The 144,179-nt window shown below is 43.2% G+C and overlaps 1 protein-coding gene across 4 annotated transcripts; it reads left to right on the top strand.

Moving 5' to 3' along the window:
* Positions 1-63,399: 63,399 nt before the first annotated feature.
* clstn1 (calsyntenin 1) lies at positions 63,400-139,309 on the top strand. Of its 4 annotated transcripts, XM_078238691.1 has the most exons (19): positions 63,406-63,553; positions 92,780-92,902; positions 96,854-96,883; positions 101,685-101,880; positions 104,912-105,120; positions 106,574-106,723; positions 107,008-107,193; positions 109,057-109,314; positions 113,223-113,344; positions 113,901-114,063; positions 115,609-115,659; positions 123,029-123,186; positions 126,339-126,487; positions 126,896-127,122; positions 128,940-129,110; positions 130,723-130,868; positions 133,257-133,392; positions 134,546-134,730; positions 134,910-139,309. In XM_078238691.1, the coding sequence occupies exons 1-19, from the start codon at positions 63,472-63,474 to the stop codon at positions 135,102-135,104; spliced, it is 2,937 nt and encodes a 978-aa protein (XP_078094817.1). In that variant the 5' UTR covers positions 63,406-63,471; the 3' UTR covers positions 135,105-139,309. The 4 variants fall into 4 exon arrangements, with proteins under 4 accessions (XP_078094818.1, XP_078094820.1, XP_078094817.1 ...); XM_078238692.1 differs by lacking the exon at positions 96,854-96,883 and having other exon boundaries at positions 63,400-63,553; XM_078238693.1 differs by lacking the exon at positions 115,609-115,659 and having other exon boundaries at positions 63,412-63,553.
* The last annotated feature ends 4,870 nt before the right edge of the window (positions 139,310-144,179 follow it).

Below are 144,179 nucleotides of genomic sequence, written 5' to 3'. Positions count from 1 at the left end.
TGCTACCGTGCTGCCCACATTTAATTTAAAATATAAAAGTGATAGTCAAGTCTGAAATGATTCAATAAATCCACTTCAGGAGAAATGTTTTATCCAAAGATTGTGGTGAGAACGAGGGGATCTCACTATCACATAGAGTGGTCGCGGTGACCAGCATAAGAGCAGAGGAACCACAACGTGTGGGAGGGGAGGGGTTGTGACTGATCATCCCCGGGGGAGGGGAAGGGAGGGGAATGTGACGTCTCATCCTCTGGGGGGCGGTGTGTGACCGATCATCCCCTGGGGGGGTGGCGGCGGGGGGGGCGGGGAGGAGAGGGGATGTGACGTCTCATCTTCTGGTCGGGGAGGTTCCGCTGCCAGTCTGCAGCCGATCCCTCCTGCCGGAGTGGACGTGCGGCCATGCCATCCCACAAAACCTTCAGGATGAAGCGATTCCTCGCTAAGAAGATGAAGCAGAACCGGCCGATTCCACAGTGGATCCACATGAAAACCGGCTGCAAGATCAGTACAAGTCCAAGAGGAGAGACTGGAGAAGGACCAAGCTGGGCCTGTAAAGGGAAACACCATCACTGGTACACTACCAGCCACAGATTACTCTTCCTCACAGGGGCACGAGAGCGGGAGAGATGGCTGTGTCTGGACCTATGCCCGAATCGGATGTCGGTAAAGCCGCAATCTGCTCGGATTCAGATGCAGATTGCGTTAAAGGCCCGACGCCCAACTTTACCGCGATTTCGTGCCCGAAAACGGGCGCGAAGTTTTGGTAAAATCAGGCCCTAGAAGGAGACCAGCGTGGAGCACGAAAACCAGGCTGATCTAGTGGGGCTGAATGGCCTGTTTCTGTGCTGTACATTCTGTGCAACACTGATCGGAGGAGGCAATGGCCTAGCATATTATCAAGTCTCACAACACCAGGTTAAAGTCCAACAGGTTTATTTGGTAGCAAATACCATAAGCTTTTGGAGCTTGCTGCAAGCTCCGAAAGCTTATGGTATTTGCTACCAAATAAACCTGTTGGACTTTAACCTGGTGTTGTGAGACTTCTTACTGTGCTTACCCCAGTCCAACGCCGGCATCTCCACATCATGACTAGCATATTATCGCCAGATTGTTAATCCAAAAACTCAGCTAATGTTCTGGGGACCAAGGTTCGAATCCCACCATTGTAATTGTAAAATTTGTATTCAATAAAAAATATCTGGAATTAAGAATCTACTGATGACCGTGAAACCATTGTCGATTGTTGGAAAAACCCATCTGGTTCACTAATGTCCTTTAGAAAAGGAAATCTGCCGTCCTTACCTGGTCTGGCCTACATAGGATGGCGTGGTGGCACGGTGGTTAGCACTGCTGCCTCACAGTGCCAAGGACCCAAGTTCAATTCCCGGCTTGGGTGACTGTCTGTGTGGAGTCTGCACATTCTCCCCGTGTCTGCGTGGGTTTCCTCCGGGTGCTCCGGTTTCCTCCCACAGTCTGAAAGACGTGCTGGTTAGGGTGCATTGACCCGAACAGGCGCCGTAGTGTGGCAACTAGAGGAATTTCACAGTAACTTCATTGCAATGTTAATGTAAGCCTTACATGCAACTAATAAATAAACTTTGGGCCTGATTCTACCAAAAACGGGCACGAAATCGCGGTAAAGTTGGGCGTCGGGCCTATACCGCGATCTGCACCCGATTCCGAGCAGATTGCGCCTTTACCGACACCCGATTCGGGCGTGGGTCCAGCCCGCACCCGAATCGGACGGCCCGACGATTTAGACGCAGTTGCATGCATTTAAATCGACTTAATGAACCGCGCGCCCAACTCTACCGCCAAATCCCACTTTACCGTCTTCTGGCCCGATCCGCGTCCGCGCTGTTACCGACCTGCAGAATAAAAGTCTGAAGTCGCCGCTGCAGCCTCCGGGGAGCGGGGTCAGAGACTGCAACAGCTCTCTGACCCAGGTCATCCTCTGGTCGGGGCGGGAGGGGGGTGGGAGGAGGAGAGGGGGTGTGGCGTCTCATCCCCTGGCTGGGAATAAAGAGCCGGCAAAACGCGTATGGGCGCGCTGGAAAGAGGATTCCAGGCGCGGATCTATTTGACACCCAGATCCAGCACTTAGACTCAAAATGGTAAAATTACCCCCTTTACTTTACTTTATGTGACTCCAGAGCCACAGCAATGTGGTTGACTCTCAACCGCCCTCTGAAGTGGCCGAGCAAGACTAGGGATGGGCTATAAATGCTGGCCCAGCCAGTGACTCCCATGTCCCTCAACTGAATAAAATAAAATCTTCATTTATCACACTTTTTCAAAATGGGGCCTTGCCTTGACAGATTACTATTAATGTGAGTGTGTTGACGATATTATCTTATCTCAGGCTACAAGTTAATATCTGTTGTTTCATTGTGACGATTCTAACATTGCGTGTTAATGTCTAAACATGACCAAGTTTGCTGTCTCCAAGTTGCTGAATATTGTCTCATCTTTGGGGAAAGAGTCATCTACATTCACATCTTCTGATTAACTGTGTTGTGAAGCAATGTTTAAAATAAATAGCAAGTTACCGCTGTTGTCAGAAGCCTCTCGGGTCCATTGTCCATGTGTCGAGCAAAGCAGCCCCGAGGCCTTGGCTTAATAAAGGCTTCAGATGATGTCATGAAACATAAGCATGAAGCGAGAGTGGTTTTTTAATGAAATTTAATCCTCAGATCCAGTCACTGTCTCCAATGACATTCCCAACTATCAATTATTTCATATTCGAGTTTGATATCTGGCTGTACAATCTCCCAAACCAAAGTACGTTTGGATTTTTCTTTTAAAGACATTGGATATTCAGGTGGTTTATTGATTTGAACAGTATTGATGGTTTAAGCGAGAGCAGGAAAGGTCCACAAAGGTTAGGCTTGTGGTGTGAGTTTATAGCAGAGCTATTCCAATCTGAAGGCCACAGGTTCCATTCCTGATCACTGATGATTTAGACAGGGTCATATTAAAGCACTGAAATTAGATGCATAGCAATGAGAGGAGGCCATTCTGCCCCTCACAGCTGTTTTGTCATTCAAATAGGTCATGTCTGTATCTGAACTTGATCTGTACCTGAACTTCACTGAACCTGCCTTGGTTCATTAACCCGTAATGTCCCTGTCTAACAAAAATCTATCAATCTCCATTTTCAAATCTTTGTTGGGACCCCCCCCACTCAAGAGATTTTTGGGGAAACGTAGAAACTAGGAGGAGGAGTAGACCATTCAGCCCTTCGAGCCTGCTCCACCATTCATTATGATCATGGCTGATCATCCAACTCAATAGCCTGATCCTGCCTTCCTCCTGTATCCATTGAAGAGACAGCTTAACCCAGAGAGAGGAAATCAACTTGCTCTAATGTTCCCAAAAGAGAAAATGCTGGAAAATCTCAGCAGGTCTGACAGCATCTGTAAGGAGAGAAAAGAGCTGATGTTTCTAGTCCAGATGACCCTTTGTCAAAGCTGCTTTATATATTTTGGGCCATGGCCTACACATTTTGCATCAACATCATGGTATTTCGAATGTGTCATTTGCCCTTGTCCTTCTCAGTGGTAGAGGTTAGGAGTTTGGAAGGTGCCGTTGTAGGTGCTCTTGGAGAGTCGCTACAGTGCATCTTGTCAATGGTACACACTGCTGCCACTCTGCGTCAGTGGTGGAGGTGGATGTTGAATGGTGGATGGAATGCCAATCAAGTGTGGCTGCTTTGCCCTGTGTGGTGTGAAGCTTCTTAAAAGTTTTTAAATTTATTTATTAGTCACAAATAGTCTTACATTAACACTGCAATGAAGTTACTGCAAAAATCCCTGAGTTGCCATACTCCGGGGCCTATTCGGGTACACCGAAGAAGAATTTAGCACAGCCCCAATGAACCTAACCCGCATGTATTTCAGAACGTGGGAGGAAACCGGAGCACCCGGAGGAAACCCATGCAGACACGGGGAGAAAGTGCAAACTCCACCAAGCCGGGAATTGAATCCGGGTCCCTGGCGCTGTGAAGCAGCAGTGCTAACCACTGTGCCACCGTGCCGCCCCTGCATCTACAACATCTGCTACATTTCCGAAATTCAATTATCAACAAAACAATAACCAATAAAATTCCAATATCCAATCTCATTATCTGTTTCCTTTCTTTTCTGGGTGAGGATTTATTGGGATGTGGAAGGTTTTGTGGGTCCAACAATCACAGGAGGAATTATAAAGATAACGGTAAAATGTTTTAATAAACTTCACTGATACGATTGGTCAATCTGCCACGGGGAAACGGGACTTATAAATATAAATATAGAACCCCCCTCTCCCCCCCCAATGTGTGAGGAATGTCAAAATCATAGAATCCCTACAGTGCAGAAGGAGGCCATTTGGCCCATCGAGCCTGCACCGACCACAATCCCACCTATCCTCGTAACCCCACATATTTACCCAGCGAATCCCCCTGACACTAAGGGGCAATTTAGCATGGACAATCCATCTAACTCGCACATCTTTGGATTGTGGGAGGAAACCGGAGCACCCGGAGGAAACCCACGCAGACACAGGGAGAACGTGCAAACTCCGCACAGTGACCTGAGACCGGAATCGAACCCGGGTCCCTGGTGCAGTGCTAATCACTGTACCACTGTGCCCCCCCCTAAATGTGCAACTCGCTACAATAGGGAGTGGTTGAAGCAAATAGTTTGTATGCATTTAAGGGGAGTTAGACCATATGAGAGGGAAGGGAACAGAGAGGGTCACAATAATAGATTTGGACCAGAATGTTACGGCTGTTCACGCCTGTGGGATTTTCCCATCCCGCTGCTGTGAATGGAGATTAGGCTGGGCGCCAAATTCCCCGACTTCGCTGCAGAGGAAGCGCGGTGTGAACGGCCGGTAAGGTCGCCGGCTTAGAAGAGGAAAGATGGGAGGAGGTTGGAGTGCTGGAGTGGAGCTTAGACACCATCATGGACTGTTTGGGCTGAATGGCCTGTTGTTGTGCTGTCTATCCCATGCAATCCTTGCAGGCATCCCCAACACCTGAAGTTGCCAGGGACACCAATGGTGGAAAATGTGTCATGTGATGCATTCCCTCATTTGCATGTTGCCCTGTTACTTCCACCTGATTTGAGGGCAGAAATATGACAATCACGGCTCCCATTTCTGACAGGGTGGGGGCATTCCGGGCCCAGCATTATTGGGCCTACCCAGAATCCTGCTGCCTGCTGAGATTGGAGCCCACACGCCAGAAGGAAAAGGAAGGAAAATTGGGAGAAGAAAGGTTTCGGCACGGAGTACACGTTGGATTATGAAATGATTTTGGTCCCCAGGACTTTTAAAATAATAAATTCCTGTGGAGACCGCAAGGAACTACAAAAGGTCGTGAATGTAGCCCAATCCGTCACGCGAACCAGCCTCCCATCCATTGACTCTGTCTACACTTCCTGCTGCCTCGGAAAAGCAGCCAGCATAATTAAGGACCCCACACACCCTGGACATCCCCTCTTCCACCTTCTTCCTTCGGGAAAAAGATACAAAAGTCTGAGGTCACGTACCAACCGACTCAAGAACAGCTTCTTCACCTGCTGCTGTCAGACTTTTGAATGGACCTACCTTGCATTAAGTTGATCTTTCTCTACACCCTAGCTATGACTGTAACACTACATTCTGCACTCTCTTGTTTCCTTCTCTATGAACAGTATATTTCTGTCTGTATAGTGCGCAAGAAACAATACTTTTCACTGTATGTTAATACAGGTGACAATAATAAAACAAATCAAAATTTTACGCGCAAAAGCAAAACGAAAGCAAATGCTGAAAATCTGAAATATAAACAGAAAATGCTGGAAATTCTCAGCAGGTCAGAAAGTACAGTGGTGCAGTGATTAGCACTGCTGTCTCACAGCGCCAGGGATCCAGGTTCTATTCCCGACTTGGGTCACTGTCTGTGTGGCGTTTGCATGTTCTCCCCGTGTCTACATGGGTTTCCTCCGGGTGCTCCGGTTTCCTCCCACAGTCCAAAAGATGTGAGGGTTAGGTGGATTAGCCATGCTAAATTGATCCTTAGTGTCAGGGGGACTAGCTAGGGTAAATGCATGGGAGTTATGGGGATAGGGCCTGGGTGGGTTTGCAGTGGGTGCAAACCCGATGGGCTGAATGGCCTCCTTCTGCACTGTGGGATTTATGATTCTATCTGTGGAGGGAGGAACAGAACTCACGTTTCAAGTTGATGACCTTTCGTTAGATCTGGAGGAATTTAGAGATTTAACAAGTTCATGAACAGGAGAACGTGTGAAGCATTACAACATCCTCTTCAAATCGTCCTGCTTGCAACCTTGAAATCTATTCAGCATCACTAACAAGCAATTTGATAGCAATTTGCAAAGTAATACACGCTCGCCACAGTTTCAGACTTGTTCCCTGCTGAGGCTCTTATCTTGTTCACTGTTTCGAAGCACTTCAACCAGAGGTTTAGATAGTTCCAGAGGGGCAAGCCATCACTTTCCCTTGGAAGCTAAAATCCAGATGTTATGAGGTAGCTGGAAGTTTTTAAGAGTGTGTTTAAAATCCTGCAGTTCATTGGTGCTGACAGGTGATGTTCAGTGGTGGGTTTCACTTATGACTATCACAGTCGCCCCTGAGGTTGAAACATTTGATTTGATTTATTATTGTCACATATATTAACATACAGTGAAAAGTATTGTTTCTTGCGCACTATACAGACAAAACATACCGTTCATAGAGAAGGAAAGGAGAGGGTGCAGAATGTAGTGTTACAGTCATAGCTAGGGTGTAGAGAAAGATCAACTTAATGTGAGGTAGGTCCATTCAAAAGTCTGACGGCAGCAGGGAAGAAGCTGTTCTTGAGTCGGTTGACTTGTGACCTCAGACTTTTGTATCTTTTTCCCGAAGGAAGAAGGTGGAGGAGAGAATGTCCGGTGTGCGTGGGGTCCTTAATTATGCTGGCTGCTTTTCCAAGGCAGCGGGAAGTGTAGACGGAGTCAATGGATGGGAGGCTGGTTTGCGTGATGGATTGGGCTACATTCACGACATTTTGTGGTTTCTTGCGGTCTTGGGCAGAGCAGGAGCCCAGACCAAGCTGTGATACAACCAGAAAGAATGCTTTCTATGGTGCATCTGTAAAAGTAGGTGAGAGTTGTAGCTGACATGCCAAATTTCCTTTGTCTTCTGAGAAAGTAGAGGCGTTGGTGGGGCTTTCTTAACTATAGTGTTGGCATGGATAATCTGCTCCTTCAGACCACATGCGCCCTTCTTGCCATTTTCAAACCACCCAGCGGGTAATAAAGGGATTTTGGATTATAAATGGTAAACAATTAACACCTTTTACAGTTTGACACAAACATTGAAATTAATCAAAGATGTTTTTTTAAAAGCTTTAACTGAATTTGTGTGTAATTACATGTCCAATCCTCGACCATCCTGTCCGGTCCAAATAAGTCACACAGAATCTTCCTTCATCTGTTCAGAGGAGACAGAGGGCCCTATTTTACCATTTTGATTCTAAGTGCTGGGCGGACTTGAAACTGGGAGTGTTTCAAATCCGACTTTTAGACCCATTCTCAGGCGCCCCCATACGCACTCCACCTGAAAAAATACCAGCAATTCTGAATCATGCTACAGAAGCCTGTGGGCGGGACTTAACACGCCCAAAACGCCGCAGCTCCGATCAGCGCCTCCAACTGCGCATGCGCAGAAAAAAAATGGAAAAACGCTTCCCTGCCAAATCGTTCCCAGATAATGCACCCCCCCCCCACCGGCCCCTGCAGACATTGCCACACCCCCACAACATAACTGACCACCTTATCCCCCCAACCCCGCTACCCAGACCAATCGCGGCCCCCTGCCACCCTTCCCCCCCACCGATCACACGCAGAGTGGCAGCTGACCCCCCCCCTTTCCCCTCATTGATCTCAGGCAGAGTGGCAGCGGACCCCCTTTCCCCCAACCGATTACCCACAGAGTGGCAGCAGACCCTCCCTTTCCTCCCCTACAGATCGCACGCAGAGTGGAAGCGGACCCCACCCTCCCACTCACCACTGAGCTGTCGGGCGCTCGGCACTAATGGAGCGCCTGAATCGGATTGTTGTAGAGCATGTCTGTTTTGTGCCGATTCTGGATGGGCGAATGTGGTGGTAAAGGGGGAAGTGGGGGTAAAGTTGGGCGTGCAGCCCATTAAGTCAATTTAAATGCATGCGGAGGCGGGCACGAATCGCACTACTCGCCTCACGCCCAACTTTACCAAGTTTTCGCGCTCGAAAACGGGCACAACTTGATGGTAAGATCGGGCCCAGAGTTTGGTCCTCCAACCAGCCTGCGCTTGTAAAGTCCAAAACATAACGTCTACTGTGAGATTGGTTCCAGCTTGGGCAGCACTTGCTCAATCCCAAAAACAACATACGTTCATGAGCTCTGATGAAGAGTCACCCAGACTCGAAACGTTGGCTCGATTCTCTCTCCACAGATGCTGTCAGACCTGCTGAGTTTCTCCAGCACTTTCTGTTTTTGTTTCAGATTCCAGCGTCTGCGGTATTTTGCCTTTATCTATACATTCATAAACATTCTCTGCAAGCAACAGGAATATTAGGGAGGTGGTGTCATAGGGGTATTGTCACTGGGCTAGTTAACCAGAACCCAGTGCTCTGGGGACCTGGGCTCAAATCCCGCAATAGCACATGGTGGAATTTGAATTCAATAAAAATCCAGAATTATGAGAATAGAACCACAGAATCTCGACAGTGCAGAAGGAAGCTATTTAGTCCTTGAATCTGCACTGACTCTCCCCTCCACCCTATCCCCATCACCCCACATATTTACCATGGCTAATCCACCTAATCTGCACACCTTTGGTCTGTGGGAGGAAACCTGAGCACCCGGAGGAAACCCACGCAGACACGGGGAGGACGTGCAGTCACCCGAGGCCGGAATCGAACCCGGATCCCTGGCACTGTGAGGCAGCAGTGCCAACCATGTGCCACCATAATGATGATTGTCGGAAAAACCCATGTGGTTCACCAATGTTCCCTCAGGGAAGGAAATCTGCCGTCCTTGCCCGGTCTGGCCTACATGTGACTTCACACCCACAGCAATGTGCTTGACTCTTCACAGCTCTCTGAAATGACCGAGCAAGACACTCAGTTGTATCAAATCACTAGAACGTCTCAAAGGAACGAAACTGGACCGATCAGCTGGTGTCGACCTTGGCACTGGAAAACCCAGCGCTGCCAACACTGCAGAGTCCTCACTAACATCGGAGCTTGTGCCAAAATTGGAAGAATTGTCCCACAGACCAGCCTGACGTATTCATACTCACTGAATCATATGTTACAGACAATGCCTGGATTTCCTGCCCGCCCCCCCGCCCCCACTCCCCTGCCACCCCCCCCCCACTCCCCCCCCCCTCCCCCACTCCCCCCGCCCCCCCCCCCTCCCCCTCCCCCCGCCCCCACCATGGCGGGTTTTCCAGCATCAGAGGCAGCTCACTATTCCCACTTGCAGCATTGTGCGTGGTTCACCCATCTCGTCACTCATAAGCAGGTGAGGGCACAGGGTGCGGGCAGGCAGGTGAGGGCACGGGCAGGCCGATGAGGGCACAGGCAGGCAGGTGAGGGCAGGCAGGTGAGGGCATGGGCAGGCCGATGAGGGCACGGGCAGGCAGGTGAGGGCACGGGCAAGCCGATGAGGGCACAGGCAGGCAGGTGAGGGCACGGGCAGGCAGGTGAGGGCACGGGCAGACAGGTGAGGGCATGGGCAGGCAGGTGAGGGCATGGGCAGGCCGATGAGGGCACAGGCAGGCAGGTGAGGGCACGGGCAGGCAGGTGAGGGAATGGGCAGGCCGATGAGGGCATGGGCAGGCAGGTGAGGGCATGGACAAGCAGGTGAGGGTGCGGGCAGGCAGGTGAGGGCACCAGCAGGCAGATAGATGAGGCTGCGGCAGGCAGGTGAGGGCACGGACAGGCATGTGAGGATGCGGACAGGCAGGTGAGGGCACGGGCAGGTGAGAGCACGGACAGGCAGGTGAGGGCGTGGGCGGGCATGTGAGGATGCAGGCAGGCAGGTGAGCGCATGGGCAGGCAGGGTAGCTTTTCCTGCCGTCATTTAGCCTCTTTCAGGATCCTGTCATGTTCTGATGGGATTTCCCCTCCTCTGTTTTTGGGAGAGAGCTCCCTCTCCCCACCCACCTCAGTCCTGTTGCCAAGTGCAAGAAAAACCAGCCTCTCCCTATCCCACTCTGCTGCCTGAGCAGACAAACCTCTTCCGACACCCTCTGCTTTTCCTTCAGAATTCCATCATTCCTGCTATTTTGCTTCTGTTTATGTTGAGAGAAAGTCACTCAGGTGCATGAGCAGAGGCTGGCCGACTTAACGCACCTTCACTACAAACAGAATGAATGCAAATAACTGGAAAATGGCACAATCCCTGAGACTAGAATGCAAACAGTGTCAATTTGAAATTGCCTTCCGTCACACAGTTAAATCTTAATGGAACAACAATTAAACTGTCTTTATATCGTTAACAACCGTGCAATATCTCCATGAGATACGGGGAAGCTGCATTATCGCAAACAGGATTCACATACCAATAGAAATGAGCCTGTTTTATTCTGGGAGATGGATCCTATTTTTCACTTGCCTTGCCAGAGAAATAAATAATTGAACGAGTTTTCTAATCCTGGAAGCTCTTCTGCCAACCAGCACAGGAGTGAGGTGATGACCTTGTATCTTTAGATAAATCATTGATATCTGTGAGGAGGTGTTTTGAATTTATCATTACAGGAGACGTAAATCTGTTGAGATATGATGCCTGATGGATTACAATCGCAGCCCTTCGCTATAAATTATGAGGGTCTCTCTGTGTCATCGTGATTTGGGGACTTTTTAATATAATTTACAGTTTCACGCTGTCATCTATTAAATTCACATCTAAACAAACAAATTAAAACGTCAGCAAGCCCACTTCAAAAAATGGTGATAAAAACACAATTTAAAATGAACTGTGCAATTTTAAATTTGCCCCGAGAGGGTGGGAAGAATGGGAGTTCATTCTGCACCGTGGCAATTTGAGAAGATGAATAATTGCCTGCAGAAGAAAAAGCTGGTATCATTAAAAGTTCTGATGTTGTTGCAGTTCCATTGGTTCGTTAGTGTCCGTTAGCCGGTTTCCTCATTCTATTTGAGGAGGGTTTCTGGTGTGGAGTCCTCCGGGTGCTCCGGTTTCCTCCCACACTCCAAAGATGTGCAAGTTAGGTGGATTGGCCATGCTCAGGGGGATTGGCAGGGTAAATATGTGGGGTTCCGGGGATAGGGTGAGATTGTGGTCGGTGCAGAATCAACGGGGCAGCTGCTTTTGGAGAAACCTTGTTAACCTCGGAAGTATTCTGACCTCGGGGTACTCATTATAGTTGGGAGTAGTCTGCATGCCATCGGCGGCACAGTGGTTAGCACTGCTGCCTCACAGCGCCAGGGTCCCAGGTTCAATTCTGGTCTTGGGTCACTGTCTGTGTGGAATTGGCACGTTCTCTCCGTGTGTTTCCTTCGGGTGCTCTGGTTTCCTCCCACATTCCAAAGGTGTGTACGTTAGGTGGATTGGCCATGCTAAATTGCCCCTTATTGGCCCAAGACTTGATTTGATTTATTATTGTCGCATGTATTAACATATAGTGAAAAGTATTGTTTCTTGCGCGCTATACAGACAAAGCATACCATTCATAGAGAAGGAAGCGAGAGAGTGCAGAATGTAGTGTAACAGTCATAGCTAGGGTGTAGAGAAAGATCAACTTAATGCAAGTTGGTCCATTCAAAAGTCTGACAGCAGCAGGGAAGAAGTTGGTCTTGAGTTGGTAGGTACGTGACCTCAGACTTTTGCATCTTTTTCCCGATGGAAGAGGGTGGAAGAATGTCCGGGGTGTGTGGGGCCCTTAATTATGCTGGCTGCTTTGCCGAGGCAGCGGGAAGTGTAGACAGAGTCAATGGATGGGAGGCTGGTTTGCGTGATGGATTGGGCTACATTCACGACCTTTTGTGGTTCCTTGCAGTCTTGGTCAGAGCAGGAGCCCAGACCAAGCTGTGATACAACCAGAAAGAATGCTTTCTATGGTGCATCTTTAAAGTTGGTTAGAGTCGTAGCTGACATGCCAAATTTCCTTAGTCTTCTGAGAAAGTAGAGGCTATGGTGGGCTTTCTTAACTATAGTGTCGGCATGGGGGGACCAGGACAGGTTGTTGGTGATCTGGACACCTAAAAACTTGAAGTATGGATTAGCGGGGTAAATATGTGGGGATAGGGCCTGGGTAAGATGCTCTTTCAGAGAGTCAGTACAGACTTGATGGGCCAAATGGCCTCCTTCTGTACTGTAGGGATTCTCAATGAAAGTATCACAGAATTGTTACAGTGCAGAAGGAGGCCATTTGGCCCATCACGTCTGCATGGGTTCCCCAAGCGAGAACGCGCTCACTGCCATTCCCCTGCAACCCGGCACATTCTTCTTTTCAGATAACAGCCTAATTCCCTTTTGGAATGCTTCAATTGAAAAGCATTGGGCTTTCAGACTGTCACTAATCCATGGACCTGGGTGAGGCACCATCCCACTGATCACCTGCACAGAATCTGACAGCTCTTAACATTTTGCACTCTCCTTCCAGCTGCCTTTGAGTGGTGAACACCCAGACCCAATAGTATTCAATATTGTGTTCAATATTTAAACAATGGGCATGAAGAGAAACATGATGAAGGCCATGTTTCCATTATTCCCATATTGTCTCATGTCCACTCCCACAGTTGGGTACATAGTAAATGGCAAAATTGGTTCTCATGGTACCTGGTTTCCAGGCAACATCACTTGTAACCTCCTCCAACCCTATAGCTCTGTATTCCGCCACTCTGGCCTATTCCGAATTCGTCGGACTTGTTCCCCAACATTGGCACCTTTACCATACAACCATCGAATCCCTGCAGCGCAGAAGGAGGCCATTTGGCCCATCGAGTCTGCACCAACTCTCCAAACCAGCATCTTACCCAGGCCCATACCTATCCTATCCTCGTAACCCTGCGCATTTACCATGGTTAATCCACCTAACCACACATCTCTGTGACACACTAAGGGGCAATTTAGCATGACCAATCCATGGACTGTGGGAGAAAACCGGAGCACCCGGAGGAAACCCACACAGACACGCAGAAATGTGCAGACTCCGCGCAGACAGTGACCCAGGCCGGGAATCGAACCCGGGTCCCTGACACTGTGAGGCAGCAGTGCTAACCACTGTACCACCGTGCCGCCCACGTACAACAGCCTAAGTACTCGAATCCCCTTCCTCCCCAAAACATATCCACCTCGCCATTTCTTACTCCTGCTTTCAAATTCACCTTTCAAACCCATTCCTTTGACCAAGCTTTTAATTAATGTATTCATAACATCTCCTCTTCTAACCCAGTGGTCAATCTTTGTCTGATTACACTTCTGTGAGAGTTTTCCTACATCATTGACGCTTCATGAATAAAATTTATCGAGAGGAGAGCAGATAATTGCAGGAACGATGCAGATGCCACGTTGTTGGACATGCAACGCTGATGGGTGAGGCCTGGCAGTTCGGGAGGTCATGGTATGGTGGTGTTGTCACTGGACTAGTAATTCAGAGACCCAGGGCAAAGCTCTTGGGACCCTGGTTCAAATCCCACCACGGCGTATCATGATATTTTAATTCAATAATGAAAATCTGCAATTAAAAATCTAACAAATGACAATTGTGTTGGTTGTGGTTAAAAAAAAGCAACTAGTTCACTAATGTCCTTTAGGGAAGGAAATTTGTCATCCTTATCTGGCCTGGCCTAAATATCACACCAGCAATGTGGTTGACTCTTAAGATGCCCCCTGAAATGGCCAATTGGGGGATGCCCACATCCCGTGAAAATGGACAAACATATTTATCCACTGCACAGAAACCTCTGAAATGTGGCACTGCACTTTGCTGGAGGTTTATGATTGCTGCAATGAGGTAATGTTTGGTCATGCTGTTTTGCTCTTCACTGGGCCAAATACCTGGGCCCTGCAATGCTGTCTACAGGGGCTGCAGAGTCCTGGGAACTCAGCCCAATGAAGATCAGGCAATTCCATTTCATTTTTATTTCCATTATGTCCAACAGGATTGTTTTGCGGAGCAGGATTGCAATTTGGATCAATCCTAATCAGAGACCAGAACCTGTTCATTATCAGGAATGTGACATCCATGGAAATGAGTGGGAATCTGATTTTGATTTTGATTTGATTTGATTTATTATTGTCACCTGTATTGGGATACAGTGGAAAATATTGTTCCTTGCAAGCTATACAAACAAAGCATACCATTCATAGAGTACATAGGGGAGAAGGAAAGGAGAGAGTGCAGAATGTAGTGTTACAGTCACAGTTAGGGTGTAGAGAAAGATCAATGTAATATATGGTAGGTCCATTCAAAAGGCTGATGGCAGCAGGGAAGAAGCTGTTCTTGAGTCGGTTGGTACGTGTCCTCAGACTTTTTTCCCGATGGAAGAAGGTGGAAGAGAGTATGTCCAGGGTGCGTGGGATCCTTGAGGCAGCGGGAAGTGTAGATGGAGTCAATGGATGGGAGGCTAGTTTGAGTGATGGATTGGGCTACGTTCACGATCCTTTGTAATTTCTTGCGGTCTTGGGCAGAGCAGGAGCCATACCAAGCTGCGATACAACCAGAAAGGATGCTTTCTTTGGTGCATCTGTAAAAGTTGAATATGGATTTAAACTGTACACGTAGGCCACGGGGCTCCGAGTGAACAATCAGGACCAAAGTGCACCAGGGGAGTAAAGTGCATCAAATGAACAATGCGATGGAGCAAGATTGAGGAAAAGCGAAATCAAAATTGATACTTTAACAAGTGGCGTTATGAAGGGGATTCCAACTATTGCAAACCTGCTGCCCTCTACCCGGGGCGGGGGTGGTTAAACACGTCAAAGAGATGTCAAATTTTCTTCCAACTTAATAGGAAAATACAGGATACAGCGAGGCCTGGATAGAGTGGATGTGGAGAGGATGTTTCCACTAGTAGGAAAAACTAGAACCAGAGAGCACAACCTCAGGCTAAAGGGACGATCCTTTAAAACAGTGATGAGGAGGAATTCCTTCAGCCAGAGAGTGGTGAATCTGTGGAACTCTTTGCCGCAGAAGGCTGTGGAGGGCAGGTCATTGAGTATCTTTAAGACCGAGATAGATAGGTTCTTGATTAATAAGGGGATCAGGGGTTCTGCTGGGGAAAAGGCAGGAGAATGGGGATGAGAAAAAACAGCCATGATTGAATGGCGGAGCAGACCTCGATGGGCCGAGTGGCCTAATTCTGCTTCTATGTCTTACGATCTTATGGAAAATAAAGAAACAATAAAAATGACAATATTTAAATCACAAAACTCAGAACTCTCCTTCCAGACTGACATTATTTTAGGAAAATTCATGAGACGCAGAGAAATTCTATTCTGAAACATTTAATTTGGCCAGAGAGATAAGTGATGTTGTTTCCTGCTGTTCTGGTAGATTTTTATTGTTAAATGACTGTCATTTTCTGCTGTCTGACGCCAGCCCTTCACAGAGAGTATAATCAGAGGGAGGCTTCTCCCTGCGTGCTAATTCTGGACTTACTGACCTGCACAGACTGTGAACTGGGTAAGAACATGACTCATTTCTCTGAACCTTCTCCCCTCATCTCATGAGGACATTGGTTTCAACAGGGATGTGGCACGACTGGCGTTGGCGTTGGATAGTCCTCCAGAGTTGCAGCAACTTGATATCACTGGAGAGGATGCTGAAGCCGTCAGTGTGGAGATCACACCAGCAATTTTAAAATGCAAAACATTGAAAGGGCAGAGAACTGAAGAGTCTCCAATACAGTGTTGGAATATAATGAGAATGAAAAGAGATTTGTATTTTTACTGCATCCTATTGCTTTTCTCAGAAGTGTTAAGACCCAGGCCAGAAACCCCAAGGTGTTTTCTGAAGTTAGCCTCGACCCTAACTTGGCATGAGTGAGCATAACTCAGGCATGATTCAAATGACCCACTAGGAAGCTTTTATGAAACAAAGTTTATTTAATAACACAGCTAGAATATAACACAAAGATTTAGCAAAACTTATACCAATTACAAGACTTAAACATGACACAGTATAATTCCTAACAGCTAGCCATCTCTGTTGTTCCAATTTAAAACAATATCCCACAGAGATACATCCTTCTTCAGAGTTATTTAGCACAACCACAAGTATGTTCATGTGATTCTGGATTTCCAGCTTTTTAACACTTCTGGACAGCCGTGTTCGGAGAAGGATATATCCTCCAAACAGCAAAACCTCAGAGGTAAACCCAGTTTCTGGCAGCTCCAAAAAAAAAACAGCCACCCAGACAACAGAACCTCCAACTCCAGAGAGGGGGAAACACACTGCCATCTCCCCCAGCTTCAAGCAGCGTCTGAAAAATGAAACCACAATTGGACTTCTCTGCGAAAATAGATGTCGCTAGCCAGATGACCTGACCTGTCAATCAGCCCCACTCAAGCTCTACTCTGCTATCCTGGAGGGGGGTGTGGGGGACTCTGAAACAACAGAACACTGCATTAGTTCAGATTAAAACAAAAATGATGCCAATTATATTGCTTTAGTAACAATAGAGGACACCAGCTGCAGACAATACGGTGCCGACAAAATCCCAGGGTTTGATAAAACATGCTGCAGAGAAACATGATTAAAATACATTTCTTAAAGTGTTCCTTTCATTTTGTTTCTCTTCTTAATCTTCCTGAAGAACAAGCTTTGTCTTGAGTGATTCTTGTAGCATGCGAAGACTCTTCAACTGGATTTCCTTTCCTTTGTGAAGCTCGCTTGCATCATCTTGAGCTTCAGCGTAAGACAGGTCTTATCCCTCAAACACCACGGGTGGAATTTTTCCGTCCTGCCCAGGAATCATAGCGGACGGGAGAGGGACAGACCATGGAAAAGTCTGTTGACCTCGGGCGGGATTTTCCAGTCTTGGGGTGAGCGTGGTTGGAAAATCCCACCCCACAAGCCCAGTCCTCAGTGTAACCACTGATTCTGTGTAACCGCTGAATTCATGCTGAGAGGTTTTGCCCTTTCATTAAAGCTCCTGACCCTCATCAAGCAAATCTTCACTTCGATTTTTGACAGTGAAACAATAATTGACAATAACATTGATAAAAGTTGAAACCACATTAACCAACCGCAATTGCTGTTCTTACCATTTCATTTAACCAGCTTTCCTGTGACAAAATATCGTACTAACAATCTCTGAGCCATGTTTGGGCGCATGTTCCTTGGCTCCTGATTTGTGAGTGTTAGCTTTCTTCAGCCAGGGTGGTGGCAGAGTTGCTATAATTGAACAATTAAACTGATGATAGCGCGGTGGGATTTATTTCTAGGGGTTCAGAGTCAAAAGTAGTGAAGTCATGTTAAACTTGTATAGGTCGTGCTAGATTATTATGCACAGTTCCAAATTCCAAACTCTAAAAAGCACCACAGAAAGTGAAAAAGAAAGGTTCACAGAGATGCCAGAACAGAAAGATTAAGATAATGAGAAAGAGTGAACAGATTGGGTCTTATTAGAAAACAGAAGATTCTGAGGTGATTTGATTTGATTTATTATTGTCACATGTATTGGTATACAGTGAAAAGTATTGTTTCTTGCACACTATACAGACAAAGCATACCGTTCATAGAGAAAGAAACAAGAGAGTGCAGAATGTAGTCTTACAGTCATAGCTAGGGTGTAGAGAAAGATCAACTTAATGCAAGGTAGGTCCATTCAAAAGTCTGACAGCAGCAGGGAAGAAGCTGTTCTTGAGTTGTTTGGTACATGACCTCAGACTTTTGTATCTTTTTCCTGACGGATGAAGGTGGAAGAGAGAATGTCTGGGGTGCGCGGGGTCCTTGATTATGCTGGCTGCTTTTCCGAGGCAGTGAGAAGTGTAGACAGAATCAATAGATGGGAGGCTAGTTTGTGTGATGAATTGGATTTCGTTCACGACCCTTTGTAGTTTCTTGTGGTCATGGGCAGAGCAGGAGCCATACCAAGCTGTGATAGAACCAGAACGAATGTTTTCTATAATGCATCTGTAAAAGTTGGTGAGAATCGCAGCGGACATGCCAAATTTCCTTAGTCTTCTGAGAAAGTAGAGAAATAGAGATCTGATTGAGTTCTTTAAGGTTATGAATGGATTGGGTAGGGTAGGTGTGAAGAATCTTTTCACTGTGACAGAACCAAAATTAGGGACCATTAAGACAAAATAATCCAATGTCTTCACTCAGAGAGTAGTTAGAGTGGGAACTCACTACACTGGGTGAATACACGAGAGGAAGGAGAGTAGAAAGTTGCGATGAAAGGCTGAGATGAGGTAGAATTCGGGACCAGATCGGAAACTCCAAGATTTATTATGATGTTAACTTAGATCCCAATTTTAAAAAAATTTGGCATTAGTTCGAGCATAAGGTGTTTCACTCCAGGTGTGATTCTAATGACCCACTAGGAAGCTTTTCTTAAATTATATTTAATAACACAGTTAGAATATAACAAAAATAATTAACATAACTTTTATAAATTCCTAAATTATAGGAGCAGAATTAGGTCATTCGGCCCATCAAGTCAACTCCGCCATTCGATCATGGCTGATATGCTCCTCATCCCATTTTCCTGCTTTCTCATCATAACCCTTCAACCCATTACCAATTAAAAATCTGTCTAACTCCTCCTTAAATTTACTCACTGTCCCAGAATCCACCGCACTTTGGGGGAGCGAATTCCACAGATTCACAACCCTTTGGGAGAAGTAGTTTCTCCTCAACTCTGTTTTAAATTTGCTACCCCTTATCCTAAGACCTCTCATCCTAGAATGCCCCACAAAAGGAAGCATCTGCTCCACGTCCACTTTATCCGTATCTTTTATCATCTTATATACCTTAATTTGATCTCCCCTCATTCTTCTAAATTCCAGAGAGTTTAAGCCCAAACTATTTAACCTCTCTCCATATGACAACCCCTCATCTTTTACCAATTGAAATACTTAAACAAGACAAGATATAATTCTTAACTGCTAACTATATGTATAGTTCCAATTTAAGCAATATCCCCACAGATATGAATCCCTTTACAGAATCAGTTAGCTCAAAAAAAAAAGCTCATGTGGATGTTTCTAACTTTTTAAGCCCTCTGGTCAGAGATACAGAAAGACACCTGTCTTCTGACTCCCAAACAGCAGATTCCAGAGAAAGATCTATTTTCAAACAGCAGAACGTCAGAGAAAGGGACCTATTTTCTGGCAGGCCCCACTCACCAATCTCCAAGATAGAGAAAGAAAGAAATAGAGAGTTACCTCTCTCTAAAGACCCCAAGGAGCAACTGAGCTTATGTCTCTCTGTGAGCGTAGCCCCACCCAGTCACATGATTTTCTGTCAATCAACTGAATCAAGCCCCTCTCTGAAAAACCCCTGGGAAAAACACTAAAATAACAGCACTGCATTAGCCTAGATTAAATCAAATATTCCAGCAATTAGGATCAATTATCGTTTTGCAGCATCAACAGTAGCTGCCGGTTACAGACAAAGCGGCACCGGTAAATGGAACTGATGGTTAAAAAAAACCCAGCGCAAGAAACATGACACAAATACATTTCTTAAAGGCACAGCATCATCACAATAGATGTCAAGCTTCTTGAATGTTGTTGGAGCTGCACTCATCCAGGCAAGTGGGGAGTATTCCAAGACACTCCTGGCTTGTGTCTTGTAGATGGTGGACAGACAATGGGGAGTCAGGAGGTGAGTTATACTCTGCAGAATTCATAGTTTTGACCACGTCTTGTAGTTACGGTATTAATATGGCTGGTTCAGTTTCTGGTCAACTGTAACTATCAAGATATTTATAGTGGGGGATTCAATGACGTTAATGCCATCAAATGTGAAATGTGCAGAATGAGACCATTCAGCTCATCAAGTCTGCAGCGACCACAATCCCACCCCGGCCCTCTCCCCGCAACGCAACATACTTACCCCGCTAATCCCTCTAACCTACATACCCGGGACACTAAAGGGCAATTTGGCACGGCCAATCAACCTAACCCACACATCTTCGGATTTTCACAAATACAAAACCAATCGGATGAGCCCCCTATGCACGATCTGACTAAGCAACAGTCAAAAATCTCTTTTTAAATGTGTAAATTCCATTAAAATGTCAGAGGGCGGAGAGGGCGGGGAGGGGGGGCTGTTGGTGAGAGGGGGGGGTGCGGGGGTGGGGGTGGCCTGGGAAAGATGTGCTTTCTGAGAGTTGCTACAGACTCGATGGGCCGAATGGTCTCCTCGGTACTATTTTATAGAGTCGATATAAAGGCAACACTTGGCTTTAATGGTTGAAAGTGCAATGTCCATCGCTGAGGAGAATGCAGACACAATAGGCTGAGCAGCTGTGTCATTCAATGCCACACAACTGATGAGCTATCAAACTCAATGTGTCTTGGAAGTTTCACTCCAGCATACTCAAACCTTCCGGGATTCCCCCTCCCTCCCCATTCCCACGCCGTGTGTTTTCCTGCAGCAGAGGCGGCTTGCCATTGGTCACTGGCGGGACCTTCCAGTCCCGCCAAAGTCTACAGCAACCCGCTGCAGATTGAGTCTGATTTTGATTTGATTTATTATTGTCACATGTATTAACACACAGTGAAAAGTATTGTTTCTTGCGCGCTATACAGACAAAACATACCGTTCATAGAGAAGGAAAGGAGAGAGTGCAGAATGTAGTGTTACAGTCATAGCTAGGGTGTAGAGAAAGATCAACTTAATGCAAAGTAATTCAAAAGTCTGACAGCAGCAGGGAAGAACCTTTTCTTGAGTCGGTTGGTGCGTGACCTCAGACTTTTGTACCTTTTTCCCGAAGGAAGAAGGTGGAAGAGAGAATGTCCAGGGTGCGTGGGGTCCTTGATTATGCTGGCTGCTTTGCTGATGTAGCGGGAAGTGTAGACAGAGTCAATGGATGGGAGGCTGGTTTGCGTGATGGACTGGGCTACATTCACGACCTTTTGTAGTTCCTTGCAGCCTTGGGAAGAGCAGGAGCCATACCAAGCTGTGATACAACCAGAAAGAATGCTTTCTATGGTGCATCTGTAAATGTTGGTGAGAGTCGTAGCTGACATGCCAAATTTCATTAGTCTTCTGAGAAAGTAGAGGCGTTGGTGGGGCTTTCTTAACTATAGTGTCGGCATGGGGGGGACCAGGACAGGTTGTTGGTGATCCGGACACCTTAAAACCTTGAAGCTCTCGACCATTTCTACTTCGTCCCCATTGATGTAGACAGGGGCATGTTCTTCACTACACTTCCTGAAGTCGATGACAATCTCCTTGGCTTTACTGTTTATCTCACCTGCCACCGTGGAACCCACTGCAGACTCGCTCACCCACCCGCTAATGTGGAACGTGCCACAGACTCGCTCACCCGCCACCAGTCAACCCACCGCAGGGGGTTGCCTTTAGCGGGACTGGAAGATCCCTCCAATAGGCACCAACCTGCTCCACACTGAGAACAGACCCCGACCCGGACCACCCAGCAATGCAGCATCCGGACAGACCCAGTGCTCTCATCTTCCAGCCGGAAAACCATTGGCTGAAAATTGAATAGACTCAGCCCGAAAAATACCTGGGGCCTCCAGTGGGAGATCAGCCAATCGGTCAGTTAGTTAATGGTTAAAATCTACCTGATAATGGGGATCAATTGCAGAGACTTGCCTAACATTGTATTCAGTAGAATTGACAGCACAGGAACGGGGGTTATCGTCGCTAGATTTCTCTGTGTGATTACTGTATTGAATTGCCTCCAGCGAGAGGGATTCTAGACAATTCAACACTGATTTCAATCCACTCAAACCCCATTCATTTACACACAGCTGATTGCACAGGGCACCGTGGGCCGATAGGCTGGCAGCTGGGCCTGTGGATTGGATTACTGATCCATCAGTGACTGACCCACCATCACTCCATCCACCCCAACCCCGCCAAGGGAGGAGGAGTCGGGGGGGGGGGGGTCACCCATATGGCCCAGTTGAGGCCTAAAAAGTGGCAATTCAATTACGGGCCTCATTCCACACTGCTGGGGTGGGGGGGGTGGGGGGAGGGGGCGGAGGGGAGAGAAGCCGGCGCCCAATGTGTAGCCCAGCGGGGTTCACCCCGTGGGCTGTAGGTCAGTGAAAGGGAGGGTGTGCCCCCTTCCCAGGACCCTTGCGTCAATCGGAGGTCCTCCCCCCACAGGTTTGCCTCCCCAGCCCACTGCCCCCTGCCCACCCCCCCCGTCCCATCACCCTGTCTATTATGACATTCCCCCACCCCCTTCTCGCTGGGGTTTCCCAGCCTGGTCCCAGTGAGATCTCAAACCCATCTGAAGGTCTGGATTCTTCACGGGCCACCACCTCCTTGACCCACCCGTAGTACCAGCAATGGCCACCGCTCCTTGTGGCGCTGCCAGAGATGCCGGCCTCTGATTGGTCAGCAGCTGGATGAATCAAGATGTCCTCCCAGAGGTGAATAGAGGTCCCGTCTCACTTTAATTAAAGGGCCGTTGCCTGGAAAATCAAAACAGGGTGAGCCAACTATTATGTTGTGGCATTCCAGGCATCATTGAGAGATTTCAGACCTCATTAGGAACAAGGAAGGTATTTATTGATGCGAGAAACCTCTGTACAGGAGGTTTGCCACTCTAGACTGCGCTAGAGCAGAGCTCCAGTCTTTACATGCTGACTGCATGGCTGCTTGAAGATTCTGCCTGAGAGGGAACTCCACCCTCTGGTATAATCACTCACTCACAGTTTCCATTGGTCCCTCAAGTCCCTCAAGACTCCTGCTCTTAAAGAGACAGGCAGCACATATACAACACTAACTAAACGGGGGTGGTCACATCCCTGAAATATATGCTGGGGTGTGGAAAGTCCACCCGCAGCATAAAATCTAGGCCACAGAGTTCAAATCGAACCCTTCATTCCCATGTCAGATCTCTGATATCTCAAGCTTATCTTTGTACTCCTGTATCTGGCTACTCTTGACACAGGAAGCTGAACCATAGATGTCCCACCTTCTGTACACTGTCCCTCTCATTATAAACCCTGTGATAACCCCCACGGGGGTCCAGGGGGAATCGCTGATTGATTTCCCTGTGGGGCTGGTTGAGTATGATTCCCCTGGTAACAGGCAGTGGCCTGCCCAGCTGGAACTCATCACTTGAGCCTTTAATAAGGCAGGCCCAGGACTGGGCCTGCTGAACTGTAGTCCTGTAGCTGAACAGGGACTAGTGTGCATCCACCACAGTTGTGGTTTTACTCTGCGTTCTATAATAAACTATGTTCCTATCCAGTCAGGCTTCCTGTGTCATTACATATCCCAAGTTCTGGATAGTTTTCCTCAGTGCCACAGCACTTCAGTGAGTCATCTATCAACAGCCCCAGATCCTATTCCTGAATTTAACCTTTAAGTTAATACATTGTCTATCGAGTGAGCATCAGGGAGTAATGGACAATAGTGAATATTACAGCCAGCCCCAAACCAGTCCCTCACCTTCACTGGCTATGGCAGCATAATAGTTATACCACTGGATTAGTGATCCAGAGACCTGGCTGATGTTATGCAGACAAGAGTTTATATCCCACCACAGCAGTTGGAGAATTTAAATTTTATTAAATACATCTGGAATTTAAAAATAAAGCATGTCTATAATGGAACCACAAAACTACTGAATTATTGTAAAAACCCATCTGGTTCACTCATGCCCTGTAGGGAAGGAAATCTGCCATCGATTACCCGGTCGAGAGCTCTATGTGACTCCAAACTCACAACAGTATAGTTGGCAGTTAACTATCCTCTGAAATTCTCTGGGAAGTCTCTCAGTTGCCATAAGACCATAAGATATAGGAGCAGAATTAGACCATTCGGCCCATCAAATCTGCTCTGCCATGCAATCATGATTGATAAGTTTCTCAACCCCATTCTCCCACCTTTTCCCCTGTAACTTTTGATCTCCTTACCAATCACGAACCTATCTATCTCTGTCTTAAAGACACTCAATGACTTGGCCTCCACAGCCTTCTATGGCAATGAATTCCACAGATTCATCACCCTCTGGCTGAAGAAATTCCTCCTCATCTCAGTTCTAAAGGGTTGTCTCTTTATTCTGAGGCTGTGCCCTCGAATCCTAGTCTCTGCTACAAATGGAAACATCCCCCCCAGGTCCATTCTTGCATCAAGTTGCTGTGGGAAGGTCTAACACCTAAGGGCAGTACACCACACAGGCCACAGAATTCGAGGAGGCGGCCTCCCACCAGCACCTTCACAGCAGTGATTCAGGGTAGGCAATAAATGTTGCCCTTGCGCAAAGTGTGAATTTTCAAAACCTGTGCCGGAATTTCCCAGTCCCACCGTGACACACCCTCCCCCATCGCAGGTTTCCCAGCAGCAAGGGGTGCATTCAACAAGGAACCCTGTTGACAACGGAGGGACTGGAAGATCCCGCCTTCGGCCAATGACAGGCTGCCTCCACCACCACAAAACACACGGTGGATTGCGCAGAAGGTCGCACCCCTGATGAAAGCACGCTTGCCAATGACTGGGCAGCAATATCTAACGATGCATCAGTGTCCAATAAGGATGGAAATCTGGTTCCCGTTTCTCGCTCACCCTCCAGTATTTATTTCTGGTAACCATGCAGCCTCTCTGACCGCCCAGACTCGATGGCGAACCACTCAGGCCTTGAATCAGAGAGCCAGTCTCACCAGAAGTGACCAAGTTGATTCATGGGAAGGTTGTGAGTGGAGATTGCAAATCATTTCTTACAGCAGAGGAAGAGAGGTCTGGGGAAAGGGGCGTTTATATAAATATTGCTCTGAACCTTCGATACCGAGGCCATGTCACAAGCCTATCTGCTTAAACTTGCAAGTAGTGCAACAGACTAAATTAGCCATTTGCAGGAAATGATAATCGCAGACACCTTCATCAGAATGAAAGCTGCAGATCTTATCTTGATTTTCCTTCCCTGTGGTGTTTCATCAGACGCTGCTTATCTCTTCCGCGGTTGAATGATTTGTTTAGTTGTTTCTTTGAATGGTGTGGTTAGAGTTTCACAGGCGCTAGTTTCTGTCTCTAACCTGGACATGCGAGCTTGAACTGTGAGTGTCAGCAGCTGATTCACCATGTGCAGCACCACAATTCATAGAATCCCCACAGTGCAGAAGGAGGCCATTCGGCCCATCAAGTCTGCACCGACTCTCTGGCAGAGCATCTAAGCCTGCCCCATCTCCTGCCCCATTCTCTTAATCCCACGCATTTACCCCACTAATCTCCCTAACCTGCACATCTTTGGACACTAAGGGGCAATTTAGCATGGCCAGCTCACCTAACCTGCACATCTTTGGAGTGTGGGAGGAAACCGGAGCGCCCGGAAGAAACCCACGCCGACACGGGGAGAACGTGCAAACTCCACACAGATAGTGACCCGAGGCTGGAATTGAACCTGGGTCCCTGGCACTGTGAGATAGCAGTGCCAACCACTGTGCCACCGTGCCACCCTAATTAATCCCTGTGACCTAACATCGACGCACATGTATGTGTTAGTGCAATTTACTGAACGATGAACAGGAGCAGGACAGTGTTCCCCAGAGCCCCAATGACACGAAGGTTGGTGGTGTTGTGGATAGTTTGGAGGGATGTCAGAAGCTGCAGTGTGACATAGATAGGATGCAAGACTGGGCGGAGAAGTGGCTGATGGACTTCAACCCAGATAAATGTGTAGTGGTCCATTTTGGGAGGTCAAATGGGATGAAGGAGTATAATATCAAGGGTAAGACTCTTAGCAGTGTAGAGGATCAGAAGGACCTTGGGGTCCTGTGATGCGCAATCAATTAGGCAAAAGACTACTTGTGTGCCAATACAACTGTAGGCTTTTATTCATAACAGAATCAGGAGCACATCCCAACAGGTAACCGACCCGAACTGAACAAGGGGGAGGAGACAGCCACCTTTATACTAGGTGACAAGGGGAGGAGCCGAGCCGGCAGGGGATGTGTCCAGGCATAACTGAAGTCCACCACATTCACCCCTCCTTTAAAAAACCACACGGGGGTGAAGCGGAAACGCGAGTATTCATCGATGACATTCAGAAAATAAATATTGCGGTTAGAGGAAGGGAGGGGGCCTTTAAAATCAATGCTGAGGCGCTCAAACGCGCAAGTGGCCTTTATAAGGTGCGCCCCACCTGGCCGGTAGAACTGCGGTTTGCACTCTGCGCAGACCCTGCATTGCCTGGTAATCGTCCGGACTTCCTCGAGGGAGTAGGGCAGGTTACGGGCTTTGACAAAGTGGAAAAATCTGGTGACAGAGATCGTTATGGAGGGACTGTAGCTGGTCCAGTTGGGCGCTGGCACATGTTCCACGGGACAGGGCGTCTGGGGGCTCATTGAGCTTCCCAGCCCGGTACATGATGTCATATCTGTAGGTGGAGAGCTCAATCCTCCACCGCAAGATCTTGTCATTCTTAATCTTGCCCTTTTGCCTGGTATTAAACAGAAAGGCAACTGACCGCTGGTCCGTAATTGAAGTGAACCGTTGGCCCGCAAGATAATGGCGCCAGTGCCGGACGGCTTCCACGATGGCCTGGGCCTCCTTCTCAACTGAGGAGTGTCGAATCTCAGGGCCTTGTAGGGTCCGGGGAAAAAAGGCCGCTGGACGGCCCCTTTGGTTAAGGGTGGCGGCTAGGGCAAAGTCAGACGCGTTGTGCGAGGATGTATGAAATTCTCTGTGCTCCCGCAGTCGAACAGGCAGTTTTCTGCATGGTCATTTACCTTGATCTCCATTATTGACTTGGAGAGTTGGTGAGGCTGCGACTGGTCCAGGCAAATCGATGCCACCGTTGAATCCAGTAAGAATCCATCTTCGTCCGCATCTGATGACGTCACGGATAAAGTTTCCCGCTTGGCGCGCCTTGATGACGGCATCCAAGATGGCAATTCCTGCGCATCCGGCGACTGCATCAAAGATGGCGACTCCCGCGCATCCGGCGACTGCATCAAAGATGGCGATTCGCGCGCAGCCGCTGACTGCATTAAAGATGGCTGCGCCCGCAGAACACACATGGCGCCACGAGGCTTCGCGATCGGCTTCGCCCGGCAGACTTTGACGAAGTGGCCTAGCTTACCGCATCCGGAGCAGATCGCATCCTTTGCCGGGCAGCGACGCCAAGGATGCTTGGATAGGCCGCAAAAGGAGCATTTGGGCCCCGCTGGAACAGCCGTCGCGGTGGAACCGTCAATGGAACGGGATGCGGGGTAGGCCCTGAGATTGCGGGAGGCCGCTTCTAGCGATTCAGCCATCGTGGCCGTTTTCTGGAGATCCAGGCCATCCTGTTCAAGCAGACACTGCCGGATGTAAGTAGACTCAACACCCGTGACGTAGGCGTCCCGGATCAGGTCCTCCGTGTTCTGAGCTGCTGAAACAGCCTTACAGTCGCAAGCTCGAGCGAGGACCTGCAGGGCGCGCAGAAATTGGGCGCACGATTCTCCTGGCTGCTGCTTGCGTGTAGCCAGGAGATGTCTGGCGTAGACCACGTTAGGGCTCTTTCGAAACTGCCCTTTTAAGAGTTCTATCGCGTCCACGTATGTAGTAGCGTCCCAAAAGATACCGTAGACTGCATCGCTTACCCGGGCGCGGAGCATGTGGAGCTTATCGCCGTCGGAGTCGACGGCCGCAGCGGCGTTGATGAATGCTTCAAAGCAGTCCAGCCAATGGTCAAATTTATCAGAGACTCCGACCTCTTGAGGGTCTAATGTTAACTTGTCGGGTTTTAAAAGCTGCTCCATGTCGGTCAAATGTTATGAATAAAATTGATGCGCGATCAATTAGGCAAAAGACTACTTGTGTGCCAATACAACTGTAGGCTTTTATTCATAACAGAATCAGGAGCACATCCCAACAGGTAACCGACCCGAACTGAACAAGGGGGAGGAGACAGCCACTTTTGTACTGGGTGACAAGGGGAGGAGCCGAGCCGGCAGGGGATGTGTCCAGGCATAACTGAAGTCCACCACATCCGGGTCCATAGGACTCTTAAATTGGCCTCGCAGGTGGAGGAGGTGGTTAAAAAGGCGTATGGTGTGCTGGCCTTCATCAATCGAGGGATTGAGTTTAGGAGTCGGGAGATAATGATGCAGCTTTATAAGACCCTCGTCAGACCCCACTTGGAGTACTGTGCTCAGTTCTGGTCGCCTCATTACAGGAGGGATGTGGAAAAGATTGAAAGGGTGCAGAGAAGATTTACAAGGATGTTGCCTGGATTGGTTGGCATGCCTTATGAGGATAGGTTGAGGGAGCTCGGTCTTTTCTCCTTGGAGAGACGAAGGATGAGAGGTGACCTGATAGAGGTGTACAAGATGTTGAGAGGTATAGATCGGGTGGATCCTCGGAGGCTTTTTCCCAGAGCTGAAATGGCTGCTATGAGAGGACACAGGTTTAAGGTGCTGGGGAGTAGGTGCAGAGGAGATGTTAGGGATAAGTTTTTTACTCAGAGGGTGAGTGGAATCGGCTGCCGTCAGTGGTGGTGGGGGCAAACTCGATAGGGTCTTTTAAGAGACTTCTGGATGAGTACATGGAACTTAATAGGATTGAGGGTTATAGGTGAGCCTATATATAGCCTAGGTAGGTAGGGACATGACCGGCGCAAATTGTGGGCCGAAGGGCCTGTTTGTGCTGTATTTTTTTCTATGTTCTTTTCACAAAGGACCATCTTGGAATTCAGTGCAGTCAATATATTTAGATCAGTTCTACTTGGTTCAAGATCACATGTTGCTTAGGGCTATAAAACACTATTTCCATCCACTAAGATCAGATGATATTTCAGCTGGATATTAAAGAGAGGTTTCAGTCTGAGAATCAGTCCTGCCTTTCCTCCTCTCAGTACCAGCCTGAAACCCTCAGTACCTCATTAAATATTCCTTCTGTGCCAGTGTTTATCCTTTGTTTAAGTTCATAGAATCATATGGTGCAGAAGGAGGCCATTCGGCCCATCGAGTCTGCAAAGACCACAATCCCACCCAGGCCCTACCCCCATACATTTACCCTAGCTTGTCCCCCTGACACTAAGGGGCAATTTATCATGGCCAACCCACCTAACCCGCACATCTTTGGAGTGTGGGAGGAAACCGGAGCACCCGGAGGAAACCCACGCAGACACGGGGAGAATGTGCAAACTCCACACAGACAGTGGCCCGAGGCTGGGAATCGAACCTGGGTCCCTGGTGCTGCCAGGCAACAGCGCTAACCACTGTGCCACCATGTCGCCACAATGTTGTCCTTCCTTTATATTTCTGCATGTTTACCTTCCCCGCTTTCCCTTCTCACCTCATGCTGCTATTCCATAGCTACAGAAACACTGTGAAAGCTCACTAACACCCACTCCATCTCCTGTTTCGAAGGCTGTGGAGAGGCGTTTGAGAGGCAATGGCAAAGGAAATTTCCACCCTCTGCTACTGGGACCCACAACAAACAGAACCATCAACACAACTGCTCAATCTGAAGGATTTCAATGGAACCAAGAGAGAGTCAGCCTCAGAGACACATTGATACTCTGGTATTTATAGCACAAACCATTCCACAAGCATTTCCCAGCGCCACAGAGAGATGACTCAGCCACTCTGCTCACTGGCAGATCAAAATCAGGCACTTGATTCAGTTTGGATAAGCCACCCTGGCGAGACCAACAGCGAAGGAGAAAGTTTGAGCCAATCCTGGGAACAAAGGACCACATGATTCAGTTTGGATGTGCCCTGTGATATCTGCTTCCTGATTGATATAGTAGTTCACTGTTGGACTTTAACCTGGTGTTGTTAGACTTCTTACTGTGTTTACCCCAGTCCAACGCCGGCATCTCCACATCATGACTTAGTAGTTAGCTGCCTACTTAATAAGAGCTGTGTCCGGAATTCCAGGCACGAGGATTACACCCAGGATTACGCTCAGGTGGCAGAGAGTTAAGACCACTTCTCCTCTGACCTGAAAGACATTGTCCTCCACCCTCTGTGAGCAGATACGGTCATCCGCACACTGAGAAGTCAGACATTTACAGACTTAAGCGCAATAGTCCCATTGAAACATAGAAACTACAAGCAGGAGTAGGCCATTCGGCCCCTCGATCCTGTTCTGACATTCATTATGATCATGGCTGATCATCAAATTCAATATCCTGATCCCCCCTTCCCCTCATATCCCTTGATCCCTTTAGCCCCAAGAGCTATATCTAACTTCCTCTTCAAATCACACAACATTTTGACCTCAACTACATTCTGTGGTCACGGAGGGGCAGCACAGTGGCGCAGTGGTTAATACTGCTGCCTCACAGCACCAGGGACCCAGGTTCGATTCTAACCTTGGCTGACTATCTGTGTGGCGTTTGCACATTCTCCCCGTGTCTGTGTGGGTTTCCTCCGGGTGCTCCGGTTTCCTCCCACACTCCAAAGATGTGCAGGTTAGGTTGATTGAACAAAGAACAAAGGACAAAGAACAAAGAAAATTACAGCACAGGAACAGGCCCTTCGGCCCTCCAAGCCTGCACCGACCATGCTGCCCGACTTAACTAAAACCCCCTACCCTTCCGGGGACCATATCCCTCTATTCCCATCCTATTCATGTGCTTGTCAAGACGCCCCTTAAAAGTCACTACCGTATCCGCTTCCACTACCTCCCCCAGCACCGAGTTTCAGGCACCCACTACTCTCTGTGTAAAAAATCTGCCTCGTACATCTCCTTTAAACCTTGCCCCTTGCACCTTAAACCTGTGCCCCCTTGTAATTGACTCTTCCACCCTGGGAAAAAGCTTCTGACTATCCACTCTGTCCATGCCTCTCATAATCTTGTAGACTTCTATCAGGTCTCCCCTCAACCTCCGTCGTTCCAGTGAGAACAAACCAAGTTTCTCCAACGTCTCCTCATAGCTAATGCCCTCCATACCAGGCAACATCCTAGTAAATCTTTCTGTACCCTCTCCAAAGCCTCCACATCCTTCTGGTAGTGTGGCGACCAGAATTGAACACTATATTCCAAGTGTGGCCTAACTAAGGTTCTATAAAGCTGCAACATGACTTGCCAATTTATAAACTCAATACCCCGGCCGATGAAGGCAAGCATGCCGTATGCCTTCTTGACTACCTTCCCCACTTGCATTGCCACTTTCAGTGATCTGTGTACCTGTACACCCAGATCCCTTTGCCTATCAATACTCTTAAGGGTTCTGCCATTTACTGTATATTACCTATCTGTATTAGACCTTCCAAAATGCATTACCTCACATTTGTCCGGATTAAACTCCATCTGCCATCTCTCCGCCCAAGCCTCCAACCGATCTATATCCTGCTGTATCTTCTGATGGTCCTCATCGCTATCCGCAAATCCACCAACCTTTGTGTCGTCCGCAAACTTACTAATCAATCCTGTTGCATTTTCCTCCAAATCATTTATATATATTACAAACAGCAAAGGTCCCAGCACTGATCCCTGAGGAACACCACTTGTCACAGCCCTCCATTCAGAAACACACCCTTCCACTGCTACCCTCTGTCTTCTTTGATCGAGCCAGTTTTGCTAGCTCACCTCTGATCCCAAATTGGTCATGCTAAATTGCCCCTTGCTGTGTCTGGGGGATTAGCAGGTTAAATACATGGGGTTTCGCGAGAGCCTGGGTGGGATTGTTGTCGGTGCAGGCTCGATGGGCCAAATGGCTTCCTTCTGCACTGCAGGGATTCTATGAATCAATGAATTTCATGCATTCACCAACCTCAGGGTGAAGAAATTTCTCCCTACTTCAATTCTAAAAGGTTTACCCCCTATCCTCAAACACAGCACAGTTTAACTTCCTGAACATCTGGGCGCGAGGTTCTCTGGAGTTCATTAAGAGTCAGATTTTGCTCTGTGCCAATTTTGCACTGCGCTCCATGGGGCAGGCTATAATAGAACCCAGAGCCTATTCAGTTCATCATTATGGAGCTAATTGTTTTCAGTGATGTAGCTTTTTGGTTTTTCTGGCTGCCTGATTTGAACTCCTTGCAGGTTTTATTCAGCAGAGGCCTGAGTTAGGCACTCCCGTGGTGCAGCAGGTAACAGGGAATTTATGGACAATGTGAGTGGAGGGAGCATTAAGCACAGGTTAAAGAGATGTGTATTGTCTCCAGACAGGACAGCCAGTGAGATTCTGCAAGTCCAGGAGGCAAGCTGTGGGGGTTACTGATAGTGTGACATGTGTCTCCACTCACATTGTCTGTATCTTTAAGACCTGGTTGGCTGTAGAGATTCGCATTCTAACCAGTATTCTGTAACTTGATTTTGTGTCTCTGTGCCTTGTTTGAAGAGCAGATTTCCACTCCATCTGACGAAGGAGCAGTGCTCCAAAAGCTAATGGTATTTGCTACCAAATAAACCTGTTGGACTTTAACCTGGTGTTGTTAAAACTCTTACTTGGTGATTGTAACCAGGACAATGGATTATTGTTGGGGGGGGGGGGGGGGGGGGGGGCAGTGGGGGGAATGTGGGGGAGTTGCGGATGTGCTGTGTGAACAACCTGCTGACAGGAGGCAGGAGCCTCACTTATATATTTTCACCAGGCTGTGCTTCTCTGGTTCTTTTGTGCCGGTTGCCAAGGCTTCAGGAAACCTGGTGGCTGAGTTGGGGGTTGGGGGTGGGAGTGGGGGACGGGGGGGAGGGGGGGGGGTGAGGCCTGGAAGGGTGAGTGCTTCCAGCACGGCTTGAGGGCCAGGAGGGGGGGGGAGCGCTTTCCCTCTCAGGTCTAACATACCCACTGGCTTCCCCAGCTCTAGTAAGGAGGAACCCCCCCCCCCTCCACCAACCCCCCCCCCCTCCTCCCCCCCCCCCTCCCCCAAGCTCGCTCTCATTCCATTGAGCTGAGCTAAGCAGCATGTTACTTATGCTGGAGCCCTCCCTCTCTGCAATTGTTTCTTTTTCTTAAAAACTTGTCTGAGTTTAGTGCCCTCGACAAACCAACACCCACCACCTGCCCAATGCCCACCACCTGCCCAAAGCCCACCACCTGCCCACCACCTGCCCAACGCCCACCACCTGCCCAATGCCCACCACCTGCCCAACGCCCACCACCTGCCCACCACCTGCCCACCACCTGCCCAAAACCCACCATCTGCCCAAAGCCCACCACCTGCCCAAAGCCCGCCACCTGCCCAAAGCCCGCCACCTGCCCAAAGCCCACCATCTGCCCAAAGCCCGCCACCTGCCCAAAGCCCGCCACCTGCCCAAAGCCCGCCACCTGCCCAAAGCCCACCACCTGCCCAAAGCCCACCACCTGCCCAATGCCCACCACCTGCCCAAAGCCCACCACCTGCCCAATGCCCACCACCTGCCCAAAGCCCTGTACAGCCATAGCCTCCCGCCTTCACCCCTCCGCCCTGATCTCCCTGACGCCTTCCACAATCTTTTTTCCTCCACTCTCAAATTCTCCAGCCAGGCTGGGAGATTGGTTTTACACTTTACCCCTGCACTTCTCAGTAAAGGGACCCAGGGGAAAAGCAGTTGAAACTCCAGTTCTTGACCGCTATGCTGTGATCTCCGCTGGAAAGGGTAAATGTCGCACAAGGACAGCATTGGATACACAAGAAATGCCGTTATTGATCAAAAAGCTTCACGGTCTCGGTCAACAATGAGGAAGGGATATTTAAATTGCTAATTAAATTACTGCACTAAACTAAAGCAATGTTTGTACGTTTCATGACACCATTGAAATGCTTGATTGAAGTACTTTCCTAGTAACTCACAGTGGCTGGTGACCATCTGTTTGTCTATGTTTATATTTACTGTGAAGTCTTGGGAGTGTGTGCCGCAGAGAATGAAGCTAATTGCCATTCTCACCTTAACTCTGGTAAAATGGAGACAACAACTCTGTCAGGGGAACGGATTCTTCTTATTTTATAGATTGTTTTTACATTTTATCAATTGAATGATTCAGACTGGAAGGTCAATAAGGAAAGTCCGTGATGTACCTGGATCTATCCTGAATAAAATAAACCATTGCCACGTACAGAGTTCCTCAATGCCCATTACTTCTTACAGCTCTTTCTATAAGAGTCTACAGCAAATTGACACACCCAACCAAACACACTCTGACTCCTGGGAACTTTCCTTTATTCATTTGCAGGATGTGGGCATCCCTGGCCAGGCCAGCATTTACTGCCCATCCTGTGGGGTGGCACAGTGGTTAGCACTGCTGCCTCACAGCGCCAGGGACCCAGGTTCGATTCCCGGCTTGGGTCACTGTCTGTGTGGAGTTTGCACGCTCTCTCCGTATGTGCGTGGCTTTCTTCCCTGTGCTCCGGTTTCCTCCCATAGTCCGAAAGACGTGCTGGTTAGATGTATCGACCATGCTAAATTCTCCCTCATTGTACCCAAACAGGCGCCGGAGTGTGGTGACCAGCGGATTTTCATAGTAACTTCACTACAGTGTTAATGTAAGCTGACTTGATCATAGAACTTTGATTATAGAATCCCTACAGAGCAGAAGCAGGCCATTCGGCCCATTGTGTCTGCACCAACTCTGCAACAGAGCATCTACCAAATAAACCTGTCGGACTTTAACCTGGAGTTGTTAGACTTCTTACTGTGTTTACCCCAGTCTAACGCCGGCATCTCCACAACAGAGCATCTCACCCAGACTCTAACCACGTATTTACCCCTAACCTACACATCCTGGGACACATGGCCAATGCACCTGATCCGCACATCTTTGGACTGTGGGAGGAAACCGGAGCACCCGGAGGAAACCCACGCAGACACGGGAAGAACGTGCAAACTCTACACAGACAGTGATCCAAGGCCAGAATTGAACCCAGGTCCCTGGCACTGTGAGGCAGCAGTGCTAACCACTGTGCCACCGTGCCGCCCACTTGTGACACTATTAAATAATTGCCCTTGAGATGAACCTGGACAACAGTTCAATGGAGGTTGGTTTCCTCCCTTGCTGCAATCAGTCAATCGTTTTGCTAAAAATTTATCTCAGGGTGGTTTTAGCCTCTTGGACCAGAAGTCATGAGTCAGGCACTGCACCTCTTTCACACTATTCAGTACATTTCTATTCAATAATAGATGGTGCAAGAGACATATTGCAATTTTATGCACCTTTAATAAAGATTGGTCAGTTATGATAGCCCTGCATTCCTGCAGAGTGAATTACTATGAACAAGTACAGTTATTAGACACTGGTTGCTATAGCTACCGTTGGCTCTCGCTGGTTCAGAGCAACTCTTTTGATTTTTTTTATATTTAACTGCAGGTGTCTCTCAGCAGTCAGGTTGTTATTTTATTCAGGATAGATCCAGGTACATCACGGACTTTCCTTATTGACCTTCCAGTCTGAATCATTCAATTGATAAAATGTAAAAACAATCTATAAAATAAGAAGAATCCGTTCCCCTGACAGAGTTGTTGTCTCCATTTTACCAGAGTTAAGGTGAGAATGGCAATTAGCTTCATTCTCTGCGGCACACACTCCCAAGACTTCACAGTAAATATAAACATAGACAAACAGATGGTCACCAACCACTGTGAGTTACTAGGAAAGTACTTCAATCAAGCATTTCAATGGTGTCATAAAACATACAAACATTGCTTTAGTTTAGTGCAGTAATTTAGATAGCAATTTAAATATCCCTTCCTCATTGTTGACCGAGACCGTGAAGCTTTTTGATCAATAACGGCATTTCTTGTGTATCCAATGCTGTCTTTGTGCGACATTTAACCTTTCCCGCAGAGGTCACAGCATAGCGGTCAAGAACTGGAGTTTCAACTGCTTTTCCCCTGGGTCCCTTTACTCAGACGTGCAGGGGTAAAGTGTAAAACCAATCTCCCAGCCTGGCTGAGATCAGCTTCAGCCAGTCCAGCTCTGACGAAGGGTCATCCAGACTTGAAACCTTAGCTCTATTCTCTCTCCACAGATGCTGTCGGACCTGCTGAGATTTTCCAGCATTTTCTGTTTTTCTAAAGCCTGCACAGCTTGGGAACATCAAGAATGTGAAGGTGACTAACATCACGAGCTGCTTCCCCCTGGCATCGCCCAGTCTACTGCTCCACCTCTGCAACCTCCCTGTCTTCTAACCTTTTTTTATTTACCCGTGGGGCATGGGCCTCACTGGCTGGGCCAGCGTTGATTACCCATCCCTAATTGCCCTTGAAATGAATGGCTTGCTAGGCCATTTTAGAGGGCAGTTGAGAGTCAACCACATTGCTGTGACTCTGGAGTCACACGTAGGCCAGACCAGGTAAGGACGGCAGATTTCCTTCCCTAAAGGGAACCAGATGAGTTTTTCCGACAATTGGCAATGGTTTCACGGACATCAGTAGATTCTTAATTCCAGATTTTTTTTATTGCCTTCAAATTTCACCATCTGCTGTAGCAGGATTCGAACCCGGATCCCCACAATATTAGCTGGGTTTCTGGATTAATAGTCTAGCGATAATTACCATTAGGCCATCACCTCCTTCAGCTGTGCCCTCTGGTCCTCTGTACTTCAGTAAGAAGTCTCACAACACCAGGTTAAAGTCGAACAGGTTTAATAGGTAGCACAAGCCACTATCTTTCGGAGCGCTGCTCCTTCATCAGGTAAGTGGGAATTCTGTTCACAAACAGGGTATATAAAGACACAAACTCAATTTACAAAATAATGGTTGGAATGCGAGTCTTTACAGGTAATCAAGTCTTAAAGGTACAGACAATGTGAGTGGAGAGAGGGTTAAGCACAGGTTAAAGAGATGTGTATTGTCTCCAGCCAGGACAGTTAGTGGGACTTTGCAAGCCCAGGCAAGTCGTGGGGGTTACAGATAGTGTGACATGAACCCAAGATCCTCTGTACTTCCCCAGCTTTTCAATCCATCATTGGTAGTGGTACCACCAGCTTCACACAGCTTTCGGAGCTTCCCCTTACAACTCTCTGGTTGGAATTCTCCGGGTGTTCACGGCCCGGCGCTGCCGCTCGTGAGAACGGAGAATTTGCCCATTCAGCCAAAACTCCATTCACTGCCGGACTAGGGAATTACAGCCGCGGGCAGGGCCAGATTCTCCGATTCTATGTTTCTTAAACCTCTGTTTCAAGGAGTCTCTCAAAGGATACGAGAACAATAAAGAGACAAAGGGCTCTATCATCATCCTGGGGGTTACCATTGACCAGAAATTGATCTGGACCAGCCATATAAATGCTATGGCTATGAGGGCAGGTCAGAGGCTAGGAATCCTGTGGCGAATAACTCACCTCCTGACTCCCTGTCCACCATCTACAAGGCACAAGTCAGGAGTGTGATGGAATATTCACCACTTGCCTGGGTGACTGCAGCTCCAACAACACTCAAGAAGCTCAACGCCATCCAGAACAAAGCAACTTACTTGATAGGCACCCCATCCACCACCTTAAACATTCACTCCCTCCGCCACCAGCGCACAGCGGCTGCAGTGTGTACCATCTACAAGAATCAGTGCAGCAATTCACCAAGACTCCTAAACCCACAGCCTCTACCACCCAGAAGGACAAGGGCAGTAGATGTATGGGAACACCACCACCTGCAAGCAACACACCGTCCTGAATTGGAAATATATCGCTGTTCCTTCATTGTCACTGGGTCAAAATCCTGGAACTCCCTCTCTAACAGCACTGTGGATGTACCTACACCACATCGGCTGCAGCGGTTCAAGAAGGCAGCTCACCACCACCTTCTCAAGGGCAACTTAAAATCTCGACAGTGCAGAAGGAGGCCATTCGGCTTTTCGAGTCTGCACCGACAATAATCCCACCCAGATATCCAACAATACCCATAACCCCACATAATCTCTCTGACACTAAGGGGAAATTCCACCCAGACCTGTTCCCCATAACCCCAAGTATTTACCCCACCAATCCCCCTAACCTATGCATCTTGGGACACTAAAGGACAATTTAGCATGGCCAATCCACCTAACCTGCACATCTTTGAAATGTCCAGAGGAAACTGGAGCACCCGGAGGAAACCCACACAGACACGGGGAGAATGTGCAAACTCCACACAGACAGTGACCCGAGGCCGGAATCAAACCTTGGTCCCTGGCGCTGTGAGGCAGCAGTGCTAACCACTGTGCCACCATGCCACCCTTGGGATAAGCAACAATACTGAGCAGGCCAGTGAAGCCCAAATCCCAGGAAAAAGGTAAATAAAATAATCCTGCAGCAACTAACTGCACACAGGAAAGAGTGAGATCTTAAAACAACATTTTTAAGTGTCAGTCTTCAGCACGGGGCAGCACGGTGGCACAGTGGTTAGCACTGCTGCCTCACAGCACCAGGGATCTGCGTTCAATTCTGGCCTTAGGTCACTGTCTGTGCAGAGTTTGCACATTCTCCCCGTGTCTGCGTGGGTTTCTGCCGGGTGCTCCAGTTTCCTCCCAATGTCCAAAGATGTGCGGGTTAGGTAGATTGGCCATGGTATATTGCCCCTTAGTGTCAGGTGGACTAGCAGGGTAAATACGTGAGGTTATGGGTATAGGGCTTGGGTGGGATTGTTGTCGGTGCAGACTCGATGGGCCGAATGGCCTCCTTCTGCACTGCCGGGATTCTATGATGCACCATTGGCTGCAGACCTGCCAGTTTCTTCCTCCCAACCGCAGTCAGATGGCTTGGTGACGGTGAAAATAGTTCCAGAAAACTGGCCGGTAGTCCACCCTGCTGTCAATATGCTGGGATTGCCACAGGATTGGAAAGTCTAGGCTTTTAAGCACTTGCAGGATCAGAGGAGCGAATGTAGGATTGAGGCCTCCGTTAGAATGTATTGAGGGAATCTTTTCACCTTGCCGGCTCTATCAGTACATATTGGGGAACTACCGAACCCCCAGGATATGATTCTTCATTCACTAATTGTATTGAATGGAAAGTTACTGGTAGCAGGAATATAACTTCCTAATCTGTGTCCCTGGTGTGTGCTGGAAGTGTTGAAATCTGCCTATTTGATCTACTTTTAACAATGCTCAACTAGACTCAAATCAAAGAATTTCCTGTCTCTAGCCCAATTTATATTCATTAAAAAAAACAGTCTGGCAAAGAGTTTCTTATGTTTGAAGGGATTGGAACATTAGGACATAGGAGCAGGAGGAGGCCATTCGGCCCCTCATGGCTGCTCCACCATTCAGCTAGATCATGTCTGGTCATCCACCTTAACTCCAGTTTGCCACACCAGTCCCATATCCCTCGTTGTCGATACTATCTAGAAATCTATCAATCTCAGTCGTGAATATACTCAGTGATTGAACTTCCAGCCCTCTGGGGGAGAGAATTCCAAAGATTCATTACCCTCTGAGTGAAGAGTATTCTCTTCATCTCAGCCTTAAATGCTTTGTCCCTTACAGAGTCATAGAGGTTTACAGCATGGAAACAGGCCCTTCAGCCCAACTTGTCCATGCCACCCAATTTTTACCACTAAGCCAGTCCCAATTGCCTGCGTTTGGCCCATATCCCTCTATACCCATCTTACCCATCCAACTGTTTAAATGCTTTTTAAAAGACAAAATTGTATCCGCCTCTGCTACTGCCTCTGGCAGCTCGTTCCAAACACACACCACCCTCTCTGTGAAAAAATTGCCCCTCTGAACCCTTTTGTATCTCTCCCGTCTCACCTTAAACCTATGCGCTCTAGGTTTAGACTCCCCTTTGGGAAAAGGTATGGACTATCTAGCTGATCTGTGCCCTCATTAATTTATAGACCCCTATAAGATCTGCGTGGGTTTCCTCCCACAGTGCAAAGATGTGCCCGTTAGGTGTTTCATAGAATCCCTACAGTGCAGAAGGAGGCCATTCGGCCCATCAAGTCTGCACCAACCACAATCCCACCCAGGCCCTATCCCATAACCCTATGTATTTACCCCGCTAATCCCCGACACTAAGGGGCAATTTAGCATGGCCAATCCACCTAACCAACACGTCTTTCGGACTGTGGGAGGAAACTGGAGCATCCAGAGGAAACCCACACAGACACGGGGGGAACGTGCAGACTCCGCACAGTCACCCAAGCCGGGAATCGAACCCGGGTCCCTGGCGCTGTGAAGCAGCAGTGCTAACCACTGTGCCACCCATCGTTTCGACTAGTTCGGTAGTTCCCCAATATGTACTGATAGAGCCGGCAAGGTGAAAAGATTCCCTCAATACATTCTAACGGAGGCCTCAATCCTACATTCGCTCCTCTGATCCTGCAAGTGCTTAAAAGCCTAGACTTTCCAATCCTGTGGCAATCCCAGCATATTGACAGCAGGGTGGACTACCGGTGGATTGGCCATGCTAAATTGCCCCTTAGTGTCAGGGGGACTAGCTAGGGTAAATGCATGGGGTTACGGAGATCAGGCCTGGGTGGGATTGTGGTCGGTGCAGACTTGATGGGCCGAATGGCCTCCTTCTGCATTGTAGGAATCTATGATTCTATGATCAACTCTAAGCCTCCTACGCTCCAGGGAAAATAATCCCGTCGATCCAGCCTCTCCTTATAACTCAAACCATCAAGTCCCGGTAGCATCCTAGTGTTATTAAATATTATAATATATATATAATTATTATTATTATGATTATCATCCTTATTCTGAGACTATGTCCCCTGCTCCTCGGCACACCATTCAGGGGGGAAACATCCTTTCTGTATCCACCCTGTTGAGCCCTGTGAGAATGTTGCAGGTTCCAATTAGATCACCTCTCACTCTTCAAAACCCTAGAGAATACAGGCCCAGTCTCCTCAGTCTCTCCTCATAGGACAGTCCCCTTATCCCAGAAATTACCATAGAACCGTAGAAACCCTGTAGTGCAGAAAGAGGCCATTCAGCCCATCAAGTCTGCACCAACTCTCCAAAAGAGCATCCCACCCAGCCCCTCCCCTTTGCCCTAACCCTGTAACCCCGTGTATTTACCATGGCCAATCCACCTAACCTGCACATCGTTGGACTGTGGGAGGAAACTGGAGCATCTGCAGGAAACCCAGGCAGACACAGGGAGAACGTGCAAACTCCACACAGATAGTCACCCAACCAGAATCGATCCATTTGATTTGATTTGATTTATTATTGTCACATGTATTAGTATACAGTGAAAAGTATTGTTTCTTGCGCGCTATACAGACAAAGTATACCGTTCATAGAGAAGGAAAGGAGAGAGTGCAGAATGGCGCTGTGAGGCAGCAGTGCTAACCACCGTGTAGAGTCGCCGTTTAGGCTCATGTTGTACACGGGCTCAAAATTCCACCCCAGGCGTTTCTTATTTAAGACGGAGATGAGAATTGTTTTCTCTCAGAGGGTGGTGAGTCTTTGGAACTTTCTTCCTCAAAAGGCAGCGGAAGCAGAGTTTTTGAATATTTTTAAGGCAGAGCTAGATAGATTCTTGATTAACAAGGAGGTGTTAACATACGGCATGCTTCCCTTCATCGGCCGGGGCATTGAGTTTAAAAATTGGCAAGTCATGTTGCAGCTTTATAGAACCTTAGTTCGGCCACACTTGGAATATAGAGTTCAATTCTGGTCGCCACACTACCAGAAAGATGTGGAGGCTTTGGAGAGGTACAGAAAAGATTTATCAGGATGTTGCCTGGTATGGAGGGCATTAGGTATGAGGAGAGGTTGGAGAAACTTGGTTTGTTCTCACTAGAACGACGGAGGTTGAGGGGCGACCTGATAGAAGTCTACAAGATTATGAGAGGCATGGACAGAATGGATAGTCAGAAGCTTTTTCACAGGGTGGAAGAGTTACTGGGGGGTATAGGTTTAAGGTGCGAGGGGCAAGGTTTAAAGGAGATGTACGAGGCAGGTTTTTTACACAAAGGGTAGTGGGTGCCTGGAACTCGCTGCCGAGGGAGGTAGTTGAAGCAGATACGATAGTGAATTTTAAGGGGCATCTGGACAAATACATGAATAGGATGGGAATAGAGGGATATGGTCCCCGGAAGGGTAGGGGGTTTTAGTTCATTGGACAGCACGGTCGGTGCAGGCTTGGAGGGCTGAAGGGCCTGTTCCTGTGCTGTAATTTTCTTTGATCTTTGAAAGGTTTCTTGGGGATTGGTGGGAATGTGGGGTTGAGGTGACAATCAGACCAGCCTTAATCTTAATGAATGACAGAGCAGGCTCGAAGGGTGAGTGGTCCACCACTGCTCCTAATTCATATGTACATACATTTGTATGTCTCCAGGTTAGATTCCATCGGCCATGTTCATACCCACTCACTCAGCCACATTTGGGTAAAATTTCAGTATGCTTTTTTAATGAAGTGGTTGAAACTGGTTTAAGATATACTTGCATTAAGGGCAGTACAGGAAAGAGAATTCACTAGATTGGTCCCAGGGATGAGGGGGTTGCCCGGTGATGAGTGGCTGAGTGAATTGGGTTTATATTCTCTGGAGTTTAGAAGAATGAGAGGTGACCTCATTGAAACCACAAGATGCTGAAGGGGCTTGACAGGATGGATGCTGAGAGATTGTATCCATTGGTCGGAGACTCTAAAACACAGTCTCAGGATAAGGGGCCGATCATTTAGGACTGAGATGAGGAGAAGTTTCTTCACTCAAAGGATTATGAACCTTTGGAATTCTATACCCCAGAGGGTTGTGCGAGATCCATCCATATTGGGCGGCACGGTGGCACGGTGGTTAGCACTGCTGCTTCACAGCTCCAGGAACCTGCGTTCGATTCCCGGCTTGGGTCACTGTCTGTGTGGAGTCTGCACATTCTCCCCACGTCTGCGTGGGTTTCCTTTGGGTTTCCTCCCACACTCCAAAGATGTGCGGGTTAGGTTGATTGGCCATGCTAAATTACCCCTTAGTGTGCTGGGATGCATAGGTTAGAGGGATTAGCGGGGTAAATATGTGGGGTGACGGGGATAGGGCCTGGGTGGGATTGTTGACGGTGCAGGCCCAATGGGCCGAATGGCCTCCTTCTGCACGGTAGGGTTTCTATGATTCTATATTTAAGGCTGGGACAGATAGATTTCTGATCTATCAGGGGTTGAGGGATATGGGGAACGGGCAGGAAAGTGAAGTTAAAATTATGATGGTATTGAATAGTGGAAGCTAAATGGGTTTACGCTGCTCCTGCCCCTATTTCTTACGTTTCTACATTTCTTTTGCTGTTAGACAGGTTAATGAGCCATGTCAAAATAGAGAACAGAGGAATTTCCACATTTAGAATCAAAGAACAATTCTTTTAGTCCTTTAACAAACTGCTTCAGTATTTGCAAACCTCCACAGTTTGGAGAACCTTCAAAAGATTTGTTTGGTGATCCAATTTGAACGGACATTGCCCAAGTGGATTGCAATGATCAGGGAGTCCGCTTGATGCCCACAGTTGCAAATTTCCCACTTTAATGGAATTGTCCGTGTGTCATTTTTCATTGTAATAACCTTCTTTGTAAATATGCTGTGATTTCCCCAGAGAGAAGGAAATGCCGGGGAACTGAAACATGTCCTCATTGGTTACACTTTAATCAGTTTAGTGAAACCAATTACAGGTTACAGGATTTGGATTTTTTTCTCTTGAAGGGGAAATGCCAAGTGTGAAAAGTGACCGGAAAGCCACCAGTTTGATCAAGGACATTTTCTTTTCAGTATAAATAGGAGAAGCCAAAGAATCCAGGGTATGCCACGTTGCGGTTTAACCGTGCACAGTATTGGTGCTGTGTAGAAACTGCCGGGTGCGATTGCCTTTGGGAATTCCCAAAGCTCATGTGATTATTTCACTCACTGCGAAAGCTGTGGTTAGAAACCACTTTCTCACGAGGCAGCCAAAGCTTCTCGATTCCAGTTCAACGTCAGAGAATCCCTCCAGTGCAGAAAGAGACTATTCGGCCCATCAAGCTTGAACCGACAACACTCCCACCCAGGCCCGAACCCAGTAACGCCACATATTTACCCTACTCATCCTCCAGACACTAAGTGACAATTTAGCACAGCCAATCCACCTAACCCGCAAATCTTTGAATTGTAGGAGGAAACCGGAGCACCCGGAGGAAACCCATGCAGACACGGGGAGAACGCGCAGACTCCACACAGACAGTCTCCCAAGCCGGGAATCGAACCCGGGTCCCTGGAGCTGTGAGGCAGCAGTGCTAACCACTGTGTCACGTGAGATATATCGCTGAGGTTCCTTGGCCTATCACGCTGGCAGGATCATCTTGTTCCACTGACGGAACATCCCTGCTGCGGTTTCCCGGCACTATGGGGTGGGATCAATGGGAAATCCCATTGACAGCGGAGAGACCAGAAGATCCCACAACCGGTGAGCACCATGCTGCCTCCCACTGCCGGGATATGTGCGGTTGGAAGGCTGGAGAATCCCATTTCCCTGTGATGATTATCTGATGGGGTGTGGGAGAGGGGGGCAGTCAGAGAGAAATTCCCCATCATTTTACCCCCTGCATCTTATGTCTAGGTTTTTGTTAGAAGAAAATCATAGAATCCCTACAGTGCAGGAGGAGGCCATTCAGCCCAGCGAGTCTGCACCGACCACGATCCCACGCAGACCATATCCCCATTACCCCAAGTATTTACCCTGCTAACCTCCCCGGCACTAAGGGGCAATTTAGCACGGCCAATCCACCTAAACCTGCACATCTTGGGACTGTGGAAGGAAACCGGAGCACCCGGAGGAAACCCACGCAGAGACTTGGAGAACAAGCAAACTCCACACAGACGGTCACCCAAGGTCAGAATTGAACCCAGGTCCCTGGCGCTGTGAGGCAGCAGTGCTAACCACCATGCTGCCAATTTCTCCAGGGAGGTGGGAAGTGCCTGGTCATGATGTGTGAGGTCAGTTCAGTCATTCAACTGGAATTGTTGGATGGAATTTCCCGCTGGTATGATTTTCCGCTCCTGTCGAAGTCAATGATATTTGAAGGGCTCACTGCATTTTCCAGTCACCCCCTCCTTGACGACCATAAAATTCAGCCTCTCAACTCTGCTTCTCTCCTTACAGAGGCTGCCAGACCTGCTGAGTCTTTCCAGCATTTCCTGTTGTTGTTTCAGATTACCGCAGTGTTTTGCTTTGATTGAAGTGTAAGGCAGGTTGGATTAACTTAATTGTCATTTGCTTCCTGTCATTTTGGATGTGATTTATGTTTTGCACCAACTCAATAGTTGTATTGATGACAGTTCTTCCAGATGATGAAAAATGTACACATGGGTTTTACTGCATTTTGGGCAGTTTACAACCAGTACAGGAATAAAGCAATAGGTCTCATAGCCAAGCTTGCTGGAGTTCTACTGTTAACTACGTTCCCAGGGTGACAGTAAAAGAAAAATCAACCCCCATTATTTTACCTTGGAGTAGGTTTGCTGCTATTACTGGGAGAAAATTAAATCGTATCATTTAAAAACATTCAGAAGGAAGGATCTTCGGGAAAGGGGAAAAGAGAAAATAACAGTCAGAATAAGGTGGTAAGACAAGAACACGTCTTAATGTTAAACTAAGCAGGTGAGTCCTAAATTTAATCCCAGTTCTTTACTTCCAACCAGGACTTTAGTAAAATGTAAACCATTTAGTTTACCAGCGGTTTACCAGTGGTGTGCCTCAGGGATCGGTGCTGGGTCCACTGTTATTTGTCATTTATATTAATGATTTGGATGAGAATTTAGGAGACATGGTTAGTAAGTTTGCAGATGACACCAAGATTGGTGGCATAGTGGACAGTGAAGAAGGTTATCTAGGATTGCAACGGGATCTTAATCAATTGGGCCTGTGGGCTGATGAATGGCAGTTGGAGTTTAATCTAGATAAATGCGAGGTGATGCATTTTGGTAGATCAAACCAGGGCAGGACTTACTCAGTTAATGATAGGACATTTGGGAGAGTTACAGAACAAAGAGATCTAGGAGTACAGATTCATAACTCCTTGAAAGTGGAGTCACAGGTGGACAGAGTGGTGATGAAGGCATTCGGCATGCTTGGTTTCATTGGTCAGACCATTGAATACAGGAGTTGGGACGCCTTGTTGAAGTTGTACAAGACATTGGTAAGACCACACTTGGAATACTGTGTACAGTTCTGGTCACCCTATTATAGAAAGGATATTATTAAACTAGAATGAGTGCAGAAAAGATTTACTAGGATGCTACCGGGACTTGATGGTTTGAGTTATAAGGAGAGGCTGGATAGACTGGGACTTTTTTGTCTGGAGCGTAGGAGGCTGAGGGGTGACCTTATAGAGGTCTATAAAATAATGAGGGGCACAGACAAGGTAGATAGTCAATATCTTTTCCCAAAGGTAGGGGAGTCTAAAACTAGAGGGCATAGGTTTAAGGTGAGAGGGGAAAGATACAAAAGTGTCCAGAGGGGCGATTTTTTCACACAGAGAGTGGTGAGTGTCTGGAACAAGCTGCCAGAGGTAGTAGTAGAAGCGGGTACAATTTTGTTTTTTAAAAAGCATTTAGACAGTTACATTCTTAAGATGGGTAGAGAGGGATATGGGCCAAATACGGGCAACTGGGACTAGCTTAGTGGTTAAAAAAAAGGGCGGCATGGACAACTTGGGCTGAAGGGCCTGTTTCCATGCTGTAAATCTCTATGACTATAAATACTATATCTGGGGAGTTTTAGCACCGAAGGAACGAGTTAGAGCCACTACGTAACAGGACAGAATAGTGGAAGTTGAAATTTAGTCTGGACAAGTATAAAACATTTCTCATAGAAAAATCATTTGGTGTTGCAATAGCTAAGGGGGAAAGTTGAAATCGATTTACTGGTGCCTAATTTGCCCATTAACCTTGGAGCAGCAAAATGGACAGCATGGTCAGCTCAAAGCTAAAGCTGTTCATTACAAATTGATGCGGTCATTGATGCGGTCATGTTTCTTATGTTCTTATGTTCTTAAAATGGCCTCGTTAGGTCACAACTTGATTATTGTGCTCAGTTTCGTCAACAAGACATGGGGGGGTGGGTGGGCGGCGGGGGTGGCGGGGGGGTGGGGGGGGAGGGGGTGCGGTACAAGACTTTGCAGGAGAGAAGGCTGAATTAAGGGGAAAAAGAGGAGAAATTGGATTTTCAGCCTGAAACCAGGTGATCAAAAGAGGATTTCAGGATAGTCGATTCAACTGAAAATCAAATCAGAAACAAGACTTCAGGTTGCAGGGGAACAAAAAGGTAGAACTTCAAATGAAAGGCACTCGGGGATTTTTTCTTCACATGAAGAATGATGAACAGGTATACAAGATGACAAAAGGTTTGGATAAAGTAGACGGGGAGCGGATGCTTCCCCTTGTGGGGCATTCTCGGATGAGAGGTCATCGTCTTAGGATAAGGGGTAGCAAATTTAAAACAGAGTTGAGGAGAAACTACTTCTCCCAAAGGGTTGTAAATCTGTGGAATTCGCTACCCCAAAGTGCGGTGGATGCTGGGACAGTGAGTAAATTTAAGGAGGAGTGAGACAGATTTTTAATTGGCAATGGGTTGAAGGGTTATGGGGAGAAGGCAGGAAAATGGGGATGAGGAGCATATCAGCCATGATCGAATGGTGGAGCAGACTCAATGGGCCGAATGGCCTAATTCTGCTCCTATATCTTATGAACTAGACTTCTGGGAGGAGTACTTCAGGGAAGTCCCTTAAATTCATTTAAGAAATATCTGGGAAGACTGGGTTGTTTCTCAATGGGTGAATAAGGATAGACCTTTCTCATCTGCAGCCATTTTGTGATCTAGTGTGCAATGGTGCATGCAGGCTAGAGGAGGGATAGTGTCTCCAAGTGCCTGGTCCTGATTCCCAAAGTTCCTGCTGACAGAACGACTGCCTGGATGTTGAGATGGATGGGATAACGTTTGGCAGTGTAGACCACCCCCTCCACTGTGTTCACAAAATAGACTAACAATACTTATTGCCATGGACACTTGGGTCAGGTGTTGGGAGGCCCCAGCACTCGTGGAATCAATGGAATGGATTTTGAATGAATTCCTAATGTATTCAGGAAAGGAGGAAATGTGGAGGGGGGGGAGAGTGATGAGAGAAATGAACATTGAACATTTTCGCTGCTGCTCCCAATATAGCCCGGTGGCACAGTGGTTAGCACTGCTGCTTCCCAGGGACCTGGGTTCAATTCCCAGATTGAGTCACTGTCTGTGCGGTGTCTGCACGTTCTCCCCATGTCTGCGTGGGTTTCCTCCGGGTGCTCGGGTTTCCTCCCACAATCCGAAAGACGTGCTGGTTAGGGTGCATTGGCCGTGCTAAATGCTCCCTCAGTGTACCCGAACAGGCACCGCAGCGTGGCGACTAGTGGATTTTCACAATAACTTCATTGCAGTGTTAACACTAATAAATAAACTTTAAATAAAAGTCCTACATCTCCATTCAAGTTGTGTTTGTGCCAGAAACTACACCAGTAATGAAGGAATAGATTTCTGAGATTCCTAAGACTTTCCTTTCATCCAGAAATAGCCAACATTGCAAATAGAGTTTGAGTAATTCAATGGATAGGGTACTACGTAGAACTGGTTCTAATTAGCTTGCACTGGCATGATATAAAAGTAATTTATACCAATCAACTGCACATATAACACATGTAACTGAATTAATTGCTACAAAGTTAGAATTGCACTTGTGTGAGGAATTACATTAACCGTACTCAGATACCCGCATGATTATTAGCATTTGAATTGCAAATGTCTCTTTCTCCCCACTTACCTGTCACTATCCGTTGATGCATTTCTCCCGAAGGAGAGAGTGGGCAATGGCATTTGAGAGGCACTGCACACTTTGAACAGTAATTGTATTTCTTTACAAAATGAATTGGGGTGGCACGGTGGCACAGCGGTTAGCACTGCTGCCTCACAGTGCCAGGGACCCGGGTTCGATTCCCAGCTTGGGTCACTCTCTGTGCGGAGTTTGCACGTTCTCCCCCTGTCTGCCTGGGTTTCCTCCGGGTGCTCTGGTTTCCTCCCACAGTCCAAAGATGTGTGGTTAGGTTGATTGGCCATGGTAAATTGACCCCAGGGGATTAGCAGGGTAAATGTATGGGGTTACGGGAATATGGCCTGGGTGGGATTGTGGTCGGTGCAGACTTGATGGGCCGAATGACCTCCTTCTGTACTGTAGGATTTCTATGAACTGTGTTTCTACAATTGCAGGACAACGCTTGGCACTGTTGTGTCTTGATAATATGTCTTAGGGAGAAGCTATTGTTGTATCTTTTATCTTCTTGAAAAAAATGTTTCCTGCTTATCTGCCAGTAGACTTCCTCACATTGTGAGGTTTTATAAATTATTCTTTTTGGAATATTAGTTCTGGCTCCAGCCTTTAATACATTGAATCTTCCTTACTGACACAGTTTCCGGTGTTGTTTTGCTTCCTCAGCTCTATCCTCAGTAACAGCCTTTGCAAGTTCAAGTTCTCATTATTTACAGTATGTGACGGCAGCAGAATTAATGATGCATCGAACCCTAACTGGCAATAAGCAGACTGGGACACGTTCTGCACCCATGTGTTTGTCTGTCTGAAACAATGGATGGAATTTAATGCACTCCTCTCCTTGGCGAGCTTGATGACGGTGACTTTTCGGTGATGGGATAGTAGCAGGTGGAGGGCAGCTTGTGGATGGCCTCTTAATCCTGGAACGGGTGGGTTGCCCTCAGAGGAGAGGTTGGACAGGCTGGGCTTGTGTCCACTGGAGTTTAGAAGAGTAAGAGGTGACTTGATTGAGACGTTTAAGATCCTGAGAGGTGTTGACAGGGTGGACGTGGAGAGGATGTTTCCGCTTCTGGGAGAATCTAGAACTAGGGGGTCACTGTTTAAAAATTAATGGTCGCCCATTTAAAATAGAGATTAGGAGATTTTCTTTCTCTCAGAGGGTTGTGAGTCTCTTCCTCAAAAGGTGGTGGAAGTGGAGTCTTTGGGGGTGATTTTACCAGTTTCATTCTAACTGCTGAATCTGGGCACAATTCAGATCCGACTTGGAAACCTGTTTTCAGGCGCCCCCACTAGCACTTAGCCTGAAAAAACATCGCAAGTCTGAATTGCGCTGTGGGCGGAGCTTATTGTGCCCGAAACGCTGCAGCTCCGATCGGAGCCTTCAACTGCGCATGCGCAGTGAGAAAAAAATCTGAAAAACGCTCCCCTGTCACATCGCTCCCGGGTCGCAAAAAGCAGATAAAGTTGCCCGGGATCGATGGCCCCCACAGACATCGCCCCACCCCACAACATAACTGTCCCCCTTATCCAGTATCCCCCCCCCTGCTACCCAGACCAATCGCGATCCCCTGCCCCCTTCCCCTCCGCTGATCACCCGCAGAGTGGCAGCGGACCCCCCCTGCTTCTGCCCCCACCAGAGAACCATCTGGCCTCCCTCCTCCCCCCCCTCAACCAGAGATGATCGGGCCTCCCTCCTCCCCCAACAGAGATACATCTGACCCGCCTCCTCCTATGACCCGCCTCCCTCCCTCCGCCACCTCCCCCTCCCACCCCCCCTCCCCCACCACCGATCTGAGTTAGAGAGCCGTTGGAAGCTCTGAACTTACCTCTTCAGAAGCTGGAGGGCCCGAAACTGACCTTTGCCGAGCAGGTCTGTTTTGTGCCGAATCTGGACGGCGAACGCGATGGTAAAGGGGGAAATGCCGGTAAGATCGGGCATCCAGCTCATGAGGTCAATCTAAATGCATGCATGTGATCGGAACCTGGTATTCCGGCTTCCAATCGTGGCCATTTTCAGGCCTTGGTAAAGTGGGCATCTGCGCGGATGTGGGCGTGGATCACGCTATTCGCCTCACGCCCGACTTTACCAAGTTTTCGTGCCCGAAAATGGGCACAACGCAATGGTAAAATCGGACCCTTTGAATATTTTAAGGCAGAGGTGGATAGACTTTTGATAAGGGGGGGTGAAAGGTTATCAGGGGTCAGCAGGGATGTGGGGTTGAGGTTACAATCAGATCAGCCATGATCCTATTGAATGGCGGAGGGGCCGAATGGCCTACTCCTGCTCCTAATTAGTATGTTTGTATATTCATATGTTCTCACCTCGCCACCAGTTGAGGCCCTTGGCCTCTGATTGGCCAGCAGCTCTCAGGAAGGCCCACCACTGTCTAGTTAAGTGCCTGATTGGCATTTCATACAGCGGGTCCTCCTGCAAAGAAGCCTCATACGTCCCTTCCTGACTCTGTCCAATCAATAGATGAGATCTTTAAGCCAAAGCCATTTGCTGCCTTATAGCCATTTGCTGCCTCCATTATATACCGCCCAGTGTTTCTCTCTCTTTTCCAGGATCAAGCATGTCTGTCCCTTTCTGTTCTCATGCCCATCTATAGCACTGCTGCCTCACAGCGCCAAGGACCTGGGTTCAATTCCTGGCTTGGGTCACTGTCAGTGCAGAGTCTGCACATTCTCCCTGTGTCTGCGTGGGTTTCCTCCGGGTGCTCCGGTTTCCTCCCACAGTCCGAAAGACGTGCTGGTTAGGTGCATTAGCCATGCTAAATTCTCCCTCAGTGTATCTGAACAGGCGCCGGAGTGTGGCAACTAAGGGATTTTCACAGTAATTTCATTGCAGTGTTAATGCAAGCCTACTTGTAACAGTAATAAATAAGCTTTAAACTTTAAACCAATTGTATTGTCCCCAGTTTTCTCCCCTGAAGGTGCCTTGCAAAGTTACACTTTCCTGGGTCGTAAACTATCTTCTACCAAGTGGTTACTCTTCACCGAGATCGAACGCTGTCAGACTGTGGCCGACAGGATTTGTATGCTCTTTATTCAATTATAGACTCTAGTCCCATTTGCCAGCTTGGGTTCAATACATCATTTATTCACATAGGTGTTGAGAGCTTTGACTTCAGCAGTAATTGAGTGTTTAAATGTACACATGTGGTGGACATTAACTGGGAATTCACTTGTGCTCCCATATTTAGGAGCAGACTGCAACAGCGCTGGTTGAGTTTGGAAGTGTATGTTTGCAATGGCTCTGTAAATAATAACTTATATGGGGGCGGCACGGTTAGCACTGCTGCCTCACAGCGCCAGGGACCTGGGTTTGATTCCCGGCTTGGGTCACTGTCTGTGTGGAGTTTGCACATTCTCCCCATGTCTGTGTAGGTTTCCTCTGGGTGCTCTGGTTTCCTCCCACAGTCTGAAAGACGTGCTGGTTAGGTGCATTGGCCCAAACAGGTGCCGGAGTGTGGTGACTAGGGGAATTTCACAGCAACTTCATTGCAGTGTTAATGTAAGCCTTACTTGTGACTAATAAATAAACTATAAACTTATATCTGCGTACAGACTAGATGCCTGTTCTAACCTTCATTGCCTTGCTATCTAGGTTAGAACAATCATTATAGATAAAGCTGTGGAAACACAAGAAAGGAAGAGTCAATATATTAAAGGTTAAAATTTGAAGATAAATTCAATAAGGAAATTCTATAAGTCTGTACAGGCAGACCTTCCGGCAAAGGCTCTTAGATATTAACTAGAGGCGGAAACACTGGCTGATTTTTCTCCTGTCTAATCCAGTGCAGGTTTATCAACTCAGCTGCAGTGCCCAGGAAGGCTCTGTCCCAGCTACCAAATCCTGGGACAGCAAATATAAAAATCAAGCCTGATGTTACCTTGCATAAACTCGTGACCAGCGCTCCGAAATCTTCAGATCACAGCAGCACAGACAACGTGAGCAGAATCTCCGAGGGAGATTTCACACTCCAGGTATGTCATGAACATGATCACTCAAACCTTCTGAGGACCTCATCAAAGTGAAATGGAATAAGAAGCAGAGCTATAAATATTTACTGATTATTTTTAAGCCGGCAAGTGCAGCATGCTACAATAAAGACAGGAGGGGTGAATAGTGAAAAGCCACTCAGTCCTCCTCACCATTCAAGGCCCCCAGCTCCCCTTTCAGTTTAAATAGCATTTCCCTCACACCTCTTTCAGTTTGGTCTGTTGTATTCGCTGCTCCCACTGTGGTCTCATTGCAGGCTGGGTGAGCACTTTGCAGGTCACCTTTGCTCAGTCTGCGAGCTTGACCCAAACATTCTTGTTGTGTGCCATTTGAACTCAGTACCTTGTTCTTATGCTCTATGTTTCTATTAGGATGGAGGGTTATAGGTAGGTCTAGAAGGTAGGGATGTGTTCGGCACAACTTGTGGGCCGAAGGGCCTGTTTGTGCTGTAGTTCTTTCTATGTTTCTAAGAGGATACCGACCAAGACCGCAAAAAACTACAAAGGGTTGTGAATGAAGCCCAGTCCATCACGCAAACCAGCCTCCCATCCATTGACTCCATCTACACTTCCTGCTGCCTCGGAAAAGCATAGAATCCGACAGTGCAGAAGGAGGCCATTTGGCCCATCGAGTCTGCACCAACCACAATCCCACCCAGGCCCTATCCCCATAACCCCATGTATTACCCTAGTCCCCCTGACACTAAGGGCAATTTAGCATGGCCAATCCACCTAACCCTATGGACTGTGGGAGGAAACCGGTGCATCCGGAGGAAACCCACACAGACATGGGGAGAATGTGCAAACTCCACATGGACAGTGACCGAAGCCGGGAATCGAACCCAGGTCCCTGGCGCTGCAAAGCAGCAGTGTTGACCACCGTGCCAGGATAGTCAAGGACCCCACGTACCCCAGACATACACTCTTCCACCTTCTTCCGTCGGGAAAAGATGTTCCTGCTGCAATGCTCCAGTCCAAAGGTGTGCGGCTTAGGTTGATTGGCTATGCTAAATTGCCCATAGTGTCCCGGGATGTGTAGGTCAGAGGGATTAGCGGGGTAAATGTGTGGGGTTGTGGGGATAGGGCTTGGGGTTAGATTGTTGTCGGTGCAGTCTTGATCTGCACTGTAGGGTTTCTATGAAAAAGATGCAAAAGTCTGAGATCACGTACCAACCGGCTCAAGAATAGTTTTTTCCCTGCTGCTATTAGACTTTTGAATGGATCTACCTTATATTAAGTTGGTCTTTCTCTACACCCTAGTTATGACTGTAACACTATATTCTGCACCCTCTCTTTTCCTTCTCCCCTATGTACTCTATGAACGGTATGCTTTGTCTGTATAGCACACAAGAAACAATACTCATCACTGTCTCCCAATACACGTGACAATAATAAATCAAATCAACTGTCCGTCCTTGTCCTGCTGCAATGTAAAGAGTCTAACAACACCAGGTTAAAGTCCAACAGGTTTATTTGGTAGCAAACGCCACTAGCTTTCGGAGCGCTGCTCCTTCATCGGGTGAGTGGGAGATCTGCTCATAAACAGCCCTGTTAGACTCCTTACTGTGTTTACCCCAGTCCAACGCCGGCAGCTCCACATCACTGCTGCAATGTTCCAGTGGAGCCCAACGCAAACTGGAGGAGCAGCACCTCATCTTCCGATTGGGCACGTTACAACCCTCAGGACTCAACATAGAGTTGGCAGATTTCGATTGTGATCTTTCTCCTCCATCTTAAACCCCTTTTTAAAAAACATATAATGCCTCAATGCAAACACACGCACGCACACACACACACACGGCCATCTATCTTTTGTTCTTAAAGTTGCTACTTTTTGTTGCAGTCTCTTACAGCTACACTTCAATATCAGACAGGTTTATTTGGTAGCACGAGCTTTCAGAGCGCTGCTCCTTCATCAGGTAAATGGAGGATTGGGTTCACAAACAGGGCACATATAGACAGAGACTCAATTACAAGATAATGGTTGGAATGTGAGTCTTAACAGATAATCAAGCCTTTACAGGTATAGACAATGTGAGTGGAGAGAGGGTTAAGCACAGGGTAAAGAGATGTGAATTGTCTCCGGACAGGACAGTTAGTGAGATTTGTCAAGCCCAGGCCAAATGGTTACAGGTAGTGTGACATGAACCCGAGTTGACCTCGTGTTGTGAGACTTCTTACTGTGCCTATCCCAGTCCAACGCCGCATCTTCACATCCCACTTTAATATCTAACGCATTCTCCCTCCCATCAGTTCTGACGAAGAGTCAAAGGACTTGAAACACTTTGCTAGAATTCCCTCCTTATAGATGCTGCCAGATCTGCTGAGTTTTTCAGCATCCTTTTCTCTTGCTTCAGCTTCCAGCATCCCCTCATTTTGCTTATCTGAATATAATTCACTCATGCTTGTGGTGCTGTTGTTATATAGTCTGTTGCGCAGTGATTTGTACACCATAATGCACTGCCTCCAACTAACAAGGGATGATGGCTGCTATTATCTCATTACTAGTGAAAGGATTGATCAAATGCCTGAAACCAATTCTTTAGTAATGCTCTACAGAATGTGATCTTCTGCAATTGGCCCTGATGAAATTGGTTACAATGATGCAATTACACTTGGATCAATGCTGAGGATGAGTCAGATTACAGCTTAGCCTCATTGTGGGAACAGCGCTCGCGAAGACGTGAAATTATCTTGAAGCAACATTTTACCATCATTATTTAAAGTAAAAATAGAGAGTCAGACAAAACAACTTCAGCATGGATTTGGGGACATAATGGAACAAAAATAGACCGTGATGGGGAAAAGAGCAAGGGTTTGACACAGTTTCAAAAAGCCTGCGCATAATCACCATAAGCAAGAAGGTCTCCTTCTTTACCACGAGATTCTACAAATTTACATCTGGATTTGAGGCCATCTTCTCAATGAGATCAAAACTGAAAGACACAATTGTTTTTATATTCTTCATGCAGCAGTTTTCTATTGTTATGATCATAGAATCATAGAATCCCTACAGTGCAGAAAGAGGCCATTCAGCCCATCGAGCCTGCACCGACAACAATCCCACCCAGGCTCTATTCTAGTCGCCCCACATGTTTACCCTGCTGGTCCCCCTGACACAAAGGGGCAATTTAGTATGGCTAATCCACCTAACCCGCACATCTTTGCATTGGGAACCGGAGCACCCGGAGGAAACCCACGCAGACACGGGGAGAATGTGCAAACTCCACACAGACAGTCACCCAAGGCCGGAATTGAACCCGGGCGCCTGGTGCTGTGAGGCTGCAGTGCTAACCACCGTGCTGCCCCTAAAGTTAGAAAATGGGCTTCTGTACTCTGATGGAGTTCTACTTCTCCGTCAGGTAGCAGGAAGGGAGGTTTAAAGCTGTGTGGAAGAAGGCTCAAGCAGAACATTATTTATTGCGGGGGATGTCGATAACCTGATGTCTGATCTACGGGATGGCCAGCTGAGGTATGTGGCCTGGAAGAGAGAAACCTTGCGTGCAGTGGATCACATGACATTGGCTGCTGATGATTAGCAGTGGAAATGAAAACAAACCAGCAGGCCGTAATTATATGTTAATCAATGCGCCTAAATTGTACTTTGGCAACACAACAGAAGATTAACGTCAAGAAATGATGCTGGAGGCGGAATACCCAGATATGTAACCACAACCAGAGAGAACAAATACCACACTGGATCAATATTCCTTGTGTTTCGGAAAGGTACAACGTTCGAATAGCTTCATCCAGGAATAATAAATCTTTGCAATCGAGTTAACATTGAAGTAATTTGGTGATATTGTCATTACAGGCCATCATTTTGCTAAGACGTTAATGACGGGTTACTTGTGTCAGAGTGGCTCAGCAACTTAAAGGATCCAAACTTTCTATAACAATACATGCTTCTACTTGCATGTGATATTATGCTTGCAATTAGGCCAACGTATAAAAAATGACAAAATTAATTAATGACTAAGTACTGGCTTAAAATTATGCTGAGGACGAATTTACTTGTCAAATATATCGTGGTGTGGGACAGTGTTAAGTACGAGGTTATGAAACCAAAATTTTGCAAGCTTAATCCCTGGGTCTATGAAGAGAGACCTGATCTCAACGATGCAACACTATTGGCAGACTGGTGCCCTGGACTAAGATGAGGATCATCCTATTGCCTGCTTACCATCCAATGAAATCTGGTAGAATTGTGCGAGTGTGTGTATACGTGAGTGAGTGTGCGTGCGTTCATGAATGTTAAATATCAGCAGTGATGGCCATAAGACGTAGGAGCAGAATTAGGCCACTTGGCCCATTGAGTCTGCTCTGCCATTCAATCATGACTGATATTTTTCCCATCCCCATTCTCCTGTCTTTTCCCCATAATCCCTGATCCCCTTATCAATCAAGAACCTAACTATCTCTGTCTTAAAGACACTCAATGACCTGGCCTCCACAGCCTTCTGCGGCAAAGAGTTCCACAGATTCACCACTCTCTAGCTGAAGAAATTCTTCCTCATCTCTGTTTTGCCCTCTGGTTCTAGTTTTTCCTACCAGTGGAAACATCCTCTCCATGTCCACTCCATCCAGGCCTCGCAGTATCCTGTAAGTTTCAATAAAAACTCCCCTCAACCTTCTAAACTCCAACGAGTACAGACCCAGAATCTTCAACTGTTCCCCATATAACAAGCTCTTCATTCCAGGGATCATTCTTGGGAACTTCCTCTGGACCCTTTCCAAGGCCAGCACATCCTTCCTTTAGATATGGGGTCCAAAACTGCTCACAATACTCCAAATGGCATCTGACCAGAGCCTTATAGAGCCTCAGAAGTACATCCGTGCTCTTGTATTCTAGCCCTCTCAACAATACTTGCAAAAGGTAACTTGCAAAAGATTACTTGCAAAGACCCAGGGCAGAACATTCCAACAAAAAAAAGAAAAAAATGCATTTGTATATAGACTTTCACATCCTCAGGAAGTCCCACTCAACAGACAATAAAATAATTTGGAAGCAGAGACACTTGGGCTGGAATTCTCAGATCTTGGTCACCCCCGCCATCAGGACCCTGGGGATAACTCCTGGCTCTTCTTTGAAGTAGGGCAATGCAATCGTCTCCATCTGGGGGTCTCATTTTAGCAGCTCTGACAGTGCAGCACTCCACCCGATTATCAGTCAAGATCTTTGCGTTCAAGCCCTGGAGTGTGGCTTTGAACCCACAACTTTCTGACTCGGATGTAAGAGCATTGTCCACTTAACCATGGCTGACACCCAGCCTCATGTTTAAGGTACTGGAAGCCTGTGGAGTATATCTCAGCAAGGTACAGGATGGTTGTATGGGGCCTGTGGGAATGGCAACCCAACAAGAGTTCAGGAAAAGAGGAGAGAACTAAAGAAATAATTTGAACCCAAGAAGGTCGCATTCACTTAAAACGGTAAAAGCACTGGTTTCAAATTCTTTATGTGGAGATGCCGGCGTTGGACTGGGGTGCGCACAGTAAGAAGTCTCACAACACCAGGTTAAAGTCCAACAGGTTTATTTGGTAGCAAATACCATAAGCTTTCAGAGCACAGCTCCTTCGTCAGATGGAGTGGATATCTGTTCTCCAACAGTGCACAGACACAGAGATCAAGTTACAGAATACTGTCAATACAGGACAGCTGTTCTGTCTGGAGACAATACACATCTCTTTAACCTGTGTTGAATGCTCCCTCCACCCACATTGTCTGTACCTTTAAGACCTGGCTGGCTGTAGAGATTTGCATTCTAATTAGTATTCTGTAACTTGATTTCTGTATCTGTGCACTGTTGGAGAACAGATATCCACTCCATCTGACGAAGGAGCTGTGCTCCGAAAGCTTATGGTAATTGCTACCAAATAAACCTGTTGGACTTTAACCTGGTGTTGTGAGACTTCTTACTGTTCAAATTCTTTCTCAGACAGAATTCTGGACCAAAAATAAGAACATTATATCCAGACCCGCAAAGTAATGATAAGATCATCGTACATTTTTGGTTGTGTAACCAAATGTTCTGTTCATTCCTCTTGGGATTTCAACAAGTCTGTACAAATTCACTTGTTTAATACTGAGCAGTGGAGTATTAAGGATTGTACTGCACTCTGACATAGCTTTTATGTACAGTTATGAAGCGGCCGTGGCATTTCCCCTCACCCTGTGTAGACTGTGGTGAATGGTCTATATATCTTTGTTTGTTTCCATCACAGCGGGCTGTTGCTAGAAGTGGAGCTTTGTCTCGTTATGACCGAATCCTAATATGATGGCTTCAGAGGTGCAATACTTCACTGGGCAAACATGCTCCCTTATTACCCTTTCTTTTTCTTCCTCTCCTGACACAGTGATTTGTGCATGGAGACAGATCTGTGGGCACTGGGTATCTCAGCCAATTGCAAAACGCTTGCGGTGATGCATTTAGTCAGTTTTCAGCTGGATGACCTATGGGGGTGCTTTAGTGTTAGCACATTCGATTCAATAAAAAACATTCAGCTCTCCAACATGAGCCATGTTGGAAATATAAATGAGTGGGCCCTCATTGTTCCAGCAGCAGTGGAGAACCGTCTCCCCACGGGGACTTGCATGTTAGGGCGGCACGGTGGCACAGTGTTAACACTGAGGAAGGGGTTAGCACCAGGGACCTGGGTTCGATTCCCGGCTTGGGTCAATGTCTGTGAGGAGTTTGCACGTTCTCCCCGTGTCTGTGTGGGTTTCCTCCGGGTGCCCCGGTTTCCTCCCACAGTCCAAAAGACGTGCTGGTTAGGTGCACTGGCCATGCTAAATTCTCCCTCAGTGTACCCGAACAGGCGCCGGAGTGTGGCGACTAGTGAATTTTCACAGTAACTCTATTGCAGTGTAAGCCTACTTGTGACACTAATAAATAAATAATATATAAATAAATAAATGTTGTTATTGTACTGATTTATTCTTCTTCTGCATACCTGCTGAACTGGCCTTGTTGCCCTGATGCGCAGAGCATCAAAGCAGCCCATTAAACGCTTATCTTAAAGTAGGTAACTTGGATTATATTATAACCACATCTGTATGCTTTGATGTCTTATGGGTTGGTAGGCACAACACCAGGTGAGAAAAAAAAGAACCGAGGGGATCAGTATGCTGTTTCTCTCGTGAGACTGGATTTTGGTTAGCCGAAAGTTGGAATGTCCTCATTAGTGTTCCTGCCCAGACGAGAATGTGGTTGGCCCCTTATCAAGACCGATCTTGACAATTGATTGTGCAACAGCAGTGTGGAAAATAGACTGCGGTCACGACTGTTAACTGTTTGAAGGATGTGTCTCCCCAAATTTTTTTGTGACCAACAAAACTTCCTTAATACTCCGGGGAATTCCAAAAGGGCTGGGGATGAGAAAGCCTGGAGTAGGTGAGGTCCTCGTCTCTGTCAGGGAAGATGAGAGCTTTTCCCTTCAAACACATGGTTCATACTTGCCTCTTGGGGCCCGGCTGTCTTTGGTGAAAGCTCCTCTTCAGTAGCACTGTCAGTCCTGACTCATTTGTTCTATGTGTTGTTGGAGAGGCCAATGCTGCCACTACAGTTTAAAGTTTATTTATTAGTCACAAGTAAGACTTACATTAACACTGCAATGAAGTTACTGTGAAAATCCTTTAGTCATCAATGTCAGATCATTCCTGCTGGTTCTAAGATACAGCATTTAAAACCTATCCATGTAAGATGCTTAAGTAGCCAGACACCAAAGTTGTGTGGCATTTTCTGAGCCACAGTGCAAAGCACAGTTGGAATTTAAATACTTTGGTACTTAAACAGTGATAGGAAAATAATACCCTTGCGTTGTAGGCAATAATCATTTCCATTTATCTCCTGTAATTATCCCAATGTTAGTGGGACAACTGTGTAATGATCGTAACAGGCGCAAGAATAATTAAATGCAGAAGGCGTAAATTAACAATACAAAATATTAACCATCATTGGTGAATTGTTAAACAATATTATGAACTCTTGGAGCTCAGACTTAAGACACCATCTTTTAAACCACTAGGAGCAACTCTCCCACTTTCTAACTAAACGCATGAGAAATATATTTTCTGGTATAGGAAAAAAAAATGAATAGGAAATTGTGGAATTCACAAAAGTGATCCCATGTGTGGCAATGCAGAGGAAGAAGAAAGGATCATTAAAACCAAGGAAATTGTTACAATCAATTTCTTTTCTCTCTTAATAAATGCAAATATGCAGGTTTCTCATCTAAAAGAAGTGCTGTTGTGGGGAGAGAATGAATGAATTAATGAGGGGCTAATATAGGGGTAGAGAATGCCAGCAGCCATGCAAATCTCGCCTAATTTCTGTAGCTGTGTTTTAAAAGGATTGACAAAGGACTTCCATTGTGAAAACAGAGCTTTTAAGTTATGGGATGGGGTGTGGGTGGTGGGGAGGTGGGGGATGGATGGGGGGAGTTGCTAATCCAGGTTGTTGAAATGTTGATAGCCGTGGCCGATGTAGTTAGGAATAGGCTGTCCAAGTCGCACTTCAGTTTAAAATTGGAGGGCATGAACAAGCCTGAGGTAGAATGTGAAATGAGGGGACGTTTCTCCCCACTGCTGACACCCCCTCCCCCACCCTCCCCCACCCAAAGGATAATGGAACAGATTCTCAGAAATCACAATTATTTGCTAAGTAACTTCTTCAGGTCAGAAGCTGGTCAAATCTGTGCCCAGGATTGGGATTGGTGATTTGAGCCTATGGATTAGATTCGATGATGACCTTGGGTAAAAGATGATAACAGACAGGATTGAACAGTAGGTGGGCACATGGATTTCCTTGATTATCTTTGGAAATTGTGGAGATTAGGAAATGTTGCACAGAACATTTTTATGTGATTACATGAGTGGGCTGGAGCCCGTTAAAGAGTAAAGTATACATTGTCTTTTTTTGGGCGGCACGGTGGCACAGTGGTTAGCACTGCTGCCTCGCAGTGCCAGGGACCCGGGTTCGATTCCCGGCTCGGGTCACTGTCTGTGTGGAGTCTTCACGTTCTCCCCATGTCTGCATGAATTTCCTCCGGGTGCTCTGGTTTCCTCCCTCATTCTGAAGACGTGCTGGTTAGGTGCATTGACCATGCTAACTTCTCCCTCAGTGTACACGAACAGGCGGCAGAGTGTGGCGACTAGGGGATTTTCACAGTAACTTCATTGTAGTGTTAATGTAAGCCTACTTGTGACGTTAATTAATAAACTTAAAACTTACATTTTGGGAAGATTGAGTACAGGACAGTTTGGTCAAGCTTTGCCTTAGGCAATAACGCAATGGGGGTAGCATTAAATCAGCCCCCTATTATATGCCCATTGAGCTGATTATTGGGTAAGCAATCTCACAAGTATTAGATTCAATGCCACCTTTGGGAGACATGATGTGGAGATGCCAGCGTTGGACTGGGGTAAACACAGTAAGAAGTTTAACAACACCAGGTTAAAGTCCAACGGGTTTATTTGGTAGCAAATGCCACTAGCTTTCGGAACAGACTGTCCCTTCGTCAGGTGGAGTGTCTGCGTGGGTTTCCTCCGGGTGCTCTGGTTTCAGTCCAAAAATGTGTGGGTTAGGTTGATTGGCTATATTAAATTGACCCTTAGTGTTGGGAGAATTAGCAGAGTAAATATGTGGGGCTACTGGGATAGGACCTGGGTGGGATTGTTGTTGGTGCAGACTTGACCGGCCGAATGGCCTCCTTCTGCACTGTTGGAATTCTATGAATAAAATATCTTTGGATACATAAAAGCCTTTATAACATAAGAAAAATACAGATAAAGAAAGAAAAACATTTGGCTTATCCAAGTTCATCCCTTTAATACATATATCATAGAATCATGGAATCCTTACAGTGCAGAAGGAGGCCATTCAGCCCATTGAGTCTGCACCGATCACAATCCCATCCAAGCCCTATTCCCGCAACAAATTTTCTCCACTTTGAATCCTCACACATGCTTATTCCCCAGGCACAAAGTAAAACATAGGAAAGAGCTGGAGCAATGCATGAGGCTGGCCTTCCAGATGTTTCCTTGAGACCTGGGAGAGTGCTTCCAATTGGAACAGATGAAATCTTTAACATGGCACAGTAATGTAACAATCAACTTAATTCATTCCCTGGGTCCCTGCTTGGTAGGTGCCCAGAAGCCAAGTAGCTCTTTGCAAGTGAGGCTTCAAGGTTGTGATTAGCCTTTGGAGGCCAATGGGTCTAAAGGGGATTGCAGGAAACTATTGCTTTATTTCAGATGAATATATTTGTTGCTGCTATGAAAGGCGCTAACAAATTTCTCATCTCAAATGAGATCTAATAGAATAAGTTGTTGTTGTGGTTGAGGGGCTGAATGGCCTGTCCCTGGGAGCCCTTGCCCCTTGAGCTGTCACGTGAGGCTCCCAGCTGGGGAGACGTGACGTCAGAGACAGGGGAGGTGGAGGGGGGCCAAATGGATGACGTCAGGGGGCGCTGGGACGGGGCGGGGTGGAGGGGGTGACGTCAGCGGCCGGCGCAAGGGGGGGGGACGGGGGAGAGAGAGGCCGGTGGGGGTGACGTCAGCGGCGGGGCGTGGAGGCGGGGCTGCGGGCGGGTGACGTCAGCGGCGGCTCGCGCCGGGCGGGGCGGGGCTGCGGGAGGGTGACGTCAGCGGCGGCTCGGGCGGGGCGGGGCTGCGGGGCGCGAGCGGCTGAGCGGAGGCGCCGCCATTTTAGCGATCGGCAGCCGGGCGGCGGGAGTGGGAGCAGCATGAATCCCGTCAGGTGTAAATTGTCCGCCTCGATAACCTGCCTCTTACTGACCCTATCCATCGCCGTGTCCGCCGGCAAAGGTGAGGAGAATCCCTGCCTCAGTGACTGAGCCGCAGTTTGGGGGGGGTTTTTTTTGGTGTTGTTTTGTTGCTCCTCTGCAATCATCCCTGCTTGGCTCCGGCCATGTTCTTGTGGATGAGGAGGAAAAACATTTATCTTCATCTGTTTTTATTTGTCTTCAAGGGATCATGCGGGTGCATAGCCTTTTAAATTAAAATCAATTATTCATGATCTATATTTGGGATGAGGAACCCCAATCTCCCCCCCCCCCCCCCCCCCCCATTTTCCCTCTATCGGGATGTGAAGAGGGGGCATTCATTTATTTTTAATTAAAATCTTTCAGGCATCACAGGAATCTGTACAGAATACTTGTCAGGGGTTAGTTATTTCCTCCCCCCCCCCCCCCCATCGTTTGGTTGTTTGCCTGACGACTGGATGGATATGCGCTGGGGTGTGGAAACGACCTTCATCTAATTTTTCTCCCCCCCCCCCTTTCTCTTATTTAATTCACATTTGCAGAATCTTCTCTAGCCTTGTAAAATCTGCAGTACATTTGGGAAACGCGACCTGTTTTTGCTGCTTTTCCCCGAGAGTTCGTCCCCCCCCCCCCCCCCCCGCATTGTGGGTTTGGTCATCTTAGGGTTAGCAAAGGGCCAGGCTTTGTTTTTATATAGATCCACATGACGTTACTTTAAACTGCAGTGTGTATTAATCTTAAATATTCATGGTAATTAAAGGATTTTCTGTCTCCCGATGGATTCCCAGTCTAACATTGACTAAACGCTCCATGTTTATTTCCTGGCTTTCCTTTCTCCCGAAAAAAAAATGTTTTCTTCTAAGATTAAGGAGTTCATTTGTGTATTTTTGGACAGTCTTGCATCAATGTGTCATTCTTAAAAGGTTTGAATAATTTAAACACTGCCTTTTGATTTTTTTTAACGATAGAAAAGTTTTTTTATGGTCATTGAGAGCTTGTTCAAAATTTAAAAATAGCTGTGTTACACTAAGAGGTTGATAAATGATCATGTCATTCAGACTTTCTAAAAAAAATGCTTAATGGTTCATATTAAATATTGATTATCCTTTTAAAGCACAAAAGTCGACGCATTGCAGGTTCTTTGATCTATACCAGTTACTTGTAGTTTAATGGAATGATTCAAATGCCAAGCTGTATTTTTAATGCTAAAAGAAGATTTTGATGAGAAAATTCAGTTGTTTTGTGGAGGTGGTGCATGTAACAGATGTTGACAGTGGTTCCTACTGAGAATATAATTGAAATATTGAATGCTTTATTGTTCTGTATCTTTTAATTATACCTCAATGCTACATTGTAATAGAGTCTAGGTGTCTAATTTATAGTGCTTCCCTCTGTGAAACATTCTTTCAAAATCAGAGCATTTTCCTTCGTGTCTGTAAAGGATTCTGCTGCAACCTTGTTTTGTTTGAATATTTTTATATTAGCATAGAATTATATCAACTGCTTAGGAATTGCTGAGTGCTGAAGTAACATTGGAGAAATGCTTTAACACAAGCTGTTCTAATCTTGTAACTTCAAATTTTAAATCGGCTCTTTTGCATTGCTAAGTTCTGTCATTTGAGTTTTTGCCCCCTCTCGCAATGTCATTTCATTTGCTGTTTTTACAGGGCAATTTCTGAAAAATAAAGGGCAAAAAATGAAAGGTTATTGAAGATACTTGTGATCTATAGAAAAAAAAATGCATTGATATTGAGCTGTCTGGTCAAATTTGTTGTAGATAAAAAGGTTTTTAATTAATGTTAAATGATAGACTTCTGAATTTTGGGTATGGTTCTGTTTTCTGGCAGATATGAAAAGATTGAACAAATTCTAAACTGTTTTGGACACCATTGAATGGCATAGATTGATACTTATATTTTAATAAAATGCTTTAATAGATGGAAAAAAAATTGTATGTCTACTCAATGCAGTTTAAATGTGCACTTTTTCTTCCAACTTTCGTGTGCAAATGCAACTGAATACTCAAGGAATCATTCCTAGTGTGTGGTATTTTTGTTTTGGGCTGGTGGCCTGGTTGGCTCCAGCACTTTATTTAGGGTGATTTCAGATTCAGTCAATTTTGCAAAGCATTTCAGAATTTAAAAGCTTTTTTTTAACTGAATGCATACAATAAAGTGTATAAATCACGGACGGGCTAGCTGTCTTCAGTCTAATATCCTTTTGTGCCTTGTTGCAAGATTTGTTTTAATTAGATAGAGGTTTTCAGTCATGAGAAATAATACATTTGTTTCAGAATTACCTCATTAATGGTGTTAGTTATTAGTGGGCATTCTGATTTATAGATAATTACTGTGCATGTGTTGGGGGGTGGGGGCGTTATTTCAATTTACTTTGTGCATATCTCTTTAAAATTCCCTTAATGTTTCATTCCTCCATCCTATCTGTTGCAACGTTCATAGTTAGATTTTTATCTTTCCAGTACAGCCAAAAGTGAGTATCAACAGCTACAATGCGTACTTCCATTCTTTTGAAGTGTTTTTTAACTACAGGTAGCTGTAATACAATAACCATTTGGACAAAAATTGAGATTCAATCTCATGTAAGGTTATTTTAGATGTTCTTTAAGATCTCAATTCAAATGGATTTTAATGGAGAATAATGCTTGCAGGTTATCAGGATGTGTCTTTTCATTTTACTCTGATGTAGTACTATTTCTAAACAAAAGCAGTAAAAGTACTTACTTGAGATTCAGTGGGAAACCTAGGAAATAAGCTTTCTGTTGCATTTTCTTTTTTGAAATCTCTTGAGTATTTGCATCATTTAATTTGCAAGGGCACAAATTACAAGCTCAGTACAATGTCCCAAAGTGCTTTTGTTATCAAACAAAATTTGACAAACATTTAAGGCGATATTAGGACAGGTGACCAAAAGCTTGTGGTTTCAGCACCTGTTGAGCTGAGATGGGCACGATCTGGCAATGTTACAGAGGTGGCAATAGTCTTAGTGATGGCATAGGTATATAGTTAGAAGCTCAACTTGGGAGTCAGATATGATACCAAAGTTGCAAACAGTCTGGTTTAACCGCAGATAGTTACCAGCAAGAGGGATACAGTTAGTGGCTAGGAAATGGAATTTGTAGTGGGAACTGAAGGCATTGATTTTGGTCTTTATTTAATTGGAGGAAATCTCTGCTCGCCTAATACTGGATGTTGTGAAAGCAGCCTGGCAACTTAAAGATAGTGGATGGGGTGGAAAGAACTGGTAAAAAAGCTGTGTTATCAGTGTACATTTGTAAACTGACACAGTTTTCTGATATTAAGGTGTAGAATGTAAATGAGAATAAGTGACCAAGGATAGATCCCAGGGGTCTACCAAAGGTAACAGGGTGGTAAGAGAAGACATTTGAGCATTTTCTAGCTGTGACAGAATGGATGAGAGTCAATTTAAAAGCCATAAGAACTAGGAGCAGGAGTGGGCCATTTGGCCCTTATAGCCTGTTCCGCCATTCAATAAGATCATGGCTAATCTTTTCCTGGACTCAGCTTCACTTACCCGTCCGCTCACCATGACCCTTAATTCTTTTACTGTTCAAAAATGTATCTATCCTTGCCTTAAAAATATTCAATGAGGTAGCCTCAACTGCTTCACTGGGCAGGGAATTCCACAGATTCACAATCCTTTGGGTGAAGAAATTCCTCCTCGACTCGATCCTAAATCTGCTTCCCTTATTTTGAAGCTATGATCCCTAGTTCTGGTTTCACCCGCCAGTGGAAACAACCTCCCTGCTTCTATGATATCTATTCCCTTCATAATCTTATGTTTCTATGAGATCCCCCCTCATTCTTCTAAATTCCAATGAGCATTGTCCCAGATTACTCAGTCTCTCCTCATAAGCCAATTCTCTCAACTCCAGAATCAATCTAGTGAATCTCCTCTGCACCCCCTCCAGTGCCAGTATATCCTTTCTCAAGCAAGGAGACCAAAACTGTACACAGTACTCCAGGTGTGGCCTCACCAGCACCTTATGCAGCTGCAACATAACCTCCCTGTATTTAAACTCCATCCCTCTCACAATGAAGGACAAAATTCCATTTGCTGCCTTAATTACCTGCTGTATCTGCAATCCAAACTTTTTGTGATTCATGCACAAGGACACCATTGCATGCTGCAATTTTTTATCATTTAAATAATAGTCAATTTTGCTGTTATTCCTACCAAAATGGATGACCTCACATTTACCAACATTGTACTCCATCTGCCAGATCCTTGCCCACTCACGCAGACTATCTATATCCCTTTGCAGACTTTGTGTCCTCTGCGCACTTTGCTCTGCCATCATCTTAGTGTCATCTGCAAATTTTGACACACTACACTTGGTCCCCAACTCCAAATCATGTATGCAAATTCTAACCAATTGCGGTCCCAACACTGAGGCACACCACTAGTCACTGATCACCAACCAGAAAAACACCCATTTATCCCCACAGTTTGCTTTCCGTTAGTTAACCAATCCGCTATCCATGCTAATACATTATCTGTACCAAAGTGCACCCTTATCCTATGCAGTAGCCTTTTGTGCAGAAGCTTGTCGAATGCCTTCTGGAAATCCAGATACACGACATCCACCGTCCCTGTTGTCCATCGCACTCATAATATTCTCAAAGAATTCCACCAAATTAGTTAAACATGACCTGCCTTTCATGAATCTGTGCTGCCTTCCCAATGGGACAATTTCTAACCAGATGTCTCGCTATTTCTCCCTTGATAGATTCAAGCATTTTTCCTACTACAGAAGTTAAGGTAACCGGCCTATAGTTACCTGCCTTTTTTCTATCTCCTTTAAACAGTGACATCACATTTGCTGTTTTCCAATCTGTTGGAACCGCCCCAGAGTCCAGCAAACTTTGGTAAATTAGAGTCAGAGATTTACAGCATGGGCACAGGCCCTTCGGCCCAACTTGTCCATGCCGCTCTTTTGTTTTTGCACCATAAGTGCATTTGTTATTTCCCCTGCCATCTCTTTTAGTACCTTGGGATGCATTCCATCAGGGCCAGGAGACTTGTCTACCTTTAGCCCCATTAGCTGACATTACATTGCTTCTTGAGTGATAAGGATCATTTCTAGGTCCTCACCTGCCATAGCTGCCTTGACATTGATTCTTGGCATGTTATTTGTCTTCCACTGTGAAGACCGACACAAAATACCAGTTCAATGCCTAGGCCATTTCCTCATTTCCCATTATTAAATCCCCCTTCTCATCCTCTAAAGGACCAATGTTTACTGTAGCCTCTCTTTTTTATAATCTGAGCTAGTTTACTCTCATAATCTATCTTTCTTTTCTTTATAGCTCTTTTCGTGGCTTTCTGTAGGTCTTTAAAGATTTCCCAATCCTCTAGTTTCCCACTAATCTTTGCCACCTTGTATGCATTTTCTTTCAATTTGATACCCTCCTTTATTTTCTTAGATATCCATGGCTGATTGTCCTTTTCTACAGTCCTTTCTTATCACTGGTATGTAATTTTGCTGAGCGCTTTGAAATTCCTCAATTGTCCCACTATAAAGTTTTTGTTCCCTGTGTACCTTAGCCATCTCCTCCCTCATCCCATTATAGTCTCCTTTATTTAAATACAAGACACTGGTATTGGATTTTACCTTCTCGCGCTCTATCTGTATTTCAAATGTAACCATACTGCGATTGCTCCTTCTGAGATGATCCCTAACTGTGAGATCATTCATTATTCCTGTCTCATTACACAGGACCAGATCTAGGATAGCTTGCTCCCTTAGGTTCCATTACATACTGTTCGAGGAAACTTGCAGATACATCCCATGAACTCCTCTTCAAGGCTGCCTTGACCGACCTGGTTTGACCAATCGACATGTAGATTAAAGTCCCCCATGATAGTTGCCATACCATCTTTACATGCATTAGTTATTTTCTTGTTTATTGCTCGCCCCACCATGTTGTTGTTTGATGGCCTATAGACTATGCGTATCATGATTTTTTTTCCTTACTATTTATTTCCAATTTCCACCCAAATGGATTGTGTTTTTCTCCATAGAACTATGTCATCTCTCTCTACTGCTCTGATGTCATCCTTTAAATATCAGAGCTACACAACCTCCCTTATCTTCCTGTCTGTCCTTCCAAATAGTATACCCCTGGATATTTAACTCCCAGTCGTGACCATCCTGCAACCATGTCACTGTAATGGTTTGAAGTATGCAGTATATACAGTGCTATCTCTTCTTGTAACTGCTCTAGAGCCCAGGTATATTTGGTGAGTTAGGTCTCTTGCTGGTCTGGCTTTGTGTTTCACAGTTTGATCTTCAACTGCCACAATGATTTTTCAGCAATTGCTCTCCTTCCAGTGTGCACAATTCTCCCTACTTTGAAGGCTGCTGGAGATGTTTGTAGAAGAAATAAAGTAATTTTGTTTCTAGATCATCTTGCAGTGAGCAACATGTTACATGATACATTAATAAAATTAACTACTTGCAGTGTCAAGTCACATTGAGAAATGGACGACCTTCAGCTAAGATATACAATGTTTTATAAAGAAAGCAAATAATGTTATCCCATGGGTTGGAGGTTTATGTTTGGCTGTTCAAACAGTAAATTTCTGATCTTGGTTGTAGTAGCAGAGAAATTAGTGATTTGAGGTGGTGTGCTCTCCTGTCTGAGATGCTTATAAAGAGATGTTTTGTGCCATTTACCCTCCCACCTGTAGAATAATCAATTTAAAAATCATACATTTGTGCGCAGTTTGCCAATTTTTTCCATTAAAAATTCAAATTCCTTTGTCCCCATTTATAACTTTGAACTGCACCCTCTCCCTGGTCAATATATTCCAGTATCACCACTGCTGAGTATGGTTACAGTGTGGGGGAGTAGGTGGTTCCAATTTAAATCGTTAACTGAATTATGTCCGTGTACCCGAGTCAAAATATTCCTTGGCCTCGAACTCCATTCAGCTTAAGATTCCATTTGATCCTGGTTCCCAATCCACAACTAGATCTAGTCTAGTAAGGTCATGAGAAACCTCGAGTTGGGGATTGTCATTTTTTTGTGATCTGAGTTTGAATCGAGTTCAGCCAATTGTAAGTGAATGAGCCTGAGCAGTTGAACAAGTCCCTAATGTTGAAATTTACACAGATGCCATGATACAGTCTAATAGGTGAGAGCCTTCATCTGATTTTGTGCTTGTCTGATGCTGGCATTTTACTTAGATGTTGTATGGTGTTCTCCTTAATCCTTTCTCGAACCACTGATCTGAACTCATAATTTATTCTTTAACCATAAGAGCGGCATGGTATGTTGGTACAACTGATTCTGTGCTTGAACCTGTAATTGGTACACGTTAAAAACAACTTGTGGCTGCCTTGTAATCAGTCTACTTGCAACTGTTGTATCACATGTACTAATCACCAGAGAAGGCTTTGTCTTAAATTAATGACTATTGTACCTTCAAGCCACGGTTAACTACTAGGAAATCGGATATGGCACACTTAATGCAGAATATTGTTCCTTCACCAAGTTCTCAAGGTCCAGGCATGTACGAAAATCAACAAACAAGTCCTTTTGTTAGAATTTTAGTATTTCATCCGTTTTATAGTAGGCAGTGCAAAATGCTATTGAATTCTCCTCAAAGCTGTGATTGTATTCTTAATTTCCCTGCTATTTGAATTGCTTTTTTTTGATATTACACGTGATTAGGAATTACAATGTTTGGTTTCAACATAGCTGGGTTTAAATATTGGATTCTGAATTGACAAAACTTTGCTAATAATTGAAAAGCAATGAGGTATGTTGCTGATATTCAACTATCTTGCAGAAAGAAGCTGAAAAACTATTAGGAAAAATCAAGGATGGGGGTTTAATCACCATTTCAAAATATTACCAGTCCTGTATTCTTCAGCTGTACTTGCTAAATCAGGCTTATATTTTTCAACTCCCTAAAGTAACTTGATTTCAGTGTGGGTGAAAATTGCTATTTATATTTCGAGCTGTTCTATATATTTTGTAGAGGACACTGAATGAATAATATTTAGTACTTACTTGGTCTTGTATTGACTTTTGCAAGCTCAGATAACAGTTTTTTAAAATCTTGTTTTTGGAATCATGAACAATTTGGACAATTTTGGAATGTTCTGGCAACTTTCATGTTTTTCTTTCCTTTCAACATTGAAACACATCTTTTTTGATAATCCAGAACTATTTAAAATTCAGTTTTTCACTCTATAATTGTTTTGCCCAATTTATAAAGCAAACCCCTGATTGATTATCTTAGGTCAGTAATTGTCGTTATTTTCAAATCCTCAGTCTGAATATTCCATTTGTGCACCAATGTAACTTCATAATTCTGATGTTGTTTACATTAGTTGTTTGTTGTGGTTTGTTGAATGAGTTGAGTTTTTCAAAAATATTATTTTGGAAGGAAGAGCCTGTTACCGGATTTCTTTTTTTTAGCAGATGGAAATGATTAAATTGAGTAAATTAGCACAATTTGCAAATATTTAATTTTGAGGAGTTGTATATTCTGCAGTTTGAAAACAACTTTTTTCAAATTTTGTTTGTATAATAGCAATGTGATATGCGGCCTGGTCAGAAGCTACTACCTTCAAGCTGATCATGACTTCTTGAAAATAGAAAATCTCTTGTTCATTCTAGAATTACTGAAATTTGAAAAATAAACTTTTTTCTGTACTTTTCACTTATCTGGCTTTTGTTGGATAGTCTCTTTCATCTAACCCAAGTCGTTATTCTTCATGCATCAGTCAACAATGAGCAGACTGTCCCATTGTTGCTTAGTCTGATCCTGTTCACACCAGGACCATGTGCACTTTTTAATGAGGGTCAGTGAATATCAATTGTAAACAGGAACAATTCATTCTAGAGTTGTTGGTTTAAAAAAATTCTCCTTCTGATTTGTTGTTGGTTTAAAAAAATTCTCCTTCTGATTTGGGGAGCTGAGGCCAGTTTTACACCAACTTGTACCCTGACTGAAGCCGATTTTCGCTGCAAAGACCTGGGATCATCTTGATAACACAATTGTGTGTGGCATTTCATTATGCACAGTATCAATTGAACATCAGATTCCATATGTCTTTTGATGAATGACATCTATCTTTCCTTACTATTGCTTGATCTCTGGCACAGCAAGTATATTATTGGTATCTGTTGTGACTGGACGTTTGATTTTGATGTGCCAAATGAGCATTCGTTATGTTAACAAGGCTCTTCTAAACTTACCAAAATATCTATTTCTTTCTTTGCACACCCCAGGTATTAATTAACACTTTTTTTATTATTTACATTCCCGGTGTTTTTCTCTAGAGACTTAATTTTGATCCAATTTTTAATCAGTATGCTTATAGCAAAATACTTGGCAGTAGATAACCTGCCACATTGCACATGAGATTGTAGTCATGGATGTGCTGATATTTTTGTGATCTGTTTGGTTTTAGTAACCCTCTGGCCCCAAATACTCAAATAATTATGACACAACAATTTTGGGCTGTAGAGGTGGATGAATGTTAAAGGCATTATCCAGCACCCATGGGGGAAGAAGAAAGGGAATCGGCAAAGAAAATGCCACAGTTCTGGAAGCCTGCAAGAATTAATTCATCTGAAATGTTTTTGCACCTACTAAGAGCTATTATTTTAAGAGATTTACTAGTGTCAATGAAAAATGTGTATATAGAGCGACAATGCAAATAATGTCAAAGACAAGGAAGATGCTTACAATTGTGTGAGAGCAGTGCTTTTCATGCTAGTTTCCTGAAGCGCGTGCCTTTATTAACTAGTCTCAAGCCAGATGTAAAATTGCCAGACCTTGGAAAACTTGGCTGCTAGTTAAATCTGTTTTGGGCAGTCTTCCAGGCTGCTGGTTTTGGCCTGTCCAAGGACATTTACAGCTGGCTGTGAGACAGGTGGCTGTAGGGTATATAAAACACCTGAAGGAAGGTAAAGCTGTGGAATAATCTGAATTTTAAAAAGTTACAACAAAGAAATGGACCTGGGGAGATATCTTGAACGGAAAAGGTGAGCAGCGAAAGATGTTACATAAGTCTTTGATCAGAAATAGTGGCTCGCACTGCTGTCTCATAGCGCCAGGGACCCAGATTCGATTCCCGGCTTGGGTCACTGTCTGTGTGGAGTCTGCACGTTCTCCCTATGTCTGCGTGGGTTTCCTCCGGGTGCTCCGATTTCTTCCCACAGTCCAAAGATGTGCAGGTTAAGTGAATTGGCCATGCTAAATTCTCCTTCTGTGTACCCGAACAGGAGCTGGAGTGTGGCGACTAGGGGATTTTCACAGTACCTTCATCGCAGTGTGAATGTAAACCTACTTGTGACTAATTTTAATACATTGAGTCAGATCCTACATGAGGAGAGATGCTTAGCAAAATAGATAAAAGCTGATTTTTATATTGCACAAAATGCCCATTTTCTCTTGGCCAACAAGAACACTAAAATGTGCTCGACAGATTTACTTGTGTGTTCAGGAATTGTTTTGTTTACTGGTGCAGTACAAAGGTCAACATGAAGATAGCTTTAAATAGGGGTAAATCAGAGCTCTCTGGAGAATGTAATCCAGCCTGGTTACAGCTGATGCACTAAAAGTGAATCTGCAAATTCTTGCAAATAGTAATTCTGTGACAAAAAACTGCTACTGTAAGATTTAAAGTAATCAGAAATAAATATGGCACATCTTAGCTGGGGCAGCTATTACTTCCGATTACTAACAGGGGATATCAGATTAAATTTGCTGTCCTGTGATTCCTGTTGAAAAATGTATGCTAGGATATGGTTTCCTAATGACTTGCTAATCTACAGTATAACATTGCACATGAAGGGCATGTGGCATCATATGAGCAATAATTTTGGTGGGGGAGCAAATGTTGAAGATTTGAGGAATCGTGGGATTAAATTTATACCCAAATGCTGGTTAGCCAAGATTGTTTCTCATTTATTAGTGATATTGTTTTTTTTTGTGTATCTGAAGGATATTAGCACTGAAGTATTGAATATTTTTGCATTCCAGACACCGTAGTGTTGGCACCAAACGCTGTCAGGTCAGGAATAATGCAGGCAGCTGCAGTGTAACATTCCTTCACTGCCTCATTGAATTCTCTTGGTCTCAACCTCAAAACACACTCCTAATGCACCCGCACAGCATTTGTATATCCCACAGGCAACCTATGGTCCTTGACTGAAGTTGCCATTTATTCGGTGGGTATGTGTCCATTATCGACTGGGATGAAGCTGCTGAATACATTTTATATTGTAACTTTAACATAACAGACTAGAAGTATTTAACCCCAGCTGTCTTGTGCTGCATTCGCATTCTGATTGAAGATCATTTTGAGTAATTTGCACAAGTAATCTGAAATAGTAAATTGCTAGAATCAGGAAAGCATTATGAGCATGTTTCTGGAATAGCAGCTACTTGGTCACGCTGGTATGAACATTGGGATCCATATGCCGATTTAGTCTGTATTCTCTTGGTAGCTATAAAGGTTCCACCTGTTGATGTTAGATTTTCCTTATCTGGAACAATGGGGAGGTTCCCTTTTATTACTTACACTTGCCTAAAATTAGCTGCTGGTTAACATGAGATGGAATGATATTGTTAACAGTTCACTAAACTGATTTCCCTCTTACACCAGAAGAATGGTGTGGTGGTTTGGTTTGGTTTGCTTATCTTTCATTCACCAATGCAATCCTGACTTTTGGGGAAAAATTATATTCAAGTCAGTAATATTATACTCTGTAAAATTAACTGCTGTTAGTAATGAACTTGTAACTACCTCTACTTTTGCCCTACTGTTGCAGTTGAAAATAGTTTTTCAGCATGCATCCCAAGTTGGAAAGAGAGTTAGTTTTGTATTGATGGTTATTTTTCACCATTCCTGCTTTTATTTTATTGAAGTATTAATGATAACTTTGATATCACACTGACTTTGGCCTCTTGACATCAATGGGTAGCTAGATGGTAGATGAAGTAAACTTGCTGCCAATTCTGCTTGTAACACCTTAGAATTAAATAATGTTTAGTATGCCTGAGCATGCCTTTTTAATCACTTGTATACATCCCCTCTTCCACTGAAAAAGGGGCAGCTAGCTCTTATGTCAATCAATGAATTCATACTAATGTCATGATGTGCTAAATAGCGTAGGAAGATGTATGTCAGACTGCAAAGGAGGAATATCTGGACAGTTTGAATCAAAGCAAATTTTTGAGACACATGAACGTTATTTGAAGATTGGTTGAGAGGATTGCACATCAGATGCTTTTTCTCAATAGAGAAGTGCATTCGTTCAAATGGTGGGTGCAGTTGAGCTTTATGGAGCGTTAGTCATACAGCACATTAGGAATCCATTGAGTCCATGTTGTTCAGGTGTGGCCACACCAGCATCTTATACAGCTGCAACATAACCTCCCTGTATTTAAACTCCATCCCCCTCACAATGAAGGACAACGTTCCATTTGCCTCCTTAATTGCCTGCTGTACCGGCAAACAAACTTTTTGTGATTCATGCACAAGGACACCCAGATCCCTCTGCACAGCAGCATGCTGCAATTTTTATACCATTTTAATAATAGTCCATTTTGCTGTTATTCCTACCAAAATGGATGACCTCACATTTACCAACATTGTGCTCCATCTGCCAGACCCGTGCCCACTCAGACTATATATATCCCTTTGTAGACTTTGTGTCCTCTGCACACTGCTCCACCACGCATCTTAATGTCATCTGCAAACTTTGACACACTACGCGGTCCCCAACTCCAAATCATCTGTGTAAATTGTGAACAATTGCAGTCCCAGCACTGATCCCTGAGGCACCCCACTAGTCACTGATCGCCAACCATTCCCCACTCTTACCCCCACTCTTTGCTTTCTGTTAGTTGGCCACCCTCTATCCATGCTAATACATTACCCGTAACGCTGTGCACCTTTATCTCATGCAACAGCCTTTGGTGTGGCACCTTGTCAAATGCCTTTAATGGTTTTAACCTCTCCATGCCTCTTACCCATTGCCTCCTTTTTAAGAAGCCCCTTGCAACAAATGTTTTTGACTTAGGATTTTTGCCGTGTGTGTGTGTAATGGGGTGGGTTTTAACGTCTAAAAATGTATTTCAGTTGGATGAGATGTGAAAATTGAAGAAATCTCAATTATCTTTTAATAAGAGTGTGCACAGTGAGGAGATGATTGATAAATTTAAATACGAGGCTGCATGCCTCACATTTAACTTGTCTTTCAGGTTTAACTCTGGCTGGCTGGGGAGGAATGCTTCATGGAAGAGTTAAATGCCTTTAACTCTGCTTGTGGGAGAGGAGGAGTAGGACAGCCACTTCCTTCAAGGTTACCTGCTTCATCTGGGGATATTCAACCCTTCTCCCCCAATTGCCTGCTACTACTAACTGAGCTGCAGGCTCCCTGCACTTGGCCTGTGACCCCATTCTACTCCACAGTGTTTGCAACCCAATAGTGGGACAAGTCCATCAGACTGGTTTTCAGGCATACAGACTGCTGAGAGAAAAAGACACACATTGTGACATTGAAATGTACAATGTGCAGGCTCAATGGAAATATTTCCAGCCTGCCAGGTTAATTTGCTTTTAATTTAGTAATGGTCTCTTGTGATTGAATCATGTTGGTCCTCAGGTAATAGACAAACCTGATTTGCCAGAATAAAGCAGAGGTAGGGGTAGGTTATGCAATTTGCATGCATACATAAATTGTATTACATTGCCATTGAATCCTTCCTTTCTTACATTCCCTTCCCAAGTAAGCTGTTAATAGTTACATTGTTATATTCCACTTAGAAAATGATAAATACTTATTTTATTGCCATTACTCTCTGTTTGCTTAACAATGGGAGCACTGTCTAAATCCAGGAAACACTGGCAGCACTCACTTCTGCTGACTTTTCTTAAGCGGTGAAAATTAAATATTCAATGTATCGGTTATATTAAATATGGCATAATGAGCATAGCTGTGCTCACTGGTGTTCACAGAAATACTTGTGCTTAAATAACTTGGCTGATTCACTGCTAAATAAAAAATTGAAACATGTCCAAAAATGTAATTTTAAAATTCTTCTTTTAAATTACAATCCCTATTTGTGTGCACCCTCATTTTGGCTTCTAACAGTTTTTGTGGCATTTTGGAGTGGGGAATTAGGAAACTCATGGATATTAAATTTTGGATTCTGGAATGTCTGATAATTGGGTAACAGTTCTCACTTGATAATCTGTTATGGTAAAGTGACAATCCTACAGGATTTCTTCCTCCTCCCCCCGCCCCCCCAATAAACCCCCTCCCCCATAAACCAAAATAGCTGACATTTAGCTATGCACCCCACTGCTGTGTTTTGGCAACTCACTGAGGAGTGATACTGTAACCTTTCTGCTCTTTTGTGACTTGGTTCCATACTGGGTCATGTATTTTTGAGGGGGAAAAAATCAAATACGTAGCAAATTAGTCAGTATCCACAAAGAGAAACTTTATGGCATTTATCGGCAATTTGCATTTGTAAAGTGCCTTCAACACAAAAGCACTCCAAGGCACTTCAGAGGTATAATCAATGCTAAAGGAGAAAATTATTAAAAGTGGCCACATTGGTTTTGAAATGCAGGATCTAAATACAAACAAAATTCAATATAATTGCCTTTGGGGAAAGCGCAGTGCATTGATTTTTATGCCCTCTTTCAATTGCGTTCAATAAACTATAGGCATGCAAATAAAGTGGGCATTGTACATTGGTCTGCAGACCTCATCAGGGTTGTAAGGTAGGATACTTGCTCACAGCTCATAAACAACCTAGTGGGATTAATTCAGTCTGATTTAACAAGACTAACGGTCACTGCAGCTGTTGGTCATAAGGAACACAGTATGTACACAATTTCCAGACCCTCAGGATACAAATCCTGATCGTTTTTCAGGGTAGTTTTATATTGCAGAGCATTTGTTGCTCTAGTTATTACCAAAGTGTGCTGGGGGGTACTGATACCGTGCAATCTGCTCTGTTTACTTTTCTGGATGCATTCAGGTACTAAAAAGTTAGATGATCTGGCCGTGGATCTTCTGCAGTATTGGGAAGATGGAATCAGTCAGGATTCGGGAATGGAAAAGGCAGATTAGTGGCTTGTTTACTGACGGCATGCCAGTGGCCAGAAAAATTCCAAACAATTGGTAGGTTGTAACACCAGAGGTGGCAAATTAATTTAATTGCGCGCACTCTATCAATCCTCACACCCTGCAGTGCCTTTTCATTCATTCTCCAATCCTTGACTTTTTCACACAAAATTACATTAGCTTTCATTAAATTGCATCCACTTTAAATTTAGCATAGAGACCTGATTGTTTTATATATTTACAGGAAGTCCTCAGTTAGTTAATTGATTCTTGGAAAAGCAATGTTATGTGAAATGATGTGAAAAATGGGTGCAATATTATAAAAGGGGGTACATTCTGAGGGAAAAATTTTGGAATATACATTTCCATACTAACATGCATATTGACATTCTAAAGTTAAGGAAACAGGATAAATTTATTGTTGATTTTTCTAATGCGAGAAAGCTAAGGAACCATCAAAGTTTGGGTTCTTGCCAAGCTGTGGAGCCTAATGGCAGAGTGATATTAGAGGTGGGTGTTATTGGAAGTTGGGTGGACTTTCAGAAGGGCATTTGGACAGGGTTTTTTGAGGATCTTTTGGAGGGCACAAAGGACTCTTTGCAGCATCCATTAAAGGATTCTTTCCAGTGATAGCTGTACTTCTGTTCACTCTTGAACCCCTGCATAGAAGGCGAGCAACTCTGCAACATCCTTGGTGTTTTAGCTAATATAATCCAATTTACTTGCCCATTTCTATAATTGTCTCTAGGACTTTCTCAATAGGTTTCACATAGCCTTAAACTTGGCCCCAACTTCCTCTGTACATCGCTCATTGGCTGAGGTAATTTTATTTCATACCAATGATATTATCAATGGCATTAACGGTGCTGTAATTCTTCCAAAATATTTTTAGGGTAGGGTAGTTTACCACCACCTCCTGAAGAGCAATAAATGCTGGCCTAGCCAGTGATGCCCACATCCCGTAAAATGAATTAAAAAAAACATCACTTTCAGTTTCCCTGATGGCCTGTCCGAAATCTTTTCTATGATAATAGGCATTGAAGGTTGCAATCACCCTTTGATATAGAGGCTATTCAACAAAGCCTTGTACCTGGTGGACAATGCTCCTGGCCATCCTCCTGCTCTTGGTGATGGTGTCAAGGTAGAAAGATGACTGTAACATTATCATTGAGGCCAGCAGGATGGCCTGATGGCCAGGAGCACTGTCCATGAGATTATTTGCTCAACTATAATCCTTGACAGCTGGACAAAAATAGACCGTAAATCAATTTTTAGAAAGCTGCTTGGGTTACCCATGCTGCCTCCTTTGTCCTCCACTCAACAGGTAACTTGTTCTTTGAATAACTTTTCATTGTCCTTGGTGATTGGGAATGGGACATCAGCATGTGATTCACTTTAAAATCGCCAGCTGCCTTTCCACCAAGGAGCAATGTCAGATGATCCCTTGCTGCTTTAAAGCCTGGGACATGTATTTGAAGAGAAGGAAAGAGTATGTCCTGGAAGGCATCCTTTTCCAGAATAAATCTGTTTCATCAACACTAAACATTTATTGAGTAGTGTGTATCCACCCTCTTCCAATGATTTCATTTAATGCTTTAATGAAGGATTTAGCTACTTTTATCATTGGGTGCATGCAACTTCCAACAATGTTATACAAGTTAGAACATAGAACATAGAACATTACAGCGCAGAACAGGCCCTTCGGCCCACGATGTTGCACCGACCAGTTAAAAAAAAAAACTGTGACCCTCCAACCTAAACCAATTTCTTTTCGTCCATGAACCTATCTACGGATCTCTTAAACGCCCCCAAACTAGGCGCATTTACTACTGATGCTGGCAGGGCATTCCAATCCCTCACCACCCTCTGGGTAAAGAACCTACCCCTGACATCGGTTCTATAACTACCCCCCCTCAATTTAAAGCCATGCCCCCTCGTGCTGGATTTCTCCATCAGAGGAAAAAGGCTATCACTATCCACCCTATCTAAACCTCTAATCATCTTATATGTTTCAATACGATCCCCTCTTAGCCGCCGCCTTTCCAGCGAAAACAATCCCAAATCCCTCAGCCTCTCCTCATAGGATCTCCCCTCCATACCAGTTAGTGCTTTGTACTTTGCAAGCCACCCAGAATTAGAATTAAATGGTTTTATGTTTAAACTTTCCCTTTTTAAAGAACATCCTGCAAACGCCTAGCCCTTTCTTGAATGAACATTGAGACAATTTTAAATTTGTTCAATCCAAATGATTAGCAGGTTTTTAATGTCTATCATAATTCCACTCTGAATCACTAGGTTTCACTTCAACCATGTTGCAAACATACTGTCATGGATCTGCCTAGCGACAGCAGTAGCCAGCATTCAAGGGGGATGACGAGATGAGATATTTCCCATTAATGAGATCAGCAGACAGAATCAATCCAGTCTAAATAGCTATCATCAGGAAACAGGCGACTAAAATCAGTGGAGGAATACAGGTGTTAATTTTGAGAGTCATGGAATGGGAGAGATGCAGACAGCCCAAATACACAAAGGAGAAAATCGCAGCGAACCAGGGTATAATTGCCAGCACCTGCAGAAGCAGGCAGGCTAATTTAACATCTAACAGAAAAGGCATTGCAACATAAGAGCTGGAGAGACCAGTTTACAGCTCAGAGTCTGAGGCCATTTTAACATCTAAAGTCTTGGAGCCAAGGTAGTGCAGGAACCTTTGCAAAGCTAGTTTAAATATCTTCTCTGGACCAGGAAAATACATTTCCTAGATTTGATTGTCCACCTTGTATTGTGTGGTAACGATAAGCTGGATTTGAGTTAAAAATGTGTTTAATTTGGATGTTGTTTGGGAATGGGAAAGTATTAAGGAGTATCGCAGAAACTGTGTTTAATACTTGATGAATTTCATTGCCTTAAGAGTGTTATAGTCCTAGTTGTGTGTATTGTCTTTTTAGTTTAATAAATAGTCTTTAGTAATTGTTATATGATGACTGGACTGGTTATTCTCACTGGGGATTTCATGTGACTCTTCACACTATTCCAAAACAAAACTATATACTACCACAAACTGGTGTTTCAAGTTGAAACGTCCTTACAGGTAAACGTCCGCATGGTTTATGACAACTGGTATGTTAAACTAATCTGGAAAATGGATCTTCCGCTGTGATTCTCTGGCCTCCTTGCAGCATTTTTCTCAGTAGTGGGAGGCAGTGCGCAGTTGGCCAGCGGCAGGATCTTCTGCTGATGTCAGTGGGATTTCCCGTTGAATCCACCCCAAGCCGCCGGGAAATATGCAGTGGAGGTGTTCCATTGGTGGGATTGGAAGATCGTGTCCATCTTGTAAATACATTTAATTTTGACGGCTGTAGGCCAAAATGTGAGCAACCTGAACCTGTCTCTTAGCTAGAATAGATACAAAGTTCTGGGAGTGACTGTAGTTTGACATTTTTTCTATTGGTTTGTGCTGAGTGGTTCTATGTTGGCACAATCAGAAGGTTATGGCTTCTTGTCTCAGACCAGGATTTGATCACTGTATTGGTGCATTAGTGCATTGCTAGGCACTGCTTCATTGTCAGTGTCGACTTTGGATCAGTTGTCTGTCAAGATGGATATAATGTTATCTTTGGCATGATGGAAAGAGCAGCAAGAAGTTCCTTGATCAATATTGATCCCTCAACTAGCATCAAATGAGGACGAACAGGACATTTGTCTCATTGATAAAAGCAAAATACTGCGGATGCTGGAATCTGGAACAAGAACAGAAAATGCTGGAAAATCTCAGCAGGTCTGACAGCATCTGTGGGGAGAGAATAGAGCCAATGTTTCGAGTCTAGATGACCCTTCATCAGAGCTGATTGTCTCATTGTCAAATTGTCTCATTGATTTGTGTTTTGTTGTGGGCAGATTGACCACTCTTTCATGCAAACAATAGACAATCATCCCCGTTCCTGATTCATTGGCTGTGAAAAGTGCTGTGAAGCACTTTTGCAATTCCCAGTGACATGACTTAGTGATTGACTTATGTCCAGTTTCTTCATGACCAGTGTATTGGAACTCTCAATTTGTTTAGAACATTACTATAGTTAAAAATTAGCTGGTGATGCATTGTGTTTTGATGGCTGCTAACATAATTCTAGAATAAAAGCTTGCAGTATTCCAAGGCTGGGTGGAGCTTGAGTGATCTCTGGCAAGACCTAATTAATTTGTTGCATGGGCAGTTGCAGGCCTGCAAGAACGAAGTTGGTTTGTTTAGAATGTAAGGCTTGTATATTTTTTTTAAATCGACTATTTCAGTTTTCAAGTCAATACATAAAGCTGTAACAACAAGGCCAGTGTTTTGAGCAGTAAACCTATTTTAGAAAATGTATAGCCTGAGGGATTATGAATAGCTGATCTGTGAGAAATAAAACAAGACTTGATAGAAAATGCCAAGGCAATATTGAATGTCTGGGTGTGTCATTTTGTCTGCCTCGCCTGCTTCGACAGCCACTCCTCAATAGGTGCGCGAGATTACTTATTTCAGCATGTCAGTACTTTCGGGTTTTTTTTTAAAGCAATCCCAGAAGCGATATGTTTGAACAAGTGCTATGCACGTGTTTTCTGCTACATTAAGAATAGTTTGTCCACTGAGTTTTTGAATTGTGTTGAGATGCCATCTTGCGGATCAGATGTTAAACTGAGGTCCTGTCTTCTCCCTCTGGTAAATGTAAAAAAGAAACCACATCACAATCCAAAGAAGAGCAGGGTAGCTTTCTCCCTCGGTGTCCTGGCCAAAATTTACCCGTCAATCAGCATCACTAAAAACTTGTCTGACCATTTATCTTGGTGCTGTTTGTGAGATGTTGCTGTGTGCAAATTGGCTGCTATTTCACAAGTCTGCAATTTAAAAGCGCTTCATAAGCTCTAAAGTGCTTTAGGAGACCCAGAGGTCATAAAAGGCACCACACAAATGCTGCTAGACTTTTCTTAATCCGCTCTCGTGGATTTAGTGTACTGATTGCAGATTATCTCATTGTCTCAATATCTGCATTCCATATGTTTAACCGTTGAAGGCTTTTGGTAAAGATGTAAAATTTGCCTTGACTTTTTTTGTTATTAGTGATGAAAAAACAGTTAGAAATGGTAGAATTTAGAATCAGTAATGGATTATCTGCAATGGATAATTGTCAGTTGCAATGTCAATTTGTTTTAGGTTTGGGAAAGAATCTTGCTGTCAAACACTCCTAATTCACATTGCAAAGAATGTGTGTAGTGTAACTGTGTCTGTGAGAATCTGTACTGCACATTGTGAAACAGAGAACATGACAACTCTTCTGAAACATTCTTAATCATTTTTAAATACATATTAAATGTCTGTTGGCTGTAAAATTTAACACCACTAGTTGCTTACTGTCTTTACACTTCCAGTTGTCCCACAAAGTCCTGGTGAGTTGGTATTTATAGGCACATTCTGGAAAGTGTAAGAATATTTGATCTGTGCTAGAACTAAGGACTGACAACTTTAATGTAGTTGCAAGTGTTTTGTTTGAGAGATGGCTTGAATTTCTCTGGCTTTTCAACCCCATTTTCCCCCCAGCCAACTAACCAACCAACCAGTTGGTAGCACACTTACTCAGAGTCAAAGTTCTGGGATCAAGTCCTGATTTAAAGCTTGAGGACAAAAATCAAAGCTGGTGCTCCAATGCAGTGTTAAGGGAGTGTAGCACTGTCAGAGGTGTTGCCTTCTGGATAAGACATTAAACTGAGGCCCTGCCTGCTCTCTTGGGTGTAAGTAAAGGATCCTATTTCCCTAGTGTCTTGGCCAATATTTATACCTTAATCAACATTGCAAAACTGATTATCTGGTCATTATCATATTGTTTGTGGGAACTTGCTCTGTGCAAATTAGCTGTCATGTTTCCTATCTTACAACAAAGTGCTTTGAGACATCCAATGGTCATGTAAGGTGCTATATAAATGCAGGTGTCTTTTTTTTATGAAATTCATTTTTGTTTTTAAAACCTGCCTGATACCAGTGATGCTGTTGTGAACATTGTGTTGGAGTAGGGTTTGGGGGAAAACAAGTTTTCTGCCAAATCATTATTTGTCAGTTCTATCAGTTCATATGGGTATACTGAGTGACATTGCAGCTGATTGCTTGTCAAATGATTTGCTGCTTACTGTCTGGTTTTGTGCGTGACAAATGGCTAATTGCTCGAGTTATCAGAAAGCTGCTGACACTGGAGGCATAGAAAGACCATTGATCTAGCCTCTGATAGAAAAGTGAAAAGATTGGGAAAACCCACAATAACATTCAAGTGATGTCTATGGGACAAGTGCAGTGCAGTTCTTCCAATTTCTGGCAAATAATTTTCTGTATCTAGTATTTATTCACCATATTTTCTTTGAATTTTGTGGGCCTTTATTTAGATACTGAGTCCAAAGATGTGTGGGTTAGGTTGATTGGCCATGCTAAATTGACCCTTGTGTCTGGGGGATTAGCTAGGGTAAATGCGTGGGGTTACGGGAGTAGGGCCTGGGTAGGATTGTGGTCGGTGCAGACTCGATGGGTCGAATGGCCTCCTTCTGCACTGAAGGGATTCTATGATTACTCCCTTATCACCCTTCCTTTTATTGACAGGACACACAAGTGGATGCAGTTTATAGGTTTTGAGACCCTCCTGTACCTTTGCCAAATTATCCTTTTATATTCAAGTGTGAAGAATTGTGTAAAGTGAGCGTTTTGATGTGTTCACCCTCCTTTGATCTGATTTATGGGAGAAATGTTGAAGTTAATTGTTCTCCAATTCTACTTTCACTCCTAGCTGAATTCCCCAGGGACAGGAAACAAATTCAAAATCTGGTCTTGTAGGTCAGTTGCAAACACATCTATACCATTTGAGATATTCTTCAAGTTTGAGCCAAGTATTTTCAATGTGCCTCACTTATAAAGCATGGCTGGTAAATAACTTTGGTAAGATATTAAACTTTCCCTTGGTGTGTGCCAGATGGAAATTGCATTGGGTATATATCAAGTTCTTAATTTGCGTTCTAAAATTTGACATTCTGTACAGTTGTTGTTGCATTCAAATTCTGTACAATCGTGATTGACTGCGGATGAACAAAAGAACAGAAATTGGCCACTCAGCCCCTCACCTGTTCAGGTATTCAATGAGATGAGGGCTGATGTGTCACCAAACTCCGTTAGACTGTTTTTGCACCATACCCCTTCATACCATAGTTAACAAAAAATCTTTATCTCTAACTTTAAATTAATAATTGATCTAGCATCAGTTGAGAGTTTCCAAACTGTCCTTTTGTATCGAGGTATTTTCTAATAAAGGCCTGGGTCTAATTTGTGACCCCTGCCTCCTCATCCTAGATTCCCCAACTCGTAGAAATCATTTCTCTATCTACCCTGTCTGTTACCCCTTTTAATAGCTTGAAGACTTCGATCAAATCCCCCTTCACCTTAATTCTAGGGAAAATGACCATATTTTGTCTAACAAAAATGCTGGAAAGCAGGTCTGACTCCATCCGTGGAGAGAGAACAGAGCCAACGTTTCAAGTCTGGATGCGTTGTTGTCAGAGTTCTCCTCTGACAATAATTTGCTTTTATGTTAGTTCATGTAATCTCTCCTTGTACTTCAACGCTTGGGAATCCAAATATCACTTTTTAAATTTGATTTATTATTGTCACATGTATTGGGATACAGTGAAAAATATTCTTTCTTGCGTGCTATACAGACAAAAAATACCGTCATAGAGTACATAGGGGAGAAGAAAAGGAGGAGGTGCAGAATATAAAGTGTTATAGTGATAGCTAGCGTGTAGAGAATGATCAGCTTAATATGTGGTAGTCTGATGGCAGCAGAGAAGAAACTATTCTTGAGTCAATTGGTACATGATCTCAGACTTTTGTATCTTTTTCCCGATGGAATAAGGTGGAAGAGAGTATGTCCAGAGTGCTGGCTGCTTTTCTGAGGCAGCGGGAAGTCAATGGATGGGAGGTTGGTTTGCGTGATGAACTGGGCTACATTCACAACCTTTGTAGTTTCTTGTGGTCTTGTTCAGAGTAGGAGCCATAACAAACTGTGATCCAGGTGGAAAGGATGCTTTCTATGCTGCATCTGTATCGTTCAGTAAATCTACACTGGACTTCATCCAAACCATGTCTTAAAGTGTGTTGCCCAGAATTTGCAGTACTCCATGTGTGCGCCTCCCAGGGCTTTGTATAGCTGCAGCATTACTTCTATCCTCTTGTATTCTAGTCCTGTCAGTATAACAGCCAACATTCCAGTTGATTGATTTATTTTCTGTACCTGTTCATGACATTTTAATGATCCATGTGCCAGGATTTCCGAATCTCTTTGAACCTTCATTGTTCCTAACTCTTCACCATTTAGGAAGTAGTCTTGTTCTATCCATTTTTTAGGTACAAGTAGATGAGATTTCATATACCTACATTGAAGCTCCATTTGCCATAGTTTGTCCATTCTCTTGCTATTCATATCTATTTGTAATAGATGCTTCCATCTGCACTGCTTATATATCCAAATTTGCCGATGGTACAGATTACAATTTTCTGTTATAAATATGGTGAGTAGTTGAGATCCCAATATCTTTGTGTTACCACTAGTCACATCCTGCCAATTAGAGTACCTGTCCCTTCCCCAGTTCTGTCCCCTGACATTCAACCAATTTCCTAATCTGATCAATAATTTGCCTTTAATTCCATGGGTTTAAACTTTAGCTAACAGTCTTTGAGAGGCTTAATTAAATGTCCAAATCAATTATATAGACCTGCGCACTGAATGTATTAGCAACTAATTAATCATAAAATATAGTGTCAAACATTTGGTTTAAAGCTGGCTCTGGATCATGTTTTAAATATACCAAGACAGCAAAATATATCATCTGAAGACTGTTAAATCTTCAGTGTAACTGCAGTCAATGCGGAGCTGGTGCAGTTAATGTACAGCCAATCTGCCCGTTCTAACACAAACTTCTTAAATTGTGGACTTTTATACAAATCAACAAGTTCATTTTAAACTTTGCTATAACTTTCTTGCATGTGTGTTTTGAGAAGTGTTTCGTTGTTACAGTTTTGACCAAGGTCTTGATGTTCACCTGCTCAACTATTTAAATGAAATCCTCCAGTTGGCACAATTTTTAAATAGCAGGAGGATTTTGCCACTTGGCTTGTGTGCAGCATTTTTCTTAATGATCAAGTTGCTTTTGGCAAAGGGAATTTGTGCAGCAAATTGTCTCTTGACCAGTTAAAGGCATACTGCAGCACCTGGATTCAATTTGAATACCAGCTGCAGAGTGATGTTTCTTGGAGAAGATTTCAGTTCTGCTGTAGAAACATATTAAATATTTTTCACCATTACTTGAAAAACACTGCCCACTACCTCTTTAGGGAAATGAAGAATGGCCAATAAATGCTGCCTTGCTGATGATGTCCCACATCTCACAGTCTGGTATTGCACAGTCTTTCTGAAAAAGACAAATTGGAGAGTTGTGCTGAAGATTCTGTACAATTTCTAGTCTCCAGAAATTGGAGAAAGTGTTACCTGAACGCCTGGCACTCCTTCCACAAGAAAGGAAAATCGCTATGGATTCTTTGTGCATCAGCTAGTAACTAGATTTAAAGTCCAGGAGCAGTGCAAATCAGTATACTTGTGGCACTTTTCATCTTCAATACTATTTTAGTGCACGGCTAGATACGGTTATTCTGTTGTGCCATCTGTTTGATGGAAAAGAATATTCAAAATGTTTTGCATAAAAAGTAATTTTTGTTTTCTGAGAAAATATTAGTGAAGCAGTCCACCAACAAAATTAATTTGGTTCTGCTAAATCTGTATGGTTAGATTAACTCGTACGTTTTTCCCTTTATATATGTCAATTTTTAAAATTATACAAGGTACGTGCTTTGTGTAAATTGAAGACGCTATGGAATGCATTTGCAAAAACTTTATGAAGGTGCTTTTGAAATGCATCTGAAGGCAGTGTTAATTTTTACATGTACACTAATGATACCAGTGCACTGCTACACCTAGTGACTCCTCCACTGCTGAATTATCAGACACCATATCCAAAACCAGTACTGAATGAGCAGAAATTTTCTACAATTATTCTAATCTACAATTCTACTATACAATTTTCTACAAAATATTGGAAAAAATGAAGCCATTGTTTTTGATCCCTGGTCCAAACTCTGATCCCTAGCTAATGACACCATTCCTCTCCCTGGAAATAGTCTGAGATTACGCCAGATTTCACAAATCTTTTGTTACATTTGACCCCAAGAAGACGTGCTGGTTAGGTGCATTGACCCGAACAGGTGCCGGAGTGTGGCGACTAGGGGAATTTCACAGTAACTTCATTGCAGTGTTAATGTAAGCCTTACTTGTGACTGATAAATACATTTTTTCTGACCTCCTGTCTGTACCATGACTAAAACCACCTATTTCCACTGCTGTAGCATTGCCTGACTTTATCCCTGTCTCAGTTCATTGCTGCTGAACTCCTCATTTGCGCCTTTGTTACCTCGTAGTTTGATCAGTTCAGTGCAGTCCTGGCTGATCTTCTACATTCTACCGTCTGTAAATTGTGGTCATCCAAAACTTGCTGCCTGTGATTTGCTAGTCCTGTTCCCCTCACCCTTGTGCTCGTTGGTCTACACTGACTCCCAGTTGAGCAAGGTCTTGATTTTTAAAATTCCCATCTTTGTTTTCAAATCCTTCCATTGAGGCCTTGTCCCTCCTCGAATCACAGAATCTCTGTTTAGAAAAGGACCTTTGGCCCATCAAGTCTGCACCGACATGTGAGAATATCTAACCTACCTACCTAACCCTATTTACCAGCACTTGGCCCATAGCCTTGAATTTTTTTTAATTCATTCATGGGACGTGTGTGTCGCTGACTAGCCAGCATTGATGTATAGGCCATCCAGCCATGCCTTACTCCCTTGAAATTTAATACAGCTGTACTCCCTTGGACTTGATTGTTTTGCTGTATTATGCTGTGTCCATAGCCTGCTAACAGTCTGTGCCCCCTCCCCCTGCCAAATTAGTTTAAATTCTTTTTAACAGCACTAGTAAATGCACCCATCCGATCTCTAACATCTTCCAGCTCAACAACCTATCTACACTGTCTATCTAATTAACTACCTATCTATCTAATTCTGGTCTCATGTCTTCCCAGTCATAATTGATATACCATTGGTGGCTGTGTCTTCAGTTGCCTAGGCCCCAAGATAATCTCCCTACACCTCTCCACCTTTCCAGCACACTCTGCCTCTGAGACACTTCTCTTCAACCAAGCTTTTGGTGATTTGACTTGATATCTCCTTGTGTGGCTTGGTGTCGCACATTTTTTTAATAATGCTCCAGTGAAATGTCTAACATTACATTAAATAGCTATAAATTCATGTTGTAGGCAAACATTCTGTAGCCAATTTGATGCAGCATTGTCTCAACACTAAAATGGATAACTAACCTATCTCTGGCGGAGTTGGTTGAGAGGAATAGTAAGTAGCCAGGACACAAGTGTGTTCTGCTCTTAGAAAATTGCTTGATATTGTACCAAGTTCATTCTGTCAATCAAAAGAAAGTACCACTCATACCCCGAAATAGCAGCCTAAGTTAAATACTCAAGTCTTGAGTGCAGTTTGAATTCGCAATCTTCTAAATGGTCCGAACTGAGCAAAGTTGGCACAGACATTAAAATTAATTGAAGATGCAAGTTGAATTGAAAAGTTTTGCAATTAAAAATGTTCTTCATGCATTGTTAATCCAATTTTCAGATTGGCTTCCCGTTGTTGCAAAGATGAATGAGTATTGCAAAGCAAACTTAATGGAGCATGGTGTTTGAATGCCCTCTTTTGTCTAGAAACTAAGGTTCAAATTCAACCAAAATAGATCTTTTGTAAGAATCATAGAACCCCTACAGTGCAGAAGGAGGCCATTCAGTCATCGAGTCTGTATCAACTCTGACAAAGTATCTTACCCAGGCCCTCTTTCCCCCACCCTATCCCCGTAACCCATGGCTAATCCATCTAACCTAAACATCTTGGGAACACTAAGGGGCAATTTTTTTTACCATGGACCAACCACCTAACTCGCACATCTTTGGACCGTGGGAGGAAACCGGAGCACCCAAAGGAAACCCATGCCAACACTGGGAGAATAGTCACCCAAGACCTGAATTGAACCCAGGTCCCTGGTGCTGAGGGGCCGCAGTGCTAACCACCATGCTGCCCCTGAGAATCCTAAGTGCTCATTTTCCCCACTGAGTTTCTGGCAGGTATAAATTTACGTTTAAAATTGCTGCACCAACATTGTAGTTTTGAGGATGTGTGTGTGAGACATGGGCATCTTGTTCTGAGTTTAGATACGTTGAGGTGCCTTTTAATGTAGTAAATACCCCAGTGTATAAATAGCTGGTAGGAGAGAGGAGGGGGGGGGGGGGGGGTTTGACCAAACAAAAGTTTGGAGTTTATTTATTAGTGTTGCAAGTAGGCTTACGTTAACACTGCAATGAAGTTACTGTGGAAATCCCCTAGTCGCCACACTGGTGCCTGTTCGGGGACACACAGAATTTAGGATGGCCAATGCACCCAACCAGCACATCTTTCGGATTGTGGGAGGAAACCCATGCAGACACTGGGAGAACTTTCAGACTCCGCTCAGTCACCCAAGCCATGAATCGAACCCAGATCCCTGGTGCTGTGAGGCCATCGAGGAAGATTTTAAAGATATTGAACGAAATAAGATGATTTAGGGAATTTCATTGTGCAGGATTGAGACCAGTGGAGACTGCTGAACAAAGAATTGTGAAATAGACCAGAATGGAAGAGCAGTAGGCAAGGACAGAAACATGCAGTGGTAAAGGGCACAGACAAGGTGGGCAAGTTCAGTGCTGCTGAATTCTTCCAGAGGCAATCTTGGCTTGTAAATGAAATCTCAATTTTTCACCAGGGCTTTTTAAAATTCATTTGTTATACGTGAAAGGCAAGATATTTTCAGTATGAATATTTTTCCCAAATATTTCAGTGTGACTGCACTTGTGTTCATTGTCCATTGAAGCTGATATGATTTTGACCTACTGGTTAATAGCAACCTGCAATTAAATATTTTGTGTAGAATTCCTTCTGATGGATGTACATGAACTTCTGCTCCCTGGACAAAAATGGGGAATGCTTCTGGTAGCTTATTGTGACATTGGATTGGAACTCCATGATCTATTAAGAATTAAATACAGAATGACTGCTGACCAGCTGCCTTCAAAGTAGTAACTGTTAAGGATTTTATTAGAATGCATTTGGGTTGAGGATGCTTTATTTTTTTTAAAAAGTACCTTTTATTTCAAGATATTTGACTTTTCACTCCCAAGCCCGCTATCCTTGCAAGCATTCCCACTAATCTGGACCAGTTTCCCCTCCTTTTTATACTAGTCACTATCCCCACCGTGTTTCTTTTTGCATTAGACAGGAGCTGACTTTTGTAATTGTAAATAGATAATCCTGAATTAATGAAAGATGATATATTCTGGTGCTTGATCTTAGTCTATGTCTGTTAATCCAACTGTTAGCTAAATAGTTTGTGAGAGAGACATCAATTCCATGCAAATCTCTAATGCCTTTGGTCTGAGAATGACCCAGCTGCATATTCATTAAAGTGTCTCTTGTACAAAACCTGCACTTCACGTACAAGTGAAGCAAGTGTGTGCATGCAAAATATACACACCTATATGTACATGTGTATATGTGCATATGTACATATACACATATATGCATCCTGGTTGAGAGCAGCCACACAGACCCAGTCCTGCCAGTTAAACGATGTGACTGAACAAATAGTGTGGCAATATTTAAATTTAAGATGACCGCCAACCAGTCGTTCTTGCCAGTTTTATTGCAGTCGTGAGAGTAGCCGTAGCTTTGGAGATCAATAATTGTATAGGTATCATCTTTGAAGGATCATGTTGTGTCACTACTTTGGGATGCCTGGTCGTTTGGATTGATTGAAGTCTCAGAGCTTCTCTTTGTGCAATGAATAAAAATATTTCTCAATTTGGTATGTGTGTTCAAAATTTAGATTTTTCTCTTTGATCAACCATCAATATTTTCTTTTCTGCTGTAGTTAACAAGCACAAACCATGGATAGAAACTACTTATCATGGCATTGTAACAGAAAATGATATCTCAGTCCTGCTGGATCCGCCATTAATTGCCTTGGATAAAGATGCACCTCTTCGTTATGCTGGTATGTAAATTGATCTGTAAATGTGTTCCTTGCATCAAAATGCTGAATTACGTATTTCAATGGGAAATGTGTTCTGAATATGGCACCTAAGATTTGTTTTATTATTGACCTGGAAACTATAAATGGTCTAAAATCTACATCAAAGAACTGAATTGTGACTGAACTTGATTTAAGAACATTGTTCCCAACTATTCCAGGTGTTAATGCTGGAATCCATGGATTTCTTTGGTGGCTTTTCTTTAGTAGAATTACAGTTGGAATCGTAGAATGGTTAGAGCACAGAGAGGGCCATTTGGCCTGCCATGTCTATTCCAGCTCTCTGGGAGAGCAACTCGCCCTAGTCCCACTCTTTCTGCCTTGTTCTTGCCATCAATAAAATGGATGGACTCATTAAACAAAAAAACTATATAAACTTTTGAGTCTTGCAAAAATCTTGGGTGTAGCTTTTTTTAAAATTTTGCCAAGGGTGTAGAACCCAATAAAATAATTGTAAGATGTAAATAATTCTGTGCTTAGTCAATATCACTCCTCGCTTTTATATAACGCCACAAAAACTTGGTTACATCCTTAGTCTTTCCCTACTGTCTCTAGTGTATGCAATATAAAAATAAATTAATTAATCAGAAGGCAAGTTGTTTTCTACATGACAAACAAAATAGTGTGGATGCTGGAAATCTGAAATAAAAAATGCTGGAACTAGTTGGATCTGGCAGCATCTTTGGAGAAAGAGTTGATGTTTGAGGTCTGGTGTTTTCATCAAAAGAACCAGTTCTACCATCCCAATGTCGGTGCAAGGTTTTATATAAATTAAAAACACAATATTTGAAAAAAGATTGTTAGGCTTAAGATTACCTTAAACATAAGACCTTTGCACAAAGTGCAGGATAGCCAAGTTTAATTGAGGAAATTGCTACACTTCAAGTACTTGGGTGATTAATTTTGTGGTTTGATTACTTGTATTTCTCTACCTTTCCCTTTCTCTCCTGTATATCAAGTGACAATTGATTGAAGCCAAAACAGCTTCCAGCATTAACTAAAGCAGAACCAATCCTTCAGGCCGCTTCTGGGGGTGCCAAAGCCTATACAGCAGAGTATGAACTCGAGGAATTCTCTACATATAGTAGCGTTTTACTCAAAATTTTTGGAACATGACAGCTGGATAAATATTTTAATTTTCTGCAAATGTGTAACTAAATCGAACCAAAACATTAAGTAGCTGCTACCAAAAAAATCATAGCTGCTTAACCCCACTGCACAGCTTAGTCTGTCATGGTTGACTTTCTATTTCAATATATTTTATTTGGGTAAAATGCACGTGCACATTTTTAAGTTTGTTGAAGTGCAGAGGTAATGTTAGTGCTGAGTAACATTGGATGCAGCACATTATATTTTTCATTTTCTTTCACTGTAGTGTCCATTTAATTGAATTTTCAAGTTTCCCTCTGTACCTTGCAGTTGGTACGAGCAGTTAGCATTAGTAATTGGGGATAACTCAAAAGCACAGAATTTATGAAACAAGAATCCTCTCCATCTCAATTTTGGAAATATCAAACATTTCAGTTACCGATGAACACCCTTCAATCTGTGACTTTGGTTTGCTCTTGTCAGCTGTTCCAAAAGCTTTACTTGTCATGCAGCCTGCAATTTTACATTTCTATAAAACACTTGGGCTAATCTATCACCACAATTGTTCAATTTACTGAATTTATACCAAATAAATTAACAGTATAGACACATTGCGTACCAACCAGATGGTCTTAACATCCCAACAGTTGTGTAGGATTTCAGTAAATGCTAGGCATTAAGCCTTTTGATCCCCGTGAGCTAATTGAATGGCCTGCTATCTAATTAATGCAGATAACTGCAGGGTTCCAAATAAATTATTCATGGTGGTCCAGCATGTTTTCTTACTCAAACCTTGTTGGGGAGAAGAGAACACATTTGTGACTGTTAGCTATGCCCCCACTCTATCTACCAGTTGAAAGTCTTGAAAGATTACTGAAGAACTTCTCTGTCTGTCTGAGAGAGGCAAGTTTTAATTAAATCCAAGAGAGTATCAGCCAGGCCTCTGCACTGAGACTACTGGCTGTAGTCCCCTGAGATACTTTTCAGCTGCTGTCATGGTTGGATTTTCTTTGGATATCAACCGCGGTGGCACAGTGGTTAGCACTGCTCCCTCACAGCACCAAGGACCCGGGTTTGATTCCCGGCTTGGGTCACTGTCTGTGCGGAGTCTGCTCATTCTCCCTGTGTCTGCGTGGGTTTCCTCCGGGTGCTCCGGTTTCCTCGCACAATCCAAAAGACGTGTTGGTTAGGTTCACTTGCCTTGCTAAATTCTCCCTCAGTGTGCCAGAACAAGTGCCGGTGTGTGGCGACAAGGGGATTTTCACAGTAACTTCACTGCAGTGTTAATGACTAAGCAACATTCACCTTCACTTTGAAGGAAGACAAAAATAAACCTGTCTCTCCTTTACTTTTAATCCTCCTTTGAGCACCTTGCCTTCTGCCATTCCTCATTATTCTGAAATCCTCGCTGTCACCTCACAATCCCTTGGCTATTTCCCAAGTGAAATCTTCCATCCTCCTCCCTCTGCACCAGGTGAATTGAAATAAAATGGCTCTTATTGGAATAATTTTGGAAAATAAATTTGCAGACTAGAATGAAAACATGGACATCTGAAACTTTTGCCCCCAATGAAAGAAGCTGAGGTGGGGGGCAGAATTAAAAACAGTCAGAAGACTTTCTAGTGAATATGCATGTGACTACAGGTTGTAGTTGCTGATTGATCTGGAGAAAGGGAAGCACTCCTGCTCCTGGCCGCAAGCACATACCTGCCCCTTACACCTCCTTTCAGCTGCAGGGTTTCTTGAGGCATTCAAACTACCTGTCTGCGTTCCCCTGAATTAAATGTAAAGTGGAACTAAAGTTAGAAAACAATCTAAAATAATGGCTATTTTTTTCCAGCAGCTATAAACGGATAACTAAAACTGGTCCAGCGATGAGACCAAGACTATATTTCACAGCAACCTCTTTTTAATTCGAAGGATGGTGATAGTTTCCATTAAAACAATAATAGGTGTATAGTGATCAGGAAGAGTTACTTGGAGAGAGAGAGAACTTTTTTTTTTGCTATACCTAAAATTTTAGGGTATCTTACATTCGTATTGTTTTGGACCTTGGGGTTTTGGTTGAGAAATGTACTTGGATGATTTTGTAGGGAGGACAAGATTTCAAATGGAAGATGTTGTTCTAATCAATTATGAACTTGATATTCCTGTAAAATCATGCAGCTTGAATATTACAACTGCAAGATCAAGAAATGTTCGGTATTAAATGTTTGATTGCTGCCACAACACTGAATACTTGCTGGAAAAGTTGGCGATTAAAATGTGATTAGAGTACAAGGATCAGTGTTAGTGATATTCAGTTATTACTGTTGCCTCAATAAACTCAACTTGAGGCTCCTCTTGCAATCTAATGCAATATATGCACCAGATGAAATGTATTGCCGTTTGGTTGCATATTCTTGATCGATTTGATGAGGGAATATTGCTCAATATTGAAAGTTAATGTGATATGCAGAAAATATTTTCCAATGCTTTGCTTAGTTCTGAATTATGTTAGATAATTTGTCATTTTTTCATGTAAATTGTCTTTAGAGAACCTGGAACTGCGAAGGTTAGTATGCTTTTAAAAAGCTATATTGTTGATATTTTTGTTAAAATGTCTAAGCTGGGAATTTCTGTGATGTTTTGCAAAGATTTTTGAATGTCTATATGAAAAACATGTAAATTAATTGTTAATGCTATTATGAATCAAGCACAGTACTATTAGTTTGAAAATGAATTGCTTTATATTTGCATTGATCCTTTGACTTAAGTCCCTGTCTTCACTCTTTTGCTTTCTTACCTTGATGACTGATCTCTGTTTATCTTTTCTTCCCCTTATAGAGAGGTATGAGGTGACATTCACCAAAGAAGGTGATACCTGGGTTCTTTCTTTCATTCATCATGAACAATTATATTAACTCACTAACTCTGGTCATAAAATGGGGAATCAGCACTTGAACAGCAAATCCTGTCATCAGTTTTATTCCCCATTATTATCCAGGTTTATTTGCAAAAATTACTGGATGTGAAGTTTAATTTTAAAGGGTTTGTTAGAAATATCAGTGTTTGATATCCTTTTCATTTCCCTCAATTTAGGATATTGTGATTATCCTAAACTCTCCTCTGACCTGAGTGCATAAGATAAATAAAATATCATCCCTTTCTTTGGGTACTTATCATTGCTGTAAGATAACCTGGCAGCCTGGTAATAAAAATCCAGTTATACTCAGATTCCTGATGTCAAGATTATTTTATGCTAGTGTATGATCAGCCATTTATTCATACTCAATAACTATCTGAGTAACCTGTTACAATTAAAGTAGCATTCTATTTCTTATGCTCAGCAGTCAATTACTAAGTTTTAACACTAAATAGAGTATTGTTGCATTCTGTTGAAGGATCAGTGGAGTGATAAGATGCAAATTGGAATTTATAGTCACAAGCAGGGTTTAGTTTCTAGGCACTAGCTGAGAAATCATTTAATTTAGCACAGGAACATCTTTTACACAAATGTCATCTTGACTTTATTTGTCAGGGTGCTTGCTTCTGAGTGAGAAAGTTATGGATTGAAGCTATTCTGTGATTTTGAGCACCATCTTTCAAATAACGTGTTATTATCAAATAACCAGCCTTTTGGTGCAGTAGAGAGGGAGTGCTGCATTGTCTTCTGGGATGCATATTAAACAATGCGAATGCTTGTTAGCAAAGGTTTCAGTAGCACTACTTGAAGGTGAGCAGGGGGTCCAATGTTGTTCTTTTGGCCAAAACTGCTTGGAAGCTGGCTATTCATTCACTTGCTATTTGTGTGTAAATTGGATTCTGCACTTGCCTCTATGAACATAAAGGCAAATCAGGAGCAGGCCACTTGGCTCCTTGAGCCTGTTCTGCTATTCAGTAGGATATTGGCTGATCTAACTGTTACCTCAGCTCCACATTCCCAACTAGCCCCGAGAGCCTTTCATCCCTTGCTTATCAATTATCTAGTCCAGCCTTAAAAATATTCAAAGACTCCCTGCTTCCACTGCCTTTTGAGGAAGCAAGTTCCAAAGACATGACCCTCTGAGAAAAAATTTCCTCCTCTGTCTTAAAAGTTTATGAACAGTGGCCGCTTTCTCTGGATTTTCACACAAGAGGAAACATCCTTTCCACATCCACCTTTGTAGAGATCCCTCAGGATCTTGTATGTTTCAATCAAGTTGCCTTACTCTTCTAAACTCTAGCTGATGCAAGCCTAGCCTATCAAATCTTTCCACCTAAGATAACTCGCCCATTTCAGCCTAGGAAACCTTCTTTGAACTGTTTTCAATGCACTTACATTTTTTAACAAAGACACCAATACTGTAGGTTCCAAAGCCCGGTATGCCCAAAGCATATATTCAATTCCCCTTGCAATAAACAATAACATTCTATTAGCTTTCCTAATTACTTGCTGTACCTGCATTCTACCTTTTGTGATTCAGGCACTAAAACATCAAGATCCCTCTGTATCTCAGCTCTGCAATCTCTCACTATTTAGAAATGGACAATTTCACATTCCACACATTAGATATTTGTCCATTCACTTAACCTGTCTATATCTGCGTAGCCTCCTTATGTCCTCTTCACAACTCATTTCCCTTCTGTTCTTTGTGTCATCAGCAAATTTAACAACCATGCCTTTGGTCCCTTCACCCAAGTAATTTATATAAATTATAAAATGTTGAGGCCCCAGCACTGATTGCTGCGACATGGAAATGGTCGAGAGCTTCAAGTTTCTAGGTGCCCAGACCACCAATAACCTGTCCTGGTCCCTCCATGCCAACATTACAGTTAAGAAAGCCAACCAACGCCTCTACTTTCTCAGGAGGCTAAGGAAATTTGGCATGTCAGCTGTAACTCTCACCAACCTTTACAGATGCACCATAGAAAGCATTCTTTCTGGTAATATCACAGCTTGGTACGGCTCCTGCTCTGTCCAAGATCGCAACAAACTACAAAGGGTCGTGAACAAAGCCCAATCCATCACTCAAACTAGCCTCCCTTCCATTGACTCTCCCTATACTTCCCGCTGTCTCGGAAAAGCAGCCAGCATAATTAAGGACCCCATGCACCCCGGACATTCTCTCTTCCACCTTCTTCTGTCAGGAAAAAGATACAAAAGTCTGAGGTCATGTACCAACCGACTCAAGAACAGCTTCTTCCCTGCTGCTGTCAGACTTTTGAATGGACCTACCTTGCACTAAGTTGATCTTTCTGTACACCCTAGCTATGACTGTAACACTACATTTTACAACCTCTCCTCCTTCTCTGTGAACAGTGTGCTTTGTGTAGTGTGCAAGAAACAACACTTTTCGCTGTATACCAATACATGTGACAAATCAAATCAAAAACATTGTTACATTTTGCCAATCAGAGGAAAATCCATTGATGCCTACTGTTTCCTGATCACTAGCCAATCTTTTTTTAACTTTTTAAAATTCCAATTCAATCAAATCTAGTCCAATTCAGTGTCTCAACAAGTTGGGACATTTCCGATCCAAACTGACAAGATGGGGCTTCCACTCCTGTCTTGGGCCTGATCTACATGAGCCAAGCTGTTTGGAGTAGGTGCAGGTCCTCCTCCTCCAAGGCTTGATCTCATTTGCATCTTAGCCAAAAGGCCAAGATGCCGCTTTTAAAAATTGCTTCAAATGAAGCTTAAATGTAACCTAACGACCTCAACCAAGCGCAGCATCCTATCCATACTACACTTGATCTTTCATCCATGCTAAAACGTTATCCCCTGCACCATGAGCTTTTATTTTCCACACTAACCTTTGATGTGACATGTCATCAATTGCCTGCTGGCAATCTAAATAACAATGCATCCACTGGTTCCCTTTATACATAGCATGTTATTTCCTCGAAGAACTCCAATAAATTGGTTAAACATGATTTCCCTACCACTGCACTAATAAACCATTGCCTCTGCCTAATTACCTTGAATTTATCTCCGTGCCCTGCTATAATGTCTTTAATAGCTTTCAACATTGTCCCTGCGACAGATGTTAAACTGCAGGTACCTGCTTTCAGTCTCCCTTTTTTGAGTAAAGGAGTTAAATTTGCTATTTTCCAATCTATTAGAATCTTCCCTGAATCGAGGGAATTTGGGAAAATTAAAACCAAAGCACCATCTATCTCACTAGCCACTACTTTTAAGACCTTGGGATGAAGCCCAGCAGGATCTGGAAACTCGTCAGCCTGAAGCTACCAACAATTTGCCAGTATCTTTTAAAAAAAAAAATCAAATCTTTACCACTACCTGAGGCATGGTGAGAGGAGTGCTACCATTGGCCAATTCCTGTTACTGATTGCTTTTCAGTAACTTGGGCTGGAAGTGGGCATATTCTGAACATTTTTGAAGGTCAGATTAGGTTTGGCTGTGAAGTTCCTTGCCAAAAGGCAGCTAGCTACTTGGCTAAGGCTGAATATGGGCACTTGGAGTTATGGCCGAATAACCAGCAACGAGGAACTGTTGTGTGCATTTAAAGAATGAATGCTCTGCGAAGAAGCGAGGAAAGATGTGAACCAAATAGCTGGTATTTATAATCTAAAAGTTATCATCTTGGGTGTTTAGCAGTAGGTTCTTACAGGGGAAATTTTCATTAGTTTAGGTACTATTGCTTATTCAGCAACATTTCCTGTAGGTTTGACCTTGGAGCCTACGCACTAATATTGCGAAATTGGACTTCTAATGTCTCTGGCTTGCTGATATCAGTGATTTTGAGTTAAAATGGTTGTGTTACCCTGACATTCTGCCCTTTTTGCAGTTTTTAGCGTTCTAATTTTCCCTTATATTTGTGATTAACTTTGGTTGGAAGGTAGATGTCTGACCTTTATCACATACTGGAATTGTGGGATAATATATAATCATGTTTGAGACTTTGTTCTAGTTCCTTAAAGTCCTTGTAGGAGAATGAGTTTTCAAATCAGTTAAGAGTTTAACTGTAAGCATTCTGAACCCAGTGGTGATGTTAGAAATATTGGCTGTTTCAGACTGAGGTTGGCCTTTGATCCTTGTTGAAAGAACCGGTGCACTTGAAATGAGCACAACACGTGTAAAGTGTTCATTTCTGGAAAAGGATATCAAACTGATATTTCTAATGCTGAATTGCCATCCAGTGGTTTGTCTTGGTTTCCTAATTGTGGACAGATACATTGCACAGGAAGACTTAATTTTTTTGGAAAGTGATGAATTTTGACAGAATTTGTGAGACTGTGCTGAACCTATATCAAATGCTTGTACATCTCCGACTTAACTTTGCACTTTAACTTTTTGTCTTGGTCAGATTAGGCAGCCCAGCTCTGTCCAGTAGCTTGGCATAGAAGATTCCAGCAGCCATGGCTGTATGTTACAAGTTATAGCTGTCCTAAGTACTCCTGTGAAATGCCTGTCTCTTTCTTTCTCTCTTTCTCTCTCTCCTGCATGAATGGATGCAATGTAAACCAGTGGCTTGGAAGGCAGGCATATGCTCCTTTACTAAGTCCCAGAACTCACCCAAACAAGGCACAGGCTTTGCTTTCTCCACAGACCCTCACAATAAAAACAATCCCTGGCTGTGAAGTTTGGACTGCTGTTGCACATTAATTTAACCAAAAAAAAGTTTAATGTGCCATTATCCCCAGCTCTAACTTACTGTTTGTTGAACTCTAGGTGAGATTTGTGGATTTAGAATTCATGGGCAGAATGTTCCGTTTGAAGCTGTGGTGGTTGATAAAACCACAGGTGAAGGTGTCATACGTTCAAAAGAGAAAATGGACTGTGAGTTGCAGAAAGAATACACCTTTACTATCCAGGCCTATGACTGTGGAGAGGGTCCAGATGGGGGAAATATGAAGAAGTCCCATAAGTAAGTAATCACTGTGAGGCAGGAAAAATAGTGTGGAAACTTAGATTTATTTCATAATCTTCTGGTTGGCTGAAAGCTCGTGGTGAGTCAAAGGTAATCGTGAATGTCTACTTACTTTTAAAAGGTTCTCTTTTGGTCTTGACAAAATGGTTCATTGTTGAAGCCCTTTTTTTTTGGTTTTGGTGCAACATCCAGGGGTTATGACTCCCTATTTGCTCTTTTCTCCAACCCTAACAGTAACTGGATCAGGCAGCTGCTTTGATAATTCTATTTTGTGCTGCCAAATATCTGCTCCTTTATGAATGATATCGTAAACACGGGAGGATTGCTCCATTCCACAAGTAACCATTGGCTGTCAATGCTGTGTTAAGACATCTCTTTGCAGCTTTTGAGTAGAGATGCTGGTGTTGGACTGGGGTAAACATAGTAAGAAGTCTCTCAACGCCAGGGTTACTCTATCATTCACTGGACAAAGTTACTTTAACCTGGTGTTGTGAGACTTCTTACAGTTTTTGAGTAACATTTTTGCAATAAATATGTATTAAGAGGACAGTTTAAACCCTTGAAAGAAAAATGCTCCAGGATCAGAAGTTTGTGCAAATAATATTGCAAGATGCAAATTGAATTATTGGTTTTGGGTGGCACAGTGGTTAGCACTGCTGCCTCACAGCGCCAGGGACCCGGGTTCAATTCCTGGCCTCTGGCCACTGTCTGGAATTTGCACATTCTCCCCATGTCTGTGTGGGTTTCCTCCAGGTGCTCTAGTTTCCTTCCACACTCCAAAAGATGTGCGGGTTATGTTGATTGATCATGCTAAATTGCCCCTTAGTGTCAGGGGGATTAGCAAGGTAAATACGCAGGATGATGGGGATAGGGCCTGGGTGGTTTTGTGGTCCGTGCAGGCTCAATAGGCTGAAAGCTTCCTTCTGCACTGCAGGGATTCTATGATTCTATTCTTATCCGCTACTGCAAAATGAGCAAGGAGGAGGCTCCTTTTGAACAGGGGAGGATTGCTCCATTCCACAAGTAACCGTTGGCTGTCAATACGGAGTTAAGACATCTCTATACAGTTTTGGAATAATGTTTTTGTGATAAATATGTATTAAGAGGACAGTTTAAACCCTTGAAAGAAAAATGCTGTAGGATCAGAAGTTTGTTTATGCAAATAATATTGCACGATGCAAATAGAATTATTGGTTTTATATGTCTGTATGTTTACTTTATGAAATATTTTCCTTAACACGTCAACCAAGCTGAAGTTGCAGATAGCAGGTTTACGAAATTATTCAGTTATTAGAATTTGTGTTACAGGAGGGGCGGGGAGGTTGAAATCTCTATTGATGAGCTAAATCTGTTCAGGCCATTTGTTATATTTGCAAGGTTAACTTTTCCATTGCTCTAGGGTCTGAATGGCTTATTGTTCTTGCTACCGATGAAAGGGCTCCACAATCTCGTATACAAATGCCGTTCACCCCAGGATACATAAGACAGAGGAAATGACTCCTATTGTTTTCAAAAGAAATTGTGTTGCAAGTCTAAGCAGGAATATGGATTTGAAAGCATTTCATTACATCTGGGGTTTTTATTATTTCCTTTAAATATTTCTGCCGCCTTAATAAAAAGGGTAGCACTGGGCCCCAACACGCACTCCTTCCAGCAGTTAGTTGGATGTCAGTAGCTTTACTGTATCATTCACTGGACAAAGTCACATTGTTGATTTCCAGACCTAATTCCCAGCTCTCTGTTTTTAAAAGAAAATTGTAGATACTAAAAATGTGAGTCATGGGGCGTAGATTATTGCAATCCTGTTTCATTGTTCCTTATGTGATCATCAAAAATGAATGGAAAGGTCCCTCAACCGATGGAAGAAAATCCAACCTGGGATACTTTCATAAATGTTTGCACTTCTCATCGGGCAATCTTGATTATTTTTTCTCAGCAAATTATCCAGATTGACACCACCCCTATGAAAATTAAAGGAATGAGGGAAAATTTTACAATTTAAAAGTGCAGGCTGATTTTCAATGAAGAACCAGAATATCCACCTGCCGTAAGCAACGTTTCTCTTACTCAGATTGGTCATATTGTCCACATGTTACTGGACCATATTACCATTTCTCTTGTGAAAGACATTAATTGCCGCAGGACATCTGAGCAGTACTTGAAAAAGTGGCCAATCTTCATATTTATACTATGGAAGTGAACACCATCTGTCTGTGTATATGCTGAGTGTGATAGCCAGTTCATGTCCTCGTGACGCTTTTCCATTATTTATTATTGGACAGTTATCAGGAGATAACCTCCTCTATCTTATTTTTCCTTTGTTGCTTGTACCTTAACTCTCAGTATTCAGTCCTGGTCACCCAATGCCTGCTGGCCTACATAGACTCCTAGTCCAGCAACGTCTTAGAAATCTTAAAATTCTGATTCTTGTGTTCTGATTCATCCATGGGCTTCCCCTCCTGATCTCTAATGTCTTCTAGCTCCTTAAGCCTCCTGGAATTTAGTGATTCTCAAATCGTATTATCTGATGCACCTGACATCCTTCGCTATTAATTGCTGTGCCTTTGACTGTGTAGTCCCTAAGTTCTGGAATTATTTTCCAAAACATCTTGCCTCTACCCGTCATCTCCTTTTCACATTGTTCCTTAACACTTCCCACTTTGTCCAAATGTTTAGTCACCTGTTGTTATATTTGTGTGTGGCTTGCGATCAGGTTTTATCATTGGGAGGTGCGGGGGATAATGCTCCTATGAAACATCTTAGATGCTTTACTATATTAAAGACACTATTTCGCGGAGTTCCTGAAACCAACTGCAGCACCCATATTGCTTCCCTGGTTGTGACTCAGTTCAGCATTCAGTCAGAGTTGAATTTGTAACTGTGGTGTGATTGTGTGGCTCAGAAATCCATTGGGTCATGAAAGGGAGTTTTTAAGTGATTTTCATTGTTGTCTATTAAACATGTTTCCAGGTCCTACCCTTTCATTATAAACACTGCAGTACCTCTGACCTATACTTCTGCTTTACAGGGCCAATGTTCACATCCAGGTGAATGACATAAATGAGTACTCTCCAGTTTTCAAAGAGAAGTCTTACAAAGCCACAATCATTGAAGGAAAGAAGTATGACAGCATCTTGAGAGTGGAGGCCATTGATGCAGACTGTTCACCTCAATTCAGCCAAATCTGTAGTTATGAAATTGTCACTCCTGATGTACCATTCACTGTTGATAAAGATGGTAAGTCATGAGCCAACTGCTTCAAAAAAATAAGACACGAAATTTGAGTTTTTAATGCTGAATTTTAATTTTAACAAAGCAGTTCAATTTCCAGTATAACATTTGCAAAAGGTCAGGTATTGGGACAGGAATTTGTATATATTGTATGGATTTTCTGGACCATGCAGGTCTAAACTGCAGACTATGATAAGTGAACCAAGATCCCCGATAATCCAATATATGGCATCAAGGTTCTGGACGACTTTTTCCCTAGCTTGTCCTTTGTGAATTATTTCCTATTTGATGGATAAATCCTACATTTGAATATCAAAATCCATTAGAATCATCAATTTTATAAGTGCACAAGCTAACGTGATTATTAACTTAAACATCACATGAATCCTCAGTGTGAACCAATATAGTCCACAAAGGTAAGAAACCTTGGACCTGCATGAGCTAAACTGTAAGATTTGATGTAGTTGTGAGGTTAATTATTTCAAAAGCATTTTAAAAATCAGTTTTTGTGTTTTAAAGTTTATTAGTGTCGCAAGTAGGCTTGCATTAACACTGCAATGCAGTTACTGTGAAAATCCCCTAGTCGCCACACTCCGGTGCCCTACTTTGGGTACACTGAGGGAGAATTTAGCATGGCCAATGCTAACCAGCACATCATTCAGACTATGGGAGGAAACTGGGGCACCTGGAAGAAACCCACACAGACATTGGGAGAAGGTGCAGACTCCACAGAAAGTGATTCAAGCCGGGAATCGAACCCGTGTCCCTGTTGCTGTGAAGCAGTGATGCTAACCACTGTGCCACCTGACACGGTTGATTTACATTTTTAAAAAATCTCTAATAGTTTCTCATCAGTGTTTCCTATTACAGTTGGATTTTTGTGGATTGCATCTTAGTTTCTATTTTTGATGGGACTATGTGCAAGAGGAGCAGGATTTCATTTTTTTTTCATTTTTATAATTTTGTTTCGAAAGATCCTTGCTAGCCTACATGCTCTTATACTGAACCTATGAAGATATTTTTTATGCATGATCCTAGACATTGAATGTTGACAAGCATTTAATCATAAAACAACTCCCACCTGAGACCAGTTCTGATCATGCCTGACATTGTCAGCGCTCCGAAAGCTTATGGTATTTGCTACCAAATAAACCTGTTGGACTTTAACCTGGTGTTGTGAGACTTCTTACTGTTGTCACATCCCAACAGAGTCAGTGAAGAATGAGGAGTGAAATGTTTTCCTTTTTCTTTCCATCATAGTAATCTATGGTTTCTAATTAAATCAAGAAAGTAACATCCCTTTAAGATTTTATTATTAAATGACTTATTTGGCTGCCTTTTGATCTCCATCTTAATTTTGCTATGCTACCAGAGAGGGGTGGAGTATAAAATATTTGCCAAGATTAGCAACTTTTGACTCCTGAGGACTAATGCATGTTTAAACTGGCGATTTTTGCAGGGTATATTAAAAAGTCGGAGAAGATAAACTACAGCAAAGACCGACAGTACAAGCTTGCAGTAACTGCTTATGACTGTGGGAAGAAGCGGTCAACGGAAGATGTTCTCGTTAAGATAAACATTAAACCTACTTGCAAACCTGGCTGGCAAGGTAAAAGAATTAACATGAAAAAAAGATTAAGTTGCCTGTTTCACATTTTGGCGTGCTTTAACTTGTATTAAATTTCCTGTTGAATGTAAGCTTTAATGATGTAAAATAACCCTTCCTTCCTGAAATATGAGTATCAAGTTGTAACTAGATTATAAAATTGTGGCAAAACTTGAAATACTGGAATTGAAGCAGCAAAGTACTGCTGTGCTATTGTGTATTTTTGTGATGGTAATGAAATCTTTCACAACTCGATATTGAAGGCTGCTAATGTGTTTATGATATAGGTTGGAGCAAAAGAATTGAGTATGAACCTGGCACTGGAAGCTTGGCATTGTTTCCGGGAATGCATCTGGAGACATGTGATGAACCTATTACATCCATCCAGACAGTGGTTGAATTGGAAACGAGCCATATTGGCAAAGGATGTGACCGGGACACATATTCTGAAAAATCACTCCATAGACTATGCGGTAAGGGCTTTTATAACTATCAGTACAGAGATGTGCTAATCTTTCCCTGTTGCATCTTTCTCTGAAGAAATGCTTTGTTGAACAGCCAGTTGTAATTGCTTCTATTCCCATGGTTTGACTGCAAGTAACAATCTGTTTTTTAATCCTCTAGTCATAAAGTGTATAGGTTTTGTGAGTTTCTTCTTTGCAGCCGAAAGGACGTAGTCTAGCAAACTTAGTCTCAAGGGTACATCTTTGCACAATTTGTGGCTTGAAATTTTTGTTTTGAAATGCAGCCCTATTGATAAAAGCAAAATTACTGTCCACTTAATACAAGGATTTTGATTGCAAGCACCAAATATTCTCCAAAGGTGGACATTTAATGTAAATAAAATGGTGAACTTACCAAAGGAAACTTGTACAATTGAGTCTCATTTTGGTTTTATAATAAAGGTGAAGTCGCCATAGTCCCAGATGACCAGAGGCTGCTCTCCCCTTTTGAGGGGAGAGAGCTGACTTATGGTGATTTAACCTGAGGATCACCACACCTCAGGCACGGGGCAAGGTTGCGCATAACCACAGTCAGTATGGGAATTGAACCCGTGTTGTTAGCATTGCTCAGCACCCACAAACTAGCCTTCCAGCCAACTGAGCTAATCAACAATAGAATTATTTCAAATGTTCAGAAGTATGTACTTTCAACCAGTATTTTGCTAACTTAATCTGGTACTAACCAATTCTTTGTGCCCGATTGGCTTTGCAATAATGTTGTGACTTCTAGCATGAGTAGAGTAGCTCAAGGTAATAATTTCCAGTAGGTTAGTTAAATTCCTTCCCTCTACAAATAATTTGCCTTATTCTTTAAGCTGCCTCCTGGTATTTTTTATTTAGAATTTAAAAGATGAGGTGTAAATATAGAAAGCTTGTGGAATTTTGCAAATTTGTAATTGGGAAATGTATAGCTGAGATGTGATAGGTGTCAACACATTTTTAGTTGTGAATTTCTCATGTAGCCAGCTGTTAAATGTTGGTATTACTGATGTCCTATTAAATGTTGAAGTTGGCCAACACCTTCAATAGTGCAAATGATAGAATCATTTGTTTCGCTGGACATTTATTAAAACAATTAAGATAACTTTTTAATAAATGTGCAGGATATGGGCATCGCTAGCAGGGCCAGCAGTTATTTTGCTTGTAAAGATTTGAATGACTGGAGTCTGTGTCATGAAGACATACTACAGTGCTGTTGGATAGAGTGTTCCAGGTGTTTGGCCCAGTGATGAAGGAAGTGTTGACGTGCAAAGGGACCTAGGTGTCCCAAGTGTACCAGTCACTGAAAGCAAGCATGCAGGTGTAGCAGCAGTTAGGATGCCCAATGCAATGATGGCCTTCGTTGTAAGTGGACTTGAGTACAGGAGCAAGGATATCTTACTGCAGCTGCACAAGGCCTGGGTGAGACCAAACCTGGAGTATTGTGTGCAGTTTTGGTCTCCTTACCCAGGAAGGGATAAACTTGCCAGAGAGGGAGGGCAGCAAAGATTCAACAGACTGATTCCTGGGAGAGATTGGGTCCCTGGACTTATATTCACTGGAGTTTAGAAGAGTGAGAAAGGATCTAATTGAAATGTATGAAATCCTGACGAGGCTCGGCAGACCTGACACAGATTTCAGCTGTGTCAGTCTTGGTGAGAGAAATTGTTGTTTTTGGAAGGACTGCTAAAGAAGCCTTAGAGAGCTGGTAGAAGCTATCTTGTTAATGGTATACATAGTAGCCACATTGCTCGAGTGGATCTATTTAATGTGCCATTGCTAATGATTAGTGTCAGTATAAGCCTTATTTGTCTCTTTGTACTGCATAGATCTAATTTCAATTGTTGATTTCAGGTGCTGCTTCTGGTACAGTTGATCTCCTTCCCTCACCAAGTAGCAATACAAATTGGACAGTTGGTCTTCCCACTGATAATGGCCACGACAGTGATCAAGTTTTCGAATTCAATGGCACTCAAGCTGTGAAAATCCCGGAAGGTGTTCTGACAACAAATCTAAAAGAGCCATTTACAATTTCTGTGTGGATGCGACATGGACCTGGTTCCAGCATCCACGGGGAAAAGGAAACCATCCTTTGTAACTCTGACAGAAGAGGTATGTGTGAGTTTATTCTGAGGTTCTCTAAACTTCTGCCTTTTCTACTTTTAAGGCCCTCATTAAAATCTACCTCAGACTAAGCTTCTGCTGCTTAATGTTTCCTTTGGCTTGATCGCTTTTATTTCTGCAAAGTCACATGGGATGTTTATTTTTGTTAAGGCATTTGAGAAATGCAGGGCGTTAAAAGGTCCCATAAAAACCCTAAGATGTCTGTTAAAGAAGAAAATAATTGGTTCCAAACGCATTTGATTAGAAAAAATTGTATTTTTTCATCTAATTGTAAAAGGACTATTAAGTTCAAGTTGTTTATATGGTCATGGGTGTAATGAATCACCCCACTTAGATCATTAATTTTAAAGTTGGGGTGAAAAAGTTAAAATCATGGGAACGGTTGTGATAATTAGAGAAAACACTTGCGATCAAATGGTGCTAAATTGGACTTGCATTACAGATGCTAGAACCTGGTCATAATCGATGGGCCGAATGGCCTCCTTCTGCACTGTAGGGTTTCTATGATCACCCAGGAGTAAAGTAGATACTAATGAACATCAAGACTGAATTTAGAGTTGAAATATATTTTTCTGCTTAAACGCGAGATGCTGGTGAGTTCCTGTTGTCTTGGTGTTAATTAGTTACTCGAGGTGAAAACAAAAATGATGTTCTTCGGGTCACTATTCGTGTAGCCGCTTCACCTGGTATGGAATTGAGTGCTTTAAATGTATAAACATCAATTTAGTCTCGCGTTAAGATGGGGCTCTCTTCAATAAATCATTAATTCTGACATCAGTAACTGCCTCTAAGCTAGAGGGTAAAGCACTACTTGATGAAGCACTGTCTTCTACCTCTACATCTCAGTATTTCACAGGTTTGATTCATTGTCTCCCTGAACTTGCAGATTTATAATGGTCTCTGCATCATTGGGCTAAGGAAGCATAGATAATTTAGTTTCTCATTGCTGACTGCTATCTAGTGACCTCTGGTGGAAAGTCTATGTATGTCTGCTGAGAACAAGAACATACTTTGCTGCGGGTTGCCTTCTAGGTACACGAATGAGTAACTGTCCACAAATTTCTAATAAGCAAGCAAAAATAATCATCTACCTGTGATGTCAAAGGTTGCAATTAACAAGAGCATGCAGTTATTTCGTGTTAACAATTTTTTAAACTCATAGTTAGAGTTTGTTATATAACCTGAAGTGGAAATAAGTAGTCAGCTGCTAAAGCCAAGTTCTATAATTGTATTCATCTGTAGATTGATGCTTGCTTTTGATCAAATGTAGTTGCAAATCAGAAAACTGCTTCAGTTTCCCAACTGGGTCTCCACATGCCACACACCAGCTATATGTCCCATGTCTTGGTGCTTCCAACATGATCTAGCTTTTATCTGTTTTTTGCTCTCTACCCCATTATTTGCTTTGTTACAATCGGGTGAGGGGGTGGGCTTTGTCTGCAGCAGGCTTTTTTGAAAAGGATATACTTGCTGACTTTGCAAGCTGTGAGCATAAAAGAACAAATCAGACAGCTTTCTCTGTGTTTAACATAGAGGCTAGCAAGTGGTTAAGAAGGCAAATGGAATGTTGTTAATTGCAAGGAGAATGGAATATAAAACCAGGGATGTTTCGCTACAGTTCTTGGTGAGACCACATCTGGAATATGTGTACAGTTCTACTCTCTCAGACCAGCCTCCCATCCATTGACTCTGTCTACACTTCCCGCTGCCTCGACAAAGTAGCCAGCATAATCAAGGACCCCACGCACCCCGGACATTCTCTCTCCCACCTTCTTCCATTGGGAAAAAGATACAAAAGTCTGAAGTCACATATCAACCGACTGAAGAACAGCTTCTTCCCTGTTGCGATCAGATTTTTGAATGGACCTACCTTGCATTAAGTTGATCTTTCTCTACCCCCTAGCTATGACTGTAGCACATTCTGCACTTTCCATTTCCTTCTCTATGAACAGTATGCTTTGTCTGTATAGCACGCAAGAAACAATACTTTTCACTGTATACTAATACATGTAACAATAATAAATCAAATCATTTCAGAAAGGATATAAATGCATTAGACACAGTTCAGAGAAGGTTTGATTTTATTTATTGTCACACGTATTAGTACACAGTGAAAGGTATTGTTTCTTGCACGTTATACAGACAAAGCAAACTGTTCGTAGAGAAGGAAAAGAGAGAGTGCAAAATGTAGTGTTACAGTCCTAGCTAGGGCGTAGAGAAAGATCAACTTAATGCAAGGTTCATGACTGATACCTATGATTGAGGGGCTATCCAATGAGGAAAGATTGGACAGGCTGAGCCTGTATCCATTGGAGTTTAGAAGAATGAGAGGTGATCTTATTGAAACATGTAGGATTCTGGGGGACTTGACAAGGTGGATGCTGAAAGGATGTTTCTGCTCGCGGGAAAGACTAGAACTAGGGAGCACAGTTTAAAAATAAGGGGTCTTCCATTTAAGATGGAGATGCAAATTTTTTTTCTGAGGATCATTTTTGGAGCTCTCTTCCCCAGAGAGGTGTGGAGGCAGGATCATTGAATATTTTAAGATAGATTCTTGACCAACAAGGGATCATAGAGTCATAGAGACCCGACAGTGCAGAAGGAGACCATTCAGCCCATCGGGTCTGCACCGACAACAATCCCACCCCAGGCCCTATCCCCACGCATTTGCCCCGCTAATCCCTCTAACCTACACATTCTGGGACACTAAGGGGCAATTTAGCATGGCCAATCAACCTAACCTGCACATCTTTGGACTGTGGGAAGAAACTGGAGCACCCGGAGGAAACCCATGCAGACACGAGGAGAATGTGCAAACTCCACACACAGTGACCCAAGCTGGGAATCGAACCTGGGTCCCTGGCGCAGTGAGACAGCAGTGCTAACCACTGTGCCACCCATTGTTTTTGACCTTGCTCGGTAACTGTGTGAGTCAGTCCATTCTCCCCATTTATATTCCTGCCCTGGGGAGAATAAAGAGTGACCAACAGTCACAGGAACTGTGTCAGAGTGAAATTCATTCTGAGGCAAGTGTATGGAATTCTCTCCATTAATAGCTCTGGCCCCAACACGAGATCCGAATGATGGGGGTTTCAGATGAAGCTCCGGTAATATTTAGTTAGCAATATATTTTTAGTTGGGCTTTGGGAGGGGAATCAAAGGTTATCAGAGGTAGGAGTGTGAAGTTGAGGCCACAATCAAATGAGCCAGGTTTAAAGGTGTAGACAGCTAATTTGGCTGTTCTCCAGAAGATGGTAATGCTGGGTGAATTATTGTAAAAAGTCTGTGTCTGCAGGAGGGAATGTCACGGTCAGCAAACGGGATTTGAAGCTTGTAGGTCTTGAGTCTTGTATCGTCAGTGTCTCAGCTACTCGTCCTCTTGCTGCAGAGAAAGCAAAAGCTTAAATACAAAGGTTGGACCTGTCACGTGATTGATTCATGCATCGCTCTTATTCTCTCCTTTGTCTGTCCTTGTGCTCAATTTCCCATGGCTCCCATTGTTAGCTTTGGTTTAGCATGTTCCCATTGTAGCACGATGAATTAATGTCTGGGAACCCCTCTGTTGAAAATCTCAGGTGTTTTGTCCTGATGCTTTGCTACTAGGGGCAGGATATGTGGCCCACTCATTCTCCTGAGGCCATAGTCCTTGATGGGTCATTGTAGACGAGGTGTCTCCATCTTGGTGTAGAAAGTAGTGATGCAAATTGGGGGTCATCTTTGTTGTTGATTCAAAGTCACACTCAGTCTGTTTTAAAAGCTTCAGTTTGGTTTTCTAGACGGTGGATTAAAAATAATTATTTGGCATAATAGTTCTGAATGTTATCTTTAAAAGGAATTTAAATTGATTTTGGTACCACATATTTTATGATTTATGCTGTTTCAAAACCATCTTGCAGAAATGAATCGTCACCACTACTCCCTTTATGTGCACAACTGCCGGCTGGTTTTCCTCTTCCGTCAAGATCCTTCAGAGAACGAGAACTTTCGACCTGCAGAGTTCCATTGGAAACTTGATCAGGTTCGGCAAATCTGTATAACTACATGTACAATTGTCGAGTGGTCAAGTAGTTAACACTGCAACCTTATTGCAGGATATTTGGCTATTATTCATTTGTGTTTTTGACAAGTGGAACTTCCGTGTGCTCTTGTTTTCATTATGCAGCAGCTGTGTACTACACACAACCTTGGATGCATTTACAAATTTACACATGTGTTTTTCTTGTACAATAATAGCAGAAGTCAGGGTTGAGGCACTTTTTTGGGACAGTCATACGGCTAGATAAATTTACCCTGCTTTAACTAGATGGATAAAGTTATATCAGAATTTGCTGCCATTCCTGCTGCTGTCATCAGTAAGTGTTCAAACGAGCTAATAATCCCAGTGTGTGTCTTTGTTTGGAACACTCTAGTGGCAGCCAAATTCTCAAGTCATATTGGATGTTCATATCTTACAGCTATGCTATAGATTTGAATGAATGTCTTAACTAAGCATAAATCTACAGAATTGAAGTATTAATTTGCTGATCATAAACAGCACAATTCCTGCCTTAATGTTGCCTTCCCAAATCTTGTAGGTGTGTGATAAAGAATGGCATCACTATGTGCTAAATGTTGATATCCCAACTGTGGCTCTATATGTGGACGGAGTATCATATGATCCATTCTTAGTTACTGAAGATTATCCTTTGCACCGTTCAAAGATTGAAACTCAATTGGTGGTGGGAGCATGCTGGCAAGGTAAGGTGGTATAAAATTGCTTGTGTGTGTCAGTTGCCGGTGGTAGAATAATTAGATCAGTACTATATTAATCTCTAGATTCTGTTCTGTTTTTAAAATCATGCTTCTGAAACTCGTCCCTGATGTGACCCTGTTTCAATGCGTCAGATTTAATGTGACACCAGAGTAAAATTAGGGGTGCGGGTTAGGTGAGAGCTGTTGACTGGTGATGAAAACTGCTGAGTTCACCCTGGAAAAATGTGAAGACTCACCTTTTTACACGCTGTGTTTGCAGCAACAGTCGGGACCTTTGAGAACAATTAAGCCACATCCACCTACAGTTTAAACAAAAACATTTAAAGGGCCTCTCAGCTGTCAAAACACATTCTGTTATGTTGCCTTGACCCACAGTTTGGGAACCATTTTAAAGGATATTGGAAGTAAATTAGTTTTCTTTGATCATATCGTTTTTAACCAAGGTTCGAACAACTAATTTCTGTACAGTAACTGCTTCTAGAAAACCTGTGTGTGGATGTCACACAAGGGCAGGATCAAGTGTGACTTATTTTCCTCTGCCATAACCCCTCACCCCATCAAATTGTTGAATTGCTTGCTAACCTTTGCAGTGTAGGCTGACAATTGATCAGGCCCGTAGCTGAAGTTGCAGATGGTTCCTGGATCTGTACTCCGACATGAACCATTGCCTTTAACAAAGGAGGAGGAGGAAGGTTTCAAGAACAAAACTAGTAATATTTGCTCTGCCTTAATTTTTACAGTAGATAATGTTATAGGAATAATTGCATCTGGTCTTAGTGACACATTCATGCATGAAATGCTTGTACATTTTCTTACTACTTTACATATATAAGCAAGTCTATTTTAGAAACCGCTTAATGGTTTTAAACACAAAGACTTGTTGCTCAATACCATTCAAATGCACTTTCCTGTTTTAGGTCAATGGGAATGATGAGTTTAATAACAAATGGTCAAAAGCACCATGCATTATAGCGCATGGCTGTAAAGATCAGAGGTCCTAGTTATGATTCCTGGTCTGACCTTAGCAGGAAGGGTGCTGCAATTAGGTTCAGTACGCCAGTGCTAGAAGTTGAAAAAACCAGCTAAAGTTTCTGTTCCTGATGCAATCCAGCAGCTCCTACCTCAAGGTGCATAATTATAATTGTAGATGTCGGGTAAGAATTGGCTCAAGTTGCCCTTTGCAGTCAAATCTTCTGCCAGTTTTTGCTTATCTGGTCTCATGTGAGCAATGACCATTTGAACAAATTACTGGAGTGCTATTGCTACCTCTGAATCAATACCCCACCAAGAGTTAGCAGCAAAAGGACTGGGAACAGAATGGGAGAGAGAACTGAATAATGGGACAACTATTTCTTGCATGAATGAGAAAGTATATACAACAATTTCATTCTATAGTTTAGGATTACCAGTAACCTCTTGGCTTGTACAGGATTCTTTTTCATTATCTTGACATGTGCAATTAGATTCCCCAGTAATCATTTGGTCCTTTACCCCCATGTTTCCTTTTTCTTTTGTCTTGCCTTTCTACAGAATATACAGGAAGCGAAAATGAAAATGAAACTGTGACTGAAGCCTATCCAGGTTGCTAGGGGTTTCCCTCCTGTTTATTTCCAGAATTAGCATGAAATGTTCATTATGTGTTTATGTCCACTTTGGCTGCATCATACATTGCTTCATGACTTCTGCATTGTGCTATCAAGATTATTTTTCTTGGAGAGCATGGGGTGGTTGTGGACGTAGGATTTCTTTGTGCACGCTGAATGACAGTGAGGTGGTTTTAAATAAAGACATTATCTAGGGAAGCCTTATACTTGATAGGACTTTTATTTTCATGTGAACAATTCCAAATTTGGTTAATATTTTGATGCTTTAGGTTTACAATTGCAGGACAGTGCATTTTTAACCCTAGTGTAATTTGGCTACTCAGACTTTGGGCATACCCTGTGTTATTAGATGCTGTTCCTGAATTCACAATAACCTCTATTAAGGTAATGAACTAGATTTATGAAACTGGTGTGCCAGCCAAATATGGCTCAGGTTTCTTTTCATCTGAGTGCATTTAGTTAATTGAAATGAAAGAAAATCAATTGTCTGCTTTTCAACGTTTTACATGTTAAATCCCACTGCATTTTCTGCTCTAGTATAGAGTATTCTGTGCTCACTTATGGCAAACCAAGTGGCTTGCTGGCTGTGGAGGAATGTGATTGAGGGCTTACTGTTTCCTCAAGGCGTATGCACTGCAGCCCCCAATATAGCAAAACATTTGCCCTACTCATCAATGATAAGCACCCTCCAGTCCTCACCTAATTAATCCATATATCACAGACCATGATAGGTTATGGAAGTATGGTGCAACACTGTTCCATTTATTATACAGGACAAACAATTGTGTTTCCACCAGAACTTTAGTGATTGTTATGATCCCCAGAGACCAACAGCTTTTCAAATATTTGAATTTCTAGTAACTGACTGGAAGGCTCAAATGTCGAGGTTTAAGACTTTTACTGCAACTAACTCAAAACAACATTGACTAAACACTATTTCTACAGACAACTTAAACTCAAGACTATGAAAACGTTTTTCCCATTTAACTTTAAAAAACAACCAAAAACCCCTTGCCACAGTTGTACTTTGCCCTTTAAATGGACACTATTCTCCAGGTACCGGTCCAAAGCTATTAACTCCTGATGGTTTGCTTCCTTCCTTTTCCAGCTGGATAATTTCTAATCTCCAAACTGACCTTCACATTGAAGGTTATCCTGGCATGTTTCTCCTTGGCCAATGCTAGGCAAATCTTCCAGCTTTGTTTAAGTCCTCACAGACTTGATCTCTTTACTTGAAAGATTAAAAGGTTGACTGAGGGGTGAACAATGGAGACTGGCTGTGTGCGTGTGTGCACGCGCGCTCGTTTGTTCGTGTGTTTGATCTACATTCCAGAATGTTGAACATCAAGCCCAGGGGAATTATCAACTTTCAGCCCCATTAATTTCTCCAGCACTACTTTTTTATTTTACTAATTTCTTTCAGATTCTTAATTTCACGGATTCTTTAGCCCTACAATATTTCAGGGCGGTTTCTTGCATCTTACTCTGTGAAGACAGACAAAATATTTTAGTTCCTCCCAGAATGTTGAAAGAAGTGGCTGAAGTCGGGTCATGTGACATTGTCTGAATCGTGCGTGACAACAAGCTTGGGTGGCTTGGTTGTTGTGAGACAGTGAGCCAGATTGATTTACTGGGAAGGTGCAAAGTTTTCAGATCAGTGGGCATCTGTAATGACTCTGAATAGACTGTCGGTCTCCAAGTCTCACAAGGTGGTGATAGAATTGTCAGGTTTTGTGAATGGATATGTTACTTCATTTTGCTTTTTTAAAAAAAAAACAGTCCCAAAACGCACACTTCATATTTATTGAACTAAATAGGGAGCAGACTACTTTAGATCTAGTGTTGCGCAAGGAGAAAAAAAACTAATAAATTATCTTGTAAAGGAATTGTTGGGGACGAGTAGCCATACTGTTTCGACATGAAGCTTGAGAGGAATGTACTTCAATCTGAAGCTAGGGTCCTTAATCTGACCAAAGGAAACTACAAGGGTAGGAGGAGCAAGTTGGCAGTGGTAGATCGGGGTCTGATGTTAAAAAGTATGACAGGAGATTGGCAATGGCATTTAAAGATTAATATATGGCTTACAGCAAATTTACATTCCTTTTAAGGTACAAAATACAGGAGCAAAAGTGATCCAGCCATGACGAGCGAAGAGAAGTTCAGATAAAGGAAGAAGCATATAAAGTTGTCAAAAAAACAGTAAGCCTGAGGATTTTAAAATTTAGCAAAAGAAATCCAAGAAAGTGTTAAAATAGAAGATGAAATTAAAATAGTGAGGCGCATAAACCAGAAAAGGCTTCCATCGGTATATAAAAAGGAAAAGGAAAATATAAAGAGAAATATGGGCCTGTTACAGGCAGAGAGTGGAGAATTTATGATGTATGACAAGGAAACGGCAGAGGAACTAAAATATTTTGTCTGTCTTCCCAGAGTAAGATGCAAGAAACATCCCTAAAATGTTGGAGAGCTAAAGAACCTGTGAAATTAAGAATCTGAAAAAAATTAAGTTTAAAAAAAAAAGTCGCGCTGGAGAAATTAATGGCCTGAAAGTTGATGATCCCCCTGGGCCCGATGGTCTGGGCCCGATGGTCTGGGCCCGATGGTCTACACCCCACAATGTTGAAAGAAGTGACTGAAGAAATAGTGAATGCATTGGTGATCATTCTTCAAAAATTCTGTAGATTCTGGCCCCACTATTTAAGAACAGAGGGATGGGGGGAGAGAAAGCAGGGAACTACAGACCTGTTAGCTTGATATCAGTAGTAGGAAAATCTATTGTAAATGATATGATAACTGGGCATTTAAAAAATAATAGTGAGATTGGGCAGAGTCAACATGGAAGAGGAATTAATGCTTGACAAACCAGTTGGAGTTTTTAAAAATATGTATTTTTCTTGAAGATTTTTCATTTTTTACGAATATCGCAACAAACTCTCAAAGGTTGATACAGTACAGCAAAACCATTTTCAAACAAGTACGTGTAGGAAGTGACGGGAAAAAAATACAACACAGTTTGGATTATTCATTTATCCAGCAACTCCCATCATACAAGCAATGAAAGGATATATCAAAGGATGGGGGTGGGTATCAGGATAACGGGGTACAGCCACAATTGGCTTGCAGGAATACGACGGCAGAGCTACAGAACTTGTGGAACACAAATCTTGAAACTAGCCACTGCCATTACTTATTCAACCATAAAAAATACAGGATATAGCGGTTAAACTGCCATGGATTTTCACGCCACACTTGAGCAAAGGGTGCTTCCCCTATTCCCAGCCACCTTGGAGCGTTAATGATGCAATGCAAGTTTTTCCCAAAACGTATGTCTGTTTATACTCTAACAGGAGTTAACCAGAGATTCTATAACTTCAAAACAATTGAAAAACAAAAATACGTGAGCCCATAATTTCTAGGGGGTAGTGTTCTTCACCTGCCGTGAGGACTTGTAGAGGACTTGTACCTTCATATTAAACCACTCGCCCACCTCCCTGCAATGGTGCTACTCATTTTAACTATAATTACAACAAAGGACATCAGGTAAAAAATAAGTCTACCACTATTTATGCCAGGATTATAAGACAAGAAGATGGATAAAAATCGCACAGCTCTAGTACCATACAACACACAAACAGAAAGTACATTCCGGGATGCATTCCACTAATGATAAATGGATATCCTTGGACTTACCCAGGATAACAAGTGAAAAGAAATGAAATTACAAGGGATACATATAAGGATTAACGAAGAACTGCATAATATGACTCTAAACCAGGTAATCAGTGAAATTTGCCCCAGAGCTCAGTTACAGGGTTGCCCTCAACAATATAAAAAAGCACAGTACTGGATCAACACAAGGATATAATTACAAGGGGTATAGTCCAGGGTCAACGAATCCTGATTTTCGCAGGGTAACAGGCAACAAATGCCACTGTGCTCATTTACCCTGACATTTTTGATACAAGACAATATCTCAATCAGTAATATAGTCACAAGGGAACAAAGTTCAGGAATAACGATGTATTGCAGGATAATATATCCATCTATTGAACTTGAGGAGGGCAAAACCATGACAGGATCATCACGCAACATCCAGGGTCCATCCAGAATTTCACCAAAGCCTTTGCACCTCTGCAAAACCCAGGTAAAGAGAAACCTAGGTCCCAGCGAGTGGTGAAGAGACCCGTCATGTCCGGCCGCCTCCAGCCCTTCTTGACAAACCCAAGAGGACAAGACAATGCAAGACCAGTAGTTGAAGTCTTCGACTGACCTTGGGTCTCAAAGATCGGATACGGTATGCTCCATCGAACTCAACATCCAGCCTTCAAATTGAGAATGTGAAGGCATGGCAGCCAGTTCTCAAATTTGGCCTGGAATTCATCCTTAGGAGATTGGGCGCATGGATATTCCTCCTGCCCCATCTCCCCAAATCAACCAGGATGATTGACATGCCATGCAGCAGGATTTCCAAGCACTGAAGGTGAGCCCCCACCCAGGAAACTGCCCCCTGGATTGACAGGATTCTCTTCTCCACTTCATCAATATTCTTTGGGATATCTCCCAGTTCATCGATATGACAAAGACTATTTCCTCGGGTGGATGGAGCTATTACAAGGGGGCATAACTATAGGGTTCATGGTGGGAGATATAGGAAGGATATCAGAGGTAGGTTCTTTATGCAGAGAGTGGTTGGGGTGTGGAATGGACTGCCTGCAGTGATAGTGGAGTCAGACACTTTAGGAAACATTTAAGCGGTTATTGGATAGGCACATGGAGCACACCAGGATGATAGGGAGTGGGATAGCTTGATCTTGGTTTCAGATAAAGCTCGGTACAACATCGTGGGCCGAAGGGCCTGTTCTGTGCTGTACTGTTCTATGTTCTATGAGGTGCCAAGTCCGTCGTCCAGAACTTCACTCTCAATGATGCCTATCATCTTGATGCCTACGAGCCACTGAAGTGCAGGCCTACTCACCGGCGAAACAACCACTGTAAACTGGGTCCTACCCGGCCATCTCTGACCACCTCAATCAAACAGGATTTTCTTGACTTAATTCTGCTCCGTTACAAATGTAGCCAGGATTTTCCAGGAACATAACAGACCATACAGATCAGGATCAAATAATTATGGGTTGTGCATCAGGGTAAAAAAAATTAAAAAGTGAGTAGCTCCAGACCTAAATATGGGAGGACTAGTGGATGTAGTGTATTTGGATTTTCAGAATGCTTTTAATAAGGTCCCACTCAAGGTGTTAGTCAAATTTAGACCTCATGGAATGGGGGTAAAAGACTGGCATGGATTGAGGATTGGTTAACAGACAGAAAACAGCAGAGGTGTACAGATCATTCTCAGGTTGGCAGGCTATGACTAGTGGGGTACTGCAAAGAGAAGTACTTGGGCCACAGCAACTTGAAATCTATCAATGATTTGGATATGGGGACCAAATGCAATATTTCCAAACTTACTGGCACCAATCTAGGTGGGAATGAGAATTGTGAGGAGGATGTAAAGATTCTTCAAGGAGATTTAGACAGATTTAAGTGAGTGACCAATAACATGGCTGGGAAATGGTGATGTCCAAAGAGACCTGGGTATTGTTTATAAATCGCTGAAAGCTAATGTACAGGTGCAAGAAGTAATTAGGAAGGCAAATTGTATGTTAGCCTTTATTGCAGGGGGATTTGAGTAAAGCAATAAGGAAGTCTTGCTGCAGTCGTATCAAGCCTTGAGGCCATACCTGGACTATTGTGCCATTTTGTTCTCCTTACCGATGGAATGATATACTGGCCACAAAGAGAGTACGACAAAGGTTCACCCGAATAATCCCAGGAATTATGGGATTGTCCTGTGAGGAAAGATTGAAGAGACGAAGTCTATATTCTCTAGAGTTTAGAAGAATGAAAGATGATCTCATTCAAAGTTACAAAATTCTTAGAGGGCTCAACAGGGTAAATACAGGGGAGATGTTTCCCCTGGTTGGGGAGGTCAAGAACCAGGGACACAGCCTCAGTGTTAGAAGTTAGGACCAAGGTGAGGAATTTCTGCAGTCAAGAGATATTAAAGCTTTGGAACTCTCTACCCCAGAGGGCTGTGGAGGCTCAGTCATTGAGTTTGTTCAGAGGTCAATAGATTTCCAGATATCATTAACGTTATACAAATATACGGGGATAGTTTAGGAAGATGGCAGAGGGGTAGAAGATCAACCATGGTCTAGTTAAATGGCAGAGCAGGTTTGAGGGTCCGAATGGCCGCCTCCTATGTCTTTATTTTTGTAACATTGTACGGTGAATACGTGCTTTCTGAAATTCCTGAATGGTGTAGTTTTATGCGTCTTTTTTGGTCTACTGTGTTGAAAAGCCTGAAGAGGGGGATCTGAAAAAAATATAATTGTCTTGATCAAAACAAAATATCTAAGGTAGTCAATTTAGTGCAAAAAAAAAGTTCACATTAAGTTTGGCATTGCTTAAAGGTAAAAGAGATATGGCAACAGGAATATGCAAGACCTGACTCATGCACATGAAGAAAAAATGAAGTTCAATTAGATGGGAATCAAAGTCCAAAAATGTCAGAAACATTGTTCTGATTACATTAAACAGGCTTGCAAGTGTCCTGGAAACTAATTCAAACCAGCAGATAAATAGATACTAGTACTAGACAACTATTTTAGTTTTCTATAATATTTTCCAGTTCCCTGGAGGAGTTTTCTTCAATTGGATATACTATATAATCTTCTGCTGCCTCAGTGGGGTGAATGGCTCCCCTCTGTTGTTCTGTTCTAAGATACAGTAAGAAGTCTCACCACACCAGGTTAAAGTCCAACAGGTTTATTTGGTAGCACAAGCTTTCGGAGCACTGCTCCTTCATCTGGTGAGTCACCTGATGAAGGAGCAGCGCCCCGAAAGCTTTTGCTACCAAATAAACCTGTTGGACTTTAACCTGGTGTTGTGAGACTTCTTACTGTGCCCACCCCAGTCCAAGACTGGGGTCTCCACATGTTCTAAGATAAGTCTTGATCAGTTTAATTATTTGGCCAGTAGCATACCTTTATTCAGTCGTTTACCACCTCACTGTGCTGAAAGCTGGTGCAACAACCACCTCCACCCTATTCCTGCCATTTTCATAAATTTTATTGAGTACAGTGAAGTGCTGCATTTTTCCACATCCATATGCATGAGGGCAAGTTCCTTACAACAAGTCATCTGTTATGCACATGTGAAGCCAAAAGCTAATCATGGAGAGAATGGAAGTTTCACTAACCTGCATGAATGCACGGACATGGCAGTTATAAAAGATGGCTAAACCGTAAAATGATAGAACACGTTTACATCAAATTTTCTCATTCCAGGGGGTGAATTTCGCATGACTCAGTTCTTCCTTGGCAATCTAGCCGGTTTGATGATTCGGACTGGCAAAATTGAGAGTAAGAAGGTGATTGACTGCTTGTACACGTGTAAAGAAGGACTGGATCTCCTGGATTCTGAGAACCTTTACAAAGGCGTGATGGTAAGAGAGCTGGTGAGGCCGTTTTCCTCGCATTTCATTGCGAGGCTTCATCCAGTTGCGTTTGCTTTCTCCGAGAAATAAAAACAATTCTGGCCTGATAACGTTACAATCGGGTACTAATCTCATCCTTATTGGCTGGCTTTTAACTTGACGTGAATAATTCATTCAGGGGTATGATTCCAGAGGGACAGGCTGCCTGTTGATGCATTGCAGAATTGGCCAATCTTTATGTGCAAGCCAGATGATGTTGAGGAAATGGGCTGGGTTGTGCTGCATGCCAGCACCCAGCGTTTCTTCCCTATTTTCCTTTTCTATTTTTAAAGTTTTAAAGATTTTCCCAGAAAGTGATCTCTAGTCGGTAGAAATTCTCAGGTAACAAAATGGTGTATTTTTAGTTTTCTGTTCTAACCTACAATCGTAAGATTGCTACAGTGCAGGAAGAGGCCATTTGGCCCATTGAGTGCCCCAACTCCAACAGAGTATCTTACTCAGGCCCTATCCCTGTAACCTCACGTATTTACCTCGCTAATCCCCCTAACCTACACATTTTGGGACATTAAGGGGCAATTTAGCATGGCCAATCCACCTAACCTGCGCATCTTTGGAGTGTGGGAGGAAACCAGAGCACCCAGAGGAAACCCACGCAGTCAGTACAGCACAGGAAACAGGCCCTTCGGCCCTCCAATATGGGGAGAACATGCCAAGGCTGGAATCGAACTCGGGTCCCTGGCACTGAGAGGCAGCAGTGTTAACCACTGTGCTACCCTTATTGATTACACCTCCGCTTATTTCACAGTCAAATCAGCTCTTAACTTCAAGCCTATCAAAATATTCACTTTCTGCTCAGTTTGAGACATCGGAATAAGGCAGTGGGCTACAGCTGGTTAAAAGCATTTGGGATGTTGAGACATATTTTTATGATAGCCTTGTACAAAAGGTGTGTAGTGAAATAGATTAAAGAACCATTCTCAATTGCATGTTATGTGATTTACCTAATCAGTGGGATATAATGAAGGATGACCCCAGGTGCAAGTTATGTCTTTGTATGGCTCAAAATAAGCTCTTGAAGCTATTGAGTAGAAGGCACCCTGGGCATCCCATTCTAATTGCTGTTCAATATTCATGTTTTGGAGGTCCTGGTGAATGGTAATTGTAGGCTATGCACACTCCCTTGGGGTGACACCAAATATATAAATAATGCATTCTCATGTTTTACGTTGCTTGTGCTGCTAACCAGGTTACTAGTGAGAAACTTACTGAAGGCTGGAAGCCATACTTCTGTTACCTAATGTTCAAGTAGTGGCCAAGGTGGCTTGTCGATTTAAGTCACACCTCTAACAGATTTGAGAATTGGATACATGAGTCAGGAAAGTCTCCAGTGCTAATCCGTCTCTAGCAGTAACTCTCTGCACCATTAAGAGTTTCGAAGCTTCAACTGTTAGAAACTTTGCCTATGCTGTTTGAGTTTGGGCCTCTGAGTATCGGCACTCTTTTTGAGGAAGCAGTTTCATAGAAACATAGAAAAACTACAGCACAAACAGGCCCTTCGGCCCACAAGTTGTGCCGAACACATCCCTACCTTCTAGACCTACCTATAACCCTCCATTCTATTACGCTCCATGTACTCATCCAGGAGTCTCTTAAAAGACCCTATTGAGTTCTGCGTCTGCTGCGTTTCAGCTGTTTATTTTGGAAACTATTAAAGACGTTGGGTTTCAGTGTAAATCAGACGTGTTACAAACACTATTTTCACGGGTGTGTGATTTTAAAAACTGAATTTCTCATTTGTCGAAATTCTCATTTAAACTGGTATTGCACACTTCACAATTGGTTTGGCAAATGTTACTGCAAATACTTTGGGGTTTAATTTGACCAATAATGTGGTCTCACAACTACTAAGAAACAGAATCTGGCTTTACCTGCACCCAAGTGAACTGATCTTGTATGAAAGTGAGGTCAGTTTAATTAAATAATTTTGTGGCTTTTCTTACTGAGAACGCTACCGGTTGTAAGGAGGGAACAAATTTCAAGGTTGGCCAGAGTTGCTAGCACTTTCAACCCCAACATTTATTTTAGAACCAGGGTGTTCGGCCGTCCTCTCTTGTAACATCCATTTGCGATAGTGCGGATCAACTGATTCGCCTATTTAATTCAGCCGCAACACTAACGGGAGCGGTCTCCATTTGCATTAAAAGTGGGGCATTGATGATTTGATTTATTATTGTCACATGTATTAACATACAGTGAAAAGTATTGTTTCTTGCGCGCTATACAGACAAAACATATCATTCATAGAGAAGGAAATGAGAGAGTGCAGAATGTAGTGTTACAGTTATAGCTAGGATGTAGAGAAAGGTCAGCTTAATGCAAGATAAGTCCATTCAAAAGTCTGATGTCAGAAGGGAAGAAGCTGTTCTTGAGTCGGTTGGTACGTGACCTCAGACTTTTGTATCTTTTTCCCGAAGGAAGAAGGTGGAAGAGAGAATGTCCGGGGTGCGTGGGGTCCTTAATTACGCTGGCTGCTTTGCCGAGGCAGCAGGAAGTGTAGACAGAGTCAATGGATGGGCTACATTCACGACCTTTTGTAGTTCCTTGCAGTCTTGGGCAGAGCAGGAGCCATACCAAGCTGTGATACAACCAGAAAGAATGCTTTCTATGGTGCATCTGTAAAAGTTGGTGAGAGTAGTAGCTGACATGCCAAATTTCCTTAGTCTTCTGAGAAAGTTGGTGGGCGTTCTTAACTATAGGGTTGGCGTGGGGGGACCAGGACAGGTTGTTGGTGATCTGGACACCTAAGAACTTGAAGCTTTCGACCCTTTCTACTTTGTCCCCATTGATGTAGACAGGGGCATGTTCTCCTTTCGGCTTCCTGAAGTCGATGACAATCTCCTTCGTTTTGTTAACATTGAGGGAGAGATCATTGTTGCTGCACCAGTTCACCAAATTGATTGAGCTTGACCACAACTGGCTTACTGCCCACATTTCCCAATGCTCAGGTACAGAGTGGACCTTTGTGGAGCTCCCAGGGGCCCAAAACACTATTATGGAGTGTTACAGTGAATCTCTAGGTACAATCACACGGATCTTAGATGGACAGTGAAAACTGTTTGTGAAGCAAATTGAAAATGGTTAAATAAACTTTTATTTTATAGGTTCACTTCAATCCTGCCCAGTCAATGCTTAGCATGGAAGGGGATGATATTGAAAACTTCGACAAGAGTATGCAGCACGTGTCATACCTTAACTCTAGACAGTTTCCAACACCTGGAATCAGAAGATTGAAAATTACCACAACTGTGAAGTAAGTCAGATAATTGAAAGCTGACATTTAAGATTTAATTTATTTCAACAGTTTAGACTGTCAGTTATAATTCTGTATGGAATCTAAAAGTATGAAGTTTTAATTCTTCAAATGTATAGACCTACTTCATTTGTGAGATGAATGTTATAGTAACCAAGGATTTTATGCAAGTTTTGAGTGAATTGTAGACAGAGCTGTCTTGATTCCTGTAAACAATTTCAGCATCCACGTGTAAAAATCCTGTCCAAATTAACCATCTCTGACTTTGACCTACCAATGTCCAAGTTTCTGGATATTAGAAAATTTTAATGGTGTGATGCAGGACAAACTTTGAAAGAATGGCGCAAAAATATTATACTTGATAGTCTCAAGAATGCTGCATTAAAATTCTGTATCTTTTAATTCCAGGTGCTTCAATGAAGAGACTTGCATCACTGTCCCAGATGTGGAAGGTTATGTAATGGTCCTTCAGCCTGATGAACCAAAGATAAGCCTGAGTGGCATTGATCACTTTGCACGTGCTGCCTCTGAATTTGAAAGTAATGAGGGTGTTCCACTGTTCCCAGAGATGAAGATTGTTAGCACCATCACACGAGAAGTGGAGCCAGAGGGTGAGGAGGAAGATGAACCTACAGGTAAAAGCCCCATGAGTTCTTAACTCTCGTATCAGATTGGAGGCAAAATAGCCAAGTGAATTTCAGTACAAGCGTGATGTCACTTATTTGTTGCCCAACTCTAATTACCCTTGAATTGAGAGGCTTGCTCGGCCATTTCAGGGGGCAGTTCAGAGTCAGCTACATTACAGTGGATCTGGAGTCACATGTAGGCCAAACTAGGTTAGGACGGCAGATTTCTTTCCTTGGAGGACATTAGTGAACCAGATGGATTTTTCCAACAATGGCTTCATGATCATCATTAGACTTTTAATTCCAGATTTTTTACTGAATTCAAATTGCACCATCTGCTGTGGGATTCGAATCTCGGTCCCCAGAGCGTTATCTTGGATCTCAGGGTTACTAGTCCGGTGGCAATACCACAATGTCACTGCCTCACCAATTTAGGACTGTAATTGGGTAGTTAGTACAAGTTTGGAACTCTTCTGCAAACAGCAGTCGATGCTGGATCAGTTAATGTAAAATTTGATATAGGTAGATTTGTGTTAATCAGAGATGTTGGGGTTATGGGACAAAGGCTGAGATTTGTCACAGATCAGGCATGATTTTATTGACCAGGCTCAAAGGGCCAAATGGTTTACTCCTGTTATCCAATATTCCTATGATTTAATGATCATCCAAATAGAGGGATATTACTGAGTGCTCCTATCAGATAGTGATGTACTTCATCCTGATCTTACTGCATTAATATTTGTTCACGTGCCTTGCATATCTTTTAATCCTGTATCTATTAGCAAGGTCTGCTGCAGCACATATTATGGAGAAGAGGATTACCTCTGGCAGCAAGATCTGGTTTTCACGTTTAAATGTGTGTCTACAGATGCCAGAGGTTCCTATCCAAGTTTCTGCGTAATAATTGTGCGCTGATAGATGCTAACACAAAATTCAAGTCCAAATATTTGGTATATTGGGCAAAAATGATGGAAAGACTGGTAATCTTGGTCTCACGGCATAGCCAGTGGTGGGAGGTCTGAATTATATAGGCCTCAGTGTTACATGTGGGAAGGCGGGGTGGGAGAAGTGTTTCGTTATTTTTTTGTGGGGTTTAGCGGTAATTCCTAAAGGGCTACTTAGTCATACTAGGGAATGAGCATGACAAATGCAAAGTGTCAAGAATTTAATTTTAAAGCTAGTGGATCTTGCGCAGCATTTTAAGTTTTTAATAATTCTCTCAACTTTTCCAACTGCACCTTAATGCTGAACACCCCTCGAGGCTAAGGATCACACTCCTCGAGCCTTTTTTTCAACCTCCTCATTATTGGCACCCTTGGGTAGAGATTGCCGTTGATCAAAGGACTACATATTTTCAGCAAATTCTACATTACCGTCTTTTATCATTTTTACCCTGTTATTGATCATTGAAACGTCAGCACAGCAGCATTACGGCACCATTCTGAGAAAACAATCAACATGAAACCTTTACTGTTGCTTCTCTTGCTACAGATGCTGCCAGACCCGCTGAGTATTTGACATTTTCTGCTTTTATTTAATCTTTCCACATTAGTTTGACCTGTTGGGAGTTCATCAATCACCTGTGTTTCTGCGCAACTTGTTCCTCATCCCAGTTAATTCCATTTGGAAAATCAACTGGTGTAGATTTTCAACGTTAGCATTGCTGTAAGAATCGAGTTGTCCTACCCAAGTAAATGCAGTTAACGAAATTAATATTGTGGTGAGAATTTTAAAATTGACCAGTGTTGGCATGATGTCCTTTCATTGGCAAGTAATCTCTATTCAACTGAAGCTTGTTCTTTGTTCAATGGCCTTTTTGTTTGCAGTCCAAGAATCTATGGTATCTGAAGAGATCATGCACAATCTGGATACATGTGAGGTCTCTGTTCTTGGAGATGAACTGAATACAGATCAAGAGTGCTTTGAAGTTGATCCATCTCAGCTCCGACAAAGGGGTATGGAAATGAGCAACTCCTCTACCGGTATGACTATCACAGGTCAGTATTAAAATGTGGAGGGCTGCAGGCATTGTTTTATAGATGTGCCGCAGATGTGAAGAGCAAGAAATGATAAAAACATTATCTTGTACATAGGTTTTAAAGTTGAGATCTTTCATGCCTGGTGAGTTCACAAGCAGTTCCTGAGGCCATTAGATTGCTGCTTGTTTATCAAGTTCCTCCTTAGTTTATTTACTTACCAGCATGTTGCTATTTCTATTCACTAATTGGTTTCACTCTGTTCTTTTCGTTTTGAGTAGCTAAATTTATTCTTCTGAAGTCAGGATAGAGGTGCTAGGGAAATGTCTGTTTTCCTCAATACATAGTTTGAAAACTATTTGTTTCAAGGATTAGAGATTTAATTGTGGTGATGTGCTTTTTGTGTGAGGCTTAAGGACATTTACTTTAAAAGACACATTAGAAATGGGAAAAGTATTATCTACTTCCCTAACCCACCTCCCCAAATGCTCAGCACGGTGGCTCAGTGGTTAGCACCGCTGCCTCACAGCATCAGGGACCCAGCTTCGATTCCCGGCTTGGGTCACTGTCTGTGCAGAGTCTGCACGTTCTCCCCATGTCTGTGTGGGTTTCCTCCGGGTGCTCCGGTTCCCTCCCACAGTCTGAAAGACGTGCTGGTTAGAGTGCATTGGCCATGCTAAATTCTCCCTCAGTGTACCCGAACAGGTGCCAGAGTGTGGCGACTAGGGGATTTTCACAGTAACTTCATTGAGGTGTAAATGTAAGCCTACTTGTGACTAATAAATAAACTTTTAAAATAGTAATGGTGAACTCTTAGACATAAAAAGACCTTTTGGGTCAGCATCTCTCCCTTCTGGAATTCATGTTGCAAAACACTGTTCATTGAAGCATGATTGGAAATGAGCATCTCATGCTGGACAAGGGCAGGACCAAGCTCAACTGCGTCTACAGTGTTCCTGCAGAACTAGCATTTGAACAAGGTACAGAAAGGGCCACTTGTAGAAACTGTAGCTGGAGCACTAGAGAAAGTTTGAAAGGGAGAGGAAATTGAATGGGAGGAATATCTTGAGGTGCATCTGCATCGTAATATAACCAATTTAAATTTAAGTAAAATTTACAGTGCCTTCAGATACTGAATGAGATTGGGTTTGCCATAGACAATTTAGGATGGCGAACATCATGCAATTGATTTTTTTCTCCTCTGTCAATTTTCCATGGTTCATCAAATCACTTTAACTCCTTATTAGGGTCCAGTTTTCCTCTGGTGCCTCATCTATTATTAACTGAGAACCTTGGCTGTAATTGCCAGCAAGCTATTTGACTGCTTGATTGAACACTTGCAGCCAAGGTCACTGGCCATCAATCTGAGATCACGATCTTGATTGCCTTTGTCCCTTTTCTCCTAAGTCAGGGAAGCTAAATTCAATATTAACATTACTAGTTCTCTCCGACATGTAAAATAACAGATCAGGCGTCAGGACCTTTCTAATGTGGTTCAACTGCTCACTGAATAAACATGCCTAGCGATGTCCAATTGAGTTTTCTGCTTTCAATCATTTTGAAAAGAAAATCCTAATGCTAGTTATCTTTTGGAATCTGTTTCAATGTTCTTGCATTGTTTTGATTTGTTTAGGTGTAAACACAATGTCAAATTATGAAGAAATGCTGCATTTGATCCGTTACCGAAACTGGAACAGTGAGTCGCTGTTTGAAAGGAAGTTTAAACTTGTTTGCTCAGAGCTGAATGGACGCTATGCCAGTAATGAGTTCAAAGTTGAGGTAGGTGAAAACTCCTATGGTCTTTGCTGAAAGAAGCCTGCAAGCTTCTGTTGCATTAAAATCTCAAAAATAGTCTTTAGCTAGCCGGCTGGAGCTTTTTGACCAGATAAGAGAGACTGCCCCACACTCGGGCAGTGCATTCCAGACCCTAACCATCCACTGATGAAGGCAAAGCTGTTGATGTGGCGTGCATGGACTTCCAAAAGGCATTTGATTTAGTGCCGCACAACAGACTTGTGAGAAAAGTTATAGCTCGTGAAATAAAAGGGACAGTAGCAACATGGAGGAGAAATTGGCTGAATAACAAAGCGTTAATTGATGGTTTTCGGGCTGTCGGAAAGTTTGTAGAGCAGTCCTCCAATGATCAGTATTGTGACTCTTGCTTTTCTTATTAATGAGCTGGACCTTGGTGTACAGGACATGATTTCAAATTATGTCGGTGATACAAAACGTGGAGGCATTGTAAACTGAGAGGATGATTGTGTAGAATGTCAAGGGACATAAACACGTTGGTGGAATGAGCAGACAGGTGGCAGATGTTCAGTGGAGAAATGAGGTGATTCATTTGGGAGGAGAACATGGAGAGACAGTATAAAATAAAAGGTACAACTCTAAAAGGGGTGCAGGAGCAGAGGGACCTGAGTGGATATGTGTTTAAGTCATTAAAGGTGGCAAGACATGTTGAGAGAGTGATTAAAGCATGCAGCATCCTATGGAGTATCCTATGAAGATAGCGTGCATGAACAAGGAGTTTATGTTGAACTTGTATAAAACACTATTCTGCCTCAGTTGGAGCATTTATGTCCTGTTCTGAGCTTCATATTTTAGGAAGGGTGTGAAGGCATTAAGAGAGGGTGCAGAAAAGATTAATGAGAGTGTTTCCAAGGATGAGGAAGTGCAGTTATGAAAGACTGGAAAATTTAGGACTGTTTCTCTTGGAGGAGAGAAGGCTGAGAGGAAATATGATAGAGGTATTCAAAATCTAGAGGGATCAGGACAGTAGATTGGGAGAAACTGTTCCCTTTGTGAAAGGATTGAGTATAAGAGGGTAATTGGCAAAAGAAGCAAGAGCAATATGAGAGGGGAATGCAGCGGATGGTTAGGGCCTGGAATGCACTGCCTGAGTGGTAGAGTCAGGTTCAGTCAAAGCATTCAGAAGGGCATTAGAATGTTCCTTTTCAAATAGCAATGCACAGGATTATAAGGAGAAGGCATGAGGGTGATGCCAGGTGAATTGCTCATATGAGCAGTCTAGCAGTCATGATGGGCCAAATGGTCCCCTTCAAGGTTGTAACAATTCTATGATTTACTGGGTGATCAGAAGTTAACATCTCAACTTTCAAGTATAGTTTGTATGTTTGACAAAGATCAAAGATAATGAAATTTATGATTTGCACTAGCACATTGATCTCTGTAGCAGTCCCATGAATGTATCTTGAGTCTCCAATTTGGAATTCTTCATGTGCAGCTTTTGGGTTTCCTTTTGATATTTCAATTGTGGTGAAATGGGAACTGTTTTGACGTAGGTTAAGTTTTATTTCATAGGATGTGGGCAAGGCCAGCCATTTGTTTCTTAAAGGACATTAGTGAACCAGATGGATTTATGATGATCAACGATAGTTTCACAGTCATCATTAGACTTTTAATTCCAGATTTCTATTGAATTCATATCTGCCACGATGGTATTCGAATCCAGAGCATTCATTACCCTGGCACTTTGTTACATGTCCAACGCTGGCATCTCCACATCACTCTGTTACTAGTCCAGTAACAATATCACTATGCCACTGCCTCCCCTGTGCAGTGGAGAGCTGGCAACAATTCTACACCTTAAACTATCACACTTAGATGACTAAAAGAAGGTAAAAGATGATGATTCAGGTCTGTCATTGGGAAAACATCAGGGATATAATATGCTGGACACAATCCTGGCAGCATGGTGGCACAGTGGTTAGCACTGCTGCCTCGCAGCGTCTGGGACCTGGGTTCGATTCCCGGCTTGCATCACTGTATGCGCGGAGTTTGCACATTCTCCCCGTGTCTGCATGGGTTTCCTGTGTGTGCTCGGGTTTCCTCCCACAGTGCGTGGGTTAGGTTAATTGGCCGTGCTGAATTAACCCTCAGTGTCAGAGGGATTAGCAGGATAAATATGAGGGGTTATGGGAATAGGGTCTGGGTGGGATTGTGGTTGGTGCAAACTCAATGGGCTGAATGGCCTCCTTCTGCACTGTAGGAATTCTATTATATTCTACAATTGGTGTGAACAAAGGATAGGAATATTTTTTAGGTTACTAATTTTACTTCAGTCCGAGTCTTGTGGGTCAGTTTAACTGAGATTTACATGTTGTTTGTGGGTCAGTTGAACTGAGATGTACATGTTATTTTCAGGTCAATGTGATTCACACAGCTAATCCAGTGGAGCACCCCAACCATGTGTTGGCACAGCCAGAGTTTGTTCGCCCAGTTCAGCATGCTTCCGTTGACTTGTCTGGGCACAATCTTGCAAACCCACATTCATCCTCAGGTACCTGGAAAAGTTTAATTACGGAAGGTGGAATGTGAAGTCTCTGCCTTTTCATTCTATTTTTGCAAAATTCAGGCAATAAGTTTCAATTTGGTAAAAAATCTGATAAGATCTTGGTTCAATCAGGACCACAGCACTGGGTGCACTGTTTTGAATGTTAATTTGTTTATCATATGAAAATGTATAAACAGCCATCCTAATGAGAAAAATCTCCATCCTTGGAATATTTCAGTACCATGCATAAGTTTCCCAAATCTGTGCTGGACATAAAGCCTCTTTCTCTAATGCTAACCAAGGATTTTGCGCATGTCAATCCTAGTAATCACAGTAAGAAAATATTTTTAGTTTGCCTGTGGTTAATTTTTTAATTTATTGTATTTATTAGAATCCAGCTATTCCCGTGTTGTAAGTTTTTAAATCAAGATCTTAACAGATTAAGGTTTGCCAAATTAATCCAGATTTCATTTTGACCATAATATCACTGACAGCTTTAGCTGATCTAAAATTACATTAGGACTTTGACAGCAACAGATCCCACATCAATGGGTTTGTGTTGTCTTTCAAGAAGTGTAGAGCCAATCGCAGAGCTTAGCTCATTCCAGAATCTCTGGAGTGAATTGTGAAAATTTGAAAAACTGGAAATGATCTTGGAAAAATGTTCTCCCTAGTCCTGTAATATTCTATTCAATTGCACACTTCCATAGTCAGGATTAAGAGTAACCTGCATTCATACAGCTACCAGTTCTCTTTATAACTTGTCAACTAGTATAACTCAGATAGTGACCCGAAGCCAGCTGTTGCACAATGCATGGAAGTCCCCCATGGTTCTATTTAGTGGCTTCCTATAGACCGGGAGAAAATTGCTTCAACTAGAGATGGTCAGGGAGAGCCTACGATGTGTTTTTAAAGTCAAATTTTATGATAAATGGCAAATAGCCACATTATGAAATCTGGTTAATTTAGTGTTGAAAGATATCTAGTGTGTTTGGATGTAAATGTGGAGCTGGAGGAACGGTATCATGTTCCAGGCAAGTCATGATCCTTTTTTAAAATAAATTAGTTTCAGTAAATGTCGATGTTCTTGTCGGCCATGTTCCCGATTATCAATTAATGTCTTTTTTAGTTTTTTAACAAACTTTTTTTTTTGTTCAAGTTGTACCCAGTGCCGCAACAGTTGTCATTGTGGTTTGCGTCAGCTTCCTGGTCTTCATGATAATCCTTGGGGTCTTCCGAATCCGTGCCGCACATCAGCGGACTATGCGGGATCAAGAGAATGGGAAAGAGAATGAGATGGATTGGGATGATTCAGCCTTGACTATTACAGTAAATCCTATGGAGGTAAATGACAATTTAATACAGTGCAAAAACATTTTACATTTTTAACCATGCAGGAAATAAGTTGCTAGCGTGCACTTTTATGTGCACGCATGTGTATATAAATGTTTTTATTCTGCATTTTGAAGGGACATGGGTCATTAAGTTCCTTGTCGTATTGATCTATTCTGTCGCCTCACCAGACATACGAGGACCAGCATAGTAGTGAAGAGGAAGAGGAGGAAGAAGAGGAAGAAAGTGAGGAAGGTGATGAGGAGGATGACATTACTAGTGCAGAATCTGAAAGCAGTGAGGAGGAAGAAGGTGAGCAGGAAGACCAGCAGAATGTAAACAGACAGCAGCAACTTGAATGGGATGACTCAACTCTTACCTATTGATCTCTCTGCTGTCGCTTTGTGCTTTTGGAGACTCCGTTGCTCACTCCATCTGACCTAAGGAACCATCTTGCACTTTTTTCTTGTCATCTGATGAGTGACTTTAGCTAGACAATACACACAATTTTCAGGACTGTCCCCTTTGCTCTAAGAGGCAGCTTTGCTATTTTCTGTTTCCATTGAAAAGAGAAATTGCATTGAGTAGCGTTTAAAGTTGCTTGGTTTTGGCCTGGTCACAGATTTTTTTCTAGTGCATGTGGAAAAAAATTGCAGAAGAGGTCGATTTATGTAGAGGAATAACAAGATTTTTAATATTTTGTAAATATATTGAAATTATGTAATTAATGTCATTGTGGTAGTGACAAACAGGGATTGGACAGACTTGAGTTTGAAAGGCAGAAATTTAAAGAGACAGTGTATCTTTTATGTTGACCGTTTGAGGCTCCATGTCAATTCTGCTCAACTTAATTATAAAATGTGCTGGCTGTTGTTAAGATAAAGTCATCCTTACTGATGCCACATGAAATAGTACTGTTGTAATTTACATTTCAATGTGTTCAGATGCTAAAGCTGAAGTAAGGCTTTTTGGGTAATTTTAACTGCTTAACCAGCATCACCTATAATTAGGCTTTTAAGACTGTATGCTCTTTTGCATAAAACTCCTGTATCTTCAAATATTTATGCTCTGTTAAAAATGGAAGTAAAGGTTAACCAGAATGGAGAATTGGCAGCCACTATGCAAAAGTTTCACTACATTGGGTGGGTGGACTGGCAAAAAGCAGGCCCTGTATAGACCAAGCATAGGTAATACTGTCTTTTTAAAATGGATGATTTACAATGGGGAGAGAGAGGCTCATCAAACTTAATATGCTTTCTTTGTGAGCCTTCCCTGTTGGCTCATACATGTTTCAAATAACTATCAAATAGATCCTGTACATTGAATTGTACTGTAGTTTTAAGCTATCTGTTTACATTTAGTAAACCTTTTGGTTTCTCCTGGTAATATTGTAGTTGAAATTGTACAAAGAAATTGGCTCATTTGTGAATCATGTGTTTGGTTTTAAAACAGTTCTCTGCCTCCATGTTTTTTAAATAAATTTTTAATTGATATGAAAGTGTGTTTGCCAGAAAGGTACTAAAATATGCAGCTTTGGTGAGATGCACAAAGCAGGCCTGGCTGAAGGAAACGAGGAGAACTTGAAAAGGATCTCTGAGAATCTCGGGTGTACTTGTGGTCAAAATTATCGGCAAGATTGTGGCTGACGCAAAATTTATGTTGGAACTTTTGTTGATTGAGGTAACGTGTAAATGGTTAGAAGGGAAGAGATGAATTTGGTTTCTCTCGAAGGAAAAGTGAGGCCTGGTAGGAAATGGATGTGATGAATGTTCCTGTGCTGTTGTGTTCTTTCCTTATCCTTGAATTACGTAGAATTGGAAAAATTTTGCAAGAGGTTTTAAATGTTGCAACATTTCTACAATTTTACATTCTGAATCCAGGAACTACTTGATTGAGAGTGTTTGCCTTTGTAGCTTCAAATGGGCACACCCATAGCATTTCAGTATCAAACAGAAAGAGGCAGTGAGTTTGTAGGCCTGTGTTGCTTAGGGTAAACCTTGGAAACCCGAAGCGTACATTCTTGTTTTGAGTGCAGAGAATGTGGTTAAGTACTATGGAAAGGCCAGCATCCACAAGATGTCTCTGTGGAGTATTTTTAGCTGCTGTGTGAATGGCAATATCGCTAATTATCACTGAGTTTTAAGGCTCAGAAATCAAGTCATTGCCCTGGTGAAGCTGAAAATCCAGTTTCTCTCACAAACTAGCTTTCCACAGAAATCTGAAGACACTTTTATAGTGAGTTTTCCAACATCTTGTTGAAGCTGCAGTAGGATCGGCCTGTTGTTTCAGAGAGAATTGTTATTAATGGATGATGGGAAAAGTTGTGTACAAGCATCCTAACCCAAGAGTGGGCCAGTCGTGTTATACCACTAATCGAAAAATATTCGCTTGCTGCTAAATCAGCCATTTGTTAACAGTTGAAGATGAGATTCGAACTGAAGTCCAGACACACGGATGCAAGATTCTTATTTGATGGAAGTTGCGAATGTAGAACTTTAGTACAGACTGTGATACTATTCAGGATTTCTATAAATCCTTGCCAGTTGTACAGCGTCTAATTCCATGTTGTGGCCAAATTTACCCCTTGAAGCCAGGTCTGCTTTTTTGGATCTATCTTCTCCCATTCTATGGATCAGGATCTGCCCTTGGCAGAAACATGTCATTTGAACTGGATTGAGGTGAGCTGGTTGGGAGTGCCTTGATTTTTGCAAATAGCATAACTTAATGATGTACATCCAGGAAGTGGAATAGTCACACAATTCTTTTGTAACTTTAAATTGTAGATTGTCTAACAATGGGGGAAATATGGTTTTACTTGATTCTTATTTTGTCAAGTTTAAACGAGTGCTAGTTTTTTTTTTCAAAGTTGGGAAAGTATAAATCCTATGTTTAAAGTATTTGTCTGACATAGATGTCTTGTGTTCATGTTGTGTATGAGACTTGAAGTCTATCCACATATTGTCATCGTAGATAATGTATTAGACTTAAAGGCTATCATGTTAAAAGCTAACCAAGATGTAATCATGTTATAAATTGTACGTAGCCAATATGGGTATTACTCACAGATCTGTATGATAGATCAGTTTGAACAGTCTTTGAGCTACAATAAATTTCCAGCCCTAAACACTACAATATTGTCCAGCATGTTTTAATGAGTTCTGTAGTGTGACATTTCTGGGGGTGATAAAGCTTGCTGCCCGCTGCACTACAGTGAAAATAAAAGGACAATTAAAGCCAGTGTTTGTCTTTTTAATGGCTCGAACTCCCGGTGTTCCTTCACCATGTTGTTTCCCCACAGGTGGCCTGCGACTTAGGAATATTGCATTGTTTGTAGGTGTCATCAGCCCAGATAGCTACTTCAGATCCACGTTATGATGAAATGCAAATGTATATAACTGGTTTGAGCATTCTGGTAGAAAGTGTACATGTTTGGTAATGTTAACTACTGATTTTATGTACGCAAACGTGTTTGTATCACACATCTAAAAGTATAATTCGGAAGGTTTGTGTACAAATCAGTTGGTTAGTAAAACAAAGGAAAATGTGATTGGTGATAATGTGGTGGAATTAAGTTGACCTTCATTTGTGAGAAAATTCTTAACTAGATTTTCATCTCAATGTCTATTGGCAACATCACTACCATCTAGTGAACTGTAAAACATCATTAAAATGGAGTTTGATTTCTGAAAAAAATAGACAATTATGGGATGAAACAAAAATAGTAAAACATTTGAGGTCGCGCAAAATCTGTGGAGAGGGGAACTTAGGGTTAATACTTTGTCAGAAGATATCAGGTTGTGATGAATACCCAACTGAGTGCATGAATGACATTTTTGAAGGAAGGGAAACTTGCCCTTGGATCCAATCAATGTGATTGATTCTTAACTACCCTCTGAAATGGTTTAGCAAACTGCCAGCAGTTCAAGAAGCCTTCTTGGGACAATTTGGAATTACTGACCTTGCCAGTGATGTAAACTTATAATTTCCAAACCCTGTAGACTTTGCTGTTTTGCTCTGACCATAATTTTGGGACAGCTAAAGAGGCTGAAGGTGACTGAGAAAAGGAGTTTTGAGACATTGGAAAAGGGCAAATTTCTGTGTTTAATGTTCAGTTCTGAAAGTAACTAAAATGGTGTTTTTTCACCACCAAAACAGGGACTAGAGACCAGTTATGAAATATGGGAGGCTGCTTGATCTATAAAGTAGCCTTTGGGTGCTATTCAATGTGGTCAAAGAGTAGTTATGTAAGACCCGTGGACAAATTATCAACAGCTCATTAGCAAGAAATGGAAGTGTCCACTACTGTCTGTGACTAAGTAGCAGTTCTTTATTCAGAGGGCTTAGACATCTCTCGGTGTTCAATTTACTTGTGAAACTCAATTGAGATCAACTGAAATCTCATCGCTTACTCATAACATTGCAACGGGCAGCCTGCAAAAGACTTTCAACTGCAAAACTTTATCCATGTGAGAAATACATTGTAAAAATGCTTTACCCCTTGTGAACTGATTTTTCTTTTTGTTTGAAGTATTGTACTATTGTGTCTTACTGCTGTGCATTATTTAGCTGTAAATAAATCTATTAGCCTATACACCAGTCTGACAGTGTGCTGTTTTACTGCCTTTGGGAGACAGAATGACCTGGAGAAGGCCACATTATTTGTGTTGAGTTATCCCACAATTCAGAAGTAATTGTTCGGTCACGTAACATGTGATCCTACTTAGGGCATACATGAGTGCCTGATGCACTCACTCGGGTAAGTTAACTGGATACCACAGGTCAGGGATGCCATTGATATTATGGAGCTTAACCAATTATCCGAATTGCAGTGGAGCTGGTGATGTTTAATGGCCGGAAGAGGAGGAGCAAATTCATAACTGAAGCAATGCAGGAAAACGGTGACGTGGTTTTGTATTCAGTTTCCATTCAGTGCAAAGAATGTCAATATTCCCTGTTAAAAGGAAGAAAGCCTGTTTCCTTAATTGCTCAGTCATGAACATTCAGCAGTAATAGGTGACTTCAGTGACCTCCCTGCATCCTACGGTAATAGACCACTCCAAGAATAGATCAATAATATTGAAGCTCATTAAGACTGTTGTTTATACTTGAAAATAAACTTTAAAATCTGAAGCTTTGTTTACTGGCCTCCCCTTGCTCCGTGGGAGATTTTAATTGCAGGTTGTGGCCTGAAATGGGGCTTCTACCTCATTGCTGGAATTTGAAATGCGGAGGAGACAAGTGATCTTGGGAGTTTTTCTCCCCCATACTGAACTTGGGCAGCACGATGGCACAGCGGTTAGCTCTGCTGCCTCACAGCGCCAGGGACCTGGGTTCGAATCCTGGCTTGGATCACTATCTGTGGGGTTTGCACATTCTCCCCGTGTCTGCGTGGGTTTCCTCTGGGTGCTCCGGTTTCCCCCCACACTCCAAAGATGTGCTGGTTAGGTGGATTGGCCATGCTAAATTGCCCCTTAGTGTCAGAGGGCTAGCTAGTGTAAATGTATGGGGTTATGGGGATAGAGCCTGGGTGGGATGGTGGTTGGTGAAGACTCAATGGGCCGAATGGCCGCCTGCACTGTAGGATTCTATGATTCATAAATCTTGCTGTCAAGACGACATGGATATCTTGCTGAGCTGGATTACCAGAGCTCCCAAGTTCCTTTTCTGTTGTTTTGAGGGGAAGCCATTGGAGTTGTACAGTTGCTGCATTTTGGACAGGGGAGAGACTTGTGATTTAGAGTCATAGAGGTTTACAGCATGGAAACAGGCCCTTCGGCCCAACTTGTCCATGCCGCCCTTTTTTTAAAAAAATCCCTAAACTAATCCCAATTGCCTGCATTTGGCCCATATCCCTCTATACCATCGTACCCATGTAACCATCTAAATCAGTGGTTCCCAAAGGGTACAGTGCAGCGAGAGAGGATGGCAAGTGTGGTGGGAAGATTCAAGGACAATCAAAGAAACATTTAAACATGGATAGATGTTTTTCCAAAGTGAGAGCAAGAGCATCAAGTGATGCATTGTTTTATATTTTCTGGATGTCCCTTGATATTATAAAGTAGTTGTGTTCTATGTTATGAATCAAGCACTGCTAGGAGTTTTTTTTGTTTTTGAATGTATTTATCAATAAAAAATTCGGTGTGGCGCGAGCAAATTTTTATTCTGAAAGTGCGGCCCAGTGAAAAAAGTTTGGGAACCACTGATCTAAATGCTTTTTAAAAGACAAAATTGTACCCGCCTCTACTACTACCTCTGGCAGCTTGTTCCAGACACTCATCACCCTCTGTGTGAAAAAATTGCCCCTCTGGACCCTTTTGTATCTCTCCCCTCTCACCTTAAACCTATGCCCTCGAGTTTTAGACTCCCCTACCTTTGGGAAATGATATTGACTATCTAGCTGATCTGTGCCCCTCATCAATTTATAGACCTCTGTAAGGTCACCCCTCAGCCTCCTACGCTCCAGACAAAAAAGTCCCAGTCTATTTATTGCAAGGAATGTTGGATGGGGATAACTGCATTGAATGAGGTTCAAATCCATCTTCTGAATTGGGTAAGGACCTTGAGGCCATTCAAGATCAAAGTTGGCAAGGAAGGGAAGAGGACTGATCGGAATACTTTGTTTTGGAACTCTAGAAGTGATGTTCAAAGTAGCTGGGGAAACAGGTAATGAATGACCAATGGGCTGAGGAGAAGGAACATCAGAGGGGGGTTTGCAAATCCAGGTTTTGAATCCAATGACTGGTTTTGGTGTGTGGATGTCAGCTGAGGAAGGAAGTTAGGCGTGGAACAATACCCATCTATTGACTCCACCTGTGTGTGAACGTGATGAGTGACCATTTGAATGAGCTGACAGGGATGATAGAAAATGTAAAAGGAAAAGCTCAATCACTTATCTTGGTGATGTTCTACTTCTCACCACAAGAGGGAGTTTTACTTCCTCAAGTTACATATTTTTTACAGTATTTTGTTACTTCTCTGGTATTCAACAGCCAATATATTGGTTACTTTAGTATAATGTTACACCTTTATTTGTTCTTGGCATCTGCACTGCAGTAGAGAAAATTATACAAGCCCATTGCACAAGACAGATATTCTTCATTATTTTAAATTTCATAAGGTGAGTGTCGCTGGCTGGACTAACATTTATTGCCCATCCTTGGTTGCCCTTGAGAAGATGGACCTGTTGCTTACCCTGTGAAGCAAGTAAACCCAAAGTGCTGTCAGAGTTCCAGGATTTTGACCCAACGATGATGAAGGTAAAGTTACATTCCCAACCCAAATGGTGTACGACTTGGAGGGGGAAACTTGCATGCAGCTGCTGCCCTTGTCCTAGGAGATAGAGGTCGCAAGAAGGGGTCTTGGTGAGTTGCTGCAATGCGGCTTGTAGATGGTACACATTGCTGCCAATGTGGTGGAGGAAGCTAATGTTTCCAGTGATGGAGGCATGGAGTACTGACAACTGGGCTGCTTTGTCCTGGGTGGTGTTGAGCTTCTTGGTGGTTGTTGGAGCTGCACTCATGCAGGCAAGTGGAGAGTATTCCATCACACTGTTGAAGTGGGCTTTGTAAATGGTGGACAGGCTTTGGGGAGTTGGGAGGTGAGTTACTCTATTCAAATAGAAAATCTTCAAGTGTGAGCCCAATTATTCCAATGAGCATTGCAGGGGAAGACCACGGAGTTCGTTCCTGCTTCTGTTTCCCATTTATTTTTTATATTCCATAAAAGGCCCAAGAGGCTCGAGGTGAAAAAGATTTGAGTACTTTCTGTGAATCTTGATTCAAAATTGAGCCTTAAATCATAATGAAATAATGGTAACAAAATAATCAGCAGATTTGGCAGTATCCGTGGAGAGAGTGGGTGGCACAGTGGTTAGCACTGCTGCTTGATAGTGCCAGGGACCCGGGTTCGATTCCCGGCTTGGGCCACTGTCTGTGTGGAGTTTGCACATTCTCCCCGTGTCTGCGTGGGTTTCCTCCGGGTGCTCCGGTTTCCTCCCACAGTCTGAAATACGTACTGATTAGGTGCATTGGCCTGACCAGGCGCCGGACTGTGGCGACTAGGGGGATTTCACAGTAACTTCATTGCGGTGTTAATGTAAGCCTTGTGACTAATAAATAAACTTTAAACTTTGAGTGTTTTGCCACAGTTCTGTAGAAGGATAATTTAATCTGAAACATTAACTCTTGATTCTCTCTACAGAAGCTGTCAGACCTGCTGAGTTTATCCAATATATTCTGTTGTTCAGATTTCCAGCATCTGCAGTATTTTGTTTTTATTTAAAATAATCATAGTTCATAATTGTGTTCTTAAAATACATTAGACTAAATGTAGCATTCTCCTTGAGGCTGATGGAGCGCAACAACAATAATTTTGCATTCAGGTGGTTCTGCTGGATAATGTGTAGTCTCTGTAATGTAGGAAATAATTATGACTGCATTAGCAAGGTCACTAGTTCTAGGTGATGGCAGTGGCACAGTGGGGTTTTTAAACTTCCAGTTGCCATGGCTTGTGTGGATATAGTTTTAGGTGGTTTATTGAAACCTGGGAGCTTCTGCAAGCATGATAAGTTTGCTGTCACTGTATACCAGCATGCAGGCTTGATCTCTGCTTCTGATGCCAACCTTGAAGAGGAGGGATAAAATCAGGTGAGGAGCAAGTTGCTCTCGTGTGCTTCGTTGTGTCTGGCCAGTAGCCACAGACAATTACTTGAGGCTACATTCAACCTGTTTGAAACATGATCATGGCTGATCAGCATGGGAAGGTGATGGATGGCCTCATTGTACTATCGCTGGACTATTAATCCAGAAGCTCAGCTAAAGTTCTGGGGACCTGGGTTCGACTCCCACCACGGCAGAATTTGAATTCAATAAGAACGTGAAATTAAGGACTACTGATGACCATGAACCATTGCCAGAAAAACCCATCTGGTTCACTAATGTCCTTCAGGGAAGGAAATCTGCCTTCCTTATCTGGTCTGGCCTACATGTGATTCCAGAGCCACAGCTCTGGGGTTGACTTTCAACTGCCCTCAAGCAACCAGGGATGGGTAATAAATGCTGCCCTAGCCAGTGATGTCCATGTCCCACGTTTGAATTAAAAAAAAATCCAACTCAATAGCATGATCCTGCCTAATGGCCAGTGTCCTACATTATTCCTCTTTGGGCCAGATCCTAAGAGTCCTTACTTGTATTTTGACTGTAACAGTGCCTGGGGCGATGTGGAAGGCATAGATAAATCTTCAATGTCTTTGATTTCTTGCAGAACCAGAGATGGGTTCCATAATAAAATAAAAGCAAATTATTGAAGGCTACAATCTGAAATACAAACAGAAAATGCTGGAAAATCTCAGCAGATCTGACAGCATCTGTGGAGAGAGAATAGAGCCTGAATGACTCTTTGTCAGAGCTTTATTTTTGGGACATGGGCATCGCTGACTGGCCAGCATTTATTGCCCATCCCTA

The sequence above is a fragment of the Mustelus asterias genome, chromosome 22 (genome assembly GCF_964213995.1).
Source record: "Mustelus asterias chromosome 22, sMusAst1.hap1.1, whole genome shotgun sequence".
NCBI classification, from domain to species: Eukaryota; Metazoa; Chordata; class Chondrichthyes; order Carcharhiniformes; family Triakidae; genus Mustelus; species Mustelus asterias.
The sequence above is the reverse complement of the archived record's forward strand: the minus strand, read 5'-3'. Positions and strand labels throughout refer to the sequence as shown.

Bases quoted from the DNA above. Each gene is read 5' to 3' on its own strand.
- clstn1 (XM_078238691.1), top strand. From the start codon at position 63,472: ATGAATCCCGTCAGGTGTAAATTGTCCGCCTCGATAACCTGCCTCTTA. The intron at 115,660-123,028 runs GTTGCTAGGGGT...TTCTCATTCCAG, and splicing joins TGTGACTGAAGCCTATCCAG to GGGGTGAATTTCGCATGACT. The intron at 130,869-133,256 runs GTAGGTGAAAAC...TGTTATTTTCAG, and splicing joins GTAATGAGTTCAAAGTTGAG to GTCAATGTGATTCACACAGC.